At 34.4% G+C, this 143,878-nt stretch overlaps 12 protein-coding genes, 1 long non-coding RNA gene and 1 pseudogene across 23 annotated transcripts in view; 8 read left to right on the top strand and 6 right to left on the bottom strand.

The window, feature by feature from the left end:
* Positions 1–3,367, top strand: part of LOC102618080 (transcription factor bHLH121) — a 3,476-nt gene extending 109 nt beyond the window's left edge. The window contains exons 1-6 of the mRNA XM_015533000.3: positions 1–143; positions 466–587; positions 1,510–1,637; positions 1,722–2,201; positions 2,311–2,491; positions 3,040–3,367. The exon at positions 1–143 is cut by the window's left edge and continues 109 nt beyond it. Of these exons, the coding sequence (XP_015388486.2) occupies positions 7–143; positions 466–587; positions 1,510–1,637; positions 1,722–2,201; positions 2,311–2,469 (1,026 nt within the window). The 5' untranslated portion in view covers positions 1–6 and the 3' untranslated portion in view covers positions 2,470–2,491; positions 3,040–3,367. The remainder of the gene's footprint in view (positions 144–465; positions 588–1,509; positions 1,638–1,721; positions 2,202–2,310; positions 2,492–3,039) is intronic.
* A 572-nt stretch (positions 3,368–3,939) lies between these two features.
* On the top strand, positions 3,940–5,028 carry LOC112499310 (uncharacterized). Its single transcript, XR_008051211.1, has 2 exons — positions 3,940–4,099; positions 4,229–5,028. It is a non-coding gene; the product is annotated as an uncharacterized LOC112499310 (long non-coding RNA).
* A 19,208-nt stretch (positions 5,029–24,236) lies between these two features.
* LOC102617803 (DNA-directed RNA polymerase II subunit RPB2) lies at positions 24,237–33,676 on the top strand. Its single transcript, XM_006487342.4, has 25 exons — positions 24,237–24,718; positions 24,800–25,021; positions 25,110–25,400; positions 25,578–25,775; positions 26,776–26,840; positions 26,923–27,009; positions 27,097–27,217; positions 27,332–27,376; positions 27,467–27,604; positions 27,717–27,789; positions 27,946–28,022; positions 28,127–28,234; positions 28,323–28,439; positions 30,056–30,211; positions 30,300–30,404; positions 30,529–30,654; positions 30,741–30,818; positions 30,917–31,012; positions 31,101–31,216; positions 31,333–31,402; positions 31,481–31,534; positions 31,617–31,760; positions 31,844–32,143; positions 32,294–32,716; positions 32,835–33,676. Exons 1-25 carry the CDS (start codon positions 24,464–24,466, stop codon positions 32,955–32,957), a joined length of 3,588 nt encoding a protein of 1,195 aa, XP_006487405.2. The 5' UTR covers positions 24,237–24,463; the 3' UTR covers positions 32,958–33,676.
* A 3,895-nt stretch (positions 33,677–37,571) lies between these two features.
* On the top strand, positions 37,572–41,667 carry LOC102617521 (triosephosphate isomerase, chloroplastic). Of its 2 annotated transcripts, XM_006487341.4 has the most exons (9): positions 37,572–37,881; positions 38,236–38,262; positions 38,541–38,610; positions 39,090–39,213; positions 39,818–39,902; positions 40,012–40,144; positions 40,254–40,427; positions 41,054–41,136; positions 41,271–41,667. In XM_006487341.4, the coding sequence occupies exons 1-9, from the start codon at positions 37,720–37,722 to the stop codon at positions 41,325–41,327; spliced, it is 915 nt and encodes a 304-aa protein (XP_006487404.2). In that variant the 5' UTR covers positions 37,572–37,719; the 3' UTR covers positions 41,328–41,667. The 2 variants fall into 2 exon arrangements, with proteins under 2 accessions (XP_006487404.2, XP_052288398.1); XM_052432438.1 differs by lacking the exons at positions 37,572–37,881; positions 38,236–38,262 and adding an exon at positions 38,359–38,388.
* A 153-nt stretch (positions 41,668–41,820) lies between these two features.
* Positions 41,821–45,466, top strand: LOC102617228 (disease resistance protein RPP13-like). Its single transcript, XM_006487340.4, has one exon. It carries the CDS (start codon positions 42,372–42,374, stop codon positions 44,949–44,951), a length of 2,580 nt encoding a protein of 859 aa, XP_006487403.2. The 5' UTR covers positions 41,821–42,371; the 3' UTR covers positions 44,952–45,466.
* A 2,930-nt stretch (positions 45,467–48,396) lies between these two features.
* On the bottom strand, positions 48,397–49,158 carry LOC102616918 (uncharacterized; annotated as a pseudogene).
* A 2,503-nt stretch (positions 49,159–51,661) lies between these two features.
* LOC102615643 (uncharacterized) lies at positions 51,662–100,552 on the bottom strand. 10 transcript variants are annotated; one of them, XM_052431666.1, is made up of 11 exons: positions 100,400–100,552; positions 100,033–100,267; positions 98,225–99,884; positions 96,369–97,832; positions 95,824–96,176; positions 91,064–92,781; positions 89,851–90,292; positions 88,244–88,406; positions 87,883–87,986; positions 87,671–87,762; positions 87,035–87,575 (listed from the first exon to the last, which is right to left on the bottom strand). In XM_052431666.1, the coding sequence occupies exons 2-11, from the start codon at positions 100,239–100,241 to the stop codon at positions 87,499–87,501; spliced, it is 6,282 nt and encodes a 2,093-aa protein (XP_052287626.1). In that variant the 5' UTR covers positions 100,242–100,267; positions 100,400–100,552; the 3' UTR covers positions 87,035–87,498. The 10 variants fall into 10 exon arrangements, 8 of the variants coding, with proteins under 8 accessions (XP_052287627.1, XP_052287628.1, XP_052287631.1 ...); XM_052431669.1 differs by having other exon boundaries at positions 89,851–89,939; positions 90,021–90,292; positions 100,033–100,508; XR_008050794.1 differs by lacking the exon at positions 87,035–87,575 and adding an exon at positions 51,662–52,194 and having other exon boundaries at positions 87,671–87,808; positions 100,033–100,508.
* Positions 85,099–85,866, bottom strand: LOC112499208 (uncharacterized). Its single transcript, XM_025101682.2, has one exon. The coding sequence runs from the start codon at positions 85,680–85,682 to the stop codon at positions 85,305–85,307; it is 378 nt and encodes a 125-aa protein (XP_024957450.2). The 5' UTR covers positions 85,683–85,866; the 3' UTR covers positions 85,099–85,304.
* A 7,586-nt stretch (positions 100,553–108,138) lies between the features above and the next one.
* Positions 108,139–112,471, top strand: LOC102615351 (probable alkaline/neutral invertase B). The gene is made up of 5 exons (XM_015533014.3): positions 108,139–108,276; positions 108,542–109,032; positions 109,810–110,241; positions 110,915–111,473; positions 111,910–112,471. Exons 2-5 carry the CDS (start codon positions 108,622–108,624, stop codon positions 112,203–112,205), a joined length of 1,698 nt encoding a protein of 565 aa, XP_015388500.2. The 5' UTR covers positions 108,139–108,276; positions 108,542–108,621; the 3' UTR covers positions 112,206–112,471.
* A 3,117-nt stretch (positions 112,472–115,588) lies between these two features.
* On the top strand, positions 115,589–119,658 carry LOC102614764 (uncharacterized). The gene is made up of 6 exons (XM_006487334.4): positions 115,589–115,959; positions 116,889–117,088; positions 117,685–117,825; positions 117,954–118,034; positions 118,884–119,008; positions 119,149–119,658. Exons 1-6 carry the CDS (start codon positions 115,737–115,739, stop codon positions 119,195–119,197), a joined length of 819 nt encoding a protein of 272 aa, XP_006487397.1. The 5' UTR covers positions 115,589–115,736; the 3' UTR covers positions 119,198–119,658.
* A 40-nt stretch (positions 119,659–119,698) lies between these two features.
* Positions 119,699–121,515, bottom strand: LOC102615070 (type III polyketide synthase B). The gene is made up of 2 exons (XM_006487335.4): positions 121,040–121,515; positions 119,699–120,905 (listed from the first exon to the last, which is right to left on the bottom strand). Exons 1-2 carry the CDS (start codon positions 121,209–121,211, stop codon positions 119,914–119,916), a joined length of 1,164 nt encoding a protein of 387 aa, XP_006487398.2. The 5' UTR covers positions 121,212–121,515; the 3' UTR covers positions 119,699–119,913.
* A 151-nt stretch (positions 121,516–121,666) lies between these two features.
* Positions 121,667–126,443, bottom strand: LOC102629213 (5'-methylthioadenosine nucleosidase). Its single transcript, XM_052431875.1, has 8 exons — positions 126,256–126,443; positions 126,063–126,126; positions 125,384–125,475; positions 124,817–124,923; positions 124,436–124,510; positions 123,922–123,996; positions 122,798–122,890; positions 121,667–122,085 (listed from the first exon to the last, which is right to left on the bottom strand). The coding sequence occupies exons 1-8, from the start codon at positions 126,311–126,313 to the stop codon at positions 121,888–121,890; spliced, it is 762 nt and encodes a 253-aa protein (XP_052287835.1). The 5' UTR covers positions 126,314–126,443; the 3' UTR covers positions 121,667–121,887.
* Positions 126,444–128,742: 2,299 nt separating this feature from the next.
* On the bottom strand, positions 128,743–131,237 carry LOC102628939 (COBRA-like protein 1). The gene is made up of 7 exons (XM_006487378.2): positions 131,162–131,237; positions 130,978–131,057; positions 130,304–130,757; positions 130,054–130,213; positions 129,678–129,940; positions 128,860–129,212; positions 128,743–128,748 (listed from the first exon to the last, which is right to left on the bottom strand). The coding sequence occupies exons 1-7, from the start codon at positions 131,235–131,237 to the stop codon at positions 128,743–128,745; spliced, it is 1,392 nt and encodes a 463-aa protein (XP_006487441.2).
* A 6,677-nt stretch (positions 131,238–137,914) lies between these two features.
* On the top strand, positions 137,915–138,791 carry LOC102628667 (probable aquaporin PIP2-6). Its single transcript, XM_052432608.1, has one exon. The coding sequence runs from the start codon at positions 137,915–137,917 to the stop codon at positions 138,641–138,643; it is 729 nt and encodes a 242-aa protein (XP_052288568.1). The 3' UTR covers positions 138,644–138,791.
* The last annotated feature ends 5,087 nt before the right edge of the window (positions 138,792–143,878 follow it).

The following is a 143,878-nucleotide window of genomic DNA, read 5'->3' as shown; positions in this document are numbered from 1 at the left end:
CAAAAAATGGATCCTCAGCTCAAAAACGAGGCTGCTTTGGTTCAATCAATCCCCCCACCGAACCCAACCCTCTTAGAATATCGTCAACCTCAACCACCTCCTGATCCGCGCGTGCCCACCACTCGGCCCCAATCCAAATCCAGGTTCCTCTCTTCCCCCTTTTATTATTATTTTCATATCAACTGTTTAATAGCTAGTCAAATGAACTGTTGGCTCATCTGGGTTCATGTAATTGAAACTGAAAAAGAATTTAACTGGAAAAAGAAGCGTGGTTAATGATCATTGTTATGTATTAGAGTTGAAATTAATGTTGAGGTTAACAGTATGAAGTTGGATATGAACTGGGCTAGTGTCATATGTACAAACAGAGTCATGTTCTTTTTTTTAACTTATAGTGGTGCATTTGAGTTGATTAATTCACACTCTAGTTGATTTCTTGTATTGGGTTATTTTTATGTTTTGCAGCCAAAAGAATGAAGGGGAAGTCAAAGATTGTGCCGCTACGAGAAAGATGCAGAAGGCTGATCGTGAGAAGCTGCGGAGGGATAGACTTAATGAGCATTTCACCGAGTTGGGAAATGCATTAGGTGAAGTAGAATTCTTTCGTTGATATTATACAACATGTAGTAGCTAATACTTTTGACATTTTAACACTGTTTAGAATTTGTTCATACTGAAGTTATTATGTTAGGAACGTTGAGCATACATGGCTGGCAAGTTAGTTTTACGTAATTTCATTAAAATTTGCATTCAGGTAGACGTGTATTGCTGCACATTGCGCTGTATTTATCAATTATTTGAATAATGTGCTGTTATACATCCTAATCCTACGTTTTCTGAAAGCAGTAGATTCTTTTCATTTGCAGTTCCTGATAGGAGTAGCGATAAATGTGATAGGTCGGATAATCTTGTAGCCCTTTTAGTAAAATTACAGTTTTTAGCTAAAATTAAGTGATTTTGTGACTTTCACATGGGGAATTGTGTTATTCAAGGTAATTGCAATTCTAGACTGTTCTGTGAACCGTCTTCAGTTGGCAGGCAATTTTCAAATAATCAAATACATACCACTCAAGCCTTTCTCATGTAGAGTAGCTTAAATTGAGTTTTCTAGCCTAAAGCATATTCTAACCTTAAGCAAATATTAATCAGACTTTGCTGTAGTTAAAGCTACTGTATGTATTTGCATATAAACTATGAAAAATTGCCATTGAGAGTAGATTCGGTTGTATGGCTTGGTCTAAATTTGATGACCTACTTGCTACAGAGTTTTTAGCTGTTGGAACATTTAGGGATGAGTTTCTTATAATAAAGTCATTTGAATTCTGTTGACTCATTAATTGGAACTTGCACTGAAGATTCCGTTGTGAAACATAAATTCTTCGTACCTATGAACTGCCAAATAAATTGCTCATTTTATAGGAGTTTATGACCATGCAGTCATTTGGATGCTTTAAAGATGAACAAGCAAACTGTTTCTCATCAATTTGAATATTCTATTTCAAAATCTAGATCCTGATCGTCCCAAAAATGACAAAGCAACCATTCTAGCTGATACCGTTCAGTTGTTGAAGGATCTGACATCTCAAGTTGAAAAACTTAAAACTGAACATGCAGCACTGACTGAAGAATCCCGTGAGGTGATCTTGTAATCTTTTAATTTTATAGATAATGCCAAGAATTATGGAAACCTTAATGAGGTATCTACTTCTGTTGGAGTGCAGTTGACACAAGAGAAAAATGACCTCAGGGAGGAGAAGTTATCTCTTAGATCTGAGATTGAGAACCTAAATATTCAGTATCAGCAGAGAGTCAGGGCAATGGTTCCTTGGGCTGCTATGGATCACTCAGTTATGATGGCACCACCTTCTTATCCATATCCGGTGCCAATGCCGATGCCTCCTGGGGCGATACCCATGCATCCGCCCATGCAGCCATACCCCATGTTTGGAAATCAGAATCCTGGGGTCATTCCTAACCCCTGTTCAACTTTTGTCCCGTATATGGCTCCTAATACACTGGTGGAACAACAGTCCGCACAATATGCATCTGCAGTTGCACAGCCAAGTGGTAGGTCCCAAGGTTCAGCTAAAGAAGATTCTGGAAACAAGTCATCAGGGGAGAGCAAGATTGAGAAGAATGAGGACTCTAACAATGTCACAACTGACCTAGAATTGAAAACTCCTGGATCGACAACAGATCAGGTCAGTTGGATCTTTCTAGCTTGATTTGATGAATGACATAAAGCCTCTGCACTGCTATGTCAGTAATTATCTGATTGAGCCATTTTACTGAATTGAAATTGTTCTATAGGATCTTCCATCAGGACAAAGAAAATCCAAAAAGTCCTTGAGGAAGGAGAATAGTTTCACCAATGGGAGTTCCTCAAGTAGGTGTTCCTCTTCTCGTAGTGTACAAGATAGTTCATCAAATAGCGTAGCTGGTGGCAGAAAGGCTGATGATTTAGGATAAAAAGTTAATAAAGAGGCACCAGGTTGTTTTGAGCTTCTCCGCATTTACCATCGATTTTGCCTATCTAATTGATTTGCATACTTCTATATGTTTTCAAGTTACTTTTGTTTGAAATTGATTTAATTTTGGTACGAGGGCAGCAGAATGCTTCTGTTGTCACGACCAATTCTGACTTCTGAGGCTGAGTTCTGTTGAGCATCTGTCTGCATGAAGGCTGTTCAAATCATGTTCTGGGTGGTTCATAGTCTTCTTATCGAGGAAGATGCAGGGTTAAACGCTAATATACGAGTTTGGCAGCACCAGTTTGATGGTATTAGAATTTCAAATGGTTGATTGGACAAATCCTTTAATTGGTTTCATAGTTACTGATGTAGATTGTAGGTTGTGTAGATTGTAGATATGATGTTTAACCATAATTTATGGGTTCGTAGACCAATCAATAACCGTTACAGTGCTATGGTAAATTGTTGAAAATATTTGTAAATTAATTTTCGTGTGGACGGAAGATGCTCTACAGAAAACTTATCTTGTGTTTCTGCCTTCTGCATGTACCTGGTGGCACCGGCGCAGCTGTTCCAAATAGGCCGTTGCTGATTTGAAAATTCTTTGAGAAGAAAACATTATAGCAAAGGGACTTTTAAGTCATTCGAAATTCCGAATTTTTTTTTATAAAGTAATTCGGAAAATCATGTACGTCTGTTTTCCTAGCATAAATTTTCCATTCAAAGCGACTAGAGCAGCCTAGGCAGTCTCTATTAGATTAACGAGACGATACCGTTTTAAATATCATTCGGTGTACTATCACAATGCGGCCGTGCCTGCGCCCCCACCGTCTCTCGTTCCAAATATAATAACCCCATCTTTATAAGTTCGGCTATGTTTAAAAGGGTAATTTTAAGATACCTCTCTTGAAGTTTGGCCTTTCTACACTAAGAGAGAATTTATCTATATATTAACATATCACCCTCTAAATGCGTGTAAGCGGTAAGAGGTAATAATTAGATATCTACATTAATTAAATTATTAAAAAAACTATTGATTGATTAAACAAATAACTATGCATTTAGAATGCGCAGTGACTGATAAATTTCGCCTCATTATAGCATAAACATCTCTTATGCACAGCAGTACAAGCACAATCATACACATTAATAATGAATTCGGTTATGGTGCAACTGTGATACCATACCACAATTGCTTCCAACTATTGAATCCAACTTATGGTAACAACTATAGCTGAATCTAACGACTTGATGCAACTATGGTATGGTACCACAGTTGCACCGTAATTTTGCCCATTAATAATTTACTATAACTTTTTAAGTAAACGCAGCTTAGCAAGTATCTCTCAAGTCACTTCATCGAGTAATTGTAGACCTTTAATTAATTAATTAATCACTCATTAATTAATAATTAGCTATCTACATCATTGCCAGTTTGGCACTCTTGCTTTCAGCTGCTGGCAAGCTTCTATGGCCTTATAAGGCTTTTGTGCAAGAGACTTACATAGAAACTCCCCCTCTGCTAGCAAGCGTGAGTTTTGGCTTTCATTAGTCTCGCTCTCTTTCTCTTTTACTAAGCCATCAAGAACCCATCAAAGGCCATGTCTGTGTTGTTTCTTTCTTATTTTGTAAGTTAATCATATTGTTTTATTTCATCATTTCATTTAAAAAAAAAATGGCTACTGTTTGTTAATCATATTATTGAATAAGAATTCAGAGATTTTTTCTTCTCTCTATTTTTCCCTTCATGGTATCAGAGCCCTAGGTTTCAATCTCGAGATTATCTATGGTGAACCAAAATCAGTGGAAGATGGCTTTAACAAGTGCGACTAGCAGGGACTCAGCAGCATCAGGGGAAAGCACAAGAAGTTCAAATCTGAACTCCTCCATCTCGTTCAATGGTTCGAAGGGGTCCACTAATTTGCTCTAATTGAATATCCACTGTCTAAATGGAAAAAATTACATGAAATGATCGCAAACCATTCATTTGATCTTGGAAGGCAAGAGGAAGCTTGGATATCTGACAGGAGAAGTGACAAAAGCTGCAAATGGAGATCTGTCTCTAAAGACTTGGAAATTAAAAAATATTTTGATTATTGCGTGGTTGATGAATATAATGAAACCCGTTATTGGCAAGCCCTTCATGTACCTGCCGACGACCAAAGATGTTTAGGAAGCAGTCAGGGATACGCATTCCGATCTAGAGAATTCTTCGTAGATTTTTGAGTTAAAATCCAAACTTTGGCACACGAAACAGGGTGACCGAGATGTAACCTCTTACTACAACGAGTTGATGACCTTGTGGTAAGAGTAGGAATGGCAATATTAACTGTAAACTCACAAACCCACCTACTACGGGTAATTTTATGGGTTGCGGGTGAGTTTTGTATTAAAAATTAAAATCTGCATTAGTTTATGGGTGGATTTGGTATTAGCCAAATATCCGACAGATACCCGCATAGATATCCGCTAACCTATAATTTTTTTAATTATTTTTAATTTAATTTTAATAAAAAATTTTAATCTAAAAATATACTTATTATAATTCTGATTGAATTTTCTTTAACTTAATGCATGAATTATCTCATATATATATATATATATATATATATATATATATATATATATATATATATATATATATATATATATATATAGGATAGTGGCCGTGGAATAGGCCGGCTCAGAATGGGAGTCACTGAGATAAAAATGTTTGAATTTAACTGACTCAGTGGCTTCCAAAATGCTTTGGTAATAAAGCTGGGGTTTTGTTAAATCTCATGGTTTAAAAAACCAGCCTTTAGGGAAAAACTTTGTTAGTGTCTGAAATTGGTCAGTATGGTAAAACTCATCTTCGATAGTTAAAATGTTTTGGAAATGGGCTTTATCAAACCAAACCGAGGTTTTCTTTGTTGGTTGTGAAAGAACAATTTGTGATGATGAACTATCACCAGAAACAATAATAGTTTGAGAGGATTTTGTAATTTCTTTAGGGCTTTCTTTTTCAGAGATCTCTTTTGGAGATTCCTGGCTTTGGGAGAAGTTTTGTAGGGCAAGCATAAGCTCAGGAGATTTGGAAATGGATTTCATCCAATGGTTAACTTGGTCTTGGGTAGAAAGGGCTTTAGATCTTGCCTCCTCATCTTCGATCATGTCAATCCAAGAATTGATTGGCATGGCAGAGGAGAGTAGTTTTTCTTTAGGAGGAGAGGATTGTGATTCTTTAGAAGTGGCTTTAAGATCAATATCTTTGGCAATGCCTTTTCCTTTGTTGCTGTTTTTCGGCGGCATTATCTATTTTGAAGAAATTCCCGAGTTAGAAAATCAGGAATAGAATTTGTATCTCCTTTAATAAATTCAATATCAAAATCAAAAACACTTAAAATAGCTTGCCAACGTGCAAAAATCTGTTTTGATGCAATATTATGAACATCCTTTTCGAGAACATGTTTTGCAGCTTTGTAATCAATTCTAAGTAAAAATTTTTGATTTAATAAGTTACTTTGAAATTCGGAAATGCAAAGAACAATGGAAAGAATTTCTTTTTTAATAGTAGAATAGTTTTTCTGACATTCATTCCAATGGGCAGAAACATATTATACTATTTGTTCTTTATTTTTTTCCTTTTGTTTTAATATTCCTCCATAACCTAAATCTGATGCATCAGTTTCAACAATTTTAGGTAATGCAGGATTTGCAAGATATAAGCATGGGATGCTCTTAACAGAATTCTTTATGAGTTTAACAGTTCTAGTATGCTCATCAGTCTATGCAACAAGATTCTTCTTTAATCGATCATGCAAAGGTTTAGACATCCTATTGATGTTTGGACAAAAATCAAGTACATAATTTAAACTTCATAGAAACCTTTGTAATTGAGTTTTATCTAGGATTTTGTCTGGGAATTTATCCGCGAAGACAAGGGAGCGCTCAATAGGAGTAATAGTTCCTTTGGAAATATGGTGACCTAGGAACCTGATCTTTGTTTGGAACAAAGAAACTTTAGAACTAGAGATTGCTAAGCCATATTTCTGGTAGCAAAGTAAAAAGTCTTTAAATGTTTAAAATGTTGGTCGATGATTTGAGAAAAAATTAAAACATCATCAATGTAAATAATGCAAAATTCGGAAAAAGGATTATAAATGTCATTCATGATTCTTTGAAATTCCGAAGGTGCATTTTTTAAGCCAAACGGCATAACCGTCCATTCATACTGTCCGAATGGAACAGTAAAAACGATTTTATAACGATCATTAGGATGGATTTGAATTTGCCAAAAACCCGACTTCATGTCAAATTTTGAAAATATGAAAGTAGAATGCAGTTTTTGAAGCAAATCTTTTTTTATTATGTATTGGGTATCTAATCCATTTTAATGCTTTATTAAGGGGTTTATAATTTATAACCAATCTAGGTGTTCCCCTTTCAATCTCGGAATTCTTATTAACATAAAACGCGGCGCAAGACCAAGGACACCGAGATTTAACAATAAGTCCTTTGGACTCCAAGTCACTTATTTCACTTTGCAGTGTTATTCCAATTCCATGTTCATCTGGATTGGACGGGCTTTAGTGGGAATCTGTCTTTCATCAAAAGAATTTTCATAAGGTAAATCTACCAAGTGTTGTTTTCTATTCCAAAAAACAGATGGTAGATCCGCACATATTTCTTTTTCAATAAGAGCTTTGAAATCAGAAATTTTCTTTTGTATGAAATCATTTTGTAATTGGCTTTCGATCCTTTGTAAACTTAAATCTTTTTGTAAAAACATTAAATCATTTTGTCTTGATCTGAGAAGATTATTGATTTGATTCTGATAAACAGAACAAGCTTTAACAATATTCAAATTCCTTGTTTTTGGTTTTTCAATAAATGGGAAAACAATTTTTTTTTTTGCTTTAAAAGATATACTATCATAATTGACAGTATAGGGAGTAATAAGATTTATGAAAGGAGTTCCCAAAATGACAACATGATGAATGTCATTTGTGAGAACAAAAGAAGTTCGAAATTCAAAATCATCGTTATGAATTGAAGCTTCGACTTTAGAATTAACTTTAAGTTTTGAATTGTTGGCGGCAGAAAGCCTTTCTTTTGTTTTCTCATGAAATCTTTTGGGGACAATGTCCTCTCTTATGCAATTTAAATCAGCACCAGTGTCAAAAAGGGCAATGACGTCAATTGTAAAATCTTTAGAAAAAATTAAAGTAATTTTAATCAAATACTTTCTGGTGGTGATCTGTTTTAAAACAAACAGGAAATCATTTGGAACAGACTCGATGTTTTCTAGATTTTGATCATTTATATCACCATTATCAGAGTTGGATTCATTATCCGAATTGTCTTGTAAATGCTTTTGTAAAAGAAGTTGGATAGTTTCATAATCACTTTTTTGTTTCTCTTTTAATTCTTTGATCTCAGATTTGATTTCTTTAATCTCCTTTTGAAGATATTGAATATTAGGGGTAGTTTTCTTTATTTTCTTTTTATCCAAAATTTCAGTAAGATCATAAGAACTTTTTTTAACGATTGGAATTTTAGAAGTCTCAGCTTTATTAAAATCCAGAGTTTTTAAAAGCTTATCAAGATATTCTTTTTGAAGATTTGGATCAGAAATATGCTTTACGAGTTCAAGAAAGGTTTCTTGATCTTTAGTCAAAACATTGATTTTCTTTAAATAATAATCTGTTTCAGAATCACTACTACTATATGTAGAGGTATCTGAGTCAATAAGTTCATCGACTTGAAGGGGTTCACTATCTCCCGACATGGAAGACTCAGAGTCAGAAGACTCTATAAGTATAGGGGCCACTTTGGAGATGATATCTTCATCAAGGCCAAGTTCATGAAGTTTCCGATTCATTCTGCAATACTTTGCAGTATGGCCTTTTATACCACACTTATGGCATATAACTTCTTTATAGTTGAAAGAGGCTTTGTGTTTAGGTTTAAATTCCTTCCTCTTAGAGAAGTTTTTTTTTAAGGCCTCTGGGGTTTCTTATAAGAAGATTCTCTAAATTTCTGGAATGGCTTTCTATAGTTTTTGGATTTGTAATTTCTCTTGTGAGGTTTGGAAGAACACTCACCATTACAATCCTTGGAGATTTTAAAGGGGTCATAATTGAATTGCTTACAGAAACTACTTAATTCTTGCTTAGACTTTCTAAGTTCCCATTTAAGTCGTTTCTGTAATTTCAGATCTTTAAACCTTCTTTGTTGACGAAACTGACTAACTCACTATAAGTAAGTTCATCATAAGGAATACAGTTATCATAAAGGGCTTTAATGGAATTCCTAACCTTTTCACCTAGAAGAGTAGGTAATCCTGCTAAGAACTTTTCTTTCCAGGTTATATGATTTGCATCATCTCTGAGAAAGAGTCTGGTGAAGAAGGTGGTTTTGTAATCTTGGAATTCACTAAGTTTTCTACATCTCAAATTATGTAGTAACTCAGCATTTTTGTCTCTAAGGTGAGAAGGGTCACCTATGAAATGGAGGGATATGGTTAGGATCAGGGTAGCTACGGTATCCTGAATTAGGTTATTAAACTCATCAAGAATGGGGGCTCCATTCTCGTCAATTTGGATGGCATTAAGGATATCTAATTGTTGCTGCTTAGTGAGAAGATGATCCCACCAACCTTTAAGTTGACTAGTAAAACCCGCAATGAGAATTTCTGCAATGGCTTTGTCAGAAGTTCCTGATTGGGTTTTATAGGCATTGGCTGTCATGGTCATCTGTTGCAATAATCCTAAACTATTGTATTCAGACATACCGTCAATATTCCACTCATAGACAGAGGATGCATTAAAACGAGATTGGTTTAATGTACTAGGCCTATTGTCTATGGCCAAATCAGGTAGAGACTTGACAGTAAGAAGGGCTAATTCCCAATGGATTTTGTTGGCTTTAGGGGTAGGCTCTTCTTTAAAGGCTTCAAGATCAGAAGAGGCTATAAACATTTGGTCATGTTCTAATACTCCAATCTTGCTAGATTGAGGAGTATCAGGGGCTATTTGAACCTTGCTAGATGAGGAAGAAGCAGCTTCTATCTTATCTAGTTGTTCTCTAATGGCTTTGGCAAAATCTGATTTTGACTCATGAACAAGCTTTTGACTAGTTTTCGAAACCTGAAAAGGTTTGTCTAAGGATTTTGAATTAGACAAAAATCTTCTTCATAATGATTTTGAATTAGACAAAAATTCAAAATCTTCTTCATAATGTCTAATTCAAAATCATTATGAAGAAGATTTTTTTCTAATTCAAAATCCTTAGACAAACCTCTTTAGGTTTCGAAAACTAGTCAAAAGCTTGTTCATGAGTCAAAATCAGATTTTGCCAAAGCCATTAGAGAACAACTAGATAAGATAGAAGCTGCTTCTTCCTCATCTAGCAATGTTCAAATAGCCTCTGATACTCCTAAATCTAGTAAGATTGGAGTATTAGAACATGACCAAATGTCTATAGCCTCTTCTGATCTTGAAGCCTTTAAAGAAGAGCCTACCCCTAAAGCCAACAAAATCCATTGGGAATTAGTCATTCTTACTGTCAAGTCTCCACCTGATTTGGCCATAGACAATAGGCCTAGTGCATTAAACCAATCTCGTTTTAATGCATCCTCTGTCTATGAGTGGAATATTGACGGTATGTCTGAATGCAATATTTTAGGATTATTGCAACAGATGACCATGGCAGCCAATGCCTATAAAACCCAATCAGGAACTTCTGACAAAGCCATTGCAGAAATTCTCATTGCGGGTTTTACTAGTCAACTTAAAGGTTGGTGGGATCATCTTCTCACTAAGCAGCAACAATTAGATATCCTTAATGCCATCCAAATTGACGAGAATGGAGCCCCCATTCTTAATGAGTTTAATAACCCAATTCAGGATGCCGTAGCTACCCTGATCCTAACCATATCCCTCCATTTCATAGGTGACCCTTCTCACCTTAGAGACAAAAATGCTGAGTTACTACACAATTTGAGATGTAGAAAACTTAGTGAATTCCAAAATTACAAAACCACCTTCTTCACCATACTCTTTCTCAGAGATGATGCAAATCATATAACCTGAAAAGAAAAGTTCTTAGCAGTATTGCCTACTCTTCTAGGTGAAAAGGTTAGGAATTTGATTAAAGCCCTTTATGATAACCGTATTCCTTATGATGAACTTACTTATAGTGAGTTAGTCAGTTTCGTCAACAAAGAAGGTTTAAAGATCTGAAATTACAGAAACGACTTAAATGGGAACTTAGAAAGTCTAAGCAAGAATTAAGTAGTTTCTGTAAGCAATTCAATTATGACCCCTTTAAAATCTCCAAGGATTGTAATGGTGAGTGTTCTTCCAAACCTCACAAGAGACATTACAAATCCAAAAGCTATAGAAAACCATTCCAGAAATTTAGAGAATCTTCTTATAAGAAACCCCAGAGGCCTTACAAGAAGCCCAACTTCTCTAAGAGAAAGGAATTTAAACCTAAACACAAAGCCCCTTTCAACTACAAAGAAGTTATATGCCATAAGTGTGGTATAAAAGGCCATACTGCAAAGTATTGCAGAATGAATCGGAAACTTCATGAACTTGGCCTTGATGAAGATATCATCTCCAAAGTGGCCCCTCTACTTATAGAGTCTTCTGACTCTGAGTCTTCCATGTCGGGAGATAGTGAACCCCTTCAGGTCGATGAACTTATTGACTCAGATACCTCTACATATAGTAATAGTTATTCTGAAACAGATTCTTATTTAAAGAAAATCAATGTTTTGACTAAAGATCAAGAAACTTTTCTTGAACTCGTAAAGCATATTTCTCATCCAAATCTTCAAAAAGAATATCTTGATAAGCTTTTAAAAACTCTGGATTTTAATAAAGCTGAGACTTCTAAAATTCCAATCGTTAAAAAAAGTTCTTATGATCTTACTGAAATTTTCGATAAAAAGAAAATAAATAAAACTACCCCTAATATTCAAGATCTTCAAAAGGAGATTAAAGAAATCAAATCTAAGATCAAAGACTTAAAAGAGAAACAAAAAAGTGATTATGAAACTATCCAACTTCTTTTACAAAAGCATTTACAAGACAATTCGGATAATGAATCCAACTCTGATAATGGTGATATAAATGATCAAAATCTAGAAATCATCGAGTCTGTTCCAAATGATTTCCTGTTTGTTTTAAAACAGATCACCACCAGAAAGTATTTGATTAAAATTACTTTAATTTTTTCTAAAGATTTTACAATTGACGCCATTGCCCTTTTTGACACTGGTGCTGATTTAAATTGCATAAGAGAGGACATTGTCCCCAAAAGATTTCATGAGAAAACAAAAGAAAGGCTTTCTGCCGCCAACAATTCAAAACTTAAAGTTAATTCTAAAGTCGAAGCTTCAATTCATAACGATGATTTTGAATTTCGAACTTCTTTTGTTCTCACAAATGACATTCATCATGTTGTCATTTTGGGAACTCCTTTCATAAATCTTATTACTCCCTACACTGTCAATTATGATAGTATATCTTTCAAAGCAAAAAAAAAAAATTGTTTTCCCATTTATTGAAAAACCAAAAACAAGGAATTTGAATATTGTTAAAGCTTGTTCTGTTTATCAGAATCAAATCAATAATCTTCTCAGATCAAGACAAAATAATTTAATGTTTTTACAAAAAGATTTAAGTTTACAAAGGATCGAAAGCCAATTACAAAATGATTTCATACAAAAGAAAATTTTTGATTTCAAAGCTCTTATTGAAAAAGAAATCTGTGCGGATCTACCATCTGCTTTTTGGAATAGAAAACAACACTTGGTAGATTTACCTTATGAAAATTCTTTTGATGAAAGACAGATTCCCACTAAAGCCCGTCCAATTCAGATGAACATAGAATTGGAATAACACTGCAAAGTGAAATAAGTGACTTGGAGTCCAAAGGACTTATTGTTAAATCTCGGTCTCCTTGGTCTTGCGCCGTGTTTTATGTTAATAAGAATTCCGAGATTGAAAGGGGAACACCTAGATTGGTTATAAATTATAAACCCCTTAATAAAGCATTAAAATGGATTAGATACCCAATACCTAATAAAAAAGATTTGCTTCAAAAACTGCATTCTACTTTCATATTTTCAAAATTTGACATGAAGTCGGGCTTTTGGCAAATTCAAATCCATCCTAATGACCGTTATAAAACCGCTTTTACTGTTCCATTCGGACAGTATGAATGGACGGTTATGCCGTTTGGTTTAAAAAATGCACCTTCGGAATTTTAAAGAATCATGAATGACATTTATAATCCTTTTTCCGAATTTTGCATTGTTTACATTGATGATGTTTTAATTTTTTCTCAAACTATCGACCAACATTTTAAACATTTAAAGACTTTTTACTTTGCTACCAGAAAAGCTGGCTTAGCAATCTCTAGTTCTAAAGTTTCTTTGTTCCAAACAAAGATCAGGTTCCTAGGTCACCATATTTCCAAAGGAACCATTACTCCTATTGAGCGCTCCCTTGTCTTCGTGGATACTTCCCAGACAAAATCCTAGATAAAACTCAATTACAAAGGTTTCTATGAAGTTTAAATTATGTACTTGATTTTTGTCCAAACATCAATAGGATGTCTAAACATTTGCATGATCGATTAAAGAAGAATCTTGTTGCATGGACTGATGAGCATACTAGAACTGTTAAACTCATAAAGAATTCTGTTAAGAGCATCCCATGTTTATATCTTGCAAATCCTGCATTACCTAAAATTGTTGAAACTGATGCATCAGATTTAGGTTATGGAGGAATATTAAAACAAAAGGAAAATAATAAAGAACAAATAGTACAATATGTTTCTGCCCATTGGAATGAATGTCAGAAAAACTATTCTACTATTAAAAAAGAAATTCTTTCCATTGTTCTTTGCATTTCCAAATTTCAAAGTGACTTATTAAATCAAAAATTTTTACTTAGAATTGATTGCAAAGCTGCAAAACATGTTCTCGAAAAGGATGTTCATAATATTGTATCAAAACAGATTTTTGCACGTTGGTAAGCTATTTTAAGTGTTTTTTATTTTGATATTGAATTTATTAAAGGAGATACAAATTCTATTCCTCATTTTCTAACTCGGGAATTTCTTCAAAACAGATAATGTCGCCGAAAAGAAGCAACAAAGGAAAAGGCATTGCCAAAGATATTGATCTTAAAGCCACTTCTAAAGAATCCCAATCCTCTCCTCCTAAAGAAAAACTACTCTCTTCTGCCATGCCAATCAAGTCTTGGATTGACATGATCGAAGATGAGGAGGCAAGATCTAAAGCCCTTTCTACCCAAGACTAAGTTAACCATTGGATGAAATCCATTTCCAAATCTCCTGAGCTTATGCTTGCCCTACAAAACTTCTCCCAAAGTCAGGAATCTCCAAAAGAGATCTCTGAAAAAGAAAGCCCTAAAGAAATTACAAAATCCTCTCAAACTATTATTGTTTCTGGTGATAGTTCATCATCACAAATTGTTCTTTCACAACCAACAAAGAAAACCTCGGTTTGGTTTGATAAAGCCCATTTCCAAAACATTTTAACTATCGAAGATGAGTTTTACCATACTGACCCATTTCAGACACTAACAAAGTTTTTCCCTAAAGGCTGGTTTTTTAAACTATGGGATTTAACAAAACCCCAGCCTTATTACCAAAGTATTTTGGAAGTCACTGAGTCAGTTAAATTCAAACATTTTTATCTCAGTGACTCCCATTCTGAGCCGGCCTATTCCACGACCACTATCATAAAAGTCTTGAGCCCAAACTAGTGGGGCGACCAACTCCACAAATTTAAATCTTGCCCTCCAAATTTCCAAATGTGTTTACCACATTGCTTGACTTTTTCCTATTGGGATTACCAACAAGCTTGGTTTAACACATTCTTTATCCAAAATCTAAAGAAATCTCATTCATGGTTATTTTTCTTCAATTAAAAAATAACCGTCCAAAGCCTCCCGAATTGGTTCCAACAATGGTGGAGCTTCTTTGGCCCAATACCCCAAATTTTAACTCCAAATGCCACTTATTGCTTAAACCTCTTCAAAGCTTATTATGTCCCTTCTGAATCAGAGAAAAGATTTCCTCATTTTCTTTGCTTCTGTACAAATTTCTTCCTTCTATGGGTATGCATGTGGAATCTCAGACTTCATGCCCAGGACACCCAACTTATTTTACAAAGAACATTTAAAGTAAAATGGTGGTCAAAATTCGATGAACTGTCTAAATTGACTAACACCTTAATCCGAAATTGGCTCTCTACCAAAGGATTTCTTGAACCAACCATTAAACACTCCAAAGCCCAATCTCTTTTAGCCAGGGCCAAAACTGAAGAAGAGTATTTTAAAGTTATGCAACAGCTTCTCGCCACAAGGTCTGAAACATCTGTTGCAAGTTCCTCCTCAAGCACCTCCGGAGATGAAGAGCCTTTTATTTCCCTTGGTGACGAAAACGAAGATGACTGCTTTGGCATATTCTCCCCTTTAAAGCATTCCAAATGATTATTGTCCTCATGTAAATTTTTTTTTTTAAAAAAAGAGAGTAAATACATTTTGCTATTTTCTTGTAATTACTTTGTTTGTATTTCTTCGGGTGGTCCCCTGGACACAAGTGAGAGCGCACATGTCTCTTCACCCGTATTATTCTTGTATTTGTATTTTCTTGTTACAAAGCTACAGCTCCGCTACAATGAACAGTGAAGAGTTTCAAAGATTACTGTTTGCTACATATCCGCTACAGTGAACAGTGAAGAGTTCCAAAGATTACTGTATGCTGCATCTCCGCTACAGTCTACAGTTTAAAAATTTTTTTGTATAAAAACCGAAAGGAAGACTTAGACTCCTTAAGGTTTTTATTTGCAAATTTGAGAGCTTCTCTCTCTTCTTTCTTCATTCTCTCTCTCTCTCTCTCTAGGAATCAGGAATTCGAAGAGTTCAAGGAAATTTTTCTGCTTGCAGAATAGTTCCTTACCTTCACGATTAATTTCCCTTTCTTCATTAAAGAAAACCAATTGATGTAAGCATTTTATTTCCAGTATTATTTTAAAGCATTAAAGCATTTGTTTATTTAAAGCTTTCTATATATGTTTAAATTTCTGTATTTAAATTTCTGCAATTTATTTTAAAGCATTAAAATTTTATGCATCCTTTGCAGACTGATCTGTATCAGATCTGCCATACAACTGCTACGTTCCTTTGAGGCAACGAGACCAGGTCTTAATCCTCAGTTGTATTCTTTCTCCTCTCTCTCCAATCCTTCAGAGCACCATTTCTGGGATCCAGATCTGGTACTGTGTATGCACCCTGGCTTTTAGATGTATGTTTGTTGCTAGGCTTGCAAAAGGAACCTAATAAATATTTGTTAAATAAAGTGGTATATCGGCTGGAAACTAGAACGTGCGGGATATTGATCTGTCCTAAGTCAGATCTGGTTCCAAAGGCAGACCTGGCTCTGCATCGATCTAGATACAACGCTACGTACCTTATTAAAATCTGACCAACCGCGATTTAAATCAAATTTATTTATTTTAAACTTGGTAATTTATTTTAAAATTTTGACAAAGCCGACCCAATCCAAGCATTGTTTAATTTAAGTTCTTAATATTTGACTTCCAACGAAAGCACATCCATCCATCCTTCGATCCTATATATATATATATATATATATATATATATATATAATTTTACTTGTTATAATTTTGTATGGACTATTATTCTTTAATTTAATGCATAGATTATTTCATTATTATAATTTTGTTCTTCATATTAGTATCTAAAATGTATTATTCCATAGAAAATATTAATCTTAATCATTATTGTAGGAATTGTATTGAATGGGTGCTAATGGTGGTGAATGAAATGAAAATCTTCTCTTAGAGCTTATGTTGAATGATAATATGAAATGATAATTGTTATGCTTAGCTATTAGTTTGTGGTTTTTTTATGGATTTGTGTATTTTACACTTAAATTTAAGAATCTGTGTTGGATTGATGTTGATATTATAATCTTCAATTTACATTGGTTAAATTTATAATTGAGTATGTTATGTAAAATTTTAGGTTATTATTATAAATTTACATATTGAACATTTGTGATTTTAAGAGTAAAACCTGCAAAAAAATCCATCAAATACCATTACGAGTTTAGTAATTGTCAAAACCCGTAGCGAGTGTGCTTTCTTAAAAAAATTAAAACCCGCAGCGGGTTGCGAGTGAGTTTAATAATTTAAATTTTGTGCTGATATGGGTTTGATAATGCCAAACCCACTGCGGGCAGTGCCCATTGCCATTCTTAGGCAGGAATTACATCTTTGTTATGATGATATCTGGGAATGCATGAATGATATTGTTCAATTTATGAAACGATAGGAGAATGCTCATGTGTTCATGTTCTTGGTCGGACTTAACAAGAGTTAGATGAGGTGTGGGGCTGAATTTTAGGAAAAACTCCTTTATTAACAATTTGTGAGGCCTTCTCAGATATTCAAAGAAAAGAAGGACGACAAAGTGTGATACTTAATAGCAAATCTATTCCTATTAACTCAGAAGTTGAAACTTATACTCTTATAACTCGAGATTCTCAGGAGGAAGTGAAGAAAGATGGTTAGAAGTTTGAAAGGTCGTGGTGCAACCATTGTAAACGCCTATGGCACATGCGAGAAACGTGCTGGAAAATTCATGGCAAGCCTTAAAACTGGAATAAGAAGTTTAATGGAGAGGGGCGTGCACTTCAGGCTAGTGTCTCGAATCAAGAGCAGCAACCTTCTTCAAGTTCGTTTCATTTCACCAAAGAGCAGAAAGACCAACTATACAAGCTTCTCGAGTCTAAAAAAATTCCTTGTTCATTAGCTCAAAAAGGTAATTACCTGAAAGTCGCTCATTAGTGTCAACTATAATCGCACCTGAATCATCAATTCAGGTGCAACCGATCATATGACAGGGTTGTCAAATTTTTTTTCTTCATATAGTCCTTGTGCAAGTAACCAGAAAATTAAGATTGCAGATGGTTCTCTTTCAGCCATTATAGGAAAATGTTCTATTATAGTGTCTGTATCACTCACTCTTCAGGATATTTTTCATGTTCCCAAACTTTCTTATAATCTTTTATCTGTCAGTAAGCTCGCATGTGATCAAAACTGTCAAAATAATTTCTTTTCAACTCACTGTGTGTTCCAGGATTTGACCTCGAGGAGGATGACAGGCAGTGCTGAACAGAGTGGAGGACTCTACTTCTTTGATGATGGATCTGAATCAAGATGACAATCTCAACAAATAAGTTTATACTTTAAATCTTTTTATGTTTCTAATAATATTATTATTATGTTATGGCATTTAAGATTAGGCCACCCAAGTTTCAGATATTTAAAACATTTGTTTCCTAAGTTGTTTGCCAATAAAGACCCATCTTTGTTTCATTGTGAAAATTGTGAATTTGTAAAATATCACCACACATCTTTTCCTTTACAACCATATAAACCATCAAAACCTTTCACTATTATGTACAATGATGTTTGAGGTCCTAATATGATAAGTACACCTTCTAAAAGAGGTGGTTCATCACATTTACAAATGATCATACTCGACTTCACTGGGTGTATTCATTGAAAGAAAAATCAGAAGCCAAACAAGTTTTTAAAATTTTTTACAATATGGTACATACTCAATTTCGATTAACATACAAGTGATAATGGAGGAAGAGTATTTTAACATGATCTTGGCAATTTTTTTTTCTTGAAAAAGGAATAATTCATCACAGTTCTTGTATGGATACACCCCAATATAATGGTGTTGCTGAAAGAAAAAATAAACATCTGTTTGAGGTAGCTCGTGCATTACTTTTCGCAACTAAAGTTCCTATGTATTTGTGGGGAGAGGTTGTTTTAACTGTTGCATACTTAATAAACAGAATGCCCTCCAAAGTTTTATAGTTTCAAACTCCTTTCCAAGTTTTCAAAAATTGCCTTCCAACTGAACATGTAAAGGGATTGTTACTTGAAGAATAATCATAAGCAAAAGAAAGACAAATTGACTCTACAGTACAACCATGATTCCGAACCAATGACAAATCAACGATCTGAATCTTGTACATGTAATTCTTTTTCTCTTCTTAACAGTCGATCTAAGTCTTTTGATCTTAACATTCCTATAGCTCTTTGTAACCGGGTTAGATCCTATTTTAGTCACCCGTTATCTCAATTTGTGTCATATTAAAATTTTCTTCATCTCTTGTTGCTTTTACTTCTCAATTGTCTAGTGTAGAAATTCCTAACAATGTATAAGAGGCTCTAAAATTTCCAAAGTGCAAAGAAGCAGTGCTTGAAGAGATGAGAGCTCTTAAGAAGAACCATACTTGAAGTGTTGAGACATTGCAAATTGAAAAGACTACTATGGGCTGTAAATAGGTTTTCACTATGAAGTACAACTCTGATAGTTTAGTGGAAAAAGATACAAGGTTAGGTTGGTAGCGAATGTATTCACTCAGACATATGGCATTGATTATTCTGAGATATTTTCTCTTGTTGCAAAGTTGAACACCGTAAGAGTACTTTTATCTATTGCTGCTAATTTAGATTGGCCCTTGCAGTAAACTAGATGTGAAGATTGCATTTTCTCAATGACGACTTAGAAGAAGAGGTGTACATGTATAGTCCACCAGGGTTTGCAGAGAAATTTGGCTTAAAAGTGTGCAAGCTAAAAAAGTTCTTGTATGGGCTCAAATAGTCTCTAAGGACTTGGTTTGAGAAGTTCACACAATCTTTCAAAAAATAAAGATATTCTCAAGGACAAGCTACCTATAACTTATTTTTCAAGTTTTCTTTTGAAAGAAAGGTTATTCTGTTAATAGTTTACGTTGATGATTTTATTCTCAAAGGTGATGATGTGATTGAGATATGTCCCTAAGAGGTGCAAAACTTTCATTGATGATTACTCAATGAGAAGTTGGGTGTATTTAATAAGAAAAAGTTAAATGTGTTTTCAGTATTCAAAGAATTCAAAGTGCAGGTTGAACTTGAATATGAGATAATAATCAAATGCTTGAGGACAGATAATGATAGAGAGTATAGAGACAACAAGTTTCTTGTGTTTTGTAAGTATGAAGGTATTGAAAGACGATTCACAGTCACATATACTCCTCAGTAAAATAGAGTGGCGGAATAGATAAACAAGACTTTTACAACAAAAAAAAGAGTTATATTGAGAACTACTAGTCTACCCAACTTATTCTAAGCAGAAGCAACCAAAACTGCCTTATATGTGGTAGATCGATCGCCATCTATGGCAATTGAGCTGAAGACTCCTATGGATATGTGGATTGAAAAGCCAACTAATTACTTTCATTTGCATGCATTTGGATGTCTTATGTACGTGATATACAATGTCTAAAAAAGAACAAAGTTAAATCCGAAAACCAAAAGATGTTTATTTTTAGGGTATGTTGATGAAGTGAAGGGGTATTGTCTGTGGGAGCCCACTGCCCACAAGATAGTCATCAACAAAGATGTAATCTTTGTAAAAGAGCAACTATAAAGGAAAGACGGGATTATAGCACTGGAAAAAAAATTCGGAGGCTATATTGGTATATGTGAAACATAATTCAAAAAAGAAATATTTAGATTCTTTTGAAGCAGTACCAAAGCACGAGGAACTAATTGATTCTAAGGTTCTAAAAATTCATCGATTAACTCGTGACAAACAATCTCCAATGTGGCACTCGGAGCATATTTCAAAGATTAATGTTGCATACTATCTTCTGATAGAAGATAAGGAGTCATCAACTTTCCATGAAGATTTAAAATGCTCAAATGTTGCTTTGTGGATGATAGCAATGTAGGAAGAAATTAAGCTCTATACAACGATAATATATGAGAACTTATACACTATCATATGGTAGAAAAGCTAGTAGTAATAAATGCATCTATAAGATCAAGTATGATGGTAATGATTGAGTAAAGCGATATTGTGCAAGATTGGTAGTGAAAGGATATGCTCAGAAAAAATATATTGACTTCAACGAGATATTTTTCTAGTAGTCCTACTCATGAAAATCAGAGTAGTCAACAGTTATATGTGAAATTGTGTTTCTTTATAGAGAACTTAAAGAAGAAATTTATATACTCTAACTAGAAGGTATCGCTGAAAAATGTAAGGAGAACTTAGTTTGTACTCAAACAAGTGCCAATGTGTTACTATAAGAGATTTAATTCTTTCATCATGAGTCTTAAATACAATAAACTCAGTTTAGACCATTGTGCATACTACAAGAAGTTTGAAAATAACGATTTCATCATTTTATTGTTGTATGTGGATGGCATGTTGGTAGCAGGCCCAATAAAGATCAAGTCCAAGAATTGAAGGCATAGTTAGCTAGGGAGTTTGAAATAAAAGACTTGGGACTGGCAAACAAGATTCTAAGAATATAAATTCATCGAGACAAAAACAAAAAGAAGATTTGGCTTTCTCATAAAAATTACTTAAAGAAAATATTGCAGATCTTCAACATGCAAGATTGTAAGTCAATTTCTACCCTACTTCCTGCTAATTTCAAGTTATCCTTAAGTATATGTCCTAATAATGAAGTAGAGAGGAATGAGATGTCTCAAGTACCATATACATCAGCAGTGGAAAGTTTAATATTTGCAATGATTTGTACAAGACCAGATATTGCACAAGCAATGGGAATAGTAAGTATCGTGAATCCTGGTAGAAGGCATTGAAAAATTGTAAAGAAAATTCTGAGATACATAAAAGGAACCTTGACTATTGTATTATATTTTGGAGGATTAGATTTTACTATCAAGGGCTATGATGGATTTAGATTTTGCAAGAGATTTTGATAAAAGGAGATCCACTACTAGCTATGCGTTTATACTTACAAGAGGAGTTATAAATTGAGTTTCAAAACTGCAAATTGTTATGACTTTATCTACAAAAGAAATAGAATATATGGCAGCACAAGCCTACAAGAAAGTTGTTTAGATACAAAGGTCATTAAAGGAGCTCGAGTGCAAATAAGAGAAAACTGTTGTATTTTGTGATAGTCAGAGTGCCTTGCGCATTGCTGGGAATCTAACATTTTATTCTAGGACAAACCATATAGAGGTTCATACCACTTCGTCCGAGAAGTAATGGAAGACAAAAGTGTGGATCTGTAGAAAATCAATACCAAGGAGAACTCAGCAGATGTTTCGATCGAGCCAATCAATGCAAATAAGTTTGCATGGAGCAAATCCTCTTGTGGCGTAGCAGAGACGTAAAGAACATGACAATGTCAAAGTCAACACCGAATTCGATGCTTAAATTGTTAAAGTCAGCATTGAATTCAGTGTTTGAATTTGATGTTGGTAGCACCGAATTCAATGCCACAATTGTTGAAAAAAAAAAACCCATGCAGCATAAAAAAATAAAATAGTATGAACATTAGCCAATTCGTTGGCTGTAAAAGAATAGGTGCTTCCTTTATTTTGAATCATCTCAAAAAATCCTATTTCTTCTTATTTAGAGAGTTTTAAAGCTAAATATAATTGCTCGTAAATTGAGAGTGTTGGGTATAATTAGGATCTTAATAAGTGAGAGTAGTTTTTCTTAATTATAGAAAGAGTGTAATTGTTCTCTCCCATTATTAGAGAGAAGTTGGTTTTTTTTCTAGTATAATAAAATATTTCTTTCTATCTTTGCCTATGAATGTAGGTTAAAAGCCGAATCACATAAATTCCTCTATTCTCTTTGTGTGCTTGTTTTTCATTTTCTCCAATTTCATTTTAATTGTGACCCGCTTCACCCATTAATTTCCTAACATCTTGATGCTACCTACCGTTTAATCGATGAATCAAATGGTAACAAACTAGTGATGGGAAGACAAAGAGATGATTTATTATAAAGAAACCATGAGGAAGAAGCAGCATGGCAATTGCTTGACAACGAGAGAGTGTAGTGATGAAGAGATGGATATGGATCGTAGTACGCGATCAAGAGCTTGCATAATTAAGAGGTAGATGGAGAAAAATGTGAGTTTTAAAAGTAAACACGTTGTTCAAAGAAAATCCATGCCCGCCGTTTATTTTACTCTGTTATCTCTTACTGCTTTGTTGTTCAACTCGAGCTCAAGTTCGTTTAAATCAAGCTACGAAGGAGAGTTTTCATCATCATAATTTGATTTCGTGTATGGCTCAAGATTAATGTTGGCCAATGGGCCATGCTGGCGTAAGCTGTGCTATTGTAATTACTGTGAGTTCGAAAAGTAAAGTACATGCGTTTAGTAAATTTTATTACGAAAATTTTGTTTTATTATATAAGGATCAAAATATACATAAGTTTAAATTGTCTTTTATTTTTAGAGTATGTTTAATAAATTGTTTAGACATACATTTTTTTCTTAAATATGTAAAATTACATTATAAAAACTCAATTAAAAAAATATATAAAGAACTTCATAATATGTTACATAAAATATGATAAAAATTCATACTTAATCCAAATAAAATAAAAAGTAATATACATTACATTCACATTAATTTTTTTTGCAATAAAATTCCTCAAATATGGCAGTAATATGATATGTAATGATTTATATATTAGGATTTTATATATACTGTTTTGGACTATCTCTAATCGTAACGTGTTTTTAAGGTCCAAGTGCCTAAAATTCTAAGCCTGGTACGGCCCACGTGTGTGTTGTGCCGTGCCGTGTGCCCTATTGAAAAGTTCTCGTGTCGTGCCGTGCCTCGTGCCCCCCAGCCCATTGGCCATCTCTACTCAAGATCAAGATCCAGTTCATATAATTCGATGCAAAAGCCTAATCCTATTGGCACGAGTATCTCATCATCATCAGCAAAATGTAAATTTTTGTAATTACATTACTATCCTCAACCATCAAATTGTACTATGACGATTACGTGCCAGTTTGGGATTGTAGAGGCTAATGAAATAAGTTGCTCGTGCTGTGCAGATGAAATAAGTTGCTGATTAAAAAAGTAACTTATTGTCTGGTAAATTATGCTATTGCAGTTGCTGTGAGTTCGAAAAGTAAAGTACATGCGTTTGGTAAATTTGATTACGAAAATATTGTCTTATTATATAATGACAAAAATAGACATAAGTTTAAATTGTCTTTTATTTTAGAGTATGTTTAATAAATTGTTTAGACATACATTTTTTTCTTAAACATGTAAAATTACATTAAAAGCTCAATTAAAAAAATATATAAAGAACTTCATAATATTTTACATAAAATATGATAAAAATTCATACTTAATCCAAATAAAATAAAAAGTAATATGTGTTACATTCACATTAACTTTTTTTGCGATAAAATTCCTCAATTATGACAGTAATATGATATATAATGATTTATATATTGGGATTTATGAATAAGTAAGATATAATGAGAATTGTCTTTTTATTAAAATACTAAGGTTATAATGAGAATTTTAAAGGGTATGGTAACTTATTAAATAAACTGTTTATGAAAAATAATCTTCTACTTATTTTTAAAATATGATGACAGAATAGAGAAAATTATAAAATAAGTTACTTTTACAAGATTTAACAAATACTATTTTTATCGAAAATCATGAAATAAGCAACTTATTAAATTTCAACCTTCATATCAAACCGAGCCCATATACATTCAGGGGTTGATATGTTAATATATAAATAGAGTTTCTCTGATTGTAGTAAGACCAAACTACAGGGGAGGTATCTAAACATTACCCATATTAAAAATTTTCTTTTCGAGCGGCGAAGAAGCTAACCAGGCGAGGCCGACATAACGAAAATAAAAGATGAAAAGCAAGCTACATCAATACGGATTTAGATTCAGTACGTTGTGAGTGTAAAAACGTAGTGAGGTGCAATTTCGAATCCCAACTGAAGGCTGAAGGAATCTCACAACAGAGCTATTCTCTTTTAGGGTTTGCGCTCTGGTTTCCAATTTGTGCGAAAATCGTAACTCTCTAGAGCTCTTGTTATAAGAAGAAGATGATGGAAGACGATTATGATTACGAAGAACAACATCAACAGGAGGAAGAGGATGAAGAGGAGGAGATCACGCAAGAGGATGCGTGGGCGGTTATTTCTGCTTATTTCGAAGAAAAGGGTTTGGTGAGGCAGCAGCTCGACTCTTTTGACGAATTTATCCAGAACACCATGCAAGAAATTGTTGATGAATCCGCGGATATCGAGATTCGGCCCGAATCCCAACATAATCCCGGCCAACAATCTGATTTTGCCGAGGTAACAAAAGCTTTTTTTTTTGGATTAAAACAAACAGAAATTATAGCATTTTGATTGAATTGGAATTGATTTGATATGCAGACCATCTACAAGATCAGTTTTGGGCAGATATATCTGAGCAAACCTATGATGACAGAATCAGATGGAGAAACTGCGACATTATTCCCAAAGGCTGCAAGATTGAGGAACTTAACCTACTCAGCTCCTTTATACGTGGATGTTACGAAGAGGGTTATAAAGAAAGGCCACGATGGTGAAGAAGTCACCGAAACCCAAGATTTCACTAAAGTTTTCATTGGAAAGGTGTGTGTAATTTATGTATTTATTTATTTTTAATGAAGGTATGGTTTTAGGCTTATCTATGCAAACTCACCAGTTAATGCATTTTTAGGTACCCATAATGCTTCGGTCAAGTTACTGCACACTGTATCAAAACTCTGAGAAGGATTTAACGGAGCTTGGGGAGTGCCCGTATGATCAAGGTGGATATTTTATCATCAATGGGAGTGAAAAAGTTCTGATTGCTCAGGAGAAGATGAGCACCAATCATGTCTATGTCTTCAAGAAGCGGCAACCTAACAAGTATGCCTACGTGGCAGAAGTTCGTTCTATGGCAGAGTCCCAGAACAGGCCACCGAGCACAATGTTTGTACGGATGCTTTCTCGGACTAGTGCCAAAGGGGTAATGATAAACTATTTAGCGTTTGAAGATGCTTTTTATTTTATTATTTTTTTTTTTTTTTGAACCTGTGATCTTGATTCTGTTTTCCTGCTATCGAAGCGGTTATTAGTAATATCTACCAATCATTTGTTGTATCTATGACTTGACTTTGTTTCCATTCAATTTAATTTGTTGTAGGGCTCTTCAGGGCAGTACATTCGTGCAACCCTTCCATACATTCGTACTGAAATTCCTATCATCATTGTTTTTCGGGCTTTAGGGTTTGTGGCTGACAAAGATATATTAGAGCACATTTGTTATGACTTCCAAGACACGCAAATGATGGAATTGCTTCGGCCTTCCCTTGAGGAAGCGTTTGTCATTCAAAATCAACAGGTATCCCTTTATTGCTGCCATGCATAATTTCTTTGAGAATGATTTGCCTTCTGTCGCATATTTTTTGAAATGCTAATTCCTGTGAGAGAAGTTGTATGCTTACTTTCTTGTGATATGGATAAACTTCTGATGTAAGATGTGCCTTTTTCATTCTATTGCATTTTTTCTTCTTTTTTGTTAGTGAATGGACCTTTTCTTGTTTAGACATGAGAATGTTATTTCATGAGAGCATACAATTTAATTATAGCAATAACAACTGAGCATGCTGCACAAGTTGAACTTTCTCTTGGTTGTCAGAAAAAATAGTTTATTATCCATATAACAGCCAGAAACACTTGTTCTTTTCCAATAGTATCTCTGAAGTCTCTTTTTATTTGCTTGTGAATTTTTTTTAAAGGCATGAATTAATATTTGAAATTAGTCGTTTCACTTGGTCTATAAGAATTCTCCTACTATCTTGAGAAGACATCTGCATCGTGTCTTTTAGTTTTCTAGTTTGATTTGGGATAATTCTTTTCTTTCATTCCAAAAGCATTGAATGTTGGGCGGAATAATTGCTATCCCACTGCAATTTCATATCATATGGAAGCAAGTGTGTGAAAAAGAGAAGAAGAATAAGAAGCGGTCTTTTTGGAATATAATAGGGTTTGCATAGTGGTAATTGATCTTTTAATTTTAATGATAAGAGTGTCAGAAGAAAAAGGGTTTGAAGAGTGAATTTTATTTCAAATAGGCCCATCCACACGTGTGTGAAGATAATCTATACTTTACTTGCTAATTAATTTACTTGTTATCTAACTTTTTTTTGTCTTTTTTGACATCAATTGGCTTGCTCTGTAAACTCTTTTATTGTTCTTCTCCACAAATGTGTTGAAGCTTGTATCAAAACTGTCTTGCTTTGTCTTCTTGCAATTTTCTTTTTCATTTTAATAGTTGCCTAAGATCATGATTTCAGCTGTTGGACCCCTTTGAAATGTAATGGTCCTCTCGTCTACTGCAGGTGGCACTCGACTACATTGGAAAAAGAGGAGCAACTGTTGGTGTAACTAGGGATAAAAGGATCAAGTTAGTGCTAGCTCAACATTTTTATTTTGGTTTCAAATCCTTGTGTGAACTTCTATCATGTTTATGGTGATTCTTCTTTCAGATATGCCAAAGAGATCCTTCAAAAGGAAATGCTTCCTCATGTTGGTACAGGAGACTTCTGTGAAACAAAGAAGGCTTACTATTTTGGGTAATTTTGATGCTTCTATATGCTTTAGCATTGGCATCGCTTCTGAGTAGTTTTTGTGGGTAAATATTTTATTGTTCCTGTCTCCAGATATATCATTCATCGGCTTCTTCTATGTGCACTTGGCCGGAGGGCTGAAGACGATAGGGATCATTACGGCAACAAGAGGCTGGACCTTGCTGGTCCTTTGCTTGGAGGCTTGTTTAGGATGGTTTGTTTGTTTATACATACATATATATATATATAGATATGGATACGCGTTAATATTAGTATGAAGTAATTTTTTCAGTTTTCTTAGTCTTTGATGATGATTGTATGAATGCAGCTCTTTAGAAAGTTGACCAGGGATGTAAGAGCTTACGTGCAAAAGGTTATTTCCCATAGACCTTGGTTTTTGTTTATGTCTCTCTCTCCCCTTTTCTTTTAATGGTTTTACTTACATTGCTTCATCATTTTATAGTGTGTTGATAATGGGAAGGATGTCAACTTGCAATTTGCAATCAAGGCAAAAACCATTACCAGTGGTCTCAAGTACTCACTTGCTACTGGAAACTGGGGTCAAGCAAATGCAGCTGGTACAAGAGCTGGAGTTTCACAGGTTTGCGACAATATTAGTTTTTCCATGTGAATACTAGAAGAGTTTCTCTGTTCCCTGACTGAAACATTTTTTTGTCCGTTAGAATAATTATATTACATTTATTCTTCTACAGGTGTTAAATCGTCTAACTTACGCCTCTACTTTGTCGCATTTGCGAAGATTAAATTCTCCCATAGGCCGTGAAGGTGAAATTACTTGTGCTTGAATCTGCTGGCATGATTTTTATTTCAGTTTGGAGAAGGAATTTTTCCTCATTGGCATCATCTTGTTTTATTTTATTTTAATTTTGTACCACTTATTATTTGTTTGCCTATTTGTCTAATGGAGTTTGTGTATACCAGGGAAATTGGCCAAACCTAGGCAATTACATAATTCACAGTGGGGAATGATGTGCCCAGCTGAAACACCTGAAGGGCAAGTGAGTAGTTTGCAAATTAAGTGAACTTCTGCTTGTATGTTGTTTCCATAACTCATTTGTTTTACAAAATGGTGCTTATGCATGTATTTTTCATGTTACATCAGGCTTGTGGTCTGGTAAAGAATCTGGCATTGATGGTGTACATAACAGTTGGATCAGCAGCATATCCGATTTTGGAATTTTTAGAAGAATGGGGAACAGAGAATTTTGAGGTGCATTCTTATTTGTTCTGTGGAACTGGAACCTGCTTTGATATTGGCCTTTCCATTTTCCTTCATTTCAGCTTTCTCTTGATTGTAGGAAATTTCTCCAGCAGTTATTCCTCAAGCTACAAAAATTTTTGTCAATGGTTGTTGGGTTGGTATTCACCGTGATCCTGAAATGTTGGTTAAAACTTTGAGAAGATTGAGGAGACGGGTTAGTATGCCTTTGTTAAATCTTTTAGGCAAACTTTTCCAGGAAGAGAAAACATTAGTCAAACTGCTTGCTCCACATGTTTTACTTATTTTTCTGTTAATCTTTTCAAGCACTTTGTTTTGTGCGATTGTATGTACACTCAAAACTTTGAGTTTGAATGGGTTGATGCATTGTTCTCGTTCTAATTTTTGTCTCATTAATCATTGCAGTATCATTATTCTGGATGTTCTCCTAATTTCTGTTCATCTCTCTCTTCCCTTGGGTTTTTTCTTTGGGGGATTGCTGGAAGAGAAAATGGTTGAGAAATGGTGTTTAGTTGTAAGATATTTGAAGTCATATGCTTGAACATATCTGTGCTGTTTATTGCTGAGAACAATATGAAGTTCTCTCTCTCTTCTATTTGGGTTTTTGGGTAGGGGGATGAGGGGAAGGGAAAATGGTTGAGAGCCGGTGTTTAGGTGTGACATTATTGAAGTCATATGTTTAAACTTATCTCTCCAGGTTGACGTTGAGAGCAATATGAAGCTAAAATAAAAATTGATAATGGATAACTTTCTGTTGAGAAGATCTATTTAGTTTGGCACAGAGAGACTACCATAGGGATGCTAACTGGAATGGAAAGTAAATACACTAAGTTTTGACGTTCTACATTTGTTATTGACCACTTCAATTCTTTGTTTGGTGGAACATGTAGAACATATGTTGTAGAACCGTTGATAAATTAATAGCCGAGAGATCATGAAAAATTTATTAATTTAGCAAATATTAATATATCAATAAATTAATAATTATTCATTTTCTGAAAGATAATACGGTTTATTAATTTCTAAAGATAATATCATGTTCATAATAGGAATTTTTATGAAGTATAGAGGAAGTATAATGAAAGAATTTAGTGATTCCATCAAGCTGTGTAGTATGATTATTGATTATATCTTGATTGAGTGAATTAGTCACTTGATAAGCCTTTGGTTGGATTGCATGGTTGGATCGCAATTACATGGTAACTTAACATACAAGAATTTTTGGAGTTGGAGGCACTACGTTAAGCTGATTTCTCTCTTATTTCTCTTAATATGGCATATAAAGTACAACAATGGCCCATCGTTTGGAAGGTGTAAAGTAAGCAATGATGACAGTTAAGCAACAATGACTAATAAAATGTGTAAAGCATTATGTCAGTACAACAATGAAAATCATAGACATATCTTATGTATTTAGTCTTAAATTAGTTAATTATTAATTTATTTATTAATTGGATCCTAAACAAAAATAATCAAATTCTTAATTTTCCACGTTGGCCCTAAGTTGGGACTCAAAAAAAACTATTATTTAATAGAGGCTATCAATGTCTTGAGTATTAATAAAATGAGGTTCTACTGTGCATGTTGACTAGACTATGGCTTGATACGTTGAAATCTTGGTTGCTTTGTTTGTTAAAAAACTATTGTCTCCAGACATATAGGACTGAGTTTATTCTGCTACAACAATGTTTTTCTATAATTGTATGGATCTATGAAAGCCATAGCATTGCTTTCTGATTGATTCACAGTCCTTCAATCTTTATTAGATATCACACGTTGGCTCACAGAACAGTGAAATGACTCTTTTCTTAGGTTGATGTCAATACTGAAGTTGGGGTGGTTAGAGATATTCGTTTGAAAGAATTACGGATATATACCGATTACGGTCGATGTAGTCGGCCACTGTTTATTGTAGAGAAACAAAGGCTTCTTATAAAGAAGAGAGACATCATTGCTCTGCAGCAGAGGGTGAGCCAATTAGATGTTTCTTTGCTTTTAGTCTTACAAATTACTTGTCCCTTTCAGTAATTAACATGAGTGGTATTTGGTCTTTCAGGAATCCCCTGAAGATGGTGGTTGGCATGACCTTGTGGCGAAGGGATTTATAGAATATATTGACACTGAAGAAGAAGAGACCACAATGATTTCCATGACAATTAATGTGAGTAAATTAAAATTTTTCGTCAAAGGATGTCTTCATACTATGTATTAGTATAATTATCAATTAGATCGCTTGAATGATATGATGCAATGAATGACGTTAAACTGCCACATATTTGTTTTAGGATCTTGTACAAGCAAGGCTTCATCCAGAAGAAGCTTATGCTGACACTTACACGCATTGTGAGATCCATCCATCCTTGATTTTAGGTGTATGTGCTTCAATTATACCGTTTCCTGACCATAATCAGGTAAGTTTTATATCTTTTTGGCATTTGTCTACAAAAATGTGTTTGAATTAAATTCCATCTCACTTTGTCATTCTTTATGCATTTAGTCCCCACGTAACACGTATCAATCAGCTATGGGTAAGCAAGCCATGGGGATCTATGTCACCAACTACCAATTTCGTATGGTATGCATTTGATTCCTCTTTAATCAATTGCAAGTTTCTGTTCTAAGCATGTAATGTTTTATGAATTAATGTGATTACTAATTCTTTTACATGCTCAGGATACTTTGGCGTATGTTCTCTATTATCCTCAGAAGCCACTTGTTACTACACGAGCAATGGAACACCTCCACTTCAGGCAGCTTCCGGCTGGCATTGTGAGTATAAAATTTGCAATTTTTTTTTTCAATTCCCCTTCTGGTAACAATTTGTTCTGAACTTTGTTCTTCTGTCACTCTACATTAGAATGCTATTGTCGCAATCGCTTGCTATTCTGGCTACAACCAAGAAGATTCTGTTATTATGAACCAATCGTCAATTGACCGTGGGTTCTTTCGATCTCTTTTCTTCCGTTCATATAGGTAACTGTATTTGCTTTGTCCTTTCTTCCTTTGTTCCTGCCTTAAAATTTTATATATTTAACCTTGTTTTTATTTTTTTGTTGGAGATTGATTAAATGTTGACTAATATTTCACAGAGATGAGGAGAAAAAGATGGGGACCCTTGTTAAAGAAGATTTTGGACGTCCAGATAGATCTAATACTATGGTGAATACTGAATTCAAGATATTGTTGGTTACTGGCTGCTTGTGAATGTTAGATATTAATCATATTTCTTTTTTACAGGGCATGCGGCATGGCTCTTATGATAAATTGGATGATGATGGTCTTGCGCCTCCTGTTAGTATATATATCACGCCCATTCTTTAAAAATAATTAAAATCGTTATTTTCTTGAATTAATTTTTTTCTTTTAAAATTAGGGCACAAGGGTTTCTGGTGAGGATGTGATCATTGGGAAGACCACTCCTATTTCTCAGGATGAAGCTCAAGGACAAGCGTCACGCTACACCAGACGGGATCATAGCATAAGCTTACGTCACAGTGAAACAGGGATGGTGGATCAAGTGAGTAGTGTTTATGTTCCCACTTCGCATCCATTATTTTCTTTATAACTGAAGTTTGCCTAATCATGTGCTTATTTTTGTAGGTTTTACTGACAACCAATGCTGATGGATTGAGGTTTGTGAAAGTGAGAGTTAGATCTGTCCGTATACCCCAGATTGGAGACAAGTTTAGTAGTAGGCATGGTCAGAAGGGAACTGTGGGCATGACTTACACTCAGGAAGACATGCCGTGGACGGTGGAAGGCATCACCCCTGATATCATTGTGAATCCACACGCTATTCCATCTCGCATGACTATAGGTCAGCTTATTGAGTGCATCATGGGGAAGGTTGCAGCTCACATGGGAAAGGAAGGTGATGCTACACCTTTTACTGATGTCACAGTAAGTAATAAACTTTCAAGTTTTAGATTTTGCAATATTTAAAAAAAAAAAATTCCAAACATTAAAACAGATCAGTACACATGAACTTGATAGTTGATTTGTGTTGTAAGTTGTAAAAGCTTCACTTTCAAATCTTATTTGATATTTTAGGTGGATAATATCAGCAAAGCTCTACACAAATGTGGGTATCAAATGCGTGGGTTTGAGACGATGTACAATGGTCACACTGGCAGACGACTCACTGCTATGATATTCCTTGGCCCCACATATTACCAAAGACTGAAGCACATGGTTGATGATAAAATCCATTCTCGTGGTAGGGGTCCTGTACAGATTCTTACAAGGCAGCCTGCTGAGGGACGATCTCGGGATGGTGGCCTTCGATTTGGAGAAATGGAGAGAGATTGTATGATTGCTCATGGTGCTTCCCACTTTCTCAAGGAGAGGTTGTTTGATCAGAGTGATGCATACCGTGTTCACGTATGTGAGCATTGTGGGTTAATAGCTATTGCAAATCTGAAGAAGAATTCATTTGAATGCAGAGGTTGTAAAAACAAAACTGATATTGTACAGGTGAGTTTTTCTATACGACCTCACTTTCTGCATTAGGCACTTCCAGATGCAAGGTTATTTTGTTTTCGTATTTTGGTGAGTGATTAATTTCTCGATGGCTCATGATTGTGTTTTACAGGTTCACATCCCCTATGCATGTAAGTTACTGTTTCAAGAGCTAATGGCCATGGCCATAGCACCAAGAATGCTCACAAAAGAGGACACTAAGCAATCCAAAGATCATAAGAAGAAAGGAGCTTAGAGCCCGTTTGGGACTAAAAGTACTTATGTTGGATGTTCGGCAACCAACTTCAAAAGGACTCATCAAAATTTAGGAGCACCAGAGGTGCTTTTTGAGGTAGCACATAGATGAATGCTTTTCTACTGCAGTTCCTGGAGTAATCTCCCAAAATTATTTAATTATTTTTTTTTCTAAAATTCTGAAAATTAACTGGACTGGTTAGAGTAGCCACAAATAGCTGTACAGGGGTTCAAATTAGTTTCTGATAGAGGCCACAAGTTATGGCAGATGCTGTTAGCTCATCCAAAGGAATTGAATGCTGAAAATGACTTGGAATATGGGCAAAAAATGGATAGACAATACTGTTACACGTTCCTTTTTCTTGTATGATGGATCGTAGCTTTTCGGGAGTAAATTGTGTCTTTTCCAGAGTGATATTACAGTATATCACGCTGATAACCTTATCAGACTGCCCATGTCCGAGTCACTTTGAAAGGCCAGCGAACGTCAAGGGTGGTATATGTTCGGCTTATGCGCTGGGGGACACATTCAATCAATTTATCTCAATGTTGAACAAGATAAGCCACCAATCAACCCAGCAACTTGGTTACTTGTAATTCATATTTGACTTGCTTGCAGTTGCAGTGTCCATAGTCAGTTTTGACTCTGAATTTCTTTGATGTGTAAATCCTGGAAGAAAACAAAACAGAAGGTTAATGACTGTGATCTCATTATCTCAACCGTTCTAACAATTCCCTTGTGATCTGAAAACCTCCTGAAATTCATCACAATTCGATTACATTTTAAAATCGATTAAATCAGCCGATGGCACAACTTGGAACATTTGGGCATAGATCAAAATTCTTTTGAGTGAGGATATTCTCACTGTGTTTTTCTTTTTTTCTAGCATTTTTATTTTAACAAAATAAGGATGTCCTTATTAGTGGAAGTGTCTTTTTTTCTTTTTTTGTCCATACGAATACGTTATTATACCTTTCAATGTAATAGAGTTAATATAGACATGTTATTAAACCGTACGTTTTAATAGGTGTTTGTATTAAAAAATAAATGCGCCTGGATGTATATATACACACATACATTTATATAATGTATGTATAGATTTATCTATATATATTAAGGTTTTAGTTATTTTACATGATGTAAGAAACATAAATTTTTCACAGTCATTTGATGAAAATTTAACGGTTGTGGAAATAATATAATTTTATTACCTTATATTCGCACAACCATCGAATTTTCATCAAACGGCTGTGGAAGAGTCATATTTCTTACACCATTATGTAAGATAACAAGCTCTATATATTAAAGTTGAGATTTACAATAAAATATAAAAAATATATAGATTTCAATAAATTAGAGTTTGTGTTTTTTGTACGTTAGTTGTTTTTGGTCTCATTAGAGAATTATTATTATTATTATTATTATTATTATAAAAAACAATTGCATCAGCATCCATTATCACGGATTTCCCTTATTATATTAGTAGTTGGGTGGACATCTAATCTAAATAATCAAACGTCTCGTGGTGCTTTCTTCCTCCCCATGACCGATAATGAGGTTTGATTCATCACGACCAACATTAAAAATCTGGGACCCATTTTGTTTCTGTAAAATTCCTCTACATTATTTTTTGTATTTTGTATTTTTTTTTTCAAAGGTTTCTTTGTTCGTCAATTGGTAAATTGATTTATCAATTGATTTTGTATTGTGTTTACTTTCTAAAGTGGGAGTAACGAATATAGATTTTTTCCATTCTAATATTTACTTCACTAAACTAGGAAGGAATTAGGAATCTCACTCCGTGAGTCCCACCTATTTTTTGGAGTGGGGAGTGAGAGTGAGACTCCCATTAGGGGAGGTGGGAGGTGGTGGGAGTGGGAATCCACTCCCACCTCTCCCCACCTCTTCCTTTTCTACCTTTTTTTTAATTTAATTCAATTTAATATTTTATAATTAATAAAATAAAATAAATAATATTATATTTATTTGAATAATATTATTATATTTAACTAAATAATAATTTGCATTGATTCTAAGTTAAAATTATTTAAAAATAATATTATTATATTAATAGAGAATTAATAAATATAATATTATTATATTTATTTTAAAAATAATAGTACTATATTTATTTAATAATAATTAATAATAATAAATAGTTTATTCTAAGAAAATATTAATTTTGTACTAAATAATATTATATTATTATTTTATATAATAATAAATTTAATATAATTTTATTAAATAAAATAAAATAACGTTTCATTTTATATTAAAATTAATAAAAAAATGTGATGTTCATAATTAAGAATATTAATAATTATTATAAATTTACAAATATAATAAAATAAATATTTATTCATTAAATATATTTGTTATTAGCTTTGTAATTAAAAACTATAATTCTTTAAATAAAAATAAAATTATAATTTGAAACTATTTACTCTCAATCTAAGATAAAGTAAATACATAAATTAGATTTTGATTTTTATTTCATGCTTTCATTTCAGTGTAAGTAAACAACATACTCTCACTCTCACTCCACACTCTCAATCTTAAGATTCTCACTCCTTAAAATTCTCACGCCAATCTAAAACGTAAACTCTACCTTAAAGCTTATAATCGATAGATTTATTTACGCTTGACTGGCAATGAAATCCACGTGTACGGCCACCGAAGCCCGTGGCCGCAGATTCCATTACTAAGACCCAAATCACTTATCCAAAACCAGTCTTTTCAGTGTAGACCACGTGGCAGAAGGACAAAGTTGTTAATATTATCACTGATTGAGAAAAAATTAAAAAAGAAGAAAGAAAACAAAATTGAGTGCGAAGCCGTCTTTACTCTTTTACTTTTTTAAAACTAAAGTACGGCGCTGCTCTTCCTCAAGGGTGGGCAGTAAACGGCGTCGCTTTTGTCCTGTTTCAAAAATGTTTCTAGTTGAACATCAACACTGAACAGTGACCTCTAGTCTCCACGACCGTGAGTGTCTTCATTTTCTTCATTTTTTTTTCTGCAATATAGCTTTAAGCTCCGTGCCTTTCGAGCGCGTCGGTGCACTCTTCACTTAAATATTAATTATTAATTATTACAATAAAAAGTTTACAACCTGCTAAAATAGTCCAAATAATTTTTTTTAAAATTAGGTCAAATTTTAGGAAAATCTCTCAAAATTTATATGAGCACACTTATGTGAATTAATTTATCTAAAAGTTTACAAGGGCTCATTTGGCATACCAAATTAGATTTGATTAGATTGGACTGGATTAGATAAGATAGGATTAAATTGGATTGGATAATACTGGATTATATATAATATTATGTTGTGTTTGAATTGGACTATAAATAATCATGTCTTGTGTTTGGTATGTTATAAGATTAGCTAGTAATTAATAATTTATTTTATATATTAATTTATCAAAATCATCTTAGATTTATTTTAAAATGACATGTAATATAATCTAACTTAAAATAATAATTATTGGTAAAATTATTAAAAAATGTAAAATCTTCCCTTAATTTTTTTTATATTTAACATATTATAGTTTTTAATCCCATGAATAGTTGAGGACAAAGTTTTAGCTTAGAAAATGTAATCTGGAGTCCCCTTGGAATGAAATTTTACTACTATTTATGATTAAGTGGTGGGCCTATTATTGTTATCCTACCTTTACTTTTTTTACACCAAACATGATATAAAAATTATTTTACACTAAAATTATACAATCTTGTGATATATAACTAAAATCAAACGGCCCCAAGTGTAATATTTATATAAATATCACAATCAATGTGAAGTTAAGAGAGGGCCAGGGCTGCAATCTAGTAGCATTTGAAAAATTCTTTTAAGGCCTAGTAATTTTAAAAAATTACTTTATAGTAAAATAAGTAATGTTCCTATTGCTTTTTAGCACAATTTTTTGTAGTTTTAACAAAATTAATTAATTAGTCCCTAAAAAAATCATATATTTAACAAGAAAATTCATAACGGCCTCAATAGATAATATTTATTGAAAAGATATTTTAGTTTAACTATGATTAAAAAAAGTCGTAACTTTACGATTGACCATAATTGAAATGACTATCTAAGACTATAAAATTATAATTAGTTAGAAATATTTCTCTCATATTAGCCACTTAGGAATGAGTTTAAAACTTGCTCTATCTTTCTTCTGGTTTGTTTATGTAATCTCAAGTGATGAGTTTATCATTCTCTTGAATTATTGGTAGTGTATGTCTTTTATTCTAAAATATCTTCTGAACATATTTCTCATAATATTTTCTCTTCTTTTTAATCATGTATTTCTTTTTGTTTTGAGATATTTTAACTTATTGCTGGATTGTTTTTTAAATAATGATTGAAATTTTTATCTTGCTATGACATAACTAAATAAAAAAAACCAATTGCTTGCTCATTTTAAATGATTTCTATATTTGAAAATTAAACCGAACTGAACCCAAGTTTTCGGTTCAGTTCGGTATAGTAGTAGTCACACTTCAACATTCAACAACCCGTCTTCTCGCGTAAATACCACGCTCCAAAGAATCGCGTGAATCCCAGAAGGGTTCATCTTCACGAACTTCGATCACACCATAGGGTAAAAAAAAGGGGTAAAAATTTTCACCAACCGAACACCACAACGTGACCCTTCGTCCCACCCTCTCCACCAACCAAACACACATACACAAAGGCTGAGCAAGAGCAAGAGCAAGAGCCAAAGCAGCTGAGATTATAATTTGACTTTCACTTTGACTTTTCACAATGGCGTCAATGGTCTCCACAAACTGCGCTCAATTCTCCGGCCTGCGCCGCTCATCGCCCACACAGTCTTTTTCACAGCACGTCAACTCTCACCTCCGCCTCTTCTCTTCTCGTAGACCTCGCCGCGGCAGCAGCGTTGTCGCCATGGCCAGCTCCAACAAGGTACTCAATTTTTTTCTTTCAAAAAAATTATATTTTCTTGTTTAATTTTTATTTTTTGAATGCAAGCAAGCAAGCATCATTTGTGTAAATTATAATAGATCCAGCATCGGCGTCTTCTAATTTATTTGCGAGAGGAAATTTTTATAGTGCATTATTCTCTATAGGGAATCTAAACTCATTAGGTGATTTTAATTTAAAAAGCAATTTTGTGATGTCTCTACTTCAAAGGATGCCCTTTTTGCTTTTTGTTATATTGATTTTTTTTTTAAAAAAAATTCATACATTCTTACATGCTACATATTGGCACATTTTTTCTGTTCACTAACAAATCTTCTTTTGTCTTTGTGTTTGCAGTTCTTTGTTGGGGGAAACTGGAAGTGTGTAAGTAGCTGTCTTTGAGTACATTTGTTCTTCCGTTGAAATTCTCTACGTCCTTAAAAGAATATGGAATTGAAAATAATTATCATTTCAGAAGCATTTCACATTAACAATATGCATTTTCAAACCGTATGTGGCATTGGTTCTGCAAAAGTCTCTTCTGCTTTTCTTTTTTTCCAATTTTTTTTATTGCTACTCTAAATATTGAGGTTACATGGATTTTGGTAATTTATTTCTTTTCTCCATTTTGAATTTTTTTTTTTCATTGTTGTATTCTATAGAATGGAACAAAGGAATCTATCACCAAGCTTGTTTCGGACCTGAACGATGCAAAGTTGGAGGCAGATGTTGGTGAGATGATGCTTCTATTATCATCTTTAGATGCATATTTAGTTATAAGGTTTCACTGTGAACATTATGTTTGGGTTTATCTGCTTGTTGCTGATGTTTGCTCTATTTTGGAAAAGGATTTGGTTTGGGCTATACTAGTAGTAAATTCCCATTTTGCAATTTCAGGTCTCAACGTCTCATAGTCAGGTAGTTTGATCTTCAAACCAAAAGTGTAAACCAGGTTTATTTCCACATAATTTTCTACAAAATGGCATGTAACAGTTGTACTTCCCCATGTTTTAAAAAATTAATAAAGTTGGAAGTTTTCTTCAGTGTCCAACCATTTGTTTAAGATTGATTTTTTGTATTGAGGGTTTGGCATTCTGATCATCAACAGAAAGTTTAGAAATGTCCCTTATATCTTGTACTCTGTTGGAATTTATGCTATGTTAGTAAAAGTTTAGAAAGCGCTTAATGCTTTATTCTTTTGAGTTTGACAGATGTTGTGGTAGCGCCTCCCTTTGTTTACATTGATCAAGTGAAGAATTCATTAACAGATAGAATTGAGATAGCAGCTCAGAACTCTTGGGTCGGAAAAGGTGGAGCATTTACAGGAGAAATCAGGTAGCCTGCTCCTCTTTGGTGGGCATGTGGGAATTGTTCATAATTCTGTGACCCTTGATTTAATTTTTTTATTGTTAACTTTTTTTCTTTATTGATGCTGATTTGAAGGGGGATTACTGTCAGTGGACAAAAATTTTTGTATGCTGATCTAGTGTTAGAACTATTGATTCTTCACTAATAGGATTATATTTTTTTTACTAATAGTGTTAACGTGACCATCCAGCATAAGCTGCTTTCCTTGTTGCTAATTTAGGGTTTTGTTCATGATGTGGCGTGCTGAATTGACTTTTGGCACTTGGTTCTTCAGGTTCCTTGTGTACAAAGGATGAATATGAACGTCATGACAGTTTTTCCTTAACTATAATAGTGTCTAACATCTAACAAGTATCTTTAGTACATATGTTTCCGTTGACCAACCTTAGAGGTGCATCACTTTACTTCATGTGAATTTTGCTCATTCTATTATGATTTCAGTTTTTATCATCTATAGAGTTGGTTTGTATATGGGCTCTCCTTGATGTGGTAATGTAATGCGTGATGTTTGGTTTTGGTTATTATTGCACTTCTACTTGCCTCTTTATGATAACTGTAATCCGTTTTCTAGTGTGGAACAACTGAAAGATATTGGCTGCAAGTGGGTTGTTCTGGGGCATTCTGAGCGCAGACATGTTATTGGTGAAGATGATCAGGTGATGATTTTGAAACTTTGTTCTCGGAGATTTGAGATAACATATGACTATTGGTTTTTCTTATTGATTAGCTATATTTAAAATTTGACTGAAAAATTATCAACTTCAGTTTATAGGGAAGAAAGCTGCCTATGCCTTGAGCGAGGGACTTGGTGTAATAGCTTGTATCGGGGAACAGTTGCAAGAGAGAGAAGCAGGAAAAACTTTTGATGTCTGTTTTCAGCAACTTAAAGCCTATGCAGGTGATTTCAAGCTGGTGTTTCTTTTCTCATGAACGGTAACAGTCAATCAGATTATATTGTGAAAATAAAACGACTGTATTCAAACTTCAGCAACCTCCATCTTGTGCAGATGCTATACCCAGTTGGGATAATGTAGTCATTGCATATGAGCCTGTATGGGCTATTGGAACTGGTAAAGTGGCCACCCCCGAGCAGGCTCAGGAAGTACATGCTGCTCTTCGTGATTGGCTTAAAAACAATGTCTCAGCAGACGTTGCCACTAAAACACGTATTATCTATGGAGGTACTTTATTTATTGCATCTTTTTTCTATATTTTTATTTGTTTGCTTGCTGCTGCAGAAAATAGTTCTTTTGTATACAAAGCGTTTGTTGCCTTATCATGTTGTAATGGGTGTTTTTCAACTGTATCATCAGAGATGGGACTTGATTATACTTATTAGTAAGGATACTTTACAGTCAGCTGTTGTGATTTTGTAGCTCTTTGTCTGATAAATTTGTTACCTCTGTGTCATTTACTTGGAATTAATTACAAATAAAGATTGGATGTAATATTTTCTGAGGATAAGACGGCAGCTTGTTATGTTGCTCGGTTGAATTAGTTAGGTTGGTTATTTATTTATTTATTTGGTGGTTACCTTGTCAAGATTTCTTGCCAAACTTGAAACCTGAATAGATTATTGTCCTTTCAAGTTAGAAAAATCAATTTTATCTTATTCATGGGAATTGGCATTCAGTCCTATTGTATGATGAAAGCCATCATTTTCCATTTGAACCAAAAGCCTTCGATAACAGTGGTTCCTTAAGTGTATTGGTTTTACAATGCTTGTTAAGGTGTTCAGATCTCCTTGATATGCTGATTGTTGATTGCCTAAGTTAAAAGTCTAATGACCTCTGAATTCCTTTCACAGGGTCAGTAAATGGAAGCAATTGTGCTGAACTTGCAAAACAAGAGGATATTGATGGTTTTCTGGTTGGTGGCGCTTCCTTGAAGGTTGGTTTCTCCAGTATTTTTGTTTCAAAATTATATTCATTAAAGCTGAAAATATTTTGCTCTGGATAATTCAGAACACTTCCTACTTCAATGAGTTAGTACAAGTGGTAATAGTGTGCTTTTTGGTGATGCAGGGCCCAGAGTTTGCTACCATTGTCAATTCCGTAACATCCAAGAAAGTAGCTGCTTGATGTATAAACCTGTTCTGTCAAGATCAACCAATAATAATGGGCTAAGAGAATCTATATCAGTTTAAAGCTAATTAGTGTAACCAGCCTATGCCCTTGCTATGTTCAATGAAAGTTTTGATAGTTTATTTATTTGTTTCTCCTTCCCCAAACAATCGGAGATTCCTTCTGTTTCTCTATCGTGGGCTGAACTTGTTTGATACCGGACAGGAGAACAATATACAGTTATGTTGATGGCACCGATTACATACATTTTGTTTTTTGGTTTCCTGTCACGACACAATACAGGGTTTACTAATAAAATCTCAGCATCTTATGTTGCTCATTCCTGAGCATTCTGTCATTTTACCTGTTTGACACTCTTATCTACGGTGCATGCTACTCTCTCTCATGTGCCATTCCAAATCCAATATTCAAAAGATCAGAGTCAGCTTCTCTATTATGGAACATGAAAAGTGGTCGTTGCTTGCTCGTGCACTTCGTCGCTATCAGCGGACCAGCGGATATCTAGGCAAATCTTCCATGGACCTCCGTCTTCCCGCGAGTCTACAGTGGTATCACCAAGTTCTGTGCTGTTACGTCTACCATGCTGGGGGTGGGGGAGTCATTTGACACGTTTGATAAGTTTCCACTTCCCCCCACCACAACTAAAACTTACATAAGCATAAACATTTGATTTGTGACAAATCGTCATTTTGGAAATTGATTCAGTCAATACAACTGAGGTCAAACGATGACTTTTGTTTGCATTCATAGACGTCGGCTCAAAGGGGCACTCTTTCGTTAAAAAATTAATGTCAAACACCTACTTTCCATTATATAATGCTATATACTTACGTAATATAGCTGGTAATGCATCACTCACTCACGTGGCCAAATAAGAAGAGACGGAAAAGGATGCATTTACTATAGATGATGATGATGATGAAGCTAAGGAAGGTTCAACGCTGTATTTAGTAAGACAGTGGAAAATTCTTGTAAATGGATTGTGAGTTGACTTTCGAATAACTCTACATCTGGAGAGACAGCACCTTTCCAATACGAGAGATGGCTGAAGCTGCAGTGCTCTATGCTGTGCAAAGACTTTCTGATTTACTAACTCAAGAAGCAGTGTTCTCGCAAGGAGTGAGAGGTGAAGTCCTGTGGCTGCAAAGAGAATTGACAAGAATGCAAGGTTTCCTGAAAGACACGGATCAACAACAGGACACAGATGATGGAGTTCGCCGCTGGGTATCTGAAGTTAGAAATGCTGCTTACGATGCTGAGGATATTGTGGACACCTTCATGGTCCAACCAGCTGATGGAGGAGGATTTTGGGCTAGTTTGAAGAAGTATGCTTGCATATTAAACCGAGGAGTGAATCACTATGGTGTTGGGAAGGATATAGAAGAATTGAAGGGAAGGATTATTGATATTTCTCGTGGTGCAGAAGCTTATGGTATCAGAACCATCAGCTGTACAGAAAGGAACAGAAGCTTGACTGAGCGATTCAGGCATATTAGAAGGACCTCCTCTAATGCAGGCAACGAGCAAGTTGTTGGTTTTGAAGAGAATACAAAGATGTTGATCAAGCAGCTTCTTAAGGATGAGCAGCAACGTTTTGTGATTTCAATATTGGGCATGGGTGGCTTGGGCAAAACGACTCTTGCTCGAAAGCTCTTTAACTCTACTGATGTAAAAGGAGGATTTGATTGCCGTGCCTGGGTTTGTGTAACTCAGGAGTATACAACACGAGATCTTCTCCAGAAAACAATAAAATCCTTTCAGAAGCCCAAAATAGAGGATTTGGAATTGATGGAAAGGATGACAGAAGAAGACTTGGAACTGCATCTTTATGAGTTCTTGGAAGGGCGGCGATACTTGGTGGTCGTTGACGATATATGGCATAAAAGTGCCTGGGAGAGCCTAAGAAGAGCCTTCCCAGACAATGGGAATGGAAGTAGGATCGTAATAACCACTCGCAATGAACCTGTTGCTATGATCACAGATGAGAAGAACTTCGTTTACAAACTTAGATTTTTGAATCAAGAGGAGAGCTGGAAATTGTTTTGTAAGAAGGCCTTTCCAGATACTGCCGATGGTCAGGCAACTGTCTGTTCTCCGGGGTTAGAGAAGTTGGGAAGGGAAATGGTGGAAAAATGTCGCGGTTTACCACTTGCAATAATAGTATTGGGTGGGTTGCTATCAAGAAGAGATTCTCATGAGTGGCATACGGTGAAGAACCACCTATGGTGGCATTTGACACAAGATTCAGATCATGTTTCACCTATACTAGCCTTGAGCTACGATGAACTGCCATATCAGTTGAAGTCATGCTTTCTGTATTTGAGCCTTTTTCCTGAAGACTCTTTGATCGACACAGAAAAACTGATCCGGTTGTGGATAGCAGAGGGTTTTATTCCAGAGGAAGAACAAGATATGGAGAATGTTGCTGAGGAATACCTGAAAGAGCTCATCGACCGAAGCATGATTCAAATAGCTGAAAGATATTTGGATAAGGTCAAGACATGTCGCATCCATGATTTGATACGAGAACTTGCAATCAAGAAAGCCAGGGCATTAGAATTTCTTGATGTGTATGATGGGAAAGTAAATCTATCTTACTCTTCTACATCATTGACTCGTAGACAAGTTATTCCTTCTGGAAACATGAAGTATGTTTCGTTGGTACATTTTTATCCACGGCTAAGATCACTATTGTTTTTCAATCCTGATCGTGAGTCGATCAACATAAAGCATCTGCAAACTCTATGCTCAAGCCTCAGATTTCTAAGGGTGCTAGATTTGGAGGATACTAGAATTGAACACAGTGGAAAAGTTTTGAGGTTGACTGATTCGATAGGAAAACTGATTCACCTGAGGTACTTTGGGTTCAAATGCAATAGCTTAGTGGAGTTCCCACGATCCATTGGCAACCTGCAGTGCCTAAAAACCATGGTTGCCAGTGGTAACTCTTGCTGGAAGCTGCCTTCTCAGATAAGCAAGCTCCATCAGTTAAGACATCTCATAGCTCGTCCTCTTGGTCACCTTCAGGTTAGTACATTAACAAACCTCCAGACTCTTAAGTACGTAAACTTTCAACAGTGGGATGCGGTTGATGCGAGGAATTTGATTAATCTTCAAGAGTTGGAGATACGTGAGATACCTTATACAAATATGAATTTCATATTGCAAGTGAATAGCCTTCGGAGTTTAACATTGCAGACAGACACAGCCTTTAATACGCTGCTTCCCCTTTCTCGTTGTCCGAATCTCATCAAACTGAAGTTGGAAGGAAAAATCAATATTCTACCCAGAAGTAGTGATGAGTTTCCACCAAATCTTTCTGTCCTGGTCTTATATGGTTCATTGCTCAAGGAGGACTCTATACCAATATTGGAAATGTTGCCGAGCCTAACAATTCTTCACCTGGGAAATGATTCCTTCTCTGGAAAGAAAATGGTCTTCTCCATGGCAGGTTTTCCTCAACTCCAAGTTCTAAGACTTTCTTGGTTGCGCTTGTTAGAGACATTAGTGGTGGAGTCTGGAGCTATGCCTAGACTCAAATATTTCAGCATTGAAGACTGCAACAACCAATTGATGGTCCCAGAAAGATTGAGGATGCTCCCACTCCCCCAAGAATTGTGATACCACACTATATGCTTGTTCTGTGAGTCATCTGACACTTACCCTCATATAGACAACATTTATATTCTCTAGAGTATGCTTTTTTTTTTTTTTAATAAATCTATATATAATATTTTCAATTTGAGATATATTGTAATTGTTTGTCTTCATCTACTCATGTTCCCTTGTTATTCTTGAATGCAAATGTTTGCATATAGTTTCCATTTGCAGAAAAGCGTGCATCTAAAGTATCCATGCTTAAGTAGTTCATTCATTTTCTACAATGTGCTAGCTTTGAGCATACTTTACAGAAAATTCTGGTGACTTTTTATGTAACCAGGATTCTTTGACAATGATGGAAAAATCTTTTGTGGGTTTGGGGCTCCATGGGGTTTTACCCCTAACCAGGTGAATTTTGAATAATTTTTAGAAAATAAGAAAAAATAATCTCTAAATTCTTAATGGGGTGGGGTTTGCTTTTGTACTTCTCATCCCACCCCAATCCCCATTATATATAAATATTTTTTTAATTTTTATTTCATCAGTTACAATGTTAGTTAATAAATTTTCTTTTTATTTTTACTTGATATAAATAGGGTATAACTTAAAAAAACCCTACAATATAATTTTTATTTAACTTGAGATATTGTTATGTTTTTTTTCTCTTAAGATACTACTTTCTTCAAACATTTTTCAATTTTGATATTATTTCAAACATTTGGAGATTTTTTAAAAATAATTTAAATACTTTATAATATGGTAATGATTTTATTGAAGTCTTTAATTTTTAATTTATTGAAATCATGTATCTATATCTCTTATAAAATAAATAAATGGGGAATGAGATGAGGATAAGAAAATCATTCCCCAAGTGAAGATTCATCATCCCCACCCCATTGTCATTCCTATCATGCTCACAGCAAATTTATTTCCAATCAATACATTGAGCCATTGACTAGCTATTGATGCCTAAATGCAGCCAACACATGATTTTGATTCTCCTATGATTAAATATCCTCTAGTTCAATCAGAGCAATTTGTTATCATTTCTGTTTTCAACTTCTTATTTAGAACTATATATATATATATAGAGAGAGAGAGAGAGAGAGAAAGAGAGAGTACATTTGAATCTCAATTTTTGTGCCAATGTTATTGGTCGTAATATCATGCAACATGATAAGGATCCAGTGCTGAGCTTAGTTTTTATTGATCATAATCTAAAATAATTTTGATCATTAATTTAATGTTTAATAAAAATTTAGTTCAACACTGAATCCTAATTCCATACAAAAAAATTTCAGACAAAAATCAAATGTACCGGAAAGGAGCTTAACATGAATACCAAATAAAAAATTTATTGAAAACGAAAGAAAAAAGAAAAAAAAATTCGCTTTTACCAGATTACTTTTCTTCACTTCTGTTTGCTTGTACTTCACTTCAAAAGCCTAATGATCTGGCAATGCCAAGCAATTACCTCTGATTTCAAGCATTTAATATGGCATCAAACACTTGAGTGAGCATAAATCCAAAGAAAAAGTTCCCCAGTGAGTCTCTACACTCAAAGCATTTATTCCAAATTAAACTTCCTATGAAAGCACTTTGAGCCTTGAACCTCGTATATTAAGCACTTAGAGGACAAAGAGAAGCAAGCAAAACAATGGAGTGGTTCTATCCCAGAAGAAGAAGAGGACCAGAGTGGAAACAAGGCTGGACAGGCCAAACCTTGGCCTCGGTATCTTCACCACCACCAGCATTACTCACAATTTTTGGCATTGTTATTATTTTATTGTGGCTATCTCGTTACACAGGCCTCAAGGCTCAGTTGCACGTCACAGCAATCAACCTTCAGCTATTCCTCATCTTCTTGCCATTTGTGCTGATATTCATCATAGCTGCATATTCCTCAAGTGGGAGTTACAGCTTTCGGCTTCCGCGCCTCAACGGCAGTGGAGGGTCAATGCAGCAGGGAGAGGGTGGTGGTGGCAACCCCTGGGGTATTGCCATGTTGTTGGTGGTTGTCTTGGTGTTGCTTTCTTATCAATCTTCATTTCATACAAAATGGTTTGGAGGAAGTTAGTATATAAGTAGTCTTTTTTTTTTTTCTTTTGGTGAATGAAATATACAAGTAGTTAAAGTCAAAGAAATAAGAAAATTAATATATGTATGAGGTGCTATTAGACTTGATCTTGGAATCCCTCGAAGTGTTTGTCAAGAAATGCACATAGTTCTTTCTGATATATGTATTGAGTGGCTTTGAAAGGAAAATATGTTCTTCAACTTAAAACATATTGTATTTTAAACCTTAAATATAGATTAGTTGTGTATACGAAGCAAAAATTTAAAACAATTTTCCCATTTTCAGCTAGTTAATTTAAATTCAAACTCTAAATGTAAAGTGTATTTATATCTTCACCCCATCTTTGAGGTAGAGGATTTGAGTCGATGATTAATGAAAATTAATCCCACAGGCTTCATGAAAATTAATTTTTCTTTCAAACATTTGAAACATCCAGTCCAGTTTTGTGGCTCAGGTTAAGTTACAATCCTTCTAACTGTCTAGCTAAATTGGGAAGTGGCTTCACCCCTGATTCCATCATATTACTTATATTTGACTGAACCGTAAGTTAAAATAACTGAAACTTAACTGAAGCCCAGTTTTATAATTCTAACGGCACTATTAGAGCCACAAATTGATTCATGCAGACAAAGTTTTAGTACCAAAGTCTACCTGACATTTGCTTTCATATATACACGTTAACATAATCTTTACTTAGATTATTCATTTCCGAGTGATTACAAGTCCTTGGGCCAAAAGATTTTGGAGGGTAGTAGTGGGATTCTACTTTCTAGCTACCCTACAGGTACTCTTGTGATGGGTCATGCATGGCTCCAATAAACCATTGGATCACTAAGCACGTGGTAGGTTCTAGTAACTGAAAATTTGCTTGTCACACTTTAAAATCTCAATGCTGCCCTGTCTCATAGAGCAGAGACATCTAAAATTGACATTTTTGGACACTTACAACACAGAGCCTAGCTAGGGAAAGCTAATTGGGAATACTTAGTCACTGCCATTTGTGTGAATCAGGTTTTGGTTAGGACCAAAAGACGTGATATGGGTGATGGACCTCTTCTGCCTCCAATAATAAATAATAATAATAATAATAATATCTTGGACTCTTTAACATTTTGTGGCCACTAGAATTTGCCACTATTTTCATTTTATCAAAAGCCACCCACCGACTCCATTTACTTTTTACAATTTTCATTTTCTTTAATTGACCATTTTGCTTGAATCTCAACTCTCAAGTGAAAGTGAGTGATTGCTTGTTCTTTTGCAACAATTATTTTCCTCCTGAGAAACGAGATAGTTTCTCCAAAAAATTGACGAAAATTTTTCTTATCATTTCCTCAGTTTTCTCATCATCCAAACAAGGAAAATATCAAAACCAACACAAAAAAAATATAGATATAATGTGCAAAATGCTTTAATATCAACACAAAAAACCCAAATCACAACTATATACAAACTATATTCTCTGGTATTTACAACTTTATATAAACTTGCACAATTACTTATATGTATTGATCAAAGTAACATATCATTTTAGCATTACATACCATATGTATATACATATAGAGTATCAACCAAACCAGCTATCAAGAAATCTAGATTGGTACTGCACAAGAATGAGGAGCAACACAATGAAGGCAGCCACATCTCCACGGCGAGCTCCACTCCGACGGCAGGTGATGACTACGCCGGCGTTTGTCCCAAGGAGGCGAGGCACAGAACCTATCTGCACTGTCCCATGATGATAGGCAACGAACAAGGAATATTAGAAGTACGGGGGTTGAAAAAAGAATCCAATTCTTATTCAATCGTTGTCCAGCACTCTCAACGATTGACACGTAGTTGATGTACGATGATATGCCGAGAAGGATTAGTGCCACTGCTATGATTAGGAGCACTGGATATGGTAACGGACTCAGAGTGAATGAATCAAATATACTGCGTCTTCTGTACATCTTCGCATGTGGTCTTTTGGTTTTTTGGTGATTAATAGGGTTTGAAGCTTTTATGTCAAGTTGAGATGTGGGGAATTTATAGCAAGAAAAAGTTGGTGTTTGATTTGGTGGGTCGCCAACTAGAGAAGTATGTTGAGTTGGGTGATTTGTGATCCTTGAGTTCTTGATTGACTTGATATCATGAGCACCATTTTTTTTTTTTGGGAATAAAATTAGATTCAAACGATGAGTTAAGTTTCATATATTTAATTGGTCCGGCTGGCTGTGAAATTTCATCCAGCCCCTCATAGTCGAAGTTATTTAAATTATATTTATGAATATTATAAAACTTTCTGACTTGGAAAATGTCGTTTAACCTCTTACCCTCAATTTTATTTTATTGAAACTCTAGAATACGAATTCGCCCTCTATAATTTTAAATTCTCAAAATAACCTCATTTAATTAAATAATTTAATTATTATTCATTGAATTATAATTATAATTATTATTTTATTATAATCATAAATATATTTATATTTTTAAATAGATTATTTTTATTATTAATAACAAGAATAAAAAGTATTACAATTAATTAATCTATTAACAATAATTAATAATAATTTTTATTAAATTGTTAATAATAATAATAATAATAATTAACGATAATTATTATTAATAATTAATTTTTGAATGATAATAACAATAATTAAAATACAAAATAATAATTATGATAAAAATTAATTAAGGATTTTATAACAATTGGTTATAATTTAACTCATTTTGATTTTAATTCTAAGACAAAATAAACACATAAATGATAATACAACTCATTCTAACTATGATTTCTTCAGTTCAAGTAAATAAATTAAAATAATAATAATTATTATTATTATTTAATAATATATTTTCTCAACTATTTATTTTTAATTTAGTTTTTTTTCTAACAACCAATATGTTTTCATTGAGTTAAAATTGATCTACATCTTATTCTATTGTAAGATTTTACAAAACATGTTTATTTTCAAAAGTTAAAAAAATCTACACATACTCTCTCTCTCTCTAGAAAACGTTTAAGAGAAAAATAAATAAATAAACAAAATAACATTATAATTTATTTACTTGAACTGAAGAAATCATAATTAGAATAAGTTGTATTACTATTTATGTGTTTATTTTATTTTAGAAACAAAATCAGAATGAGTTAAATTGTAAACCAATTGCTATAAAATCCTTAATTAATTTTTATTATAATTATTATTGTTATTATTATTCAAAAATTAATTATTTATAATAATTATCGTTAATTATTATTATCATTAACAATTTAATAAAAATTATTATTAAATATTTTTAATAGATTAATTAATTGGAATACTTTTTATTCTTGTTATTAATAATAACAATAATCTATTTAAAAAATATAAATATATTTATGATTATAATAAAATAATAATTATAATTATAATTCAATTAATAATAATTAATTTTTTAATTAAATGAGATTATTTTGAGAATTTAAAATTATAGGGGTGCATTCGTACTCTAGGGTTTTAATAAAATAAAATTGAGTGTAAGGAGTTAAACAAAATTTTTTAAATCAGAAAGTTTTACAACATTCATGAATATAATATAACTAACATCGAATATGGGGTGCTGGATAAAATTTTACAATCAGGCCGTAAGTTATGTAACTTAGGCGGATCCATATTTATAATGATATTATTTTTTTTTCTTTTAAAAAAATTAAAAGAGAGAAAAAAAAGAAAAGAAACCTTATTTTTCTAACTGATTATAACGAGGAAAGAAAATAAATAAAATACAAGAAGTGGAGGCAATTTGATGGTCCTACTAATAATATAGGCTCATAATGAGGGCTATTAATTTTCCAAAAATAATAATGTAATAATAATTAGGGCTGTTGAAAGCCAGTCCACCACTGCTTGCCAACTCCACATCCCACTTTGTCTTTAGCTTACAAAATATCTTTAACAGGACGCGTTTTAGACGATGGAATAGAAGATGCCATCATTTTCAATTACTTCATAATATTTGATTAAAAATAAATCAAAAAATGATAATAACATATTTTATAAATAGTTGATGTAATACCTAAAGTTGGATAAGATCAGGATTAGGGGATCTTGACTAAGTATTAAATGCTCTCAACCAATGATTTTTCGTCCAACGGGAAATTTCTATTCTCATTGTTAAAAAGAATTGTGAGGATAGAAATTCTAGTTCATATAAATTAAAAATTTTTTTAATTAAGTATTATGTATGATTGTAGAGTTTATTTATAAGTCTTTTTTCTTTATAAAATGTGATTAAAATAGAGATATTTCTTTTTCTGTAAAGATTGTCTAGGCATATACTTTATAGAATTTAATATAATGATATAAATTTTAATTATATATATATAATTATAAATATTAATATAATATCTGTTGTAATAACGATTGTAAATATATATATATCTAATACAATAATTTAATGTATAATAACATTTAAAAAAAAAAAAAAAACTCTCTCATTTCCTCTCCCCTTGTAATGTTCCGATGGTTGGGGTTAAATATAATAATCCGAACAAAAATAATAAAGCTTTCAGATTTCTCAAGTTACATTGGCTTTCTTGACTTAACATTTGGGCAGTAAAATCCTTGCCTGAATCAGCATCTGGATACAAATAAAATTTTCTTCAAAACAGACCACAATGTTGTGAGCATGCTCATTATCTTTTTTGCAGCATCAATCAATAGATTATCAATTATACACAAAGTTTACTGCGTAAAAAACCAATCTGCAAGTTACTAACATTGATAAGCAATTTACAGCTACAAAATTATATTTACAACTTGAAACGAATCGATTGCATTGAAGGCAAGAGCAATCCATGCTCATATACTTTTTGATCAACCTAACGCCTCAACTCTCTGCTATCAGACTCTTAACTCCCTTTATCAGTAACCAAACCTACAGATAACTTACTTTGCTACAACATTAATCAATACAAGGTTATCCATTACAACAAATTTTGGTAAAAATCTAGTCACCTGCCAGGAGCTGAATGGGAAAACCAAAAAACTGTGAAAACATTACTATTTCACAATGCTATTCAAAGGTGTTACAAGGGTTGATGTTCCCAAAATTATATTTTCCAATCTGTTCCACCAGAGGCATATCAGACCTTTCCTTCATATTTGAAATTCAGTTTGTAATCATGTTGTAAAGATGCTAGTGTGTTTCTGCAAGGACCCTCTGTGAAAACAATGACATTGCAAAAAAGTTAGATCAGAGCCAAGATGTCCTTTACATGAAGCATTTTAAATCCCGGTAATCTCAAGATTGCTTACCTCCAAAAACGGTATGAAGATATTGAAGATCATCTGCAGAGCAAGCATCTATTAAAGCATAGACACCTGGTTTCAGAGCTTCATCTATCTCCCTGCCAATTGATTAAGAAGGAGGTCAGCTTTGTTGTTGCACAAGGTCTAGCATTTCATATCAACAAAACAAAACTCACAAAAGAGAGAAATATTAACATCATGATAATAAAGATAAAAAGATGCCTAATGGCACCTTTTGATGCCAGACTTAATGTAACACCCCAGCCCGAACTCCGAAGGTAAATTTGACTACAACTCACATATGAATTTAAATAACTCTTTACAACTGATAAAATTCGAGTCTCAAATACAAAAGCCAGCGGAATAACTTAAAAATTTAGCCAAATCATCTACCAGGATCAATTTAAATCTATCTTCTCACTCATCACGAATCAATCATGACTTTTGGAAACTGAATCACCATAAACTATAATGAGTACAAGACCCAATAAGCAAACTAGTTTTTCTTATACGAAAATACATACATACTTATACATAATGCAATGGATGAAATGCCATGATCTTTTGGAAATACTGTAAAACAAATTTATCAAAATCTTTTTCTATCACTTTCAAACTTTCATATTTCTTTTCAATAAAATACGTATCCTGCAATGTGGCACTTTGTGCTGTACGTGGCACTTTGACCCATGCGTGACACTTTGCGGCGCTTTGGCCCTCAAGAGATGGTCCCCGCATAATCTCAAGAGGTAGCCCCCACACAACTTCAAGAGGTGGCCCCCAATGCAAAATCTCATAAAAACGAAATTTCATTTGCTAAAATCCACTTTCTCGTTCATCAAAAACTCAATGCATTTTCGTACTCATGCCAATAAATCATCACACATACATATGCCCATATACATAATCACGCTCAATACATAACAACACATCACATAAACTCGTGGGCAGAGACATATAAATCCACATTCATACTTATCGAAAATAGGTTTTTCAAATAAGTCAAACATATATATTGTTTATCGTGATTCGTTTAAAAGTCTAGTTTACTTACCTCTTGGCATCCTCATGTAACAAATGCGTACTGATATCATCAACCTAAAATCATCAATAAATCCTCATAAGATATAATCAAATCTCAATCATAAACTCTAATGTCCTTAAATATCTCAATTTAAACAACTGCTAAGCTCAACCTCAAATGTCCTCAATAATTGGCCCTCAAAACATAACAGTGCATATTCTCCGATTTTTAATAAATTATTCCCTTATTGGAAGAATCTCAAATTTTACAGACCATATTCTGACACATTGAAAGTTCATTGATAAAAATTTCATAACATAATTCCTTCAAAAACTATTGAAAATAATTGATGTTTCAAACATCATTAATATTGTCAAACAGTTTTTTGTTTTGAACACACTTGCTTTAAAAATAAAAAACAATTTATTGTTTTATCATAAAATCATGGAAATTTACAGAATAATACTAGACATATATAAAAATCATTGGTCCAAATTTCATAACTTTGAAGAAGTCTAGTTATGGTAAAAATAATTTCGTAATTCACGTTATTCACTGAAATCATAAATTTCTAGGGTTTCAGACTTGACTTTGAAAAATCATAATTAATTGAAATCTTATCCGATTAACTTGAAACAAGTTTCAAAACATCCTAGACGATGTCTAATTTAAAATATCCAAAAAATCATAATCAAAATCAATTTGTAAAAATTACTATGATTTTCGTAATAATTCATTGTCAGCATATTTCTACAAAATCTTAGATTTTTACTTCTATTTTAATCATGCTTCTCCACAACAATTTAATAGAAACCAATAATTAAGACTTACCTCGAAAACTTCTCCCAACAATAACAATTTGATCCCATGTGTTGCCTATGGCAGAACTAAGAAGAAGAAGAAGAAGAAGACTTTCTTCTTTTCCTTCATGTCGTTTTTTTTTTAAAATCGATTTCTCTTTCCCTCTCTCTTATAATGGGGAAAGACATTTTTTTCTGTTTATACTAGGGTAAAAAGGATTACTAAAAACTAAAAAGACTTTATTTGAGGCTAGATTTCTTAAGCATAATCAATTAGATTAATTTTGTTGCTTAACATGAGGTTATCGGAGAGAGTAGATCTTTAGGGTAGGGAATAATCGCCTATAGCTAGAAATTTGATTTGGACCCTTTTGACCTTTTGGATGACTTATGACTACGTGATAGCTACTTTCATAGAGGATTCCTAGTATCAACATACCATAAGTTAGTTATTGCTCTTGTTGACAACCTTTAAATTTGGTCATCAATTTTCTCCACTTATTTATTACTTTTCATGTCGGTACGACCTTTATTTATTACCTACTTTCCTTCTAATGTTTTATTTATTTGTTTGTTTTATTCTTATTCGTCATAGTTTAGTCGAAGATGTCACATAGGGGAGGTGCTAGGCATGCATCTAGCTCGAGAGATGTTTTAGGTATCGCTGATGATGCTAACCCAACCTTGCACGAAATGGCTAACGAAGGAAATCCTATGATGCACGCAATGGTTAGATTGATGGAACAACAAAGTAAGTTGATTCAAGATATGGCTAGAGGTAGAGTTGGGCCACATGAGAATGTGCCAGCTGAAAGACAATGTGGTGGAAGAGATCATGGAGCTATGATGAGCTTAGAGCGATTTAGGAAATTGGGACCACCTACTTTTCAGGGGACCGCCGATCCTATGATTGCAGAGGTATGGCTAAAACAGATGGAGAAGATATTTGTGGCTATGGGTTGTAATGATGATCAGAGGGCGATATTGGCCTCATTTGTCCTTCAGGGTGTTGTGCAAATTTTAATGTACTCGCAAGCGCACGAATCTATTGTAGTATAGACTAATGGTGACAAGTGTCGATCCCACGAGGAGGTGAATTTTAATTGTGTGTAGAATTAATTTTATAAATGGGTGATTGGATTTGTGGTGGAAATGATTTGGAATATGCTAAAACTTAAATTAAAATGGTGAGAATAAATTCTAAAATTGGAATTGAAATGACGAGAATAAATTGAAGAGAATTCTATTGAAATGACGTATTTGGGTATCTGGATCCGTATCAACATGCATCATGGGCTAAATAATCCTTATTAATGACAATTAAATCATGAGGGGGGAATCCACACCTCATGAACCACGCTCTAATCAATATGGTGCTAAGGGCTTATCGTGCCAAATAATAATAACCTTGTACTAGAGGGCCGGTGAAACCAAGGCGGTACTAGATAAGATTAGTATTATTTGTCGAAGAGAAGTCAAAACATCCACAAAAACTAGAGGGGAAGAGAAAATAAATTTACCAAATAAAGCCCATGACACATGTTGAGACTTCACCTTCAACCCAAGCTTGAAAGAAAATTAGCCACTCATAATTGAACTAGGGGCAAAATGAGAATTTATTAAAATATGAATAAAATACAAGATGGAGAAGGAATTACAGAAAATAGAGTCCAAAAATGGATTCAGAGATATCAAATTAGGGGGGAGAGGCCCCCTTTTTATAGATACATGGAGTGAATCATGGCCATCGGATTAAAAACAGTTTGGACGCTCAGGATTGCACCACGTCATCAGTCAACAGTACGTGGTTTGACCACGCGGATGAACAGTAACACGGTTTGACCCGGGTTGAACAGTAACGCGGTTTGGTTGAAAATAATCATGTGTGATGCATGCACCGTACGCGAGATTTTTCGTCCACTGATATGCTGCCATGTCACCATCAACAGTACATAAGAATTTTAGTTCAATAGGATCGTGACACCTCATCAGTCAATGCCACATCATCGGTCAATGCCACGTCGTTGATCTGTCTATGTGAACAGTGTCGTGAACAGTAACGTAAACAGTACCGTACACGTGAATAGTACCGTACATGTGAATAGTGCCATTTTTCCTTTTATGCCCCTCCTAAGGTTTTCGACCGTCCTGAGTTCAAAAGTGATGTCCGTTTTGCCATCTGATCTCTCCTTTATTGTGAAATAACTATAATGCCCCTAAAATACATAAATTACTTAATTAAAATAAAACGCACGTAATTGAATCACAAGAAGGTTAAATATATAAAAGTAAAGGTTGTTAGTAAGACTTGAAATATAAAATAACGGTTTTCTCCTTTATAAATATGCATTTTCTAACACTTAACACACCCCCAACCAACTTATTGCTAGTCCCTAGCAAATAAAGCGAAAACAAAATTCAAATCCAAAATGATTTATTTATTTATTTATTAGAAACACTCGTGTTTATTCAATCAAATTAATGATAGCAATCAAATAAAAGTATTAGCATTATCTCCAGTCTAAAGCAACATCACACCCACATCAATCATCCACATGAATCAGCCCAATAGACTTTGTTATAGCTACTTTCAAGAATGACATGTCAAACCCCAAAATCTCACTGGAAGTAGTGACACTCTCACAAAGAAATTAAAACCAATAAAAATAGTCACTCCAATGAATGGTAATTGAGAAAGAAAATAATAAAGAAGTGATATCACATGCTCTCACCAATATGAAATAAATATGCCCTCAGCTTAAAAATAATACGATCTCAAGTCAAACAAAAATGCTAGTCAACTCAATTTATTTATCTTTTTTTTTAATTTTTTTTATTATGCACCACTACATCTTTTTAGCCCACATAACTAGCTTCTACTTCAGATTATAGTTCCCTAAAATCAAGAAGGACTTTTATTAGGATGTAACGTAGGCTAGGGACATGGTTAACAAATAAGGGAAATAAGGAAAACAAAGTGTATGTTTGAGAAAAATGCAGATGAATTTTATTTTATTTTTTTGGAAGTTGCAAGGTGGATTTCACCTATTATTGTTATTATTATTTTTTTCTTTTTTTTTTGAAACAATTTTTTTTTTTGGCTTTTGCTTGGCACAGCTTTACTAAACAAAAATAATTATTTATATTTTTCTCAAACATAAATAGGTGGTGGAACTTGTAAGATATTGGGTAATACTCCAAATCAGAGTGGGTCAAGATGAGAATTTTGACAAAGAAAATTTTTTTTTTTAAAGGTTCAAAAGGGTTAACTATGGATATTTGATAAAAGGGATGGCTAGAAAGGCTCAAACGGATCAAAGATGGCCTTTCCATCGTCTTTTAGGGCTCTAAATAACCTTCCATATCTACTAATTAGAAGGGCCTCCAAATGTAGCAACACACATTTTTTTCTTTTTTTTTTAATTTTACAATTTTTTTTTAGGGTTAACTCAAAAGAAATCTCGAGATCGTGTATACAATAATAAACTGCTAAGTTGTATAAAGAATGGGCAAAAGGGTTACTCTCCAAGAAAAATAATAGGCTCAAAAACTCACTTGGTACTTATTATGACATGTTCATTCCTTCAAGCAACTCATATTTATCTCCGACATCAACATGTAGAGTCGCAAACATAATGTAACATCACTTAAGACCAAAAATAATACAAATACTAAAATTTGAAATTAATCATGTCATCCAATGTTAAAACAAATCACACAATTTTTTTTTAAACAACATTCTACCCCCAACCTATTTTAAACATGAAAAGAAAATATGCATGCAGAAAGATGTAAAAAAAAACTAATTAGAAAAGTTACACTTAAAATGATAGAATTTTTTTTTTAAAAGAAGATGCGTTTCTAGAGGCACTACACTTCATATTCAGCCATCTTCGACTCAAAAGTTGGAAAATGTATATTCATAGATGAGAAATTAAAAGGAAGAAGAGAAATGAACATAAAAACTTAATAAAGAAAAAAAAATTTTGTTTTTTTTTTAATATAATGAAGATGCATTTCTAGAGTCACTACACTCCATATTCAGCCATCTTCAACAAAAAACGTTAGCAACTGTTAGTTTCTACAACAAAAAATTAATAAAAACTTAACCAAAATTCCACAATTGTCGACTATTTCCTCCCCCCAATCAGAACAAAACATTATCCTCAATGTTTTAAAGGAAAGAAGTAGAGTTTAGAAGATATCACCTGGGTGGTGCAACACAGAAGAAAATATTTACAGACAGAGAGTTAAATCTAATTTATACTTTTTACTGCTGTTATTGTTACCATCACTATTTGGACGCTCCAACACAAAGGTCCAGGGGTCTGACTCCGGTCTATAAGCTTGTAACAGATCAAGTAGCTCATTAGCAGTGTGAGCACAAATAAAGAGTTTTTTTGCATTAGAGGGAATGAAATAGTTTTTTATTGCATGGTTAAGAAATACGATAAAGTCATCATAAAAGTTATTGACATTTAACAAACCGATAGGTTTCTGGTGGATGTGCAGATGGGCCCAAGATGCTAGTGTGATAAGAGCCTCTAGTGTTGCAAGATCTCCTGGAAGGAAAATAAAAGCATCAGCATGATTAAGCATTTCAGTTTTTCTTTCTTGCATACCTGAGACGACTAACTCTTCTCCAGTTGATGAGTCAGACGAACTGCCCAATGGTTTTAGGACTCTTGGGATGATGCCTAACACTTGACTTCCTCTGATAAAAGCAGCTTCTGAGACCAGTTTTGATAACCCTCGGTTACCTCCTCCATACACCAAGTGTAATTTTCTCGCTGCTATGCTTCGACCAAGATCTATGGCTGCCTCTACAAACTCTTTATGTTTGCCATAGGTAAATCCAGAAAGCACACAAATGTTCTTGAATTGTCTATTGGGAGTAGCTGCCATTGTGATACTTCGCAAAAATAATTTGTGAGGGCTTGACAAAAGAAATCACATTTAAGAGTCTTGGTGATAGTAGGTCACAGTTGTGTATGAGGTAATATGTCAGTGTCAAATAACGTGTAAAGCACGTGGCTTGCGAGTCAAAAAGGAAACAGTAAAAAGGAAAAAGTAAATAGTAATAAAATTATTAAAAGCAATAATGCAAACGATAAAACAACAGTGAAATAAAATAACAGTAAAGTAAAAGGATATTTACAGGTAGTTGCGACTGTGACTCACATCTTCCTTTGGTTTTACGTCCAGAAACGGCTTGAACGCCCTCTATGGGTCGAGGATGGGCTTCCTATCCAGTTTTCTTACAAACTGGCAAACAGGGTCGTTTATAGTCAGATTCCCGAGACTGTATCGTGCATGCTCTTTCTGGAATAATGGCCATAACTGGAGAATCGCTCCTTGTACATATCCACTGGGATGCGTTTCAAGAGACAAAAGGATATCATCCAATGACTCCTTATTCAAGTCATCCCTAATGAATTGAATCTTATCTTTCCTGTTATCAGACACCATTCTTAAAGAACATGAGTTTTTATTGCAACTCATTCTGGCACACTTATGACAAGCAACAGAAATTCGTCGAGCTCGTCATTTTCTTGCATAATTTCCTTTACCACAACTAGGCATGTATGCAATAAATTTTGGAGGTAACTCACCTGCCGATCGTACTTTAGCCTCGATTAACCAACGGATGTCAGCAAGTATGTTATTCCTCATGGGTAATCGCATGCGTTCGGACCGAACTTTATAGATCGTAAGGAGGGCATTCTGAGGGAGTGAAGGGAATCGCTTGTGAAGCTTCGCTAGAATCTCATTTTTGTCCATACTTTCGCCTCAGAATATAAGTTATTATGGGAAACTAAAGTAACCAACTTGATTGTCACGGAATACCGTTATCCGCCACTTCACCGAGGTAACAAACTAAAGCACACAAACAGAAAAACAAATTAAAACACACAAAGAAAATTAAAATCGTCCTCTTATTGAATTTACCTCAAGCTCCAACTGGATATCGTACACACTTCTCTCAATGTCTCTGAGTTGGCTTTTTAAACCCTCAACATAGGCTACTAACTCTGGTGGTTGCAGAACCCAAATACGATGTGTTTTACAAAATCGAATCTGCCTTTTGAGATGAGATTTGATATGTTGAAGTGGTTTAAGAATGTTCAGGAGGAACGGTCTAAGTAAGGTACTCATGATTAAAAATGATAAAAGAAAACTTAATAGTTAAACAAACACATTTATGCAAAAATAATTTCAATTAACAGAAGAATAATATAAAGAAAGAAAAAAAATCAAATCAACAAAAAGAAAAGAAAAAAAATAAATTCAAATCTAGTGGGTCACTCAAATTTATTTCGGTGTCTTCTCCATGTGGTTGGTACTCTAGATATGGCTTTAATCTTTGACCATTAACTTTAAACGTTACACCGTTCTTTGGGTCCTTAATTTCAATTGCCCCATGTGGAAAAACAGTATAAATAATAAAGGGACCAGACCATCGAGAGCGTAACTTACCTGGGAATAAGTGCAAGCGAGAATTGAATAAAAGCACTTGCTGACCTGAAGTGAACGATTTTCTCATAATTTGCTTGTCATGGAAGACTTTCATTCGTTGCTTGTAAATCTTGGCATTTTCGTATGCGTCATTGCGAATTTCTTCAAGTTCTGCCAGTTGTAATCTTTTTTCTGAGCTGGCTTGCTGCATGTCAAAGTTGAATTTCTTGATGGCCCAATACGCACGATGCTCGAGTTCCACAGGTAGGTGGCAAGCTTTTCCATACACTAGCTCGTAGGGTGACATCCCAATTGGGGTCTTGAAAGCCGTTCTATATGCCCATAATGCATCATCAAGTCGTAATGACCAATCTTTCCTGTCTGGCCTCACCGTCTTTTCTAATATGTGCTTTATTTCTCGATTGGAGATCTCAACTTGGCCACTGGTTTGCGGATGATATGGGGTCGCCACTTTGTGAGTGATTGAATACTTTATCAAAAGAGCTTTGAATGCTTTGTTACAAAAGTGGGCACCACCATCACTGATTATTGCTCGAGGGAATCCAAAGCGCGAAACAATGTTGCTTTTCAAAAATCCTATCACCACCTTGTGATCATTGGTTCTGCATGGAATTGCTTCTACCCATTTCGATACGTAGTCAACAGCAACCAATATGTATTGATGGCCAAAAGAAGGGGGAAAGGGTCCCATGAAGTCGATACCCCATACATCAAAAATCTCAACCACTAAAATTAGATTTAGTGGCATCATGTTCCTTCGTGTAATGCTCCCCATTCGTTGACACCTATCACATGAAGAACAGAAAGTGTAAGCGTCTCGAAATATAGTTGGCCAATAAAAACCACATTGTAAAACTTTAGTTGCTGTTTTCTTAGCACTGAAATGGCCTCCACAAGCTTGTTCATGGCAGAATGAAAGAATATTCTGAATTTCATTTTCGAGAACACATCGTCTAACAATTTGATCAGCACAATACTTGAACAAATACGGGTCATCCCAAAAAAAAATTTTTATCTCTGCAAAGAATTTAGCCTTGTCTTGCTTGGTCCAATGCTCCGGAAGTTTACCTGTAACAAGATAATTAACTATATCAACATACCAAGGTAATAATTCCACATTCATTAATTGTTCATCTGGAAATGACTCATTCAATATTAATGGCTCTGTAATTGTGTCAAAATGGAGACAAGAGAGGTGGTCTGCCACAACATTTTCTGTCTCTTTCTTATCTTTGAATTCCAAATCAAATTCCTGTAAAAGTAACACCCAACGAATTAGTCTAGTTTTTGCATCTTTCTTTATGAGAAGATATTTAAGAGCAACATGATCTGTGAATACAATTATTTTACAACCAATGAGATAAGACCGAAATTTCTCTAATGCAAACACTACTGGTAGCATCTCTTTTTCAGTAGTTGAATAGTTCAACTGTGCATTATTCAATGTCATACTAGCATAATAAATAACATAGGGAATTCGATCAACTCTTTGTCCTAATACTACTCCTACTGCATAATCAGATGCATCACATATGAGCTCAAATGGTAAGCTCCAATTTGGGGGCTGAATGATGGGTGATGATGTCAACAACTGCTTTATTTTTTCAAATGCCACAAGACATGAATCATCAAAGATAAAAGGTACATCCTTAGCAAGTAAATTGCATAAGGGTCTAGAAACTTTGCTAAAGTCTTTAATGAAACGTCTATAGAAACCAGCATGCCCAAGGAAAGATCTTACTTCTCTGACTGTTTTAGGTGGAGGAAGATTAGAAATGAGATCCACCTTGGCTTTGTCAACCTCAATACCTTTGCTCGAAATGATGTGACCGAGAACAATACATTGTTTTACCATAAAATGACACTTCTCCCAATTTAAGACCAAGTTCTTCTCGATACATCTCTACAGAACTAGTGTTAGATGATGTAAACATTGATCAAACGAGTCACCAAAGACAGAAAAGTCATCCATAAAGACTTCGAGGAATCGCTCAACTATATCAGAAAAAAATGTTTAGCATGCATCGTTGAAATATAGCAGGTGCATTGCATAATCTAAATGGCATTCTCCTATATGCAAATGTGCCAAAAGGGCAAGTGAAAGTAGTTTTCTCCTGATCTTTTGGTGCTATGGGGATCTGATTGTATCCTGCGTAGCCATCTAGAAAGCAATAAAATTCTTGGCCTGCTAATCTATCAAGCATTTGATCGATAAATAGTAAAGGAAAATGGTCTTTACGTGTGACAGAATTCAACTTTCTATAATCAATGCATACACGCCATCCTGTAGTTACTCTGGTTGGTATCAATTCATTATCAGCATTGGTAACTACTGTGACTCCTGACTTTTTGGGGACAACTTGTACAGGACTGACCCATGAACTATCAGAAATTGAGTAAATGATACATGCATATAATAGCTTAAGGACTTCAGTTCTAACAACTTCTTTCATATTAGGATTTAACCGACGTTGCATTTCCTTAGTAGATTTAGCATTTTCATCAAGGTGAATGTAATATATGCAGTCTACTGGGTTTATACCTTTTATGTCCGCTATGATCCATCCTAATACTCCTTTCTGCTCTTTTAAAACATCCAACAACTTACCTTTTTGTTCGTCATTTAGGAATGATGAGATGATTACCGGTAGAGTACTTTCTTCTCCCAAAAATGCATATTCCAATGTGTTGGGCAATGATTTGAGCTCAAGTTTCGGTGGTAATTCTGATGAGGGGATGAGTTTCTTCTCTGATGATGCTAGTTATTCAACTCTTGACTTCCATTTATTAGTGTCCAAGGATGGTGCTGAGTCAAGCAGGGTGTTGACCTCATCAACTGATCTGTCAATATCAAAATCCAAACCAAAGTGAGTTAAACATGTTTGTAAAGGATCATCACTAAGGTTTGAAACAAAAGTATCATCAACTAATACTTCAATTAAATCCACATCAACAATTTCATCATCTGCATTGTGAGGTTGTTTGGTAATGTTGAAAATGTTTAGCTCCATAGTCATGTTGCCTAAAGACAACTGCATATTTCCAGTCATGCATTGAATGTGAGCATCCGCAGTTGCCAAGAAAAGTCGGCCTAGAATAATGGGGATATGCTTCCTTGAATCCTGCATTGGTTGAGTGTTAATTACAATGAAATCAACAGGAAAATAAAACTTGTCTACCTGAATAAGCACGTCCTCCACAATACCACGAGGTATTTTCGTGGACCGATCTGCAAGTTGTAACACCACTGGAGTTGGGTGTAATTCTCCCAATCCAAGTTTCACGAATACAGAACAAGGAAACAGATTTACACTAGCTCCTAAATCCAACAAAGCATTCTCAATTGTGTGGTTCCCTATGCTACATGAGATAGTGGGGGAGCCTGAGTTTTTATATTTTAAAGGAATTTTGTGTTGGAGTATAGAACTAATATTTTTTGTTAAAAATGCCTTCTTTTGAACATGCATATTTCTCTTTTTAGTACAAAGGTCTTTAAGAAACTTGGCATAAGATGGAACTTGTTTAATAGCATCAAGCAAAGGAATGTTAACACTTACCTGTTTGAAGATTTCGAGAATCTCACCTGTGGATTTTCCCTTCTTGCCTTTAGCTAACCTCTGGGGGAATGGAGCTTTGGGAACATATTCTCGTGGGTTGGTTTCTTCTTTCTCCTCCGGTGATGAGTCCTTAACATTCACAGGTACAATTTGATTTTCTTTTGTCACCGGCATCTCCACTTTGTTGTCGACTTCTTTTCCTTTTCGCAAGGTCATGACTGCTTTGACCTCTCTATGCTGCTGTGGTGAACTGGTACTTGCTTCATGTACTCCTTTAGGATTAGGCACTGGTTGACTTGGAAATTTGCCTTTCTCAACAGTCATTGCCAAGGTCTGAACTGAAGAAGCAAGTTGTCCCACCATCTTTTCGAGACTTGAAACTAATTGAGCTTGTGAGTTGAAGCCTGCTCTTAACTCATTTCGTAGTCCATCAATGGTGTGGTTCTGTTGCTCAATCGTGGAGTGAGTAAGATTCTTGAGATTCTGGAATGAATCCTCCCATGGTCTGGGTTGAGAGTAATTCTAGTTCTGATTGTATGGTCTAAATGGAGGCTGAGAGGCTTGAGGAACTTGAGGAATTTGTTGCATTGGTGGAGCTGGAGCTGCTGGTCTATTCTATTGGAATCCTTAAGACCATGAAAAATTGGGGTGGTCTCTCTATCCAGGGTTATATGTGTTGGAGTATGGGTTGTAATTTGATGGCTTTCTCATTACACCTATGGCATTGGCTTGATCGGAATATGAGTCAGGGTCATGTGGTTCTGTTGATTTAGCACGAATCTATTGTAGTATAGACTAATGGTGACGAGTGTCGATCCCACGAGGAGGTGGATTTTAATTGTGTGTAGAATTAATTTTATAAATAGGTGATTGGATTTGTGGTGGAAATGATTTGGAATATGCTAAAACTTAAATTAAAATGGTGAGAATAAATTCTAAAATTGGAATTGAAATGACGAGAATAAATTGAAGAGAATTCTATTGAAATGACGTACTTGGGTATCTGGATCCGTATCAACATGTATCATGGGCTAAATAATCATTATTAATGTCAATTAAATCATGAGGGGGGAATCCACACCTCATGAACCACACTCTAATCAATATGGTGCTAAGGGTTTATCGTGCCAAATAATAATAACCTTGTACTAGAGGGCCGGTGAAACCAAGGCGGTACTAGACAAGATTAGTATTATTTGTCGACGAGAAGTCAAAACATCCACAAAAACTAGAGGGGAATAGAAAATAAATTTACCAAATAAAGCCCATGACACATGTTGAGACTTCACCTTCAACCCAAGCTTGAAAGAAAATTAGCCACTCATAATTAAACTAGGGGCAAAATGAGAATTTATTAAAATACGAATAAAATACAAAATGGAGAATGAATTATAGAAAATGGAGTCCAAAAATGGATTCAGAGATATCAAATTAGGAGGGAGAGGCCCCCTTTTTATAGATACATGGAGTAAATCATGGCCATCGGATTAAAAACAGTTTGGACGCTCAGGATTGCGCCACGTCATCAGTCAACAGTACGTGGTTTGACCACGCGGATGAACAGTAACACGGTTTGACCCGGGTTGAACAGTAACGCAGTTTGGTTGAAAATAATCTTTTGTGATGCATGCACCGTACGCGAGATTTTTCGTCCACTGATATGCTGCCACGTCACCATCAACAGTACATAAGAATTTTAGTCCAACATGATCATGACACCTCATCAGTCAATGCCACATTATCGGTCAATGCCACGTCATCGATCCGTTTATGTGAACAGTGTCGTGAACAGTAACATAAACAGTACCGTACATGTGAATAGTGCTATTTTTCCTTTTATGTCCCTCCTAAGGTTTTTTACCGTCCTGAGTTCAAAAGTGATGTCCGTTTTGCCATCTGATCTCTCCTTTATTGTGAAATAACTATAATGCCCCTAAAATACATAAATTACTTAATTAAAATAAAACACACGTAATTGAATCACAAGAAGGTTAAATACATAAAAGTAAGGGTTGTTAGTAAGACTTGAAATGTAAAATAACAGTTTTCTCCTTTATAAATATGCATTTTCTAACACTCAACACAGGGCGAGGCAGACCACTGGTGGGATGCTAAATCTCGTCTTTTAAGGGTGGGGTTGCAAGATGCACCTATTACTTGGGAGTTATTTCTGGAGGCTTTTCGTGAAAAATATTTTCCTAAACGAGTTTTCTTATGAAATTTATATTTCTGAAAACTAGACATGTAGGGCTTCTTGAATAAATTTTATTTCATTAAATTTGACTTTGTTTCAATTTTATACTTCCTTTCGAAATAGACACCACTGCACTGGAAAACTGCGATTTCAGCAATGCGATTAGATTTAGAAATTTATTTGTACTATCAAATAAACTCTAAAAATTCTGAAATTTTATATAGAAGTTAATATATGTGTATGGTATTCCATAATTTTCTGATTAGTATTTTATTTTATAAAAATCTCAGAACCCATTCTGTTAAGTTAAGGTACTGTGAAAATAGTTTTGAATTTGTCAAGAAATAAATAGTTTTGAAAATGTTTTTGATATCGGATCCTCTTGAAAATTTTACATGGGGTACTCATGGATGTCCAGAATAGTTCCATAGAATATTATGTCATTCTGAGTTTGAGATTAAGAGTTAAAATTCTGGGAATCAGACATGTACGAGTACGAATTAGAAAATCATATTCTTAGAATAAGTTATTGATAGTCATATTTTGTATTTTTTTAAGGTATTGGAGGTGTTTAAGGCTCTTAGAGGCTTTGAGGTGTGTAGTTCAAATTCTGTTGTCGAGGTAAGTAACTTCATTCCTAATAAACTGGATATGTATAAGTATTTTGATATTATTATTACAAGTATAAATGTTTTTATACTACTTAAAAGATTAATGGATTTTCATAACAAAATTAGCTTATGAAAATTTTTTCAAAATTCTTTTTAACAAAGTATTTTATAAATGCTTTTAAATATGTAAATTATTTTATGACATGACTACCTTTTATGATTTTATCTATAAAATATTTTGCAAGCCTAAATTGTTGTTATGGACATTTATGAAACTGATACAAATGTTTTGTGCCTATATATGATTTAATTATTTATGATTGTATGGGGGCCACCTCTTGAAGGCCAAAGCGTCACAAAGTGCCATATATAGAGCAAAGCGCCACGTATAAGTCATTATATTTTGGCTCAATGTCCGTAGTTATTTTGATTCTCATTCTGATCATATAATATGATATATATATATATATATGTTCTGAACCAGTACTGAATTTCTATTCTGAGTGTGCACACGATATTCTGATTCTGTTTCTGGCCAGGTCACCGGGACTATAGGTGATACTATGTGACATGAGCTAACCTTTTTGTTTTCTGTGAATGTGATATATGATTTGCTTTCATAAGTAACTATGCTTTTGATATTCTGAGATATAATGAATCTACGTTATTTTATCGTGATATATCGTTTTATAGAATTTATGGATTACGATATATGTTTTAAATAAAAGAAGGCTTGCAATATTTTTGATATCGATAGGCCTAGTGGTTTTACTTACCAAGTTGACAACTCACCCCTCGCCATTACTTTTTGTAGATCAAGTTCCTTATTAGAGGTGTGCTTAGCTTTGAAGTTAGAGATTTCGTTTCCGTTTGCTATTTGAATAAGAAGAGGAATACACTCATGTTTCTTTTTAGTTTATTTTTGTTATGAACTTGTAATTTGGAATTTGAGACTTTTGTTATTGATATGTTTCGGGAGAGATTATTTAGTGTTAGACGTATGAATTTGTGGATTTATTTGAATAAGAATTTGAGGTATTTTGGTTTGGAATTTATGAGTAAGGATTACGATTTGTAAGTAACCACCTTCTTCACATGCTCCGTACGTGTTACATTTGAGGTGTTACAAATAGTATTAGAACGATTCCCAACCGAAAATGTGTGGATGTTTATGACATCCTACATCGCTTGGGAAGGATTTTGTAAGGATGAATAGAACTAGGTCTGTGCCAAACCTTTAGACTTTGTGATTTTGTTTCTAAAAAGCATGTGATTGAAGTATCAGAGTAGCGCAACGAAAGCGTGGTTTGTTTGCTTAAGTCTTATAAGGATTTATTGGTCATAAGTGACTTTGATATATGGATTCTTTTGGGCATAACAAAAAAAAAAGTGAATTTCGAGGACGAAATTCTTTTAAGGGGGGAAGAGTGTAATACCCCAAATCTCCTAAGGGTATTTAAGTCTTTTTAGTTTTTAGTAATCTTTTTTACCCTGGTATAAATAAAATAAGATGTCTTTTCCCATTATAAGAGAGAGGGAAAGAGAAATTGGTTAAAAAAAAAGACAAGAAGGAAAAGAAAGAGAGAGAGAGAGAGAGAGAGAGAGAGAGAGAGAGAGATGGAGAGAAAAGAGAAAAAAAAAAGAAAAAGATAAGAAGAAAATCTTCTTCTTCTTCTTAGTTCTGTCATAGGAAAAACATGTGATCAAGTTGTTATTGTTGGGAGAAGTTTTGGAGGTAAGTCGTAATTATTGGTTTCTATTAAATTGTTGTGGAGAAGCATGATTGCAATAGAAGTAAAAACCTAAGATTTTGCATAAATATGCTAACAGTGAATTATTACGAAAATCATAGTAATTGTTACAAATCGATTTTGATTCTAATTTTTTGAGTATGTTAAACTAGACATCCTCTAGGATGTTTTGAAACTTGTTTCAAGTTAATTAGATAAGATTTCAATTAATTATGATTTTTCAAAGTCAAGTCTGAAAACTTGGAAATTTATGATTTCAGTGAATAACATGAATTACGAAATTATTTTTACCATAGCTAGAATTCTTCAAAAGTTATGAAATTTGGACCAATGATGTTTATATATGAATAGTATGATTCTGTAAATTTTCATGATTTTATGATAAAGCAATAAATTGCTTTGTATTTTTAAAGCAAGTGTGTTCAAAACAGAAAAATGTTTGACTGTATTGATAATGTCTGAAATGTCAATTATTTTCAATCGTTTTTTAAGGAATTATGTTATGCAATTTTTATCAATGAACTTTCAATGTGTTAGAATATGGTCTCTTAAATTTGAGATTCTTCCAATAAGGGAATAATTTATTAAAAATCAGAGAATATGGATTGTTATGTTTTGAGGGCCGATTATTGAGGACATTTGAGGTTGAGCTTAGCAGTTGTTTAAATTGAGATATTTAAGGACATTAGAGTTTATGATTGAGATTTTATTATATCTTATAAGGATTTATTGATGATTTTAGATTGATGATATCAATACACATTTGTTACATGAGGATGCCAAAAAGGTAAGTAAACTAGACTTTTAAACGAATCAAGATAAATAATATATATGTTTGACTTGTTTGAAAAACCTATTTTCGATAAGTACGAATGTGGATTTATATGTCTCTGCCCATGTGTTTATGTGATGTGTTGTTATGTATTGAACGTGATTATGTACATGGGCATATGTATGTGTGATGATTCATTGGCATGAGCATGACAATGTATTGAGTTTTCTATAAAAGAGAAAGTGGATTTTAGCAAATGAAATTTCAATTTTATGAGATTTTGCATTGGGGGCCACATCTTGAAGCTGTGTGGGGGCCACCTCTTGAGACTATGCGGGGACCACCTCTTGAGAGCTAAAGCACCGCAAAGTGTCACGCATGGTGCATTGTGTCATGCACAACACAAAGTGCTACGTTACAGGATACGTATTTTATTGAAAGGAAATATGAAAGTTTGAAAGCGACAAAAAAAGATTTTGATGAATTTATTTTACAGTATTTCCAAAAGATCATGGCATATCATCCATTGCATTATCTATAAGTATGTATGTATTTTCGTATAAGAAAAACTAGTTTGCTTACTAGGTCTTGCACTCATTATAGTTTATTGTGATTCAGTGTCCAGAAGTCAAGATTGATTCGTGATGAGTGAGAAGATGAATTTGAATTGATCATGGTAGATGATTTGGCTAAATTTTTAAGTTATTCCGCTGACTTTTGTATTTGAGGCTCGAATTTTATCGGTTGTAAAAAGTTATTTAAATTCATATGTGAGTTATAGTCAGATTTGCCTTCGGAGTTCGGGCTTGGGTGTTACACTTAAGGGAACCACACCCTGGATAAATCCATATGTAATTGGATAAGAACTTGAAAGAATGATGGCCAAAGACAACTTTTTGCTGTCTTAACTGAAAAATACATAGAAGGAATTGTAAATTCAGTAATTCAGTGTCATTGCTTCTTGTTTTTGAAATCAACATCACATTAATGCCAAATAAAACTAGGCAGAACTTGACTATCAAGAAGTAAGAAGGTGGAGGAACATAAGTAGCTTGTCCTCCTTGGCGCCTTCTACATCCAAGAAATGCCTATCCAAAATGGAAGCAAAGTAGCTTTGTTTAAAAATATATATACATATTTGCCAAAGCAACATCACTCACCTCTTCATAAATCCTTCGTAGAAAACAAGCACATTTTACACCCTCCTATACTTTCCAGGAAAAATAACCTTTTCTGACCACCCAATCAGTATCCACTGTCTCCAAGCAATGAAGAAGAACATGTACAGATTCTTCAAGTAGAGTAGTGCACCGTTCAAACTAACTGAAATTTACATGACAAATAAGAACAATGTTGTTGATGCTGAAATCTAGTCGCCCTAGACCCGACCAAATCGACCCACAAACGGTTGTACTAACAGCGATGAAGACACTGCACTTCAATACCTTCTACAGCCATACAAGCTCCAGGGATGCAAATCAACCATTTTCCTCCTTCAAGACCTGCGCTCACAAAAATAAATCAGAGGCGCCGGTAGTTTTTCCGATGAAAACCCTCTGATGCTTAAGTTAGTATGTAGAGTTTTCGGGAAAAAAACTGTAATTTAAGCTTGTGTACGCTCATAACGATGTTATAAAAAAAGATGTAAAAAAACTTAAAGTCTGATGTTATTTTGATAGAGTTTTCCCTCTTTTTTTTCTTGTCCCTTTCTCAATTGATTTATCAGCTTTTATAGGCAATCCTACCACTCTCTTAGAGCATTTTCCATGCCCGTTATACTCGGGTGATCATGGGCCTCGACGAGTCTTCAACCACCGAACGTGTGTAAGCGTGAGACGTCGTGTTCTTCCCAGCGATTTAGGGTGTGGCAAAACTGTTGCGTTGGTGTGAGATCGTGCCCTCTCTTTGAGTGACAAGCACTTGGTCGGCATGAGCTTCTGGTTGGTATTCATTTCTGGTCGATTCGTGTTCCATAAAGGCTATACTACCAGGTATCTGTTCATAACTCAGCAGAGGCAATTCGCCCCTTGGTAGGAAGTGGGGAGTGGCCGGACTGGTATTTTTTTATTACTCAACAAGTGTATAGTACCTAAATTTCAGAGAGGATGAGAGGGGAAACGGGGGATTGAGGAGGGGGAAGATCCTGAAAGTTAAATAAAGACATTACAAAGAATATGCAAGGCATCCAAGAATAAGAAAATCAACAATTTCAAAAAGGAGATTACCATTTATTTAGTAAGACGTTTACCAAGAAAGACATTAAACTAGGAAACAGATGAATCCACAAAGAAAATGCAAATCTTTCAGTTCCTCAATTGGCTAACCTAGTCTACCAAATGAAATAAAAAACTTGACAACCTTTGAAATCAAGCCAAACTATCACTTATAACATCATCCTTCCTACTAAGAACACCTTAAAGTCTTTTGGGCCTTGGATTTAGTCAAAACCTGTACAAAAAGAGTTCATTACAGGAAGTATCCAGTGTAGGTACCTTTTTCAATGCAGGAAAATGAAGAGACAAATAATCATTTGTTTATCAATTGTATAACAGAGCCAAGAATTTGTGGGGTTAGTCTGGGTTCTTGTGACTCCTTGCTTGCAAAGAATACATCTACTTTCTGAAGGGAAAGAAGCTAAAACTCTTGGAAAGTATGCAGTTCTGGCTCTAATTTGAACTAAGGCAAGGTAGAATAACCCATATTTTAAAAATAGAAGAGGGGAATTTATCAATTGTATGTATTATGTAGGATAATTTGTCATTTTACTTCACTTTGATCCTGGGTCTCAAAATAATTTTAGGATACATTTTTTTCTTTATTCAACTCAAGTAGGGATGATTCTCAGTTAATCTAATTTATTTTTCTCCTAGCACATGGTTGTCTTACATCTTGGTTTTACACATAAAAAGATTTTATGTGAGCTCTTTTTCCAAATACTGTTTTACAGGGTTCTTTCAATCTTCTTGTTGAGCATCAGGTCCACAAATTTATCTTCTTTTGGTTGATAAATATAAATCCTTTAGTTTGTAATTTAGAAGAAAAAAAATGATTTTCTTAAAAGAAAAGAGGTATTATAGTATCAATGACTTGAAACCATTGCAGAGGTATAGGCTATAGATAGAATTATGCAAGGGTTTGGCCTTAGATATTAACTGGCAGCTTTGGTATCAAACAGACAATAGAAGCTAATACATAGACAACACAAGAATGTTAAACGTATCCTCAGATAACCCACTGTTATAAATGCAATTATCTTGCATATTGAAGGGCTTACTAAAACTTGTAGAATCTCCTTGTTGCCACTCTTTTATAGCCTCTTAAGTTTTTCAATTCTATATAATGAGGAATAACTGCTGATTTAACAAGTTATTTTAGCTTAGTTTTCTTCTTTTCCCCACTTTTTTGTCATGATAAATAGTATCTAACTCCTGACATTATGAAACACAATAACCTTGTAAAATATGGACTGAAATGAGGAGGCCGAACTTACCTTTTCTGATGCTTCAGAAGGGTATATAATAGCCTGCAGTATGCTGCAAATAGGTTTATCGAGAATTGTCGATCCACAGCAATGGAATTCTGGCTTGCCACAGTATCACTATTTTGGTCATCCGAAAATATTACAAAATTAGATGGAACTGGAGTCTCTGAAATGCTAAGCTGACGGATGTCTTCAAAAAGTGCCGCAGGAACATGTAAAGATTGTGCTACATGCCATGAATCCATCTGAAACAAAGCATGCTTTCCAGAAACTCCTTCATGTACTTCTCTAAGTACGTAATCTGCGTCGTCCTCGTCCAAACATCGAAGGAACGGTAGAGTATACCCCCGCCGATATAACACCCCATTAATCATTGTGTACCTCGACGTTTGAGCTTTGATCTTCCGAGCTCGTAACTTATCTGGTGATAACATCCCATCTCTGATGTACGAGATTATCGGGTCCATTCATAAGCATTTCTATTCTATTCGCAGCACCTCCAAATTCTGCCCGATACGGGGCTGAACTTCACCTCCAAAGGGATCGACTTAGGCATTTTTTAATATGCTACAGCTACCATTATAGCCAGAATGTCCACTCGACTATTCTCCTCCTTTGGGATTTGTATCACCTCAACTGCCTCAAACTTCCCAACTATTTGCGTGACTTTCTTCAGGTATTGTTCCATCTTCTCATCTCTTGGCTAAAACCTTTTACTGACATGATTAGCAACCAGTTGGAAATTAGTTCGAATTTTCACCCTATCTGCTTTTACTGCCTTTGCCAATTCCAAGCCTACTATTAGAGCTTCGTATTCTGCCTAGTTGTTTGTGGCAGTGAACTCTAACCTTACAGCATAAGAGATCTCTTCCCCTTCTAGGCCTTTCAAAACAATCCCTACTCTAGACCCCTACTTCCCTGATGATCCATCCACCGACACCTGTTAGATCCTCGTTGTTGACTGTAACTGCATCCAGCTGGTCGAGACCTACTTCGGGCTCTGTGAATTCTGCCACGAAATCTGCCATTGCCTGGACCTTTATTGCTGCTCAGGATTTATAAATTATATCGAACTCACTCAGCTCTATGGCCCATTTCACTAGCCGACCAGAAGCATCCGGCTTGTGTAGAGCCCACCGCAACGGTTGGTTTGTTAATACCGAGACGGGAAATACTTGAAAGTATGGTCTCAGCTTTCGAGCAGCAACTACAAGAGCAAGTGCCTATTTCTCCAACGGTGGGAATCTGGTCTCGGCATCGAGCAGGGCCTTGCTTGTGTAATATATCAGATACTGAACCCCTTCTTCCTCTCTCACTAGAACAGAGCTCATAGTATGATCTGATACCGCCATATATAGGAACAGCACGTCCCCCTCCCGCGGTATGGACAACAAAGGTGCTCGCTGCAAATATTGTTTCAAATTCTGGAAGACTTCTTCACATTCGGGGGTCCATTCTATTTTCCTTCATCTCCTTATCACTTGGAAAAATGCCTGGCACTTATCTGTCGCCTTGGATATGAACCGACTCAGTGCCGCCAACCTCACCATAAGGCTCTGTATCTCCTTCAGGTTACAAAGAGATCTCATCTGCACGATTGTTTGGATCTTCTCGGGATTCACCTCGATCCCTCGATGACTCACCATGAATCCAAGGAATTTTCCCGACTCGACCCCAAAGGCACATTTCTCTGGGTTGAGCTTCATCTTGTACTTCCTCAAAAGCCCAAAAGTCTCCTCGAGGTGCTCGACATATTCGTTTGGGTTTTTTGACTTGGTTATCATGTCGTCCATGTACACCTCCATTGTTCTTCCAATCAACGACTTAAAGATTCTGTTCACCAACCTCTAGTATATGGCACCTGTATTTTTAAGATCAAACGGCATTGCCCTATAACAGAACAAACCCTAGTTAGCGATAAATGTCGTGCTCTCCTTATCCCGCTCGAACATTGGGATTTGGTTGTATCCCGAAAATCCATGAAGCTAAATTGGCCATGCCCGGCTGTTGAGTCAACCAGCTGATCGATCTTGGGTAGAGAAAAACTATCTTTCGGGCACGCCTTGTTGAGGTCAGTGAAATCTACACACATCCTTCATTTACCATTATCATTCTTTACTAAAACCACATTCGATATCCATTCAGTGTAGTTGACTTCCCGAATGAACCCTACCTTACAGAGCTTCTCCACCTCGCCATTTATAACTTCATACCTCTCCTGGTTGAAGCAACTTCTTTTTTGCCTTATCGACCGAGCATCCTTCCTTATTGCCAACCTATGGCAGGCCACCTCAGGGTCAATTCTCGGCATGTCTTCATGTGTCCAAGCAAACACATCTACGTGAGCCCGCAGACAATACACCAGCTTCTGCTTCTGCTATTCCTTAAGCCTCGACCCGATTCAGATTGTTTTTCCTTAATCACCTTGTTCCAAGCTTACTATTTCCAGCTCCTCAACCGGCTCTTGTCTGCCATCTTTGACTTCCACTCGAGTATCAAGCGATGTGATTTGCATTGCTTCCCTTGCTGCTGTGGAGTAACAGCTTCGGGCAATCCTCTGGTCTCCTTGTACCACTCTCACTACTCCATTCACCCGATACTTGAGAACTAAGTAATGATTAGAGAGTATTGCCTTGCTCATCCTCAGAAAGGGGCGGCCTAAAATCATCTAGTTAAGACTCCTTTCATCGACAACTACAAAATTCAGGATCATAGTTTTTTATGTCGGAGAGCTGCCTATTGTGATTGGGCAGCTCGACTATGCCTAGGGGAACTAACTTTCCTCCATCAAACCCCTTCAAAGAGGTATTAGTGTGCTCCAACCTCAAGTATGCGATTCCCATCTCCTCCAGAGTCAATTTGAACAGAACATTGACTGAGCTTCTCGTGTCTACCGAGATCCGATCAAACTTCTTGCTGACAGTAGTGGCTTTAATGACTAAAGCATCCTCATGTGGATATAGAATACCCTCTTCATCCTCATCTGTCCACATGATCGATACTTGCATGATTCTTGCTCGCTTGGCTGCTGGGGTACTGAAGAACACCTCTTTGCTAGTCATGGCATACCTAGCGTAGTTCTTCCTCGATCTGTTGGAGTCTCCTACCAACGTTGGACCCCCAACAATTACCCTTACCATCAGTGATTGGTGGCTCATGTTTTTGTTACTCTGCTCCCCTTCACATGACAAACCCACCACCGGGATAGCCCCATCTACAAACTCGTCCAAGTAATGATTTCTCATTAAATCTTCAATCTGAGTCCTGAGATCCCTGCATTCGGTTGTGGTATGACTGTGGGTTCCATAAAACTTGCAATACCGTCTTTTATCTCTTTTGTTGGGCGGCTTTGTTATTGGGGCAGGGGAATAAAGTAATCCCCGGTCCTTTATGGTCTCATACACCTCGTCCATGGGTATTTTCAAATAGGTATACTGCCCATAGCTTTGGCTCTGCTCGATCATATGCACCGCCCTTTCCCTATGGGTGTCGTTCTGAGCTAGAGGGGGCAGCAGTGCTTCTGGTCTGCTTCCTCTACCACCGTGTGGGTGTGGATAAGGATGACTAAATGTCTGGTCATGCCTTCTCTAGGAATCTCTGGTTGGTGAACAACGAGGTTGCATCATGCTGCACTGATATTGGGGTGGCCTCTAATGAGGCTCATAAGAGGTGACCCGGCCTCTTGTACCACTACCTGAGGCATGGTGGTCCTTTCTCTTAATCGGTCCGTTTCCTGGTTGAGCTCTCTTTTCTTTCCTCCTCAACCCTTCCAGTTGGTCTATTTTAATATGTGCTGTCTTTTCTCCTCAATTTCTATGTCCCTTTTGGCCTACTCGTAAGCGGTAAAATATGTCTGAAAGACTAGACTCCTTAAATTGTACCACATCCGTCCTATCTTCACCCTTTCTTTCAGTCCCCTCAATGTCCGGGGATGGTTGAAGGCCCCCAAATTGAGGACACCGCGATAGAACCTTTTGATGAACTCCCGAAGGGTTTCATCCTCTCATTGCTTCATGCTTGCCAGTTCTATCACATCATCTTCAGGTGTCATTGCCCCCCGAAACTACTCCGCAAATTCCAGGCATATCTGCTCGAACGACTTAATGCTCCTTCGAGGAAGCTTCTGGTACCACTCACGTGCTCATCCCTCTAACAACAGCGGAAACACCCTGTACTTTTGTGCCTGAGATAATCTCTGCACCTCAGTTATATCATTAAAGTACTCTATGTGTACCAACGGATCGGTTCGCCCTGAGTACTTGAGGTCTGGAAAGCGAAAATCCCTCGAGATGACTGCACTCATGATTTCTGCAGAGAGGGGTGATTCACCATCCAGCATTATCCTCCAACCAGGTGCTCTGCTCTTTTCTTGCATGTCATCTATTATCTCTGCTAGTCTAGGCACTTCTTCCTCTAGTTGTATAGCTCGACCAGGATCACGTGCTGCAACCTGATCTCATTCTTGCTCGACGACATGCAGGTGTTGCCGGAGTTCCATTTTCTCTGCATTCCCAACTCCATAATCATTATCAAAGCCCTGCCTCTCCTGGGATTGATCTCCTCCCCCCTGACTTTCTCCTCGTAAAGATCGGTTGCCCATTTCACCACCAAATCCTCTGGTGGTCCTACCTTTCATCGCGTCGTTGTTCCTTATGCCAACATGCCCTAATGTCATTCTACCACTTCTCCTCCCCTCTTCTTAAATTCCCCTTCGCTTATTTTGCATACTGAAGGGCTTAATAAAGCTTGTAGAATCTCCTTGTTGCCACTCTTTTATAGCCTCCTATGTTTTCCAAGTCTATATAATGAGGAATAACTGCTGATTTAACAAGATATTTTAGCCTAGTCCTCTTCTTTTACCCACTTTTTGGTCGTGATAAACAGTATCTACCTCCTGACATTATGAAACACAATAACCTTGTAAAATATGGACTAAAATGAAGAGCCTGAACTTACCTTTTGTGATGCTTCAGAACGGTATATAGTAGCCTGCAGCATGCTGCAAACAAGTTTATCGAGAATTGTCGATCCACAGCAATGGAATTCTGGCTTGCCACAATATCACTATTTTGGTCATCCGAAAATATTACAAAATTGGATGGAACTGGAGCCTCTGAAATGCTAAGCTTATGGATGTCTTGAAAAATTGCCACAGGAACATGTAAAGATTGTGCTACATGCCATGAATCCATCTGAAACAGAGCATGATTTCCAGAAACTCTTGTCAGTACCTCAATGCACATAAGAATTACCGAACCTGGATCTGGAATATTTTCCCTCCCACAGCTAATTTGTTTCTCGTACAAAATTATCGGACTCTGCAAGTGCACAATAATGTTGAACAAAGCAGCGATCAAGTTCTGAATGTGCCTTTTTACCACATTTAGCCGCTTGCGATCTATAACATAAACAAATGGTCAAAACAAAAATGTATTGAACTATTGATTAATATACAAAAGAACTGATAAAAATATGAAAAATAAAAAAAGAAAAAATTTCAATAGAATCATTCTGGGCTGACCAGCATTGAGCAAGTGTACTTTCTTATAGATATTCAAACTCTACTTAAAAAATTTAAATACTTCACATTTGCATAACTAGAAATGACAAAGAACTTTATGAAAAGTCACAAAGAATAGAAACCACCACTTGGGTTTACAATGGCATCTGGTCTTTTTTTTTTTTATTGGATGTCACATAAAATTCAATGCGCATTACATTATAACTTTTCTGTTACAACCTTTGTAAATACCTCTTTGTTGATGCAATTGTAGTAACTTCAGTAAACAGAGGGGTGTTAATGAATGTAATACTATTATTATCCTTTTTTTTTTGTCCCCGAAAAGGTAGGCCCAAATATAATTTATAACCCCCTCCTTCCCCAGTCCCCCAGGAGGAATGTATTACTACTGTATCTAAAGTGAATGCATTAAGTCCTATGCGCTAAATGAGTTGAATTTTTTATGATAGATTTTACCATTTAACATTGTGAAATCTGTACGTATAACTACATGCAGCTTAAAATGATCTCTATCGAAAACTACTACCAGAAGCAGAATGGACTAATCAAAGATGCTTTAGATTATTTAATAAGATGAATCCATCTCTATATTAATCAATGATCTTGATATATGCACTAATCTAACATTACCTTGAGCATATTCTATAATTAGATCCAAGCAGTCAATACCAGCTGCAACGGTTGAAGAAACCTTGCCACCATCTCCACTTCCAGTACTTATTTGGTATATCATTGTGTTGTCTTCCTGCACTCCCACTAGTGCTCTCTCTATAGCTTGTACAGCAGACAAAAGATGTAAATATGATGGTTTCTGTATGAGCACTTTAAAAGACATCCTCAACCTTGATTTAAACTCATCCAGCCAGTGGGGCCCATGAGAAAAAGACACTTCGGATAAGCCTACACTCTCATCGAGTATCTTAGTGCTAGACTCTCTCTCATGTGATGCTAAAGTAGCTTTCTTACCCTGCAAATGGGACCCACGGCCTGTTGCCGAGGGTCCGGTTGTGGGTAGCAGAGGATTTTATTCCAGAGGAAAAAGAAGATACGGAGAATGTTGCCGAGGAATACCTGAAAGAGCTTATCGACCGAAGCATGATTCAAATAACTGAAAGATATTTGGATAAGGTCAAGACATGTCGGAGCCATGATTTGATACGAGAACTTGCAATCAAGAAAGACATGTGGGATGCGTTTGATGCGAGGAATTTGATTGATCTTCAAGAGTTGGAGATACGTGAGATACCTTATACAAATATGAATTTCATATTGCAAGTGAATAGCCTTCGGAGTTTAACATAGCAAACAGGCACAGGCTTTAATACGTTGCTTCCCCTTTCTCGTTGTCTGAATCTCGTCAAACTGAAGTTGGAAGGAAAAATCGATATTCTACCCAGAAGTAGTGATGAGTTTCCACCAAATCTTTCTGTCCTGGTCTTATATGGTTTATTGCTCAAGGAAGACTCTATACCAATATTGGAAATGTTGTCGAGCCTAACAATTCTTCACCTGGGAAATGATTCCTTCTCTGGAAAGAAAATGGTCTTCTCCATGGCAGGTTTTCCTCAACTCCAAGTTCTAAGACTTTCTTGGTTGCGCTTGTTAGAGACATTAGTGGTGGAGTCTGAAGCTATGCCTAGACTCAAATATTTCAGCATTGAAGACTGCAACAACCAATTGATGGTCCCAGAAAGATTGAGAATGCTCCCACTCCCCCTAGAATGGTGATACCACACTATATGCTTGTTCTGTGAGTCATCTGACACTTACTTTCATGTAGACAACTTTTATATTCTCTAGAGTATGCCTTTTTTTTTAATAAATCTATATATAATATTTTCACTTTGAGATATATTGTAATTGTTTGTCTTCATCTACTCATGTTCCCTTGTTATTCTTGAATTGCAAATGTTTGCATATAGTTTCCATTTGCAGAAAAGCGTGCATAGATTAAAGTATCCATGCTTAAGTAGTTCATTAATTTTCTACAATGTGCTAGCTTTGAGCTTACTTTACAGAAAATTCTGGTGGTTTTTGATGTAATCGGTGTTCTTCGACAATCATAGGGATGGCAAAATCTTCTATGGGTTTGGGGCTCCACCCTAAATGATGTGAATTTTGAATAATTTTTTGTAGGGGTGTTCGCGGATCGAATTTTACGGATTGGACATCAATCCATATCCGATCCATGATTTTGCGGATTATAATTTTTCAATCCAATCCAATCCAATCCACGGATTGATAAAATTCAATCCAAATCCAATCCATACATCTGCGGATCGGATGCGGATTTGACTCAATCCATATCAAATCCATACGTCTGCGGATCAGATGCAGATTTGACTCAATTCATATACAATCCACCATTTTTCGCATTAGTTTTCGAATTAAAAATTTTTAGTTATCTCCAACTAATGAAATAAAAAAATCTAATATAAAAATAATTTTACTACCAATTAAATTTAAAATTGAATAAAATTTAAATGAATTAATTGTTTAAATAAAGCTAAAATAATACATTTAAAGTTTCAAAATAAAACACATCGAGACTAATTATTCAAATAAAGCTACAATAATACATTTAAAGTTTCAAAATAAAACACATCGAGACTAATTATTCAAATAAAGCTACAATAATACGTTCAAAGTTTCAAAATATAACACACCAAGCTTAATTGTTCAAATAAAGTTACAATAATACGTTAATATAACACCAAAATTAATTGTTCAAATAAAGCCACAATTAATTGAAATTGCGAAGTTTCGGAAACCAAACACAGTCTGATCCTTCACCAGAGCTGTTGCGCCTGTCGAAAAGTGGTGATTACGGAGCCATCCACGATGGGAACCAAGAGAAGCTGTATGGGTGGCAATCTTGAAGGTTGTGATAGTGAAATTGTTCAGTTGGAACCAGTGAATGTGAAGTGGCTCGGTGGACTTACAAAAGAAGATGGCTTGCTCTCGCTGGAATCGCGCGGCCGATGTCCTTTAAATCCATGTCGAGAGTGTATCCAATCAATATTGAGTGTTGCTAGTGTGTGTGACGGCGGGGAAGGTTAGGGTTTTTTATTTGCAAATTGTTGGTGATTTGGCGTTATGTTACTTTGCTTTTGCTAGTGCGTCTGACTTTGCTTTTATTTTGTTTTACAATTTTTACAAGTTATATTTGTATATTTGATTATTTAATTATTTTTCATTTTATATTATTATTGGGTAATGGTTAAGATATGTTATAGTGCTTAGTAACTATGCAATGTCACATTTATAATTTTTTTAATTAAATTTATAATAATTTTTAAATTTATATATATATATATATATATTTTTTTTTTTTTTTTTTTTTGCAGATTCACGGATTTCTGCAGATTTACAGAAGTAAATCCATATCCAATCCATCGACTGCGGATTTTTAAATTTTCAATCCATATCCAATCCACCAATCCACGGATCGAATTTATACGGATCGGACGGATTGAACGGATCGGATTGGATTCTGAACACCCCTAATTTTTGGCAAATGAGAGAAAAATAATCTTCAAATTCTTAATGGGTTGGGGTTTGGTTTTGTACTCCCCACCCCACCCCACCCCAATTCCCATTATATATAAATATTTTTTTTAATTTTTATTTAATAATTTTGTTTTATCAGTTACAATGTTAGTTAATAATTTTTTTCTTACTTGACATAAATAGACTATGACTAAAAGAAAACCCTACAATATAATTTTTACTTAACTTAAAACATTGTTATATTTTATTTTCTCTCTTAAGATATTGTTTTCTTCAAATATTTTTTAATTTTAATATTATTTCAACATTTGGAGATTTTTTTAAAATAATTTAAATATTTTATAATGCGGTAATGATTTTATTTAACTCTTTAATTTTTAATTTATTGAAATTATGTATCTATATCTACTATAAAATAAATAAATATAGAATAAAGTGAGGATGAAGAAATCATTTTTCAAGTAGGGATTCCTCATCACCACTCCACTAAATTTATTAGGAAATGGGGTGAGGAATGTGGTAGGCCTCCCAACCCCATTACCATCCCTATCATGCTTACGCAAATTTATTTCCGGTCAATACATTGAGCAATTGACTAGCTATTGATGCCTAAATGCAGCCAGCGCATGATTTTGATTCTCCTATGATTAAATATCCTCTAGTTCAATCAGAGCAATTTGTCATCTTTTTTGTTTTCAACTTCTTATTTAGAACTATGTATATAGTATATTTGAATCTCAATTTTTGTGCCAATGTCATTGGTTGTAATATCATGCAACATGATAAGGATTCAGTGCTGAGTTGAATTTTTATTGATCACTAAATCAGTAGTTGTTAGACAAGATAAATGAAAAAATAATAATCTAAAATCATTTTTATCATTAATTCAGTACTTAGTAAAAACTTAATTCAACACTGAATCCTAATCCCATACAAAAAGATTTCAGACAAAAATCAAATGCATCGGAATGGAGCTTAACATGAATACCAAATAAAAAATTTATTGAAGACGAAAAAAAAAATTCTCATTTACCAGATTACTTTTCTTCACTTCTGTTTGCTTGTACTTCACTTCAAAAAGCCTAATGATCTGGCAATGCCATGCAATTACATCTGATTTCAAGCATTTAATATGGCATCAAACACTTGAGTGAGCATAAATCCAAAGCAAAAGTTTCCCCAGTGAGTCTCTACACTCAAAGCATTTATTCCAAATTAAACTTCCTATGAAAGCACTTTGAGCCTTGAACCTCGTATATTAAGCACTTAGTACAAAGAGAAGCAAGCAAAACAATGGAGTGGTTCTATCCCAGAAGAAGAAGAGGACCAGAGTGGAAACAAGGCTGGACAGGCCAAACCTTGGCCTCGGTATCTTCACCACCACCAGCATTACTCACAATTTTTGGGATTGTTATTATTTTATTCTGGCTATCTCGTTACACAGGCCTCAAGGCTCAGTTGCACGTCACAGCAATCAACCTTCAGCTATTCCTCATCTTCTTGCCATTTGTGCTGATATTCATCATAGCTGCATATTCCTCGAGTGGGAGTTACAGCTTTCGGCTTCCGCGCCTTAACGGCAGTGGAGGATCAATGCAGCAGGGACAGGGTGGTGGTGGCAACCCCTGGGGTATTGCCATGTTGTTGGTGGTTGTCTTGGTGTTGCTTTCTTATCAATCTTCATTTCATTCAAAATGGTTTGGAGGAAGTTAGTATATAAGTAGTCTTTTTTTTTTCTTTTTTTTTTTTGGTGAATGAAATATACAAGTAGTTAAATTCAAAGAAATATGAAAATTAATATATGTATGAGGTGTTATTAGATTTTATCTTGGAATCCCTTAAAGTGTTTGTCAAGAAATGCACATAGTTCTTTCTGATATATGAAATGCTTTATGTATTGCGTGGCTTTGAAAGGCAAATATGCTCTTGAACTTAAAACATTTTGTATTTTCAACTTAAATATAGATTAGTTGTGTATACGAAGCAAAAATTTAAAATAATTTTCCCATTTTCAGCTAGTTAATTTAAATTCAAACTCTAAATGTAAAGTGTATTTATATCTTCACCCCATCTTTGAGGTAGAGGATTTGAGTCGATGATTAATGAAAATTAATCCCACAGGCTTCATGAAAATTAATTTTTCTTTCAAACATTTGAAACATCCAGTCCAGTTTTGTGGCTCAGGTTAAGTTACAATCCTTCTAACTGTCTAGCTAAATTGGGAAGTGGCTTCACCCCTGATTCCATCATATTACTTATATTTGACTGAACCGTAAGTTAAAATAACTGAAACTTAACTGAAGCCCAGTTTTATAATTCTAACGGTACTATTAGAGCCACAAATTGATTCATGCAGACAAAGTTTTAGTACCAAAGTCTACCTAACATTTGCTTTCGTATATACACGTTAACATAATCTTTGCTTAGATTATTCATTTCCGAATGATTACGAGTCCTTGAAAGGGCCAAAAGAATTTGGAGCGTGCTAGTGGGATTCTACTTTCTAGCTACCCCACAGGCACTCCTGTCTTGATGGGTCATGCATGGCTCCAATAAACCATTGGATCACCAAGCACGTGTTAGGTTCTAGTAACTGAAAATTTGCTTGCCACGCTTTAAAAAAATCTTAATGCTGCCCTGACTCACAGAGCAGAGACATCTAAAATTGACATTTTTGGACACTTACAACACAGAGCCTAGCTAGGGAAGCTAATTGGGGATACTTAGTCATTGCCATTTGTGTGAATCAGGTTTTGGCTAGGACCAAAAGACGTGATATGGGTGATGGATCTCTTTTGCCTCCAATAATAAATAATAATAATAATATCTTGGACTCTTTAACATTTTGTGGCCACTAGAATTTGCCACCCTTTTCATTTTATCAAAAGCCACCCACCTACTCCTTTTACTTTTTACAATTTTCATTTTCTTTAATTGACCATTTTGCTTGAATCTCAAGTGAAAGCGAGTGATTGCTTGTTCTTTTGCAACAATTATTTTACTCCTGAGAAACAACATAGTTTCTCCAAAAAATTGACGAAAAAGTTTCTTATCATTTCCTCAATTTTCTCATCAACCAAACAAGGAAAATATCAAAACTAACACAAAAAAAAAAAATACACATAATGTGCAAAATGCATTAATATCATTAAACATAACTCACTCTATATATCAAAACAAAAAGCTTAAATCATAACTGTATATAAAACATATTCTCTGCTATTTACAACTATATATATAAACTTGCACTATTACTTATATGTATTGATCAAAGTAACATACCATTTTAGCATTACATACCATATGCATATACATATAGAGTATCAACCAAACCAGCTATCAAGAAATCTAGACTGGTACTGCACAAGAATGAGCAGCAACACAATGAAGGCAGCCACACCCCACGGCGAGCTCCCCTCCGACGGCAGGTTGTGACTACGCCGGCGTTTGTCCCAAGGAGACGAGGCAGAGAACATATCTGCACTATCCCATGATGATAGCCAACGAACAAGGAATATTAGAAGTACGGGGGTAGCAAAAAGAATCCAACTCAATTGTTGTCCAGCACTCTCAACGATTGACTCGTAGTTGAAGTACGATGACATGCCGAGAAAGATTAACGCCACTGCTATGATTAGGAGTACTGGATATGGTAACGGACTCAGAGTGAATGAATCAAAGATACTGCTTCTTCTGTACATCTTCGCATGTGGTCTTTTGGTTTTTGGTGATTAAGAGGGTTTGAAGCCTTTATGTCAAGTTGACATGTGGGGAATTTATAGCAAGAAAAAAGTTGGTTTTTGATTTGGTGGGTCGCCAACTAGAGAAGTAAGTTGAGTTGGGTGATTTGTGACCCTTGAGTTCTTGATTGACTTGATATCATGAGCACCATTTTTTTTTTTTTGGAATAAAATTTAGATTCAAACGATGAGTTAAGTTTCATATATTTATAATGATATTATTTTTCTTTTTCTTTTAAAAAAATTAAAAGAGAAAAAAATAAGAAAAGAAACCTTATTTGTCCAACTGATTATAACGAGGAAAGAAAATAAATAAAATACAAGTTGAGGCAATTTGATGGTCCTACAGTAATATAGGCTCATTATGAGGGCTGTTGATTTTCCAAAAATAATAATGTAATAATAATTAGGGCTGTTGAAAGCCAGTCCACCACTGGTGCTTGCTAACCCCACATCCCACTTTGTCTTATAGCTTACAAAATATCATTCACAGATCACAGGACGCGTTTTGGGCAATAGAATAGAAGATGCCATCACTTTCAATTACTTCATAATATTTTATTAAAAATAAATCAAAAAATGATAATAACATATTTTATAAATAGTTGATGTAATGTCTTAAGATTGGATAAGATCAGCAGAATCGGGGGATTTGACTAACTATTAAACGCTCTCTCTCAGCCGATGGTTTTTCGGTGGATCTCTATTCTCATAGTTAAGTAGAATTGTGAAGAAAGAGATTCGTGTCCGTATAGATTTAAAATTCTCTTAATTAAGTATTATATATGATTGTAAAGTTTATTTATAAGTTTTTCTTTTTTATAAAATATGAGTGAAGTAAAGATATTTATTTTTTGTAAAGATTGTCTGGACATGCACTTCATAAAATTTAATATAATAATATAAGTTTCAGTTATATATATATGATTATAAATATTAGTGTAATATCTGCTGTAATAACAATTACAAATATATATATAAGAATTCTCTTATATTGGATCCACTCACTATTTATGTGAGAGTGTTATAAATTACATGAATATAACTTAACATTAGCTTACATATAATACAATAATATGATGTGTAATCAGTATTTAAAAAAAAAATTACTCTCATTTCCTCTCCCCGGTGTAATGTTCCGATGGTTGGGGTTAAATATAATAATCCTAATATAATAATCCGAACAAAAATAAAAAAGCTTTCAGATTTCTCAAGTTACATTGGCTTTCTTGACTTAACATTTGGGCAGTCAAATCCTTGCCTGAATCATCATCTGGATACAAATAAAATTTTCTTCAAAACAGACCACAATGTTGTGAGCATGCTCATTATCTTTTTGCAGCATCAATCAATAGATTATCAATTATACACAAAGTTTACTGCGTAAATAAACAATCCGCAAGTTACTAACATTGATAAGCAATTTACAGCTACAAAATTATATTTACAACTTGAAAAGAATCGATTGCATTGAAGGCAAGAGCAATCCATGTTCATATACTTTTTGATCAACCTAACGCCTCAACTCTCTGCCATCAGACTCTTAACTCCCTTTACCAGTAACCAAACCTACAGATAACTTACTTTGCTACAACATTAATCAATACACAGTTATCCACTACAACAAATTTTGGTAAAAATCTAGTCACCTGCCAGGAGCTGAATGGGAAAACCAAAAAACTGTGAAAACATTACTATTTCACAATGCTATTCAAAGGTGTTAGAAGGGTTGATGTTCCAAAAATTATATTTTCCAATCTGTTCCACCAGAGGCATATCAGACCTTTCCTTCATATTTGAAATTCAGTTTGTAATCATGTTGCAAAGATGCTAGAGTGTTTCTGCAAGGACCCTCTGTGAAAACGATGACATTGCAAAAAAGTTAGATCAGAGCCAAGATGTCCATTACATGAAGCATTTTATATCCCGGTAATCTCAAGATTGCTTACCTCCAAAAACGGTATGAAGATATTGAAGATCATCTGCAGAGCAAGCATCTATTAAAGCATAGACACCTGGTTTCAGAGCTTCATCTATCTCCCTGCCAATTGATTAAGAAGGAGGTCAGCTTTGTTGTTGCACAAGGTCTGTCATTTCATATCAACAAAAGAGAGAAATATTAACATCATGATAATGAAGATAAAAAGACACTTAATGGTACCTTTTGATGCCAGACTTAAGGGGACCACACCCTGAATAAATCCATATGTAATTGGATAAGAACTTGAAAGAATGCTGGCCAAAGACATCTTTTTGCTGTCTTAACTGAAAAATACATGGAACGAATTGTAAATTCAGTAATTCAGTGTCAATTGCTTCTTGTTTTCGAAATCAACATCACATTAATACCAAATAAAACTAGGCAGAACTTGACTGTCAAGAAGTAAGAAGGTGGAGGAACATAAGTAGCCTGTCCTCCTTGGCACCTTCTACATCCAACAAATGCCTATCCAAAATGGCAGCAGAGTAGCTTTGTTTAAAAATATATATATATATATATTTGCCAAAGCAACATCACTCACCTCTTCATAAATCCTTCGTAGAAAACAAGCACATTTTACACCCTCCTGTACTTTCCAAGAAAAATAACCTTTTCTGACCACCCAATCAGTATCCACTGTCTCCAAGCAATGAAGAAGAACACGTACAGATTCTTCAAGTAGAGCAATGCACCGCTCAGACTCACTGAAATTTACACAACAAATAAGAACAGTGTATAGTACCTAAATTTAGGAGAGGATGGGGGGGGAGAGGGGGGATTGGGGAGGGGGAAGACCCTGAAAGTTAAATAGAGACGTTACAAAGAATATGCAGGGCAACCAAGAATCAGAAAATCAACAATTTCAAAAAGGAGATTACCACATATTTGGTAAGACGTTTACCAGGAAAGATATTAAACTAGGAAACAGATGAATCCACAAAGAAAATGCAAATCTTTCAGTTCCACAATTGGCTAACCTAGTCTACCAAATGAAATAAAAAACTCGACACCCTTTGAAATCAAGCCAAACTATCACTTATAACATCATCCTTCCTACTAAGAACACCTTAAAGTCTTTTGGGCCTTGGATTTAGTCAAAACCTGTACAAAAAGAGTTCATTACAGGAAGTATCCAGTGTAGGTACCTTTTTCAATGCAGGAAAATGAAGAGACAAATAATCATTTGTTTATCAATTGTATAACAGAGCCAAGAATTTGTGGGGTTAGTCTGGGTTCTTGTGACTCCTTGCTTGCAAAAAACACATCTACTTTTCGGAAGGGAAAGAAGCTAAAACTCTTGGAAAGTATGCAGTCCTGGCTCTAATTTGAACTAAGGCAAGGTAGAAACAACCCATATTTTAAAAATAGAAGAGGGGAAGATATCAGTTGTATGTATTATGTAGGATAATTCGTCGTTTTACTTCACTTCGAACCTTGGTCTCAAAACAATTTTAGGATACATCTTTTTCTTTATTCAACTCAAGTAGGGATGATTCTGGGTTAATCTAATTTATTTTTTTCCTGGCACACGGCTGTTATACATCTTGGTTTTACACACAAGAAGATTTTATGTGAGTTCTTTTTCCCAATACTGTTTTACAGGGTTCTTTCAATCTTCTAGGTGAGCATCAGGTCCACAAATTTATCTTCTTTCTGTTGATCAATATAAATCCTTTAGTTTGTAAATGGGAAAAAGAAAAATGATTTTTTTTTTAAAAGAAAAGAGGTATTATAGTATCAGTGACTTGAAACCATTGCAGAGGTATAGGCCTTAGATAGAATTATGCAAGGGTATGGCCTTAGATATTAACTGGCAGCTTTGGTATCAAACAGACAATAGAAGCTAATACATAGATAGCACAAGAATGTTAAATGTATCCTCAGATAACCCACTGTTATAAATGCAGTTATTTTGCATACTGAAGGGCTTAATAAAGCTTGTAGAATCTCCTTGTTGCCACTCTTTTATAGCCTCTTGTGTTTTCCAAGTCTATATAATGAGGAATAACTGCTGATTTAACAAGATATTTTAGCCTAGTCCTCTTCTTTTCCCCACTTTTTGGTCGCGATAAACAGTATCTAACTCCTGACATTATGAAACACAATAACCTTGTAAAATATGGACTGAAATGAGGAGGCCGAACTTACCTTTTGTGATGCTTCAGAACGGTATATAGTAGCCTGCAGCATGCTGCAAACAGGTTTATCGAGAATTGTCGATCCACAGCAATGGAATTCTGGCTTGCCACAGTATCACTATTTTGGTCATCCGAAAACATTGCAGAATTGGATGGAACTGGAGCCTCTGAAATGCTAACCTGACGGATTTCTTGAAAAAGTGCCGCAGGAACACGTAAAGACTGCGCTACATGCCATGAATCCATCTGAAACAGAGCATGTTTTCCAGAAACTCTTGTCAGCACCTCAATGCACATAAGAATTACTGAACCTGGATCTGGAATATTTTCCCTCTCACAGCTAATTTGTTTCTCATAGAAAATTATTGGACTCTGCAAGTGCACAATAATGTTGAACAAAGCAGCGATCAAGTTCTGAATGTGCCTTTTTACCACATTTAGCCGTTTGCGACCTATAACACAAACAAATGGTCAAAACAAAAATGTATTGAACTATTGATTAATATACAAAAGAACTGATAAAAAGATGAAGAAAAATAAGAAAAAGGAAAAATTTTCAATTGCATCATTCCGGGCTGAGCAGCATTGAGCAAGTCAGACATGTACTTTCTTGTAGCTATTCAAACTCTACTTAAAAATTTTAATTACTTCACATTTGCATAACTAGAGATGACAAAGAACTTTATGAAAAGTCACAAAGAATAGAAATCACCACTTGGGTTTACAATGGCATCTGGTCTTTTTTTTTTTTTTTTTTGGGATGTCACATAAAATTCAATGCGCATTACATTATAACTTTTCTGTTACAACCTTTTGCATATACCTCTTTGTTGATGCAACTGTAGTAACTTCAGTAAACAGAGGGGTGGTAATGAATGTAATACTATTACTATCCTTTTTTTTTGGGGCCCCGAAAAGGTAGGCCCAAATATAATTTATAACCCCTCCCTCCCCCAGTCCCCCAGGAGGAATGTATTACTATTGTATCTAAAGTGAATGCATTAAGTCCTCTGCATTAAATGAGTTGAATTTTTTATGATAGATTTTACCATTTAACATTGTGAAATCTGTAAGCATAACTTCATGCAGCTTAAAATGATCTCTATCGAAAACTACTACCAGAAGCAGAATGGACTAATCAAAGATGCTTTAGATTATTTAATAAGATGAATCCATCTCTATATTAATCAATGATCTTGATATATGCGCTAATCTAACATTACCTTGAGCATATTCTATAATTAGATCCAAGCAGTCAATACCAGCTGCAACGGTTGAAGAAACCTTGCCACCATCTCCACTTCCAGTACTTATTTGGTATATCATTGTGTTGCCTTCCTGCACTCCCACTAGTGCTCTCTCTATAGCTTGTACTGCAGACAAAAGATGTAAATCTGATGGTTTCTGTATGAGCACTTTAAAAGACATCCTCAACCTTGATTTAAACTCATCCAGCCAGTGGGGCCCATGAGAAAGAGACACTTTGGATAAGCCTACACTCTCATCGAGTATCTTAGTGCTAGACTCTCTCTCATGCGATGCTAAAGTAGCTTTCTTACCCTGCAAATTTATGCACTTTCCTATTGCTCTTAAGTGCAACTCTATCAGCTCAGCATACATATTTCTAGTCAAGGTAGGATTAGTTAAGGGAAAGTGGCTTCCCAATTCTTCCAGATACCTAAGAACACCATCTAACCAAACAAATGTAAATGGCTGTGGCACCCCAACCGTGTCTGCCAACTGCAACAACAAGAATTTTGAAATGCCAACAGAAATAGGCAACAAGCTTGAAGCGAAGGGAGTCCCACTAATCTGCAGGTTTAGCCTCAAAATAGCAGAAGCCGCAACTAATAGCTGCCTCAGCAAATTCGCTGCTTCAGGATTAGCACCTTTCAGCAAGCCTCCCAAAAAATGCCTTTTTAAACATTGAAGCTCAATTAAATCACCCTCAGTCAGAGAATTGGCAGGACAGTTTACATCTTCCAACTGTGACTGGTTATTTCCAAGACCAGCAATTGCTGAGTCATCATCATCAATATCAAAAGATGCAGAGCAGGTCCTTGCTCCTAAAATTTGATGCTGTTTATCACTCATTCTCTCCATCTTAGAATTAGAGTTTTCAAATGAAACCTCCCCTGAACTTCCAGGTGGCTGATCATCCTCAACAACCAAAATGCGTAGAACAGTACCAATAAAATCAGAAAAAACATTAATACTAAGGTTGATTTTGGAGATATGTATGCTTTTCCACCATATTGATTTCACTTTATCACTCTTTTCTGCATTGATGTGATTGACAACAGATGCTAGGCCCCACAAAATCCCATTAAAGCAGGAAACTACAGAAGATAATTTATTCAAATTTACATCTTTCAGAAGAATTCCTGAATTTCCTTCGCAAAGGGCATTCTCTACTGACATAAGGATGCTTTGTGCCTGTTCCTCTAAATTCTCCAAGACAAACAAAATACATTTCCAAGCATCAACATCTTTGGAGGAATCCACACGCGAACTGCTTTCCTTTAAATTACTATTCCCACTTGCAACATCAGAACTGGACTGCTCTGTAAAATCCTTTGGAGAAAATATCAAAGAATTAAGTGCACGACTGAAGTGCAATTTGCTTAATGTCAGGAATATGTGGGATGTGAGATCCACCAATGAAAAGATCATATCTCTAATTTCATGAAAAAGATGGTCTGAAACTGCTTCTTGAAGTCCGATCACCAGGACCATTGACTTAAAAAGCCACAATACAAAATCTGAACCCTCAGAAAGCATCGGAATAAGTGATGATTGACTGCACTCTGTCTTATCTTCACAGGATGCCATAATTATATTTTTCAAGGTCCTCCGGCAGGACACAAACAATCTGAAGAGTTCGTAATATTTATTGGAGAACAATGAACCCTCACACTGTATTAAACATCCAACCACAATCCTGAGAAAGGGAAACATTCGTTAATAAAGATTCTGCATCTCATCACCAAAAACAAAGAGCTAGACTGAACACTGTGATAGACATTCATATGATATATTTTCTCATCCTGCAATAGACAATGCATAACACTAGATCTGAATTATTGAGATCATAACACTATCTTTACTTAGATATGTGAGTTAGGCTGTCCAGATTTATAGTTATCAGACTTCAGATTAGGCTTTCAACCATGTTTGAAAGCCCCTCTCGTGGTACTGTCATTTCTATTCAGGTACCACCAGAAATTTCCCTGATAAACCTAACCTACATCTTCAATTCACATGATGAAACTGCTGATGAAAGATATTTCTTCCTTTATTTATCTTCGAGGGAAAACCCCTTTGATCTGAATTCGTTAGTCTTTCTTTCTCATCAAACTAAACAAACTCTCAGCTTTACAAGGAATAGCTTAGCCATAGACAAAAATTACTAGGGCCAATCTAATATTAGGATGGGCAATCTTTTACAATTCAAGTCCCTAATTCTGACCATACGATTTTCAGACAAGCAATCATATCATCCCACCATCTTAAGTTGTCAAGATGGTAATACTTATGTTTGATCAAAAAAACTCATGTTAGGCGCAAATATAAAGGGCTAGGGACAATTTAGTAATTTTAGGGGCAGTGACAATTTAGTAATTTTATTAATTTGGGTTCGGCTATAAATAAAAGATTATGAAGTCATTTAGGGTTTATGTTGAGTTTTGTCTGGTATTAGGAACCATTAGGAGTTTTGGGAGAGATTGACCTACCTCTCGAATTGTAGGTCAGGATTGATTGTTTGTTTTCTTTTGATTTAATCAATAAAAGTCAGTCCTAATTTAGCCCTAAGTCCTATCAAAGTGGTATCAGAGCAAGAATCCTGAGATAATGGCAGCGAAGAAGGTGGACGCGCTTGAAGAAAAATTGGAAGCAGAGGTCAGATCACTCAAGGCTACAATTGATGAGCGATTCAACACCGTTCAACAACAATTTTCATCTCTTGAAGCCATGTTGTTGAAATTGACGGAACTCCACCTCAACCCTCCTCCGGCAGCATCAAGGGGCCATGGCGGTGTGGCAGGAGAAGGATCTGGGGTTACGGAACCCGTGGTAGGCGACGGCGCAGAAATCGGAGTGACCGGGCTAGGTGACTCGGGGGCGTTTGGGGGTGAGGCACAACCTGGACAGGCTGAATTTGGGCCCGAGCAGGGAGGATTTGGGTCTGAACAGGTTGGATTTGGGGGCGGTAGGCCAGGAGGAGGGATTTCTGGTGAGAAAGGGAGCGGCTATGGCCGAAATACGGCTTGGCAAGGGAATCCAGCCCACTATGGTCCTGGGCAAGGAGAATTTTGGGCTGGATCTTCAGGATTTGCAGACACTGGAGTAGATTGGGGAGGTTGGAGACCTCCGATGGCACGAAATTGGGCGGGTCAAACTCAATTTGGAGTAGATTCTAGGGTAAGGAAACTGAAAATGCATATTTTTGAAGGCGAGGATGCCTATGGATGGGTGTATAGGGCAAAGCGCTATTTCGCCATTAATGGACTCTCAGAAAGGGAAAAATTGATGGCGGCGGCGTTATGCTTGGAGGGAAAGGCCCTTGCGTGGTTTCAATGGCGAGAACAACGACAACCAATGAGGTCGTGGGGTGAATTTAAGGATCGGCCGTTGGAGAGGTTTCAGGCCACTCAAGAGGGAGATTTGCATGAACAGTTTTTTGTTCTGACCCAGGAGAGAACGGTTATGGAGTATAGGGAGAAGTTTGAGTTGTTATCAGGGCGTCTAGGGGGGCTTCCAGAGGCGGTGTTGGAAGGGAATTTTATGAAGGGACTGAAGCTAGAAATCCGAGCCTCGCTACGCTTGCTAAGGCCAAGAGGGTTAGGGGAGTCAATGGAGTTGGCACAGATGATTGAGGATAAGAACACAATAGAACGGATTAATAAGAGCAGTTCAGTCGATTTTTCATATCGAAATAGCACACCATTGGTAGGATAGAAAACTCAGACCTTGGGGTTTCAGCGAGAGTTCCAAAATACACCATCGAGAGGCCAGAAAATGCAAATGATGGGTTTACAAAGAGATTCCCAAAGGGATCGGGTTAGTGGGGCACGACTAGGGGTGACTTTCAAACGCCTCACAGAGACAGAGATTCAGGATAAGAGGGCGAAGGGGTGTGTTTTCGATGCGATGAAAAATTTTCACCAGGGCATCGATGTAAGGATAAATCACTACAAGTCCTGACTGTGTGTGACGAGGAAGAAGGCGAGGAAGAAGAGGCAGCAGTTTCCTAGATTTCACCTTGAGGACAAGGTGTCTTTTTGGGAGGGGAGTAATGTTAGATCAATAAAACTCATGTTAGGCGCAAATATAAAGGGCTAGGGACAATTTAGTAATTTTAGGGGCAGTGACAGTTTAGTAATTTTATTAATTTGGGTTCAGCTATAAATAAAAGATTATGAAGTCATTTAGGGTTTATGTTGAGTTTTGTCTGGTATTAGGAACCATTAGGAGTTTTGGGAGAGATTGACCTACCTCTCGAATTGTATGTCAGGATTGATTGTTTGTTTTCTTTAGATTTAATCAATAAAAGTCAGCCCTAATTTAGCCCTAAGTCCTATCAACTTCATTGTCTTCCAGCCTAGCAGGTTTCCAATATAGTATATACACACAATTGTACACATGTCAGTAACTCTCACAAAGTAGCTGTGCCTGAAATCTGTAAAATGTTGAAGCGTACAAATTAAGGTTTTACTGTTTCTGTAAACAGTTGTTTGATACACAAAATTCAGAGAAACAACTGCAGCAAGCAAATATTAACTACCATCATTGTCATTGTATCTTGACTTTTCAGTAGTAGCTATTTGACCATATTATCACTTATTCTTTTAGTGGATTTGTAAATTTATTAAGTATGCATTAATAGGCCTACAATCTAGCAGCTGAAAAGAAAATAAAATTACATAAATTTAAGCATCACAGCATCACAAGATTGACTGTGACTGCAAGAGATAGAGTTCACCTTTCAAGGTTGAGTATATAGGTTGCATAAAGCGAGAACGATCTTGAGTTCAAATAACCTTTTGGCATCCAACACAAAAGATTAAGCAAACTATGAAAGGCCTTTTGTTCCTTGCAAAATCTTGTAGGTAGCTCATCAAATGACGGTGAAGATTTTGCCAGTGGAAACGATTCACTTGCAACATGTTTGTTGCCTGAAACAACCCGTAATGACTCTTCAAGATCATTCAAAACCTTTGTCCAATTAGGTGATGAACTGAAATCGACATCCCCAACTGTAAAATCTTTAAACAACGATACTGCTGACTTCTCCAATATATGGCAAAACCTTGATGCCATATGCCTGCGAACAAACTAGTAAAAGAGTCAGTGTGAACATCCTGTAATATAATATTTCCATGCAAATCTCATAGATCAGCGATACGAATAATTGTTTATAAACATGTTTAAGTCTGTGTGAGTGTATGTTCTTTGTGTATGTACGTTTATAACATAAACAATGTATGTGCAAGGGAGAAGATAATGTAATATACAAGAAATCCTTACTTTATGTTCGTACAGAAAGGAATCACCAAGAAGTTCAGATGAGATTTGATGCACGGTAATTTTCTTCAAACAACCAGCTTCTCTTACATGCTTTTCAACACAGGGCAAGTTGCTTGCCATGCAAGGGAGAGCAGTACGAATTAGAAGTGAAAGGAAAATCTTCAACGTTTTAGAAGCAGCATGAGTGCACCAAATATCAATATTTTGGCTAACAATCCACCAAATTGCAATGGGAAATGACTTCTCATCCACCGTACAAATGCCTAAAGTCCATTCTTTATTTCCATGCACTTCTTCGGCATATTCATCCTCAGAAGATGCATCAGTGGTACTGGAGATTGCCAGCTGCTCATTGGTAACCACGGAGACATATCCCATCATGAAATCAGCAAGACCTGCAGCCTCTTGATTTAGAAATGAGAGGCGCTTTCTATATTTTTTACATTTTTTCTGATACTGGGACAATTTAACATCATCAAGTATACTAATTCGGCCCACATTTTCATTTTTTTGCAGTAAATACTCCAGAGACCTTATTTGCTTGCTCAGATCAACAAGCCTCTGAAGAGCCATAGCGTGTAATAAATAAATTAGTATGCAACAATTTGCAACATTGTCCTTGAGGTAAATGTCCGAAACAAATTTAATAACATCGACAAGAGAAACTGAAGGTTGGACAATCCAAGAAAAATAGCCCTCAGTAGTCCAATCAGTCTTCTCCAACCAATCCCTTCCACAGTATTTCGTACAGGAATCTCCCATTGCTGCTGATATCTTCTTTGCTGTATCTGGCGGCATGAAGCTAATTACTTGTCTATATAAGCTTCGGCTGGACATGTACAGCCGAAAGAAGAACACAAAGATCCATTGAGTGGACAAACCATTTTTATTCCCAGCCACCCCATTTTTGAAAGTTTGTCCTGTGACAGAAAAAAGGAACTCATTTACACTGACTGGCTGCAGCTGTACCAGACTACTAATGCAAGGACGAACTATGCTCATGAGGTCCTTTATAGAAAACCCAAGAAGATTACTGTTCCCCATAGTGACAATCAGTGAATCTAGTACTAGTGCATACAATTCAGACAAATATCTTCCCAAGAGTTCTGCTTGCAGATCAAAACCCATAATGCCATTATCTCTTGCTTTCAATTTCTTGAATTCTTTTCTATCAGTTACTGCACAATTTCTTTTCATCCATTCCATGGATTCCGATATGTCTGCAATTAATTGTCGAATACATCCACTTGCTTGCCCTTCTGGTATGGATTTAATAGCATTTTGAATGGATAACCTGAAGTCTTGTGAGCACAATAGCACCCCCACTGATTTTGCATAAGCTTCAGAAGGGATGGAATTCATGAAACACAGAAATCTGGCCTGATCAATTTCACCATCACTGTCACTGTTGAGTGATATTAAAAGCCTCATTGCTTTGCACAGAGAAAAAATAATAATATTCACCTACATTGGTTTGAAATTGTTAGAATAGTGCATGGAAATCAACTTCTAGAAGTAAACATCAGTCAAATCAAATTTTCAAGGACAAAAACACTACAGATGTCAAATGGAGGGAATGACACGGCTTAGCAGAACAGAAATAACTTAATACTCTTTCATCAGAAATATAAAGGTTTTCATAACAAGCCATCCCACTCAAGCACCACAGTATGCAATCTGTAAAAACTAGGAATATACAATCTATAATAATTAGGAAGGATATGGACATTGATTGCAAAAGAAATATTAGTATTACAGAATCTGTAAGTAATCCATATGTCACCGAGCTTACCCACCTAGTATAGATGACTAAAAGCATATCCGTGTAAATATGGATGCAATGCAATTGTACTAACCTGGCGAAGTTCACTATAAAGATTAACCAGCCGGCATCCAACATCAAGTGTCTGAGTGATTAATGCATGTTGATCTGGTGCATCCACAAAAGAAAGCCCAATCCCCAAGAAAGCAAGCATCATTAGCCATAAAGTTACCAAATCATGCCCAAAAACCTCATATTCAATATCTAAAAGATTGCCTACAGCAACTAAGAGCTCCTTGGCTAAATAAGTAAACATCTCCTTCGGCATCCCATCATTCATGTCACAAGTTGACAACTGAGGTAACTTGGAAGCCAATGACATAATTGTATCATGAACCTTCTTTAAGAAATTAAGGCAAGCTCCTTCAGAGGTATCCTCTGTTCTTACATAAACTCTTTCACACATAAAGCTAGCAAGTAAACTATTAACGGACTTGAGTGTGCAATGAGCATCCACCAAGATGGGCCCCTCCACTATTTTAGGTTGAACATATCCATTTATCTCAGCCAGAAGAGGCTCCATAATCTGTACAAAAAATTCAAAAAGTGATTTTCGAGCTTCTGAATTCAAATTATTTGAGGTATAACTCTGTTCTGGAAGTGCATTACTTCTACTATATGTATCTTCAGAGACAAGACCTGATAAATCTTTTTCCCACTGGCTTGAAGCTCCAAGTTTCCTGATCTTCTTGGTACCTTCAGAAATAACTGAAGCGCCTTTTAGCCTTTTTACTTGATCAACAAGCAAGTGAAATAGATTTCCTATACCATTCAACACCGACACCTTCTTTGCAACCATAATGCTTTCTAGTTTATCAAATAAATGTCTATGATAACTCTTAACAACAGTTTTTGAACCACTCAATTTTCCATCATTGGACGCAAGATAGTTTTCTACATTGCGTAAGCCCAGAAATCCATCAATATGGGTTGGATGAAACAACCCGTTACACATAACTTCTTCAACCAACTTTAGTAAGCTTCTTGTTGGACCAGGATTACTGTTGTCAACCTGAAAATGCAGGAGAGCCAACAAGTGGAGCAGCGGCTCAAGAAGTTTATCCACAAATTCACGAAATCCATTTTTCCGAGTTGGGTGGACCCTCAAGAACCTGGAAAATGGCTCGAGCACCAAGCAAGAGAACTGCAGGACAAAAGCACCCACATTGCATCCACCAAGATTCTGATCATAAAGTTTCATAACAATTTCAAGCACTGGATCAACGGTGGAAACCCACAAATCTAAATTTTCATTCAACAAGCTGCCCGATGATGAGAATACCAAAGAAACACAATCAGGAACAGTATTAAACAATTCAAATCCTTCACCAACAAATAATGACTCCTTTGAACACAAAGACTTCTCGTCCAGCAAAGACAATATATTTCTTGCAATACAACTGACAGCTCGCAAGAGGTTCCGTGAGAAACTCAAGGAAACACGCCGTTTCATAGACTCCTTCAAACAGAACTTGAAAATCACCCAGCACCTAAAGTCCAAGCATGCCTCAGCAAGCCCAGACTGCGCTCCCCCTCCATTAGCTTTAACTTTCTTTTCAGCGGAAACCAATAATGACTGAATCCAATCACTAAGAAAAACTATTAATCGTGATGTTTTCACTGTTTCATGTTCCTCATCAGCATCACCACCTACTCCTCTCAAATTCACAAAGTTAAACGCTAGTTCCACCTTTCTGCATTCAATAATTATTTCACTAGTCAAAAAATAAAAATCTTAATGCTCCCACTCATAGCAGTAAATAAACCCAAAGTCAATAAGTGAAAGGATTAAAAAAAAAAGAAAAAGGAAAAGGCAGTCAATTAGAAGAAAAAGAAACTAACTTTTGAAGGTCAATTTCTTTGTTCTGGATTGATAGAACCAGCTTCAAGTTCTTCCACGGGCCACTTTCTTCGAGCTTCTGGTCCGGTTCAACTTTTGTTGATTCGTTATCCGATAAACTGATACGGTGCCGTTTGGCTGGTGGTTTCTGATTCTCTTCGACGCTTTTTAGCTTCCTTCTCTTCTTATTTTTTGTTGATAAATCAGCCATTTGTTTGCGAATTTTAGTTTTCGCTTCTGACAAATTTAAGAAAGGGTTTTTGTAAAGGGTGCTGCAACTAAAACATGGCTATAACCAAGATAATAAAAACAGTTGAAGGTAAAGACGGAAGCAAATTTTTTTCCACTAGAGCTAGAAAATATTCTCACAAAGACAATCGGCTGCAATGCACGGAGCTTCGACGGCAGCGCGGCAAACTTCTTTGCTTAGGAATGACCGGGGAACGGGAGCGGCGCGCTTGGGTTTTGTACTGGGTTTTGTATTCTGCATTTTGTATGAAATAAAAGTCATGTCATACTAAAACTCTCATCATTTACGTCTTGTCGTTTATATGAATAATTAATAAACGACATGTCAAATTACTTTAACTCCAAAGTAAAATCTGAATTTATTTAGGACAAGTCATTCAGACCTAGCAAACAAATACGACATATAATCTTTGTAGTGGGTTAAGAAACGATTTGTCATACTTATTTAGATCAATTGACTTCAACCCGTTCCAACCCAAGAAAACGACACCGTTTAGTTATTTCTTTTCCCTCTCTCTCTTTTTTTTTTTAACCATTAAAAACACAAGGGTAGAATATCGTTCTTTTATTGAAGTGGCTTGAAATGGAATTTAGGTGGGATAAGCGTCATTGGTCTTGAAAATATACTAAAAAAAAATAACATTTTTACTCTTTGACAATTCCAGTTTCTTTGTGTTTTAACATTTTTTACCTCTGCATTAAACAATTTTGTGCTTGTAAGTAATATTACACTATTAACCTTGGTTAGTAACAAAGCCTTATGCAATAATACCTCTTCAAAGTTGGAGCATCTAACATTGGCTGGCTCATCATGCCATGTTAGCAGCATGTCCGTAGATTATCTCCAACATGACAATGAATGACATCTCATATAAAACAGTAATAAGGGCCTCTTGGACACTGCCTTATGGTACTTGTTTTCATTTTTGTTTTTCAAATTTTATGATACATATTCGGTGGTTATTTTCAGATATATATTGTGGAACACTGAAAACTAGACTTGGCAAAATCCGGGTCCGGTCCGGGTTTTGGTGTTGCCCGGGACCGGACCGGATGAGAGAAATGCAAGCCCGGACCCGGGTTAAAACCCGGTTTTTCCGGGTGCAGTCCGGGCTTGAGCCCGGCACCTTCCGGGTCCGGGTTTTGATCCGGGTTTTTAAAACCCGCATGTGATAACTTCAATTTTTTTTCAATTTTTTTCTTTAATTTTTTTTTTCATTTCTCTAACAATGTAAATTTTAGAAAAGAAAATAATCAAATAAACTCATTCAATCTCAAACTTTAAAAAAGAAAATAGTCAAATACAAATATATAACACATTAACAATGCAAATTTTGCACAAATGATAAATAAAAATTATTTCAATCTACTTTCTAATACCTAAATTCATCTAATTTCTAACTTAAACTCATTCAATCTATATATAAAATAAATAAATTAAATTCAACAACACAATAAATTTAAATAACATCTAACATATCATAAATTCATAATTATATATTTATATATAATATATTTATTTTTTAAATTTATTAAAAAACCGGGTCCGGTCCGGGTTCCGGGTTTTTTGTGTTGAACCCGGACCCGGGCCCGGAAATGTCCGGGTTTGAGAATTTCAAACCCGGATCCGGTTTTTATATGCATGCGGTCCGGGTTTTGCCCGGACCGGATTGGCCGGGTCCGGGCCGGGTCCGGTCCGGGCGGGCTTTTTTGACACCCCTACTGAAAACAGGATAATAAATTAGAAAACAAGTCAAATATATTTGGCTATTCAACAAAACAAACTATAAAATTTATGAAACAAATTCAACAAATTTTCCAATATGAACAAATTTGTACTTTTATCTCGTTATTTCCTTCTCTCACCACCGGCATTTTCATCTTCATCTTCCCCTCGTATTTCTCTCTACTTTCTCCTAAGTCTCTTATCCGTTATTCATCTTTCATCCTCATCTTCCATTCTCTGACCAAATTTTCCGATTTTCCTTTTTTTAATTTTTATTAAGGAGATTAAGAAAATATATCTTATATTATTTTTGTTATATTAACTTTTAAGTTACAATGATTTATCTTTCATATAAGTTTTTTGAGAAAGAAGATTTTTTTTTCTCACGTAGCTGTCTCTAGTCCTCTTACGAAACTTTCATTATTGGCTTTGGCCATACACTTCACATCTTTCTTGCGAGTAATAATTATTTCTAAAAATAATACTACTGAACACATATACTCAATATTTTATTATTTTTAATTGACTACGGAATGCATATTAATATTTTTATTTTTAAATACAGGATATATAAAATAATATTAAATGCATACTAAAATTCAAAATACTATCTTTATTTTTATTTTTGTATTATGAAAATACCAATTGAAAAACAATATTCCAGTCCAGAAAAACACAAGTTGTAGTCCACTTCAACAGAAGCCCAATTGACCACAGATAACAGACTTTAGCTCAAATCACTCAAATTTCTGCGCAATTACAAAGCCACCTCATTTCACCAAGCTTCCCACGCCTCCGTCACATTTCAAAACAAAATCGACCAAAATTCCAACAAATTGACAATTCCACTTCAAAATTCCATCAAATTCATTGCATTTTCCATCCAAATTTCAACAACGTAAAGTTCCTTGTCTTCTAGCCCCAATTCCAGACCCATAACAGCCGCAACCAGCCCAAAATCTAGTCTACGCAAGAAAAAGCCCCGCAAACCAACGACAGCAAAAGTTTAGCCCAAATAGGTCAATTTCCAGCTTAATTCACCAATCAGCAAAGCCAGCAGCCAGCTCATTTTAGCAAGTAGTTTCCAATTATTAACAAAATCTTCGAGAAATCAGCAAGCTGATACCAAAATTCAGGTAAGGATGCGTTTGGAATTGAGGTACTGTAACTTTTAAGTTACAGCTGTTGTCAAAAAAAAATTATAATTATGAAACAAATGTTAATAATATATAGGGATATTATCATTTTCCCACCAAATGTATTCTGACACATCATGTCAGTACCACGGTTTGGTAAAACTATCAATTTACCACCAAACATTTAAACTGTTAGCATTTTCCCACAATTCCGTTAAAACTCAGTTAATATGTAACGAAAAATTCCTAAAGGGTCAATTTTACCCCTGGAGCATAAAAGACCATGTAATTAACCTTTTATGAATTTTGTAATTAAATCATCATTTATTGTTCTTCCTTCTTAAAGGACAAAAATTACCTTTTATGAATTTTGTAAAATTGACCTTGTGGTATTAGGTAATTCATAAATTGATTTAATTTATTTAATTTTTAAAGGGCAAATTTATTTATTTAATTTTTTGTGTAAAATTATTATCATCATATCAAAGATTAAATTGCTTCTTTTGCACATTCTTTTTTTTTTTTTTTTGCCCTTTCATAAATTGAGTTTTAGTAGTAGAATAAATTGTCTTTAGCTCGTCAATTTAATAAATAAATTTGTCCTTTAAAAATTAAATAAATTAAATCAATTTATGAAGTACCTAGCACCACACGGTCAATTTTACAAAATTTATAAATGGTAATTTTTGTCCTTTAAGAAGGAAGAACAACAAATGATGATTTAATTAAAAAATTCATAAAAGGTTAATTACATAGTCTTTTACGCTCCAGGGGTAAAATTGACCTTTTATAAATTTTCTATTACATATTAACTGAGTTTTAACGGAATGGTGGGAAAATGCTAACAGTTTAAACGTTTTGTGGTAAATTGATAGTTTTACCAAACCATGGTACTAACATGATGTGTCAGAATACCTTTGGTGGAAAAATGATAATATCCCTAATATATATTAAATATAAATTTTAAATAATAATTTTGATAAAATTATTAAAGATATAATAAATTTTGTATTATACAAGTGAAAATTCATATCAACATAGTTTAAAAGCTACAGCAGCTAGGGTTTATCAAACACTTTAGTGCTGTAGCTTTTAAACTACAGCTGCCCAACCTCAATCTCAAACGCACCCTAAATCTTTTCTTCATCAAATTCATTGAATTTCCATGTCAGTTACAACATTATCGAGTTTCTTGTCATGTTGTTTGTTTTCACTGGATTTTCGCAAGTATTTGATTTAACAGTGGTTCTCACCGGATCTAGCTCAAACCCGATTCAAATAAATAAATTTATATTAACAGGGAGATTGGGCTAATAAGGGTTTAAGTGTGTTTTTCTATATTTGAAGTAAGTGGTTGAGATGGTCTGAATAGTGAATTGAGGTGGTCATATGAGAGAATAATGTTGAGAGTTGATATAAGAAGCTCAAGTGCTCAAGAATAACCCAAATGAACCTAGGATAGTCAATATACCTAAGGTGGTTTAGATGAGCTTACATACTAAATATGAATTGGGCATCAAAATCTTCATAACAGGTAAAAATAAGCATAAAAATAAATGAACATAAGATTTTACATTGTTCGATCCTTTGACCTACATCAATGGGAATAACCTCATCTCCAATCTATTATAAATGAAGTATTACATGATTTTCATTATAATATAAATAAAACCTTATTAAGGCCTATTCATGATGAATGATAACATGATGGAAATATATGGTTTTTTTTTCTAAAAGAAGAATAAGGATAAAACTCTCTTGGAATATGAGGTGGTTAAGATATTCTATTAAGTTATTAAAAATAGAAGAAATCCTGAAAATGGTGTAAGAGACGGATGAAACAGCCCAAAGATCTCAAGAGATTTGGAGAGAGCAAAAAAAAGAAAAAGGATATTATAGAGATTTTACTCAATTGAGCTTGTTAGTTAAAACTACAAGTGGTGTTTATTAGGTGAACCCTTGTCCACATGGTGCTTATTGATTGGGCAATTCCGTTGTCTCTATAAAGATAGTTTTAGAGATAGTGAGGTGTTCTCTGATAATTGGTTACCTATGTAGATTTGATTCCTTTTTCTAAGGATAAAAGATAAAGAATTATTACTCAATGATGTTGACATTTAGTGAGTACACGAGAGACCTAAATATCTCTTAATTTATTCTGGCTTTGCCCTTTTGAGTGAGGTAAATTTATTAAAGTTACACTCATTTCTGATTGGCTCACGTGGGGCAGTCGAGGTGTCACTTTACCAATTAAGTTTTCCTTTATTATTCATTTCAAAGTCTCATATTGTTATTGGGTCATAAATAATCTTCCAAATCTATCCCAAAACTAGGGATGACAAAGTTTGGATCCGAATACGTATTGATATTTTTATATTCGAATCCGCATAAATTAAAATTCTATAATTTAAAATATAATTTAAAGTTCAATAATTTATTTGATAATATCAAATAAAATTCAATCACAATTTAACAATAAAAAATTTAATACCTAAAATAACATATAACATCATAAATTCACAAATAAAAATACCATAACATAAATCAAACATCAAGAACGACATAAAATCTAAGTTTAACATAACAAATCCACAAATAAAATTATAAAAACACTACAAATCCACATAAAATAATGTGGATCCCAATATATTTTTCAACTTAATTTAGCTTATATATTTTTTAATTAATCTTATTATTTTTTTTTCATTTAGTTTATATACTTTTTCATTTAATTTTAATTTAATAAATAATTTAATTAAAAAATAATGCGGATCTAGATATTCATTTTTCACACATATTCTAAGTTTTAGCATCTAGATATGCATTTTTTCATGTGCAAATTTGAATTTTTTCGGATCTTTCCAAATCTAGGCCAAGCCCAGATTTTTTTGTCATCCCTACCTAAAATATTGTTCTTTTTTTTTTTTGGTATTTTTCTTGATCCGACCTTTGTAATTAAAGAGTAAATTCTCAAGTAATAATCCATACTAATTCAAGCTTGCACTTAATTTTTTTGTTTTTATTTCTATTCTCTCTAAAATAGAAAGAGACGAAAAAAAAAGTACACAAGGAAGTAGTCGATAATCACATACTATTTAATTAATAAAGATTAATTCACAAATATTTTAAAATTTTTTATATTAAACACTTGTTTCATTTTATTTTTTTATTTTTTTGTTTAAGGGCTTAGTTAAGTAGTATTTAAGCATTTTTATTTGGCTAGCCATTCGAGTTCGAATATAAATTATGACATATCTAATATATTGTGGTGACCCTTTTCCTATTTATAATTTTTAAAGTACAATAATGCAACTGATTTTCAACATTTGAGTTTTAATTTGAATATGTGACAACTTATTTGTAACTAACACATTATACTAAACTTTAATAGCCAACATAATATAGCTAATAATTAATTTATTTGAACCATGATGTGAATAATTAATCACATCAATTGAGCTCAAATTAGAATTCAAACACGAAAATTCTAGCATTATTTAATATGGTATTAACTAACTCTATTAATCTAAGACGGCTCCTTTTAGTAGAGTCAAGTCTTAGCATACATATCCATTCGGGCAAACTTGGCATTTGGACAAGTGCAGGCTGCTAGTTCATGCCATTAGTAGTTGGAGTCTCCATTTGAAAATGGAGACTTAAATTTCCTTTTAATTGTGTGGAGATAATTTTTTCCTTTATGAAACATGAATTATGAATGGCAAAAAGTGGGATAGAAAAGGGTTTTTTCAAGTTCAGGCCTAAACCCATTAGAGAACAAGTACTAGGACTGGGTGTATCGCGGGCCTAGACCGAACTTGGACAAGACTTGGGCTTTCACTTATTTTTTTTAATTATTTTTAATTATTATAAATTTAAAATGAGTTAATAATTAATAAGTTATTATAATAAATAATGAATTAAAAAAATAAAATATTATAAAATAAAATAAATAAAAATTAAAAATATTAAATTTTTTAATATTAAATTTTTTAATTTAAACATTCTCTTAATTAATTAGCATTTAATGTAAAACAGCCACATGAATTATCTGAATGTAAATATAAAACTGCTAGCAGACGTAGTTACAACTTAACACATTCATTAAGCCGTTCATTTGATTTGTGGACGACTATCACTGATAAATCTTTTGAAGCATTCCTAACCGTACACGTGTCACAGCAGACATTTATGACCCTCTGCAAAGATGCCCTGCAATCCCCTGCATTATTGTCGTTGTCCTTTTATACGCGCTCAAGTCCCCAAGCACAGTTCAAATAATTATGGCCACGTCAGCACGCACTGGACTATTTGAATCAGAAAAACTCACCTACTGAAAGCTTCCCCCACGTGGCCCCACAACTACCATCATCTCATTCCCGTGATGCAGTCCGTCATCCGTACGACACTGCTAAAGTCATAATGCTGACTCAAAATTGAGGTTTTGGGTGCAGTTCACCGTCTTAATTTGGGCAATAATTGGAGCAAATCTTTAACACTAACAAGGGTTTATATTTATTATTGTAATATATAATATCATATTAGTGATAATTAAATATTTATTAGTGCCAGACTACAAAGATTAAGTAACATATGCTTCAAAAAAAAAAAAAATTTGCAGTCTAGCCAAATAATTAAAAATTCAGCCATTTAATAGTATCAATTTATGAACACGAATATCATAGTGTCAACCTACTTATTAAGCTTAAAAATATCTCAATTAAGATGCCACTTAAATACTTGTTCACTTCGTTATTCTGTTCTTCACGTGTAATCAAATTGAACCTATCAATCAATTTCTATGAGGGCAGCGAACTTTAGAGCAGATTTTTATTTAAAAAAAAAATTAACCCCCCACTAATTAAAAAAATGAACACTTGACCACTTACATTATTTATTATGTAAACAATATTTTTTCAAAATGGGCACTCCGGCTTAAGATCTAAATTATCAATACGGTCACCATCTAACAATCGCTTTGCTGGGACCCACCTGACATCATTCATTTAAGAAAACAAAATTGAATACTAAAATGTGTGTCGTGTATAAAAATTATGGACAGTCTGTATAAAGTGGAGTACGCTTGTTTCATTTCCTCCTTCTCCGAATCTGCGAAACAAGCGTTACCGAACCTTGCGGTCAGTCAGTCTCAGATTAATTCATTATTTTTCAATTTTAATTCAAAAAATAATAAAGATTGCAAATGGAATTATTATTTTTTATTTATTATATTCACGTAATCACATGCATGCTGGTCTCTGTTAGCGATGGCTGAAACTGATTTCTGTTCATAAAAGATTGCAAATGGAATTATTATTTTTTATTTATTATATTCACGTAATCACATGCATGCTGGTCTCTGTTAGCGATGGCTGAAACTGATTTCTGTTCATCAAATTGCAGGTTATTGAATGAAAATTCGAATTTTGAAAAAAATAAATAAATAAAAATAAAATTTATTTTTTAAAAAGAAGGAAAAAAAGATGGATACGCTGTGTACGGTAGCTGAGTGCAACGAATGTGATTTCTCGAAGCTATCAGAGAAGCCGAGGTCATTGAATATGGACAGAGAAAGACAGAGATCGTTCGATGAGCGGTCGCTTAGTGAACTGTCCATTGGATTTTCGCCACGTGTAATGACAAGGAGCGCCGATAACGCCAACGCCAACGCCAACTTTTCTCGGTTAGTGATCGATCATAATCCAGACGCACCGTTTTCGCCCGGTAGAAGGTCGGGATTCAACACGCCGCGATCGCTGATTGGCTACGAGCCGCACCCGATGGTCGGCGAAGCTTGGGATGCTCTGCGCCGTTCGTTAGTCTATTTTCGCGGCAATCCGGTCGGCACCATTGCTGCATTGGATAGTTCTGAGGAAGAGCTTAACTATGATCAGGTATATAATAAAATGTTTCAGGCTTTCAACCTTTTGTTACATTTACATGTATATGGTGCCTACGTCTGTGTTTACATAATTGTTAGCAAATTTAGTGCTGAATTGTAGTAAATAGTAGTAACTTAACGGGGAATTGCAAAGAGCCATGTACAGGTATGCATAGGGACGGCTCTACACAGACATTTTTGTCTAGTGTGGACGTCCGTACTTAAGAAAATGCAAAATGGTTTGTAATTGCTGCCAATTTAGTGCTGAATTGTAGTAACTCAACGTGGAATTGCCAAGAGCCATGTAGAAGTATGCGTAGGGACATCTCTATACGGACTTTTTTTTTTTAAAATATATTTGCATGTAGAATTTTTTGTCTAGTGCGGAAGTATGTATTTTAGAAAATGTAAAACGGTTGTGTACTTGCTACTAATTTGTGCTGAATTGTAGTGACTTAATGCGGAATCACAAAGAGCCAGGTAGAAGTATGCATATGGGAGTCTAAACTCTTGAGCTGTTATATATAGTATTGTGTCTATTGACAAAGTTAAACTTTATATTGCCATAAGATTTATGTAGGAAAATATGATCTCTTAATTGGAGATCTTATACTATGGACTTTGAATTAGTGGAACTAGAAGGCTCTATTTGTGCAAATTTATTGTCTCTGTGCATTGTATATATATATTTGTTCTGTGCTTGGGCCGCTTGGTTTTGTGTATGAGGCTGGTGTTGGAAAAGTGTACGGTTGGTGTGTGTGGTGGTATGAATGGGAGTTTATTTGTGCAGGTGTTTGTCAGAGATTTTGTTCCAAGTGCGTTGGCCTTTTTGATGAATGGGGAACCAGAGATAGTAAAGAACTTTATTTTGAAGACGCTTCGGCTGCAATCGTGGGAGAAAAAGATTGATAGGTTTCAGCTTGGGGAAGGAGTGATGCCAGCTAGTTTCAAAGTGCTTCATGATCCAATCCGGAACACTGAGACTTTAATAGCTGATTTTGGGGAGAGTGCAATAGGAAGGGTGGCTCCTGTTGATTCTGGCTTCTGGTGGATCATATTACTTCGGGCCTACACAAAGTCAACGGGAGACAGTTCGTTGGCTGAGCTGCCCGAATGCCAGAAGGGTATGCGGCTAATTCTGAGTTTATGTCTCTCGGAAGGTTTTGACACATTCCCTACTCTTCTATGTGCTGATGGATGCTGCATGATTGATCGAAGAATGGTGAGTGCTCACAGGATATTATCAGTTTCAGATTTAAGGTTGCAACTTAATTTATCAATAATTAGCTTTTAAAAAAATGTAAATGAACTTCTTTCTGCTTAATGTAACACGTAGCACTTAGTTTCCTTTCTTACAATCCATTCTAAACTGCTTACTCCTGGCTCCCATGAGTTGATGCCAACTTGAAACAGATTTAATGGTCTACTTCATTAGTTCAGCGCTCTGTTTTCTTTCCTTCTCTTTCTGCATTGTTGCTTGAGAAACTTGAGAAAAAAAAAGGATCAGTCCATTGAACACCAGATGTCAGTCTGTTGAACACCAAACGTTTGCTTTTCATTGACGATGATATTGAGATTTTCTAGTATACCTAATAGACAACTACTTTTTCTGTCATTCCTATTCCAACACCTATTGACCCAGAACGTAGTTGACAGATTAATTGTATTGGATTTTCCAATAATTGGCATTGATGGCATGCTTGTGAATTGCGATTTGGGTTGCCCATAGTAGCAGTTATTTTACTTTATCCTTCAATATGCATTTACATTTTACATATTTTCAGGGTGGTTAGGCGTACCCCATTGAAGTTGGTTTATGAAATGAAATGTGGTCTTTTATCTTCTTTATGCTGCAATTCTACATCATCAGCTTCATCATTTTTACATATTTTCAGGGTGTTTATGGATACCCAATTGAGATACAGGCCCTGTTCTTCATGGCTTTAAGATGTGCTTTGGTTTTACTCAAGCAAGATGACGAGGGAAAGGAATTTGTTGAAAGAATAGTTAAACGTCTTCATGCCTTAAACTATCACATGAGAAGTTATTTTTGGCTAGATTTGAAGCAGCTTAATGATATATATCGATATAAAACAGAGGAGTATTCTCACACCGCAGTCAACAAATTTAATGTAATTCCAGATTCACTTCCAGAATGGGTTTTTGATTTCATGCCAATTAGAGGTGGCTACTTTATTGGCAATGTTAGCCCTGCTAAAATGGATTTCCGCTGGTTTGCCTTGGGCAATTGCATTGCTATTCTTTCATCATTGGCCACTGAAGAACAGTCAAATGCAATTATGGATCTTATAGAATCACGCTGGGAGGAGTTGGTTGGAGAAATGCCAATAAAGGTTTGCTATCCAGCAATAGAAAGCCATGACTGGAGAATCATTACAGGATGCGATCCAAAAAATACCAGGTGGAGTTACCACAATGGGGGATCTTGGCCAGGTATGTTCTGCTTTATACATCTTCTCAGAAAACCACTAGGATTGACTCAAACTCCTATACCATCTGGACTGCTAAGTGTCTTTAGTCAGAGTGATGCCTTGTGATAGTTGAATCTGCTATGCCTAGCTTTTGGCCAGCTGACCAGAATTTGCAGCTTCTTTTGCACACTATTGATGTTTCACTTTCTTACAAATTCAAAATCCCATTTATAAAGTATATTTCATTTCTTGTAAAACTGGGACTTGATAAGTTACAGAGATGAAGTTGATTTCTCCATCTCGTACCTACTAATAATTTTCAGCACCAAAATAGTTGGACCAACTCTTAATTGATCGTGATAGGACAATTGAAGTATTATATATTTCTGTTCAATACTTTTGATTCTTAGCTAAGATGTTTGCTTAGATATTCTTTTTGCCTTTGGCAACGGGTGCAGTACTTCTGTGGCTTCTCACTGCTGCATGTATAAAGACCGGGCGCCCTCAAATTGCTAGACGGGCCATTGAACTTGCTGAAAGCAGGTTGCTGAAAGATAGCTGGCCCGAGTATTATGATGGGAAGCTTGGTCGATACATCGGAAAACAGGCCCGCAAGTTCCAAACTTGGTCAATTGCCGGTTACTTGGTGGCAAAGATGATGTTAGAAGACCCATCTCATTTGGGAATGATATCACTCGAGGAAGACAAACAATTGAAACCCCTTTTGAGAAGATCACATTCATGGACATTCTGATGTGCATCACCTTGTCCATTTTAGCTATCAACCTTGTAACATGACGGTGATGTTGGAGAGGCACAGTAAGCAAGAGCTAGAATGAGTCTTTTGCCACTCTTAGTTTCATGTTTCCAGTTTCCATGTAGGGTGCTTTTAGGATGCATCATGTATCATGTCTTTTCCCTTTTCGCAATTTTGCTATGCCCTTTTTTTTTTCAATCTTGCCTTCTTCAAACACTTTTGATAGCTATATTTTCCTAATTTAATCATCTGGGTTTAGTCATGATGCATCAAAGACGAGATTAAACTTAAAAAAAGCACTTTCTCAAAACAAAATCACATTTAGAAATATGAATGAAAAGCTTTTTTCACTAATTGAAAGAACACTAAGAATGTACCTTTATATAGGTGTTACACGTATTCTCAGATGTACGTAGAAATTTATTGATTGCATAATCGTATCTGGGAGATTGCTGAGATCATGAAGATTTGAATTGAACGATTCTTTCAGCAACTCTTTCAGTCTGCCATGCTAAGATAGAATGCCCAAAACACAGCAAAGAGATTTGACTTTGATTTTCTTCAAGTCTGTGTATGAAGCCCTTAACGTGCTACTGCTTATAAGAAGCCTCACCACATGGAGTGTTATTTGAGTTACTAAATTTTTTTATCAGATTTACTGCCAAATTAAGCTTGCAATGAGATTCACTGAGGAAACATATAGTTAATTATTTGTCATCAATTAAAACATGCAAAAGTAAGGCATATATATTTATATCACGACATTAACATCATTATTGCTTCCTTAACAAAACTCGGAACATTATCAAACATATTTCACTTACAACATTGAGTCAGTTTCAAAAGATTTTTTTTTTTAATATGGGTATGTACATCATATTTGAAAAAAAATTATTTTTTAAAATTAATTCAATTCGAATCTATGAAAAATTTATTGGTTGCTCAATAAATAACACATATACCACATTATTTGCGGTAAAACATAAGATAAAATTTTAGAATAGCTACAGTTAATCTTTTTTATTAGGTTTAGATTTTAAATATATAAATAAAAGGGGGATTGCCACTTTCCCCCCTACAGTAATTAACATATACTATTTACTTCCCTACTGTTTTTAAAATGACCAAAAACCCTCATGACAGTATAAGTTTACAATATTACCCTTATTTTTAACTACTCTTTTATTTATATTTATTATAAATTAAATAAATTACATGAATAGAAACTAAATAAAAAAAATTAAGTATTAAAAACAATAAATATATATTTTGATATAAGCAAAAAAAATTAATAATAAATTTTTTTTCTAGTAATTATTTATTTTGTGAACATTTTCTTATAATAAACATTTTGTAATATTTTAAAATTAAATGTAAAAAGTATAGGCAAAATATTTTATTATTTAGGGAGATTGCCAATTTCCCCCTTACAGTAATCAACATATACCATTTTTCCCCCTACTGTTTTTATAATGGCCAAAAACCCCCCTGATAGCATAAGTTTACAATATTGCCCTTATTTTCAACTACTCTTTTATTTATATTTATTATAAATTAAATAAACCACATGAATAGAAACTAAATAAAAAATTAAGCATTAAAAAAAGAAATATATGTTTTGATATGAGAAAAAAATTAATAATAAAATTTTTTTCTTTTATTTATTTATTTTGTAAAAATTTTCTTATAATAAATATATAAGAAAGTTATTATAAAATAAAAAAAATTATTATAAGAAAACATGAATGACAAATAAAAATTTATTATAAGATAAATAATAAAATATTTTGCCTATACTTTTTACATTTAATTTTAAAATATTACAAAATATTTATTATAAGAAAATGTTCACAAAATAAATAATTACAAGAAAAAAAATTATTATTAATTTTTTGCTCATATCAAAATATATATTTCTTATTTTTAATACTTAATTTTTTTTATTTTGTTTCTATTCATGTAATTTATTTAATTTATAATAAATATAAATAAAAGAATAGTTAAAAATAAGGGTAATATTATAAACTTATACTGTCATGGGGGGTTTTTGGCCATTTTGAAAACAACAAGGGAGTAAATGGTATATGTTAATTACTGTAGGGGAGAAAGTGCCAATACTCCTATTATTTATCTTATAATAAATTTTTATTTGTCATTCAAGTTTTCTTATAATAATTTTGTTATCATTTTATAATAACTTTCTTATATATTTATTATAAGAAAATTTTTACAAAATAAATAAATACAAGAAAAAAAATTTATTATTAATTTTTTTCTCATATCAAAACATATATTTTCTTGTTTTTAATGCTTAATTTTTTATTTAGTTTCTATTCATGTGATTTATTTAATTTATAATAAATATAAATAAAACAGTAGTTGAAAATAAGGATAATATTGTAAACTTATACTATCAGGGGGGTTTTTGTCCATTATAAAAATAGTAGGGAGAGAAATGATATATGTCGATTACTGTAAGGGGGAAATTGGCAATCTCCCTAAATAAAATTTTGTAATATAAATAAAATAAAATAATAATAAATATAAATATAAATGCTCCTTAAAAAATAAAAATGAAGAAAACATTAATGTAGTAGTTAGTTATTGGTTACCCAACCCCACGTATACGCCTCTACGGTCAACCCATCGTGCGCCCATGCTCCAACCCAAAAAAATAGTCTACAAGACCATTTGGTCAAATAATTTTTCAGATCCGGACCCGATAATCCATACCCGACCGAGAGCGCAAATTAGGGTAAAAGCTCGTTTAATCTCTATATTTTGAAGTTAGTGCTCGTTTAGTTCTTATATTTTTAAAAATACCTCAAACCATCCCTACCATTAAATTATTAACACTTTTATTATTATCTTTTGTTCCTTTTAACTTATTTTTATAAAATTGCCCTATTATAATAATTTTTTAGACATTATTAAAAAGAAAAAATAACCCTATTATAATAATTTTTTTAGACATTATTAAAAAGGAAAAATAAATTACTAATTTAACACTAAAAAATAAAATAAAAAATATATATATTAATTTTTATGAAACACACTCTTGTGTTAAAATATTAATTTTTCTAAAAAAATTGATAATGTAATTTTTTACGATATTAATTTTTTAGACATACGTGAGTTTCTACAAAAATCAATATATACCTTTTTTGTTTTTATTTTATTTTTAAGTTTAATTTGATAATTTAATTTTTTATTAATATCCAAAAAAAAATATTATTATAAAAATATAATATTATAAAAGTAAATTAAAAAAAATAATGGTATAAGTGTCAATATTTAATAACAAAGACATTTTAAGGTGTTTTAAAAATACAAAAATTAAATGTACACTAATATAGGATTAAACAAACTTTTACCCCGCAAATTATATTCGGAGCAGAGCTAAAACCGATGTATCATCACTAGAGAGCAAAGCCCCAATCGGAAACTCAATTGTCTCGCTCTCTCTAAATTACATCTCACTCTCTCGCACTTTCTCTTAATTTCCGGTAAAATATTTTTAGACCGCTCATGAGGGCGCCGAAGAGGCCGATCCACGCGGTTTCGACATGGGTCCGGCGACAGCCGCCGAAAGTGAAGGCATTTTTGGCGGTGGTCTCCGGCATGGCAGCGCTGGTTTTGCTCCGATTCATTGTACACGACCACGATAACCTCTTCGTTGCTGCCGAGGCCGTGCACTCCATTGGAATCTCCGTGTTAATATACAAGCTCATGAAAGAGAAAACTTGTGCTGGTAATTGATAACAGAAGAAAAAAATTAAAATATAAAGCTTTTTGGATCTTTTCGTAATAAATTTTATTTTTTGGATGGGTTTTACATATTGATTTTGCGAAGAAATTATTATTTTTTCTTTATTACTTGTAGTTTCTAAAGTTGGGATTTTGTGATGAATGCGAAATTTTAGGGTTTGTTATTTATTGCTGTTCAGTTTGATGATGTGTTTGTTTGTTGGATGATAGATTGTGGTGAGTCAAGAAGAGAAAGTTTGGGATTTGTTGACGAATTGGGCGTTTTGATTTATTGTTTTTATATTTATATTTGTTGAATTGTACTTTTTTTTTGCTTTTAATTAGGGTTTCTAAGTTAGGTTGATTGGGAATTTCTAATGTGATGATGCTTGGGTAAATATGATCGCACTTTCACACTTTTTTCATTTGGTTGGTTGGTCAGTGATAATCTTGTATTTTTTTCTTTTGCTTGCTTAAATTGTTTCTTTGAGAAGGATAGTCCCGTGCTTTTTATTTATTTTTGATCCTTTCTGATGTTTTGAGTATGTTTGGTTCCTCAAAATGTGACGCAAAAGAAAAGGGAAGATAATGATGTTTTCTAGAACATGTGATTTATAATTAAAATTTTTTTTTTAAAGATATGGTCGCACAATTTTATCACTAGACTTGTTCAGGAGGTTCTACAATTCAAGAATAGATCCTTATTATGGTAATTATGGGGTAGAGACTCGTTTATTAAGTTGAAGACATGTCTACCAATGTTGCCTTACTTAAATAAGTTTATATTTATTTGGCCTTAGTTGATATTACAGAGCTTTTGTCTAGGTAATATTTTCTTCTTGATATAATGTCTGTGATTTCTTTTCAAGACGGCTGTGTAGGTTATTATCTTTAGACTGCCTCAGTCATTAAAATTCTTTTGATTATTTGCAGGACTGTCACTCAAATCCCAGGAACTAACAGCTATTTTCTTAGCTGTGAGGCTATACTGTAGTTTTGTGATGGAATATGATATACACACCCTACTGGATTTAGCTACTTTGGCTACGACCCTTTGGGTTATTTATATGATCCGTTTCAATCTAAGGTCTAGTTACATGGAGGACAAGGACAACTTTGCAATATATTATGTGGTAAGTTTTCTACCATTTATGCCTATTTTTCTAGTTTTTTAAACAACAGTCAATTATATCTGTAAGGGCACTGATCATATTTTTGTGATGTCTATCAGTCATTGTTTCCGGGTTTCATATGTGTTCTTTATTTGTAGAAATGGTTAAACAATTTATCTATTGTCTGTGTAAAAGCAAAAATCTTTTATGAAAAGATGATCACGTTACTTGTATTTTTGCTTTGCACTCCAGGCTAGTTTGTCATTTAAAATGTTTTGCAGTTAATACATATCTAGAAATGGATTTGCAGGGTAAACTAATTGGTCTCCTGATTTACTGAGGGTTTATCTTGCTTACCATATAAAAAAGCTATTTCTTCCCTGCTTTTCAAAATCTGCTATGGGATGATATGAACTTTTTAAAAAATTTACTGAACTCTAAAATTAGCTTTTAGCTACTCAAAATCACTTTTGAGTCTCCCAACAACAATCCCAAATGGGTCCTCAGTTTACGCTGGCCAGATTCTGCAAATTAATCGTGATTGTGTTAGTTGTGCCTTCTTTTGAACTTATTTATTCGTTTGTGAAAGCAATATCCTGTTTAAAATTTTGGTACAGGTGGTACCCTGTGCAGTATTGGCTCTGTTAATTCATCCATCGACTTCGCATAATATATTGAATAGGATTTTCTGGGCTTTCTGTGTTTATCTGGAAGCTGTTTCAGTACTGCCCCAGTTGCGGGTGATGCAGAACACAAAGGTACCTTTTTCTAGGTGGCAACATATATGCTTATTAGCTTGAAATTGGTCCATTTTTCTATCCTAAATAATATTGCTTTTATTGATAAACCCTTCCAAATAATGATCTTCTTTTTTTATTTTTTTCAGATTGTTGAACCATTCACAGCCCATTATGTATTTGCGCTTGGTGTTGCGAGGTTTTTGAGCTGTGCCCACTGGGTTCTCCAGGTCTTATTCCATAGTGTTGAAATTCGCGTAGTGATTTAGCTTAGGTTAATAGCCTGTTTTGTGGCACTTCTAATTGTGTTCTTCGTTCAATATTGGCCATGCTGTTTGTGCTGATGTTTGGAGTCTAATTGAAATTGTGCTGGAACAATGACTTTAGAGTCTAATTGAAACTGTGCTGGTACAATTACTTTAGGCAAAATATACTACTCTTAGAGAACAGGATTGATCGGGATCTTGATGATTTCTGCTTCTAAATTTGATTTGACGCATTTACTGGCTAGCAACACACAGTGGAAATTTGAGTCGTTTTAATAATATTCCAGAAACTTTTTTGCGTACATCAACATGGGAGAATTCATACATGGTATCTTATATGTTATTGCCGCTGGGCATCTTATCTACACCCACTAGAACCAATTTAGGTATCGCATTTTCCCCCTACCACATATGCCACCAGCAGAGTAAGCTTTCATTTCCCAGTGTTTCGCACCCTACAAGAATACTGTTCAAGCTACCACTACTGTTATAAGGATGTGGATACTAGTTTGGGTTTGAATCCTACTCACGTCAGGGTTGGGGAGAGATTTGGTTTTCTTTTATGCAATGTTGAGAAAAAGAGAGGAGGGGGGGGGGGGGGGGGGAGGACTATTGGTACGGGGAACATGATTTGCCTATGTAGCTCTTTGATTAACTCATATGTTTCTAAACGGATTAAGATATTTTAGAAATAGTACTTGATTTGCTTGTTCGTTTAATATTTCTCTTCTGTCATTGGCATTTATTGTGGTGTTTTTACTGATTGCATGTTTAAATCTGCTGTTGGTGCTTTGTGTATGTTGCTTTTAACAGGTTCTGGATAGTCGTGGACACTTGCTGGTAGCCCTGGGCTATGGATTATGGCCTTCGATGGTGCTTATCTCAGAGATTGTCCAAACTTTCATCTTAGCGGACTTCTGTTACTACTATGTCAAAAGGTTGGTTGCAAATCTTTTAAGTGCTTATCCCTCTCTTTCATTTATTTTGATGAACCGTATGTATATGTAAAACCTTATTGAATGTAGTTTCCCCAGTACTGTTACTGTTATGTAGGTAACAATTATTCTTTGCTTTGCAGTGTCTTTGGCGGACAGCTAGTCCTCCGACTTCCCTCCGGGGTGGTGTAATTGCAAAAAATTGTCGTGCATGGTCTATGAGCACATTGACATATACAATTAACTTTAATCAGAGCGTGTGGCTGGTGGTTCTGGTTCAAATTCCCATTTTGCTTTCGATTTTGGACTCCCTAGGTCTTGCAATCATGATTGGAAGTTAAATGGGTTGTTTAGGAAAGTTGGGGATGCAGGAAATTTGGGTGGATATTTATATTTGAAAATGATTTTATAGTCACTCAACTCTGCCAAGGCTGATCTTTTGCATACGATAAATGTTGGAAGCTTATGTTAGATTTTGTGGGCCTCCATCTTGTCATGCAATTAAAGTCAGACCTTATATTTTGAATGGCTACTGGTGTTGAATTAATGTGGGCACTGGGCGGCTTTCATATTATTACGTGTCATCTTATTAAAAACTTAATTTGTTTAGCATCGATATACAAGAAATAGAAAATATATATATTTTGATGCAATCCGCAGTAAGGTTTCATCATTGTTTTAGATGCCGGAGCTACCAATTAAGGCTGGAACTTACAGGTGGAATCTGTTGTAACACAAAATGTAGGACGAAGCTTCAAATAAAAGTTTTAAGGTGTTGGGAGTAGCTGAATTTATTACACAAAATAACAAACATAGGACACTGGGATTAACACAAACTGAGGCTTTGTTTTCTGTCTTAACGATTGTAAAACCAAGAGTATGAAACTACTCGAGCCACACTCTTATTTTCAGACGGTGAGATTCCTAGCAAGAATGCCCTCAAAGGTAATTCCAGGGCCAAAAGCCAGTATCAATCCCCAATCGGTGTCTTCATGATCCTGTGATTTCATTTTCAAACTCTCTTCCAACATATACTCCAGCACATACACAATGGTGTTGCTACTAGCATTCCCATAATCCATCAGAGCTCTTCTGCTGGCATTCAGTTTATCTGGCAACAAATTCAGTCTCTTTTCCAACTTATTCAATATCGCAGGCCCTCCGGGATGAACTGCCCAAAACATCTTGTTGTAATCATTGTTGGTAAATCCAATATTGCCCATTAGCTTGCCACAGAATCCTTCAATGTTATCCTCGATTATCTGAGGCAGCTCTCTTGCCAGCTTAAAGCTAATCCCCTCTTCCGTAAGCCTCCCGTCTATTGTTTTTTCGGTATTTGGCAAGAAGTTCTGGATTGCTGTGTGCAGCTCAAAGAGAGGCCTTTCACTGGGAACCGGGTCTGAGCCAACGATCATGGCTCCAGCACCATCACCAAAGAGTGCGACACCAACCAAGTCATATGGCCTTTCTGCACTTGGTGGCTTGAACCCAATAATTGTAGTTTCGGAAGTAGCTAGCAGAACTCTGCTTCCAGGATTGTTTTCAGCAATGTCCTTCGCCACACGCAGGCCAGAAACTCCACCAGAGCAGCCCATGAAGTAGAGCATGACACGCTGAGTCTCAGGACTGAGTCCAAGGCCTCTTGCCAAGTAGAGATCACCCCCAGGCAGCCGAGCTTCACTTGAGGAGACATAAACTACGTGGGTTATGTCTGTTATTGGCCTGCCCCAGCTCTTGATGCAAGCTTGTGAAGCTTCAATGGCCATTTGGGTGACAGCTTTGTTGCAGATATCAAGCCTTTGCTTCACAGTAGGAAGGCCTTCTATGGCAAGCTCAGGATATTTCTTCAGGATCTCGTCTGACATGACTACATATCTTGTTTTAACCGTTGTTGTCTTGCCTGTAAGATGATACCATATAAGGAGATGAATTAAGTCAATGTGAAGCAATGTGTAAGCTTAGTCAGAGATTGTATTTTGCCTCTACAGAATGCAAATAAATAAAAGAGGGGGAAGTGAAGAGAATGAAGAGTACAGAGTCGGGTTAGCTTCTGCTTGAGCTCGGGATCATCACAGTTGGTGTTCTTGAAGTACCCATCAACCAGAAATTCCTGCATGACAAGTTGGTGAGGGAAAGCCTTGCCAAGAGCCAGAATGGTAGCTTTGCCAGGGCTTGCCTTATTTGCGAAACCTGCTAAGCTGCCCATGCTTCTTCTCTATCAAAAGAAACGTTGATGAAACTTTCAGGAGGTGTGCTCAAACTGCCTGAATCCACAGTGAAGCTAATACACTGAATGGTACTTCTATTTATAGCAATCGCCAACAAGTTAAAATGTTAATATAAAAAGGGAACTTGAAAGCGGTAATTGACATTTTAAATATCCTGACACCAGAAATGAGCAATTCCTAAATAAATGAATTAGTTGGGAAGCAAGGGTTTCATGCGGGAAATGTTTATGGATCTTGATAGATATTTGGTGCAAGCACATCAATGTGTGAATCCGTGGCATCTTCCAGAGAATGTAGTTGTCCAAAGTAGAAGAAATACGATAAGACAAAATCCAATCGCTTGGAACCATTAAAGCATATCTTCGACGGTGCGAAATAATTAGCAGAATCGATCGTCGGTTAAGTAACTGAATGCAAGAAATCAAATAGCCGATTCTCAAAAAGTTCACATGACTAAGCAAATAATAGCTCGAACCATATGCATTTACCATTACAAGAAGTTTCTTTTGAGCGGATGGCTAACTAAAACGCATACCTACTCAAAACTATAACAATCAAGCAACAGCTCCGTATCTGGTGGTTTATGGAACTATGATTTATGAATATTTTGTGAATTATTTTTTCCAGGAAAATAAAAAGTCAGGACCAAGCGTGTCAAAGTTCAGAGAAGCGCTTTCCATTGATGAAATCAATGACTTGGGAGACTGACTGTTCAAGTGCAGCAGTAACTGCAACCAGATTTTGCATGAATTCCTCTGCAGTTGGCTTATCACCGTCCACTAAATCAGTTACAGCTTTCACAAATAGTGCAGGCACTTTAAAAAGATCAGCCACATATGCAACAGCAGCTCCCTGAAACCAAAATTCAGGGGAAAAAGAAATTAATCAATGTAGAAACACACGAAACATACACGTTGAAAGAAACTATTTGAATTTCCATTTCATATGTCATGTCCCGATATCATGTGATGTATGATAGCATATACGAGGATAGTAGTCTACTTTGCTTGAATATTCCTTTACTAAGAATGTAAATGGTTTTCAGCCATTAATGTACTTTGGCCTAAGATGCAATGTCAGATGCCGGTACAACATTTTTACCGAATAACTAAAACAACAAGAGATGAATCAGGAAGCATATATTGAACAGTACAGCTCAAATTGAAAAATAAACAATGAAAAAGGGAAACACGCCTTCACAAATAAATTTAATTTTCTATTTCATCATCTAAGAAGAAAAAAGGAAATGCTTCTTGGTCAAAGATATATCAGTAACAGGGCAGAAATTCAGCAGAAAAATTGGGGATGATTTATCAAAGGTTCATCACAAGTACTTATATGGGAAGAGTTTACAGGTAGGGCTTCACCAACAGCCATCTTGGAAGGCTCCCCTTCTTAGTGGATACTTAACGGAAGAAAAAGTGATGACAACTCTTCCCCTTCTATCCTATTTAACCAAATAGATAGAAAGAGGATGAGCCTCATCCCTTTTCTCTCTTCTCCTCTTTTCTTCACTTTCCCGGTCCTAATGCAGTTTAAGAGATAGCTAAAATTCGGCTCTTACCTCCATGTCTTTAATAGTTGCATCATTTGCAGTAATTGATGTTTCATCTTGTGAGGACATATCTAGAGAGTCACCCGTAGACAATTTGCAAACCTGAAGCAAGTATGCAAGAGTAAATGAAATTTGCAAAGAATTTCAGCATCATAAAGATAAAACCAAGTTTCACTTTAAATGAAGAAGCAATTTAGGATTATGAGTCTTAAGACTGGCATTTATAATTAATGGAGATCCTAAACAGACACAAAGGGCCCAAAAAACCAGTTATTTGGATATCTAATCTTGCTGTTAACTCATAATGTAAATACAATCACTAAATGATTCACCTCAATCACCATAAAACTATGAGGTCGGCAAAACAGTTTGGATAGAACAAGCAGTAAGTCTTCTCTTTGGTACGTATGACTGCATATAAGAGAACTGAGCAGATCTCTAAATCCAAAAAGTACTGCAGAACACTTTAACAAGAAAAAGGCTTGCACACATTCTAGAAAGAGCATAAAGTTCATGCACAAAACAAAATAAAGTATACATTAACTTCCGTAATTTGTTGACCTGAACCATATCCTATCTAACTAAGCTGGCATGTTACACCATATTTCCTAGATACAGGGCGTTAAATTAACACCCAGAAAAACCTATCAAGCAGCTAGTACCTCAAGCATGAAATGTCTATCACAGGATTGAGGTATGCCCCTAAACAACAGTGGTGTGTATTTACAAATGCCAGACTAATCTGAAATTGATATCAGAAGCAGCTCATTTCACTGAATAGTGAAGTGAGATGTAAACCATTGAAATCAAACAATCTCATTGTAAGAAATCTGAGTCTCATCCTATATCACTAAGCAGGCTTACTATATAATAATCTATCGATAACTTATATAAAAGTAATAAAGAATGAACTTAAAAGTAGTTCATAACCACGTATGTTTAGTGAAGGCAGAAGAAAGTTAACTAGAACAATACAGACAAAACAATAAAGCATCTGTACAAGAATGTCGAAAGAGACCAAATTATCAAAAAATTGACAGCCCATTCTGGTAAAAGAAAGTGTTTGCAGTATCCGAGCAAGATATTTGATATGTTCAATGATTAAAATTTCAATCACTCTAATTTGTTGTCACCTTTAGGTTAAGTTCCCTCAAAAGATTGGGTGTCGAGAAGGCCTGCCGTTGACCAACTCCATACAGATCGAAAACCTACAAAAGACATGGAAAGCGAAAGAAAACAGAGTGACAAATAATTCTAAATATTTATTTATACAGCTATCTATTTGCATTTGTCAACATGACACAGGTTGAGCATAAATAAACACTCATGAAGTAAAAGTTGGCTTTTTAAGATCATTGTGAGTTTGTGACTTAAAGCAACAAAGTTTAATTAATTAATCCCACCATTGAATCTACAACGGCTGTGCACAACTTTAGGAGTTAAATGTAGATTCAAGTATCAAATGAGCAGATAAACAATGGCCAGAAAGGAAAACCTAAATGTAATGAATTTGCTTGTCAAGTTTGAAATCTATGTCTGTGGAATTGGACCATGAAGTTTTTGAACCAAGCAGAATGGCAGTGATGAATATCTCCAACTCTTTTGCAGAAAAGTGAAATGTAAGAACGAAAACTGAGAAACACTTACAGGGATAGGTATCCTTCTATCATGGAAGGCAACATCAGAAATGAGGAACACATCACCAATGGATGCTCCCTTAGCCTGAAAACATACAAAAATCAGTATAAGAAAATTGGCTAACACATCATTCATGCCTCATGAACAGACCAGATACCTACATTCAGAAGAGAGGGATTGACAGATTGGAGATTTAAAACTACTAAAACAAAGTCTCAATGTAGTAGGAGGACAATTGTTACAAGGAGGAAGAAAACTACTTATCTTCTACCAATTGAAAGAGAGTAGCAGTTGAATCTTAAATAAAAATGGTAAAGGTTCAAAGAGAATTTGATTTCTAGAAATTATAATTGAATGGTTGTCAGACAAACTGTGCTGCAGAGCACATACCTTGAAGCCACCAGCAGTACCGGCATTTATGATCAGGTCTGGCTTCAAAGCTTGGATAGAAGCATATGTTACAAGAGATGCCGAAATCGTGCCAACGCTATCAACCTCTGAAAGGATTAGGTTCAAGTTAGCAAAAAACGAATCATGAATTTCATATTCCTGTTGAGTACATGTGTATCCTACCACATCAATGTCAGTGCCATTTGCGTCCATGGGCACTGCATAGCTTCGCACATGCTAGCAATGCCCGCTTAAGTGTACGCTGGTCTGAATCTACCCAATAATATCATTTTGGTATAGATCATAGCATGAATATGAATTCTATATTCTGCACAAGTTAACAATTGAAGCCCTACAAGGTATTAAGCATGGTTTCCTTAAGGATCCAAAGTATGATAAATATGTTAGCCTTTTATCAAATTTCTTATCGATGTGATTCTTAGGGGTCCATACAACATTAAAGAAAGCATAGTCATAAAACAACCATGGCAGATAACTAATGTTTGGAAAGTAATACATAAAGAAAACAGAAATCACCAACATAAATTACAAGAATAAAATACTAACCCAAAGATGTGTCCTTTCCCGGCCATATTATATTTAGGTGGAGGTCTTTGTAAGTACCGTGATACCTGACCCAAGGGACCCCTTCTGGAAACCTGATCAGTTGCATTAACCCATCAAACTTAAGGCCAACCAATGAACACATATGGAACTCAGTTTGCAAGCATATCAAACCAAAGCACATATGATACCCATAAACGAACAAGAATTATCCGTGATATGTACTAATATGAACACAAATATACCAGAACCGGAACACAAAAGTACACTTGCAATGTGTAAACAATAGTTACACATCAAAACCTCAATCAGTGCAACAGTATTTACATAGGCAAGCAAATCTTTTTGACTCAACAATGATGCATCCTTCAAAACATAATATTTTTTCACCTACACTCATTAAAAGTTTAGTAATTCACAAATTGCAGTTTAAAAAAAAAAAAAAATTGGAGAGTAAAGGGCCTGCCGAGGATCAGTCAAACTAACTGAAAACAAAATCATCTTAACATAAATCCAATTTTTTTTTGCGTATATGTACATATTCAATACAAATCAAATGATTGCATAGAAAATCATTTATTTTTTCGTGAATAAAAATTAGAAATCGAAGTCAAATAAACTGATAGAAAAAAACATTTAGTTAAAAACAAACACAAAAAAGAAAAAAAAAAAAAAAACTCACACTGAGTCTTGGTCCTCTTTTAGCTCGAATTTGTTAACTAAAGGCATCGCTTCCGTTTGCATAGCTTCAAAATAATAATAATAATAAATAAATTATATAAACAAAAAATTTATTAAAATAATAATAACTACAATTGTTATTATTAATAAAAATATATATGTACGCACTAAAGAAAGAGTATATATGTATCTACCAATAATAATGACGACGGAGGAAATGGCTTCCTGTGATTTCTCGCCACAAGGAGCCATGGCACTTCCTATCTGTTTCTCTCTCTCTCTGTGTAATCTGTGCAATCGATTTTCCGGGAAAATATAGCGAGCGAGAAAAAGTGGCAGAAACTGCTGGAAATTTAAGTATACTGTGTTACTGTTGCGGCCAATCAACAGCGAGGAGTTCTATTATTGGTTTTGGGAAAATACCATATGAATCCCTATTCTTTTGTTAATTCTCCATTAGAAGCGTAGTTTATTTATTTGCATCACATAAGTCTCTCTCTCTCGGTGTCTCTGTGTTTCCACAAGGGTGACAATTTGTGACACAACCAGTCAACCTGATATGAATTATGAACCCCACATTAACGATACCAATTTAGTTGGACTAACCATTAATCGTTTCGAATTCTGGGTTTACTCATGTAATGTAATGATTATGTTGAGTTTGGGTTTGAGTGTTGTTAGCATGCGAACTCGTTTGTGATATGATTAACTATTCGATTAATGATAATTTGATTATTCGTAATAATGTAGTGTTGAATTGTATTTTATCTAATATAATTATTTTAGATTTATTGTCACATTTTTAGTGAGTGTTTGTTTATATTTGCACAAAATATCCAAGGGGTTGGTCGAAAGGTTTTTATATAACTTTATTTACCACAAGTTTGAATCCAACGAGAGATAGAGGTTTAAAATAAATTGGAATTTATCCACAACTCTATTTAAAAAAAGTCTATTTAGAGTTTAAGTAGATAATATTATAAAGAGATAAATACTAATTTAGTCTTCATATATTTAGGTTAAGTGTACATTTAGACTTTATATTTTGAAAAATATATCCAGACATCCTTCTTGTTAAATATATTACAATTTTACTCTTACTTTTTCTTTACTTATGTTAAAATACCCTTGTAACAATCTTTCCATTAATCTTTATTTATCAAATTAATATGGCTAAAAGTTTAATAATAAAAAAATTATGTTTTATTTACTTCCTTGGACTATTTTGATAAATTTATATTCTTTTCTTTTAATTAATGTCTGGAGGTTATTTTATGAATAATTTTTTATAAAAGTTGCAAAGAAACCAGAGGTATAACATATTTAATGACAAAAGTATCTTATAATATTTTTTAAAATATAAAAGGTAAATGGATACTACTTAAACTAAAATATAAGAATTAAACGAACATTAATTATATTACAAAGTATAAACCCTTTAAAAACCATATTAAACACACATTAACTTAGTGACATGTCGAATCGACCACGCTTGTTTAAAAATCATATCGGGTTAGCATTTGAGATTCTCAACACAATTAATTAACATGTTCAAATTTTAAGGATAATTTAGTCATTTTAATAGGGATCAGTGACATATTTGATATAAATAGAAAAACTATGTCCTTTATAAGGGAAAGAGTAAGAAGATGATATAATGGATCCGAATGTTATTAATGAGTAAAAAGAACAAACATTCAAGCGGATATGATATGAAATGAAAAGTGGGTCGATGTTTCGGATGTGGGGATGACGAGCAACAAAAACATCAACGGCTGATTCATCTCCACTATCTTGTGCCATGATGCATGCTTTTCAAAAATATTTTATAATTTTTTGGGAATTTTTTTTTTATAAATAATTAATTGTCCTCAAATTGAACGAGTGGTCTTGAGACTAATGAGTAAGTTCAAGACAATCAAAAGGTACTTATCCTTCAATTCATTAAAAAAATAAAAAAAAATATTAGAAACTAAATACTGACTAAACTCAAATAAAATCTCATTTAAAACGGTGTTGTTTTAGATAAGTTTAGAAAAAAAAATTAAAACAAACCACCTCAATTAACGTCATTTTAAGTATATTTTTATTAACATTTAATAAAAATAATCGAAAAAGAAATAACGTAAAACAATTGAAAAACATTATAAAACTAATTAATTTCAGTATCATTCAAATTTTTATTTTTATTTTTATTTTATTTTATATCTCTTCTTTCACCATATCAAATAAAATATCACTGTTTTCCATGCGATGAAGGTGACATATTTGTTTCTATTGTGCCTCGAGCCAACAAACCACAAAGAGGTGTCGGCGATGGCTTCAATTATTTTATTGACTTGACCTTATTAAAACATGTGGAAATGTTTGCCTTATCGCACGAAGCCAAGTGTCCAAGTCCAACATATGCTTAATTAAGCGTTATCTGTAGCTTAATTGTATATGCTTAATTGTATATGGTTTTGGGCACATGTATCCGAGTAATATTGAGATTGGATGAATATTATGGTTTTGATAACAACTTTTATTTTTCAACTAATCGATTCATGCCACGTAAGTTATTTGTGGATGTAGATACACATGAACAATATTTTACCAAAAAGACAACTTAAACAAAACCAATGATCTTACACAGAAATAATTCATCTGTACTGTATGCAAACGTGTACAGGTTGAGTCTCTCATTTCTGAATACAAAATCAAAATTCAGAAGTCAGAACGACAATGGATTATGGATCAAAAAATGTGGCTCAAAGTTCACAATATAACTCTGCAAGCTTACACATAATTTATTTAACCTGCAAGCTTAAACAGAATTTACTCAATTGCTTGTCCAAACCAAGTAATTTTATCAGCTGTGATGTGAAAGTCAGAAAAAATAGATTTTGGAGAATGAAAAAGCAGTTGTTAACAGGTTTCAGGCTGGAGCTTGCCGCATTTGGTAACATTGGAAAAGTGTCAGGAAGTGGCATCTCACAGTTTTCCCCGTTGAAATATATTCTACGGGGCAATGCCCATCCGTTGCTTAATGTGAATGATTCTGAATCTTTTTCCAGAAGAATCTGTGTTGTCACCGAACCCACTTGATTTTCACCAGCCTGTAGCAGTTCTTCATTGTAGTAGCTTATTCCCCAGAAGAGAGCCACTTTTTCTGCAAGAATTACAATGTACACCAAGATATTAGTGCAGTTTAAAATTCTGGAAAGCAGTGTATGATATGTTAGGCAATCCTTGTAGATGTCCAAAATTAAAAGACTAGTCTAGTGGATGGAGTAGAGAGGAGTGACCATTTCTCACTCGGACGAAATCCTCGCCTTGTGAAGTGAAAAATCCTTGGTTAAGTTCGATATTGGACATTAAAATAAAATCACTAAATATCAAGTAAAAGTGAGTGAATGTTTAGTAAACATTAGCTAGTACAAGTTTTTAATTGTCCCATGTTTGGTATTGGTTGATTGTAATATCTATTATTAATATGTTTATCTTGTAATATCTATCAAGACATGACAAGCTAGATATCATATCAATTGCTATACATAGTATGTAAGTGTAGTACACATTATCATATAGGTGGTTGTTACTTGAATATAATGAATAATTAGCTTTTAGCAAGTACCTGAAAATCCAGCTGAAGGGAGAACAGAACTATTGAAGCTATATGCTGTTGCTTTCTGGCTAAAACCAGGATGCTGAACCACCACATTCCAGTTTGAGTAGTTCCTCTTATAATTGTAATTAGATACTGTCACTTTAACCCTCCAATGACCCACATAATTGTTCTGGACGTGCCAGTGAACTCGGACCGGGCACATATGATCACTGCAATGCACTATGTCTTGACTTTTGATGAAATCTGGTCCTTGTAATTGATTTATTTGACTGTATAATTCAAGTTTGGGAAGTATAACAACCTTGGTGAGCTAATGAAAATTTCCCCGAGTTGCCAAGTTTTTGCCGTTATTGAAGCAGTTTAGATTGGGAGAACTGATTACCTTATGCATAAAGCTGTGGTTTTGTCTGCATCTCTGCAACCACAGCTACAGACGGGGCATGGTGTGACTTTGGGGTTGTAAAATGTTGAGAGTGAAACACAACACACAGGTGTCTTGTTTGCCAAGAAAGTAGAGTAAGTGCATGTTGATTTCCATGTTCCTGCATACAAATTTTCATTGTCAAATGTTTGATAATTTTCTTTCTGGCTGTTGAGCAGTTGAGGCCCTGAGGGTGACACGAAGCACTTACTGAAAACTTGAACCTGTCTTCTGCCTCCAATTTCTAAAGAGACTGTGGGATCAACATCCTCGAGTAAGCCACAAGTGTAACCAGGTCCTGGTGCCCATAGAGTGAGATTTTGAGGCGCATAGCCGGATGCATTCATGCCTAAGTTTCCAACTGTAACTTCAAAAAATGAAAATGAATTGGCAGGATTGATAGTGTAGGAAGAAAGAACGCCACCGCGGCAGCAGGCATCTGTCATGTTTTGGGGGGAGGCATCAGGCCCGAGATCAACAATGACAGGGTCTTTCTCGCAAGAATGTGGACTCTGGAACTTGAAGTCAGAGCAATTGCCTTGCTCTGTGGCAAAAGCACCTGACATTGATAAGATTATCTCATTGTCGGCCCATGTCCACCCAATCTTCCACCCAGGTTGATCCACGTGGCGATACTGATGGTAGTTTTGGATAGTAACCCTGGCCTGCAATCAAAATCATCCGGGAGAATGAGGATTGTTGATGATGATAAATTGAGTAGACTTTGTTTCTTGTTCAGGAAAAGAAAGTCTTATAATGCAAGCATTGCTTCAGAATTAATCAGGCTAGTCTTTTGGTCATTCTATGGAGTTGAAACAATGCATTCCTTGCTCAGAAACTAGACTCATATGCACATACCCCTCAGTTTAAGAATCACAAACTCACCACATAGCCATCATTTGTCCACTGGTGAATGTCAAAAGTGACAGTAATGTTTCCATAGGGATCCAAAGGATCATAGCAATCTGCAATGCAAAAAAGAAAGTGTATGCAATTCAGCAACAAGCACCATTATGCTTTCCACGCAAGTAACATCAATAAAGAGTCATCAGAAGAAAATTGGAAATGCCTGCTAAGCCTCCCATAGCAATCAGTAATGCGAACGCCAGAGTAAACAGGTGTAGATAAGAAAAAATCAACTCCATTTTGCTTGGAGAGCAGCAGGATATGAGACTTGATGATAAACCTAGAGTATGCATTACAATGAGACAAACAAAGGCTTTTATGAACCATACTAGCTAAGAAAAGATGCTTTAATGTAATCTAGAGAAACCCAGTTACTGCTTTTGCTCACATCATGCTTTGCTGGGGAAAAAAAAAGAAAAGAAAAACAAGAATCATTGGATTCATCAATACGGATTATAGATCAAAAAGACTTATTCTGTGAAAAAAAGATTCAATCAAAGGATTCTCTTTTGGCTCATATGTATGTATGCCGTGTAAAATTAACACAGCGCAGGCTCCTGGAAGGCTTCTCTTGTCTTGTTACAGGATTTAACAGTGAAAGTGATTACAAGGGACGGCTCACAACTACATATCCCTGTTATTTACAAGTGGCAATAACCCGAAACGCCAAACTAACAATGCATCAGCATGGATCATCAGTCAAATTAAAGGCCAAAGAAAATGCTTTCAGTAAAGACAAGAAACCAAGCAAATGGCACTTGCCTTATCTTTCTTATAGTAATCATCGATTTAGAACAAAATAATATTGTTATCCCTTTAGATGATTTTTCACTTTTGATATTAAATCATGTCCAAGTTCATTTGCCAGGCAATCTTTGGATAAACGGAAAAGGAGGGGGAAAACTGAGAACCTTAATTAGTAGACACAAGATTCAGTGCCGGTTTGGTCATGATGAAAACAAAAAATCCCAGCATATCCTGATTATTTCATTTTGTTAGTGTTCTTGTTTCAAACGATAGATTAGAGCACATTTCAATAGCATATATCTCCAGATTTATCCCCATTTTGGTTTATTCAAACTACTTCCTCAAAGCTCAAGCTTATTGATAATAATATTTAAGACCGAGTCTTAACAAGTGTCCTTATGTGAAACATGAGATAAGACTTAAAACAAAAGCCTGTAAATAAACCGAAAAGGAAGCCAAAAAATTAAAGAAATAATTCAAGTCAGCTTAAGCCGATAGACAATCAAGTTTTAATAAGGAATTGAACTTTGAGACCTTGGCTCTGATACCTTGTTAGAGAAACTACTTAATCCAAAAGATTAAGGCTCCATTTAGTATAGTATTTCAAATAGAAGTTATCTAAATAAAGTTTTTATTAGTAAAGCTTTTACTTGAAGAATTTTAGTTGTTTTGTTGTTAATAAGAGCTTTTATTAAAAATTATAAAATTAAATTTATGTTATGAAGAGAATAAAAAAAAGTAAAAAAAATAAAAATATTTTAGACATTTTAAAATTAAAAAAAAATTCAATATGTATCCCTAAAATCTTAAAATTTGAGCTAGTAGAGGTAAAAAAAACTTATTTTATCTTCAAAAATTCTACTAAAAATTAACCAAACAATAATAAAAATTTTAAAAAGAGCTCATAGAAATAAACACTTATAACCACAATTAAATAAGTCATATTAAACAATCATCTAAATTGATATGTTAGGCCCGATAATAGTATTTAAAAAATCTTAATAAAACCAAAAAAAACATATGCTGTTAGTTTCTTTTTTTTTTCTGTTTTTTTCCAAACGATGAGGGCACATTTCAGTGGCATATTTCTTATTCCCATTCTGCTGTATTCTTCTCTTTCTTCTTCCTCTTCTTTTTTTATTTATTTAATATATAATTCAAATGATTTGTTTCTTCACTAGAAAGAATGGAAGTTGACTTGGCTTTTAACTTTTAGCCTTGTTTCTTCAAGATCCTTGGAATGGGTGCTAATGCTTAAGTTTAATTGTCACTCACTTTCATTCAATAAAATAACATTTTTAGTTTTATTTTCAAAAATAAAAATAAAAATAAAAACACTTTATTCACAAATTAAATTTTAGGATTATTTGTCACAATTTTTTAATGACATGGGTTAATTTGCAGCTATGTTCAACTTTAATCATCCATATATTAAATTAATGGAAAATTATCCACCGACCATCTGTTCTTTCCGGATTTTTTAAAAATACACATATCTTATTTTTTTGGTTGATTTCCACTAGAAGTTACATTTTATTGCACTTTTCTGCTTCCATTTACATTTTTTTATAACCTTACTGATGTCATAGGGGTAAATTTGTCATTTCACCTGTATAGCAAAAATCAACGTCATTTAAACGCAGTAGAAAGAGGAAAAAAAGGTAAAAATATTCTAAATTATTTTGTTTAACTTATTATCTAATGTCTAAATTGCAAAGAAAAATTGAAGCAATTTAATTTTTTTTTCATTTAATTAGGGTGAAAAAGCTATTTTACATTAAGGGGTAAAATAGTAATTTTATTAATATTCTGTTAACTTCTCTCACGGAGTTTTGACGGCAGTGGAAAAATGATATATTTTGTAACTTCAGGTGGAAATTAGCAAAAAAAAAAGAAAAGAAAAAGCTATGTGTATTTTTGAAAAAGTCCGAAAAGAAGGTGGTTGGTAGATAATTACCCTAAATTAATTGATAGCATCTAAAATCAATATCATCACCCGAAATTTTATTTATTTATTGCTATTACAACCTCTTGTACTACTTTTTTATTTTTTAACCTATTTGCTCCCGTGAAATACGATGGTTTTGCTTCCTTCTCTGAATAGATGCTAATGCACTTTATAGAAAAATTGTTATTTAAATAGCCTATCTTTTTTTTTTTTATTACATATTACATGATAATACTATAACTTATATTTATCATCAGACAATTACGAAGGTTAGTTTACATCAAATCTTATATAGCATTGCTAAAATTTTAACTCTCTCTAATATTCGAGGAACGTCAACCTTCACTCAATTTTTTGAAAAAAGAAATTTAAATTAAACTCCCACAATACTTTTATGGGGGGTACGAACCACTACCCTCACACTTGTGAGGGAGTGGCGCCGAGTGGTATAGACTATCTTATTATTTATTATTATTGTTGTTATTTTTTGTTTTATATATCATGCAGTCAAATTATGATTCATTATTTTGAAATTGAATATGGATGTAGAATTGATTTCTATTAGAAATATTCCAATTTGGAATTTTAAAGTACTAGAAAATCCTGAAAATTGCATAAAACCGTGGGGTTTAAAAGATTTCCCTCACTTTTTCCTCATTTTAAGATCACAGACCAGAAAACTACTATGATTTCTATTAAGTAACGTGATAAACACATTTATAAATCTTATCTATTTATTTAATTTCTGAATTTTAAATTAAAATTGTGCTTCAATTTAATATTCACCAACATTTTAAAACTGAACCTTTATTAGTTTATAACCATGGGATTGGCCATTGTTGAGGGCTCGTTTCTTTGTTGGATTTGCAGTCTACTAATGAGGCAAATTAATAAGATGCATATTGCAATAATCTAAAGCTTGTTTCCAAATAGATAATATTATAGAATTTCTCTATTACTATTTCATTTATTTTTGTTGGACCGGGGGGGGGGGGGGGGGGGGGACAACATAATTTAGACCTTGTCCATCAACCTAAGAAGTCTTAACAAATAGCAATGAAATCCTCTGTTTACTCTTGCAAGTGGGGTTCAAAGCTTAGAACTCTTGTATGAACTAAGAGATTTTACCATTAAAATTATTAATTATCACCAAAGTTACCTCGAGAGGTAATTTAATCCAACAAATTTTTATGTTTTTAGGACCGGTGGAACAAACATACTATACATAGTTCAAATCTCTTAATATTTTCATAATAGAAATGGATCGTATCATCTACTCATCTTTTATTTGCTCCCCTTTTAAGGATCTTACAAGAAATATATCTTTTTAATATATGTTATTTATTTATTTATTAATTAATTAACACTCAAGTCGTAAATTTTTTAATGTGTAACATAATATCAATTATATGTTTCCGAGTTATCAATTGGTGGCGGATAATTTTTTGTGGTGTAGACTTAGGTGGCGTTTTTTTTTTAACTTAATGACTTAAAGTGACTTAACTTAATTATTTAAGTTAATTAGAGGTGTTTGTGTTTATAACTTAATGAGACTTTTTAGATAATTTTGGCTTAATAAAATAAGCCAATTTTTTTGACTTTTTACTTAATGGAGAAATCTGAATTAAGTCAATTACTTGCTAATGTCAAAAATATCCCTGCTTTATAATTTATTTTTCATGTATATCCCAAAACTCACCCATAGACATTTACCCCACATAAAAATTTTCCTATTTTTTCTTTCTTATATTATATACGATAAAATTTAAAATTTATGGTATTTTATATATTAACATTCCAAAATAATTATGTATTCACTTGAATATAGTTTTACTTATAAATGTTAAAATATTGTTGTATTTAATTTATTATTTATTTGACATTCAAATTTAATAAGGATACAAATGTAAAAGTACATATTTTCACCTTTTTAAGTTGAAAAAAACAAACAACTTAATACTTATTTTCTGAGATTCAGACAAAAAAATAAATATATTATTCAGATTCAGACATTCAGATCTATTCAGAATTCAGATCTATTCAGATTTCAGATAAAAAAATAAACGCCACCTAAGTTGTGGTAGTGTGGCATGGTTGAAAACTGGTGGGTGCATTGGTGATGACGGCGCCAGTGCAAAATGCTGAGGATAACAAGAATTAAGAGTCACTAATGCATTGTTTAACATATGGGCCTCTCAATGCTGCCTATTAAATTGGCTTGGGCTTTTTCTTTGACTTGGAATCCATTTCTTTGGAATATGTAAAGGGCCCCCATTCATTACACTAGACCGAGATTTGAAAGAAGAGAAGATCCTAATTAGCTCAGTGTGGAAAAGAAAATTTCTTTATTTCATTGTGAATTGAAAGTATTTTGAAATCTTATCAAGGAGCTAATGGTGTGTTTGCTAGTGGGATTGAGACATGAGAATAGGAATGAAAATCGTCATTAGTGTTTACTTGCAAAAAAATAAAGAAATGAGAATGAAATTGGAGCGGGTCCAATAAATTCAAAATTGAGGAAGGAGAACTCGAGATTGAATCTTCAATTATGACTGGACAATTAAGTTACTCATATTGAATTAGAGAGACTGTCATGAGGAGAGATGGGAATGAGAATAAGGAGTGAATTGACATTTGTATCCTTTGTGAAAACTAAAAATTAAAATTTTCCTATTTACATATAATAATAATAGTACTAGTAGTTATTACAATAATAATTATTCTTATTCTTTTTTTTGTTAGTATTAACAATAATTATTTTGAATAATAATAATAATCACAATTGTTATAATAATTAATGACAATAATCAACTAAAGTCATCTGCTTAACTTGTAGCAATCTATTCCGATTTCAAGACAAAGCAAGCACATAAATTATAATACAACTCATTTTTCTTTCGATTCTTACAGATAAAGTAAACAATTTATTTTGATTCCCATTTTCCATTCTGATTTCAATCCATTCTGATTTTAGCCTATATTAATTACTGATTGGTGAACGCAACATGAAAATAAAAAAATAAAGAAAGTTATACAAAATAACAACAATTATGCACACAAATATGAAGATTTCATAATCTTTTAGAATCGTGATCTTTAGGATTTGCAGAATCTTGGAGATTGACTTGTGGATTCACGTTGATTATTTTTTACCATGTTAGAGAAATTGCTTAACCCCAAAAACTTAAAAACAGTCTTAACATATTTTATTGGTGAGATTTAATTTTATTGGTAGAACAAATTAATATATCATAGACTATCATCTATTCATCGGAGAGATTTAATTTAGTAATAAACATACTCCCCGTGCGTGTGTGTATATATATATCTCTTTCACAACATCAAAGACCAATAATATCATACAACAACTGTCAGACCATTAGGAAAATTCAACCCATTATAAAATCAATAAAAGTACTAAATTGTTGCCGTGAAATATTAGAGAAAATAGCATAGCATATATTATAAATATTTAAAAAAGTTTAAAACGTGATAGTGCATGGAGGAAGACGTGACGATTGATGATAATATACAACATTAATTCATTCTGCATGCACCAGTCATGACCAAATGAAAAAAACTGATGCCTTTGTGATTTTGACAATTTGAAAAGGATTGAGAATGTTTAAATTGAACAAATGCAATAATAAATAAAGAGCCCATGCGTATCATTGGCTGATACAGTGGGTAGTAGGAATTAAATACAACTTCATCAATAATAACTTGGTCAATTATTGTAGATCCAATATTTGATTATCTTAATGTAGCTTAATTTAATTATCATCTAACTTCCAAAATTCTACAACTTCCTGCCTATTTATAAATGGTTGCAACTGATGAATTAATAGAGCACATAGAGTAAAGCCAATTCTATACGCTGAAGAAAATATAATGGCTGGAAATGTAGAGAATATTTATCCCTTGTATAAAAGACTCCACTATTAAAATAATAACGCTAAATTTCCTTTATTCTTTAATCTTTAGGATTTGAGCCAATTATTTAATTACTTCGATCGTTGTATTTTAAAAATTACATAAAATGTTTTATGTAATATTTTGAAACTACTAGGACTAATTGAATTATAATTAATTAAAACGTTAAGAACTAAAAAAGTATTTACCCAAATCTTGTAATTAATGCTTAAACAAACTAAAAGATGTAAGTCTCAAGCAGCATAAAGATGGTTGCTTCGCATATTTCAACTGCATGGTCACTTTCTCATGAGTTTCTATCATGATCAGGTTTGGAGAGCATCATTGACTGAAGTGCTTGGTACAGCACTGCTGGTGTTCGCATTAGACACCATAGTCATCTCCTCTATTCAGACAGATACAATAATTGCGATTCTCCTTCTTGCCACTTTCCCAATTTCTGGTGGCCACATCAACCCATTAGTCACCTTCTCAGCAGCACTCATCGGCCACATGACCATCACAAGGGCAGCCATATACATTTTGGCTCAATGCGTCGGTGGAGTGTTTGGAGCACTTGCACCAAAAGCTGTGGTCAGCACCAAAATTGAGCACGCATTTTCCCTTGGTGGCCGCACCCTTATTGTTGTTGAACAACAACCAAATGGGCCCGTTGAGCTTGGGCTGGATACAGGGGTGGCACTTTGGCTTGAGATATTTTGTTCATTCGTGTTCCTTTTTGCGTCAATGTGGATGGCTTTTGATGAGAGGCAAGCCAAAGCTCTGGCCAGGGTTAGTGTTTGCATCATCCTTGGAGTAGTGTTGGGTCTCTTGATTTTTGTGTCAACAACTGTTACTGCCCAAAAGGGATACGGCGGTGCTGGGCGTAACCCGGCAAGGTGTTTGGGCCCCGCGTTCGTCAGAGGAGGCCATCTCTGGGATCGACACTGGGTTTTCTGGGCCGGCCCCGCTACTGCTTGCGTGGCATTTGCCTTGTACATAAAGTTAATTCCAAGTCAGCATCTCCATACCCATTGAGTAAACAAATGCAGGAGTTATTGAAGGCTTTATCGTATCCGATTATCCATTATGGTTGCTGTAGTTGTTCACAAATGCTACTTTGTGATGGTGTTTGTGTTTCAATCCTGGCAAATTGATGTTATTGTCGGTATTAAGTTTGCTGTCTTCATCAAGGGCTTTAAAGAAAAATCCTACTTCATAGCTTTATTTCCTGGTATAGTGCTCCCCTGCGACCGGTGCCATAGTGATGTATATATGAGCCCGTAGTCATGACGTTTATGTTTTCATATTTCCTAATCATGCTTAATGAAATTTTCATATTTCCTAATCATGCTTAATGAAATAAGGAAAAAAACAAATTGAAGTGTAAAATTGGATTAAAAATGTTATCATAAACTTAAGAATGACGCTTCATATACTATATTCTTTGAGATGAAATTTTAGAATACTTAATTTTAGAGATGAAGTTTTGATTCTGTAGCATAAGTTGGTGAATCGATTGCGAATGAGAGTTTGGCTTCACAAATATCTATAATGATGGTATACTTAATTGAAACTCAAAATTGCAATCAAGGCTATTGGTCGGATGGTAAAGAAATTTTCCCTATGTTATGAAGAAAATATATTGAGTTTGAATTGTAAGGGCCAGACTCACAATACTTTCTAAATATTTATTTGTAAGTACGGAATACATTTCGTTTAAATTGGATGAAGATAAAAAAAAAAAAAAAATAGATTGTGACGTGTACAACAACTCCCATAACCGATTGGCCCTTATAAAATGGGAAGAGAAAATTCAAAAGGTAATGTAAAATGAAAAGATCTTTAGAAAAGAGTATGGACCACTTTGTTAACCTAGAAAGTGTAGAAACCTTAAGATTGCCATATATTTATGGAGGATCATTGTAACAATAATAGCCTTTCCACCAAAATTGCTACAGGTCAGCATGATATAATCCTCATAGGTATCTCTTTAAGATATCTCCCAATAGTCATATGCACCAAGAGTAAGAGGGAGAACCAACCTAGCTTTAATCTAACCTGATTAACTCATTTGAAATAAACCAATCAAAACTTAAGACATTCCTTCATTAAGGACAATCTATCGGTTAATATGTATCTAACTTTAAAGAGGTTAAATAACTTAAGTTGAATAGTCAAATTACTCAAAAACTCCTATCTAAGAAGAATAATGACTTATTACCACCCACCACGTATCCAAAAAGAAACTAAGAGCCTCTTAGGAGCACTTTCTAAATAATTTTAGGTCACTCTAAGCAAAACATGTTCAGTTTTTTTCCCATAACTCTTAATTTTTCACTGGTATTATGGTTTCTCAATAACTTAGCATACCTTTTAAGACTTACCTGACTTGACCGTTGGAATGCTATCGCTAGCTATTGTCACCGACACCTCTAAAAGTCATCTTCTCTTATTTTTAGGACCATCTGACTATTGTTCACCCAAAAAAAAAAAGAAGGAAAAAAGATTCTTAAGATGAATCTACCTTCACCATTGACAAAACCACTCCCAAAAAATCAAACTCTCATAATATTTTAGGGTTGAAGCAAAATGGGACCAAAACAACGACAACTCCCTTATTGTAATATCATTTAATAACAAATTACTACGGTTATTTAAAGTAGAGAAAAACACTGGCAACTCGACCAAAGCATGTGATATATTCTTGAATTTGCGAATTCATTACCAAAATAATTTCCAGCCACTTTTTTTTATTGTTGACTTATCCTTGAAGAAACAATTCAACAAATTATTTTTTTTAAGAGTTAATAAAACTAGGTCCATGTTGGTCATAGCAAGCACCTTTTAGGGTCATGATGCCGGCAATGCGCATTCTCTTATGACTTATTGTGAGCAGTCTAACAGTCGAAGTCTTTAAGTCCTTGACAAAAATATTATAAGGAAAATTATCATTTATATACTCTATAGATGCTATGTTATAAAAAATATTATAATACTTTGATGGTGTATCAATCGTCCAACCTAAGCTGACAAAATGTATTTGCCATCCACCAAACCGTTACTTGCTGTTTAAATAGGATAACACCAGAGGGATAATTTGGTCTTTTCATATTATACAAGTGATAATAAAAGAATTTAAGGGTATACAAGTGATAATTTTCAAAGGTAAAATCCTCAATTCACTATTATTCCGTTAACTTTCAAACAACAGTTAACGGTTTGGTGGTCGGCAAATAACTTTTGTCAATTTAGGGTGGACGATTGATACATCCTTAAAGTGCTGTAGTAATTTTGATAACAGAGCATTTATAGGGTATACGAATGATAATATCTCATATTATAAAATAAAACGGTATGGACAATTTTTTAAATGACATAACATATAATGTGCGATTTGATGGTTGTCGAAGCCAGCAAAAATAAATATCTACTCTAAATAAATTGTGTATAGTGATTAAGCAGGGTCGTGTCCACAGAGATCGGTAATTATTTAAATTCTTTTAAATTGTAAAATGCAAAATGGGGGGATTGTTGACAATAATAAAAATCAAATTAAAATAACAAGAAAGCAAATTAAAATTGTAATTCAAATTAGAAAGCTTTGCTTGAAGGAATTAACTCAGCTTGATTCGACTACTGATCATTGATTCAAATATAAATCATTACTACTTATGAATAGATCGGTTATAGCTACTGAGACCGTCTAATAGCCAATCTCTCCTTAACTAGTCGATAACCAAGGTACGGCCATTGGTTATTTCCCTAATCAATAGACAACCCTAGATACGATCATAGGATTTAATCAATTGACAGCCTGAAAAACCAGAGAGACCCAAATCCTAATCAACAAATGCATACGATGATTCATTTAAATTAGATTGTTTATTCTCATAACACAACGCACTGATATACTATTTGTCACAAATATTAAAATTTTCATACGATGAATCTTTTAATTGACAATAGATTAAGTTGATAATTAAATAGTGGCCAATTATCTAATTAACAAACATAATCATGACAATAATTTAGAGAATAAACAAATACCCAAAAAGCAATAAAACAATTAAAGCATAAAAAAGATCTCACATTAATGACGAATCACAACTTTATTAACCTTCAACCAGAATAATATGTTTAGTTCTTCATAGAGAGAAGAGAAAAATTTAGATCCAGGGTTTCTTTTCTCTTCAAAAATCTCCTCCCCCTTATTTTTCACGTCTCCTCCCTCTTATAGAGTTTTTCTAAAAATAAAATACTAACATCTAAAATATTATCTAAATATTAAATTCAAAATTATAAAAATAACCAAAAAGACAAAACACGTTAAACTAAAAACTGCAGGTTCGTAGTTGACAGCACGCGCCCACGCCTTATCAACAAAATTTTTCTGAAGTTCATAATTTCTCTAGGAAAACAATCATCCTCAAACATCATCTTGTAGCTCAATTTTAGCACCAATCAATAAAATTGCACCTACAAAAAATAAAACACAAGTAAATCACTATTATTAAGTGCAAAACATCGATATTAAAAGAAGTAAATAATGCAAAACTAGTGCATAAATTGCACTCTAACACGATTCATCAAGCGATTGATAGTTTTTCATCTCATTATGCACTTGACGAATCCTACATCATTTAAGATGAATTTTTTTAGATTAAATTTGAATATATCTAGCGCAGGCGAAATAGTAAAAAATTTATAGAAGTTGTGTTTAGTAAATGAATATGGGTATTTTTTAAATATGAGGAGGAAATTTGGCAATTGCTAAAATAAGAAGGGGGAAGAGGGAGGTTTCCCTATTAAAAATAAAACAAATCACTTAAATTGAAATTGTTAACAAATTTAAAAATAATAATAAATTAATAAATAATAACAAATTTACAAATTAATAATAAATAAATAAATGATAACAAATTTAAAATAATAATTCTCACAACCACAAAGAGACTGAAACTTTCGACCTAGAAGGAGAGTCGAGTAAGTGACTAATGACAATTTTTTTTTTTTAATTTAGTCCGAGGACAACTAAATTCCTATCTTATCCGTGTGAATGGAGCTTGAAGGAGGGGTTGGTTTTCTCATCTGTTCTTCAACTTTGTAAAAAGATGTTCAATTTTTTCTAACTACGGGATGCATTTTTCTATAATTAATGGAGCAAATTTCTGCTTTATTGAAGTAGATATTCAAGAATCAAGCGGGTTATACTTGTTGTCATTGTGAACATCAATACCGGTATGCAGTTGTAATATAACTAATATATATATTATCTTATCCGTAAGCGGATTAATTAACCATTATATTAAGTGCCTTGTTTGATAAAGTTAGGTAGGTGTATTTTAAAAATTAAATCATTAAAGTGTTTAATAAAGATTAACTACTATAATTTAAAAATTAAGTTAATTTAATTCTACACTTGTACAAATAAAAAATATCTTGTATCTTTACCGTGTTTGTTAAAATTAATATTAAAAATTATATTTGTTACACACTGCCAACTTTTATTTTATAATTACACATTTTCTTTTTTGCAAAAATGTGACTTAAAAACTAGATTACCTTAACACCAAACAATGTCTAAGGCTAGCAGTGACCCATGAAATTCTGTCGAAAGCTAATAAAGCTAACACTTAATTTCTTGGAGGTCCACTCGCAGACAATACTGAAGTTTATCATTATCAGTTCTGGTTGGGAAGTTAGTAGAGCGTTGGTTATTGCTTGACACTGAGTGATTACTAGCAGCTTATTGATTGCCACTGCTATGGTTGACATGAGCTTCCCATTCACTGCCACAAGTTCCAACTTGTGAGGCCAATTATGACTGCTGGTGCTGGGTGCAACTCTTTTGATGATACTTCTTCAATATATCATCGCCTGTGCATGCGTTGAAATTGCAAGACCTTCTTAATAAGGTGACTCCCAAATTAACATAAGATGTTTTTGTTAAATTTGCTTTGATATCATACTTACTGCTTGATTTAAAAATTTTAATATATTGTATATGGTAAGATTATAAATCAATAATATTTAAGTTTATTTTAACATTCTCTCGCACCTAAATACTATTTCATGATATCTTAAAAATAAAAGGATAATAATCCTTTAGTTAACGTATAAGAAAAGTTAGGATAACTTTGAGAAGAGTGTTATACTAAATTCAATGATCCCTAGTAGTAATTATAGGGATTTGATTATCTGTAACGATACACAATATCAAATGCAATTTTGAGGTATGATCTGTAATGATACACAGCATCAAATACGACT

Source organism: Citrus sinensis, chromosome 8, assembly GCF_022201045.2.
Source record: "Citrus sinensis cultivar Valencia sweet orange chromosome 8, DVS_A1.0, whole genome shotgun sequence".
Classification (NCBI taxonomy): domain Eukaryota; kingdom Viridiplantae; phylum Streptophyta; class Magnoliopsida; order Sapindales; family Rutaceae; genus Citrus; species Citrus sinensis.
This window is presented reverse-complemented; position numbering and strand designations above follow the sequence as displayed.

Excerpts from the sequence above, each read along its gene's own strand:
- LOC102615351 (XM_015533014.3), top strand. The coding sequence starts at position 108,622 with ATGGATACGCTGTGTACGGTAGCTGAGTGCAACGAATGTGATTTCTCG. Across the intron at positions 109,033-109,809 it reads AAGAGCTTAACTATGATCAG|GTGTTTGTCAGAGATTTTGT; the intron begins GTATATAATAAA and ends TTATTTGTGCAG. Across the intron at positions 110,242-110,914 it reads GCATGATTGATCGAAGAATG|GGTGTTTATGGATACCCAAT; the intron begins GTGAGTGCTCAC and ends ACATATTTTCAG.
- LOC102614764 (XM_006487334.4), top strand. The coding sequence starts at position 115,737 with ATGAGGGCGCCGAAGAGGCCGATCCACGCGGTTTCGACATGGGTCCGG. Across the intron at positions 115,960-116,888 it reads GAAAGAGAAAACTTGTGCTG|GACTGTCACTCAAATCCCAG; the intron begins GTAATTGATAAC and ends GATTATTTGCAG. Across the intron at positions 117,089-117,684 it reads ACTTTGCAATATATTATGTG|GTGGTACCCTGTGCAGTATT; the intron begins GTAAGTTTTCTA and ends ATTTTGGTACAG.
- LOC102617803 (XM_006487342.4), top strand. The coding sequence starts at position 24,464 with ATGATGGAAGACGATTATGATTACGAAGAACAACATCAACAGGAGGAA. Across the intron at positions 27,377-27,466 it reads TAAGAGCTTACGTGCAAAAG|TGTGTTGATAATGGGAAGGA; the intron begins GTTATTTCCCAT and ends ATCATTTTATAG. Across the intron at positions 28,440-30,055 it reads TGAGAAGATTGAGGAGACGG|GTTGATGTCAATACTGAAGT; the intron begins GTTAGTATGCCT and ends CTCTTTTCTTAG.
- LOC102629213 (XM_052431875.1), bottom strand. The coding sequence starts at position 126,313 with ATGGCTCCTTGTGGCGAGAAATCACAGGAAGCCATTTCCTCCGTCGTC. Across the intron at positions 125,476-126,062 it reads AAAGAGGACCAAGACTCAGT|GTTTCCAGAAGGGGTCCCTT; the intron begins GTGAGTTTTTTT and ends GCAACTGATCAG. Across the intron at positions 123,997-124,435 it reads ATAGAAGGATACCTATCCCT|GTTTTCGATCTGTATGGAGT; the intron begins GTAAGTGTTTCT and ends TGTCTTTTGTAG.
- LOC102628667 (XM_052432608.1), top strand. The coding sequence starts at position 137,915 with ATGAGTTTCTATCATGATCAGGTTTGGAGAGCATCATTGACTGAAGTG.
- LOC102617521 (XM_006487341.4), top strand. The coding sequence starts at position 37,720 with ATGGCGTCAATGGTCTCCACAAACTGCGCTCAATTCTCCGGCCTGCGC. Across the intron at positions 37,882-38,235 it reads CCATGGCCAGCTCCAACAAG|TTCTTTGTTGGGGGAAACTG; the intron begins GTACTCAATTTT and ends TTGTGTTTGCAG. Across the intron at positions 41,137-41,270 it reads TTGGTGGCGCTTCCTTGAAG|GGCCCAGAGTTTGCTACCAT; the intron begins GTTGGTTTCTCC and ends TTGGTGATGCAG.
- LOC102615643 (XM_052431666.1), bottom strand. The coding sequence starts at position 100,241 with ATGGCTGATTTATCAACAAAAAATAAGAAGAGAAGGAAGCTAAAAAGC. Across the intron at positions 99,885-100,032 it reads AAAGAAATTGACCTTCAAAA|AAAGGTGGAACTAGCGTTTA; the intron begins GTTAGTTTCTTT and ends TATTGAATGCAG. Across the intron at positions 87,987-88,243 it reads TACGAAGGATTTATGAAGAG|TTAAGACAGCAAAAAGATGT; the intron begins GTGAGTGATGTT and ends TGTATTTTTCAG.
- LOC102617228 (XM_006487340.4), top strand. The coding sequence starts at position 42,372 with ATGGCTGAAGCTGCAGTGCTCTATGCTGTGCAAAGACTTTCTGATTTA.
- LOC102615070 (XM_006487335.4), bottom strand. The coding sequence starts at position 121,211 with ATGGGCAGCTTAGCAGGTTTCGCAAATAAGGCAAGCCCTGGCAAAGCT. Across the intron at positions 120,906-121,039 it reads GCAGAAGCTAACCCGACTCT|GCAAGACAACAACGGTTAAA; the intron begins GTACTCTTCATT and ends ATCATCTTACAG.
- LOC102628939 (XM_006487378.2), bottom strand. The coding sequence starts at position 131,237 with ATGGAGTTGATTTTTTCTTATCTACACCTGTTTACTCTGGCGTTCGCA. Across the intron at positions 131,058-131,161 it reads TGCTATGGGAGGCTTAGCAG|ATTGCTATGATCCTTTGGAT; the intron begins GCATTTCCAATT and ends TTTGCATTGCAG. Across the intron at positions 129,213-129,677 it reads CCCTTCAGCTGGATTTTCAG|AAAAAGTGGCTCTCTTCTGG; the intron begins GTACTTGCTAAA and ends TAATTCTTGCAG.
- LOC112499208 (XM_025101682.2), bottom strand. The coding sequence starts at position 85,682 with ATGTACAGAAGAAGCAGTATCTTTGATTCATTCACTCTGAGTCCGTTA.